This window comes from Rhineura floridana, chromosome 3, assembly GCF_030035675.1.
Source record: "Rhineura floridana isolate rRhiFlo1 chromosome 3, rRhiFlo1.hap2, whole genome shotgun sequence".
In the NCBI taxonomy this organism is placed as follows: domain Eukaryota; kingdom Metazoa; phylum Chordata; class Lepidosauria; order Squamata; family Rhineuridae; genus Rhineura; species Rhineura floridana.
The window spans coordinates 115,362,789-115,492,106 of record NC_084482.1 but is presented as its reverse complement, the minus strand read 5'-3'; the positions used below and the strand labels follow the sequence as shown (position 1 = coordinate 115,492,106).

Sequence of the window (129,318 nt, the reverse complement as noted above, 5' to 3'; positions counted from 1 at the left end):
CTGGCCACTGTGACAAGATGCTGGACTAGATGGGCCTTTAGCCCAATCTAGCTAAGCTCTTCTGTTCTTCTGGACAGCCTGAAATATATCTGATCACATGCTTCTCAATATGGCCAGAATGAACTTGAGCTTTAGTGGTAGTTATGATCGGAATTCTTCAAGTTCTCAGTGCTCCACCTGAGATGCCTCTGTAGTTTTCAATCATGGGAGATTAACATGTAATGCTATTCATAAACCAAAACAGGCTACTTTCTGGAAAAGCGAATATACCCAAACCAGCCTGTCTGCCCTTTGTTTTCTCCTGACTCCCTGAAGTCAAGGCTGAAGGTTGACTTCCCTTCTTCCATATTCCTTCTCACTTCTGTTCTGAGGCCATCAGAGATAGCCATCTATTCAATTGCAGACCCTCTACTAAAAAACCAGAGTGTCTCGTAAGATGCATAGCCGATTCCTTGCTTGCTTTTCCTGCTGGTAAACTAACTATTGAGGGTAGCCAACATGGTTCCCTCCAATGTTGTGAACTCCAGTTCCCATCAGCCCCATTCAGAATGACTAATGGTCGGGGATGATGAAAGGTATACTTCACAATGTCTGGGTGGCACTATGTTGGCCACCCTTGAACTATCCGCTAGAGCAGGGATGTAAACTTGTGGCCCTTCAGAAACATTTGGACTTCAGCTTCCGTCATCTCTAATCATTGGCCACACTGGCTGACGCTGATCGGAGCTGGAGTCCAATGACATCTGTTGAGCTACAGGTTCCCCATCCTTGCAACAGAGCATGGGTGACCAGTTTGTGCCACCCACAACAGGAATTTCCTAGACTGAACGGCCAAGGTGCCTATAGCCCCAGGCCTGCCTTACTGCATACCTCTTCTGTGCTATGCTTCTGCTTGCTCCTTGGCTCAGTAAAATTACATCAAGATCAAGGCATGACGGTTGGGGCTACATAGGGCTAGAGGGGCACTGTCTTTGGACTTGGCATGTGGCATACTCAGCAAAAGCAAGGTTGGCTGCCATTGTAATGGAGCTTGAAAGTTTTCTGAGCTGGGGAAAACTGGGGAAGGCGATGGATCTTCAACTGTGCTTTGTAACTGTCACAGCATACCTGCTTCCTGTTTCTCTGTCTTCTGTCACCATTCTTAGTGTTTGGGAGAGACGAGAAGGAAAAGGAGAAGGAGAAGGAAAAGGAAAAAGACAAGAAAAAGGGTGCAAAAAAAGACAAGAAAAAGGAAAAAGAGAAGAAGGTAAGACAGGAAAAGGCTTCCTTAGACAGCAGATTTTGGATAAGATACCCTAAACATTTGTTAAGATCTCCTGCCTAAGATCTGTAACAGGGTGCTGTAGCTCCATAGGCAAAGGACAAAGTAACAGTAGAAATCCAAAGTACACATTGAAAGGTGAACACAAACGTTGCAAAATAACCACATTTCTCAGTAGACTCATTCTCTTTCATTTGGTGAGACAGAGGATTCCTCAGTATCATGCAATTAAATGCCTCTGTGCAATGCCCTGAATAAAATCTTTAAAATCATTTCAGATCCCCAACAGGGGGATGATCAGTAGCCTGTTCTGCATATCCTGATGCATGAGCATCCAGAAATCAATACAAATAAACACAAGACATTATTTTCTATGGAGTGGTAAAGAAATCTTTAATTGCTCACTCACTTCCCTTGCCATATGACATCAAACCTGCTGTAATCTCATTTCTTGTGTTCAGATGCCAGAAATCTTTTTCACTCTGAAGCAGCAGCTGCTCCTGTAAAACTGCACTGAGACAATTAATTGTGTGATACTGCTGTTTGTGAGTACTTGGCACATTGCCCTATTAACATTCATCATCTCCAAATGATGTTGGACAATGGGGCAATGGGAGAAAATTTATTCAGGTGGTACACATGTTCTCCATGTGGAATCTATGCATATTGCCTGGACAATGTACACAATGTCTTCAGGAGGGGTACAGCATATTAACTGAGCAATATATGGAATGCTTTTGAATGACCTACATTGTCTAACATGTCATGATCTATTTTCATCAAAGTGCAAACCCTTACTGACTCTGTCAATTTGTTCACATCCTCTAATGCTGTGAGTACACTGGTCATCTACAGCCAAGTATTTCCATTGGTCCCACCTGGAGGGAGAATGGGTTGATCTTCCAATCAGGTGTGAAATCTCTTTGAAGCAAATTTTAGAAAATGCTCAAGCTGATCCCACCAGGTTTTACAGTAAAAAGGGGCAGGGTTTGACTAGCACTGTGTGCCCTGTTTTCACCAAAGAGAGGTGAAGTCGCATTGGAACTGGCAGAATAGTACATGTGTCTCTATCCTAAGTCTTCATGCTAATATTTAAGCATGTTCACCACTCACATTGAAAAGAAGATGTAAGATAAGCTAATAAATTTATTACAGAAATATTTATAGCATAATATCTTTTATATGCAAATCTGAGGGTACATGCAAAGTGCCTGAAATACTGCAGAAGGTTAAAAGAAAACATAGGAGAGAGATCACATAAAAGAATGTACAAAAGTACCAAGGTACAGAAGTAGCACATAGAGACTGAAAGCATGTGGGCAGAGACCCTTTTGCTCACAGGAGAGAGACATATTTTTCTAACATGGAAGCAACATGAGCCGACACAGAAGCTTGATGAATTAAAAATAAAAGAGGGGCTGGTAGTACTTGCTTGCACCAAGGTTTGGGCTGAGAAAAGGGGCATGAGTCCAGTTTACATATTGTGGTTCACACCCAGTGGGGCTACAAGACATGACATGCCACAATCACTATTTGGTTATGACTCAACACTAGTATTTTTAAGAACTATAAAAGCAATCCAATTCAATAGGCTGTTTCCTCCCTGCTCTTTGTGTGAGTCAACCTGGGCCCAGCTTGGTTAATTACAAGGAAATGTTTAATCAGGAAAATGCCTGGAGAACTGGGCATTTAAGAGGGAGGCAGAAAGGCTCCTTTGAAAAATGGGGGGGGGGACAGTGGGATGAGTGTGTAATATCTTTCAAAGGGCACATGATGAATGAGTTTCTAAGCTAGAAAAAGAGTGTGGTGATATTGTTTTACTTCAATGTTCCCACATCACAGCATAGAAGCCCCATGATTGGCACATAGTGCATCAGCATGCACTGAAGGTGTGGAGAAAATATTCTAATTCAGCCCCAGGTGGCTTCTTTAGTTACTTTCTGGTCCTGCAAGGTGTGGCGGGCTTTGTTCATTTATGTAAGCTCTGGCAAATGTTCGGGATTTAAAATCTCAAGAGATTCTTATTCTTCACGTATCCACAGCATTAGAAAACATTCACCACATGTCTTTTGACTCATGGGGATCCTTTTCATTTTGTTCCTGCTTATACAGAAGTGCTGGAAGGAAGGAGGCTGTGCTGGAGAACTAGCAATAAAAGAATTAAGGAGTTGTTCCCTTATCCTTTGTATGCGATGGTGGTGATTGACTGGCTGTGCTAAAATTTAAGTACCGCACACATACAGTTAAATAGATCATTCTCAGCTAGAGTGGCTTACAATAAAATATAGACGATAGACAGGGAAGAGTAAACAGGAGAGGGGATAGGAAAACTTGAATATGCCCAAAGTCCAGGTATACTTATTTGGCACCATGAAAGGTGCAAGGTGAATTGGACTCTGGTCTGGGAGAGGAGACTGGTAATTCTGCAAGTGAAAATTGTTCCCAGCCCGGCTAATGGTTAGGGCTTTGCTGTCTCTCTCGTCTTCCAATAGTTCTCAGGTAGAAGGGATGCTGGTAAGAGGCAATTGTAGAAAGGGAAGTTTTAGTGAGATCAAGATGCCTCTGTGGCAAAATCCAGGATCATAGGAAGCTGCCGTATACCAAATCAGACCATTGGATCATGTAGCTCAGAATTCTGTACACTACTGTTGGGGAACTGTGGATATTAGCAGGCTTGAAGTCACCACTCATCAGCTTTGGGAGGTGTTTTCAAGCCTGCAGAGATCAGCTGCACGACTGAGTTTCCCCCAGGGAACTTGGTCGCACAGCCGATCCAGCTGCATCTCTTCCTGTTCCAGCTGCACAACTGATGTCACCTATGACAAGCGTGGGGCAGGTGGGCATGGTTTGCAGAAAACAGCCTTTCAAGCCAAATTGGGACGCTTGCTGGGCAAAATTTGGCCCACGGGATGGAGGTTCTCTACATGACTTAGGCACGGCGCCCAAATATCTGAAAGACCATCTCCTTCCCTACAGATCATCTTGGATATTAAGTTCGGCAGAGGAGGCCCTCTTAGTAGTTTCACCGTGCTGAAAGGTTTGAGGGCTAAAAGCCCAGGAGAGGCTGTTCTCTGTGGTAATCCCAAAACTCTGGAGGTTCATCTAGTGTGTCCTCTCTCTTTAGCTTGCAACATATACTGAAGGCATACCTCTTAATCCTGGCATCTGACAGCTGAAGAATATTGTTTTTATGACCTACCTGGAAATTATTAATTAATGTATGACTGTTTGGGGGTTGGTAGGTTTATTTGGATTTTTAAATGGCTATTGTTTAAATTTGTGTTGTTATTGTTATCTTATGGTGAAGGGCAGGTAAGGAATCCAATAAATAACAATACTGACAGGCAGCAGCTCTCTAAGGTTTTCCAGACCTTTCTAAAAATACAATGATTGAGTCAGGTACCTTCTGCAGACAAAACTGCATGAGTACAGTCCTTATCCAACACACACGTTTTCTGGAAGAGGACGGCTTGTGGCTCAGTGTCAAATTGCATGCTTTGCATGCAAGAGGCCTGAGGTTCAATTCCCGGCATGTCCAAGAAGGGCTGGGGGAGACCTGAAACCCTGGAGAGCCACTGCCAGTGTCTTTCTTTCTTTCTTTCTTTCTTTCTTTCTTTCTTTCTTTCTTTCTTTCTTTCTTTTTCTTTCTTTCTTTCTTTGATTTCTTACCTGCCCTTCGCCAGTCAGTGTGGGCAATACAGAGCTACAGGGAGCAGGGCTATGTTCCTGTGACCGGTAAGTTCTGAATCGATACCACCCTATCTGAATCGCCCGGCCCTGGGGTTTGAACCTGGGATCTCTTGCATGCAAAGCCTGTGATCTAACACTGAGCTACAGCCCTTCGCCTCGCTTACAAAAAACGAGCGTTGGGTAAGAGCTGTAGGTCAAGCAGCTTTGTATGCAGAAGGTGTAATCAGGCTCAATCCTGGTATCTCTAGGCAGGTCTGGGAAAGACTCTTGTCTGAATCTCTACCACCACCGGAATCATCTCTTGGTTTTTGTTCCCTAGCATGATGGGCAAGATGACAGCAGCAGCAGCAGCAGCTCAGACAGTGATTCTGAAAAGGTAATTAGTTTAATTAATGGGAAGGGGTTCTGCTGCTGGCATGTGGGGCTGCTGACTTTTTTCCAGGTAGGCCCCATGTTACTTTAACAGACAACACTTCCCCTTCATTTTTTCTCCAAGCTAAAGGACCACCTGCTAAATATTTGCTTTTTCTGTAGGCCTGGTGGAAAGCTAGTTGGCAACACTGCCCATACTCGTCGCCAATGAACCAGCACATGTGCCCTAGGCCTTACTGAGCTCTGTCTGGGCTGTATCGCTTGAGACTTCAAATGGGGTCTTACATGTCTGAGCGCACTCCTCTGTATCAACAAACAATCCTGGAGACATTGAAAACAAAAGAAAGCAGTTTATGATACGGAGGGAACTTCTTTGTATGGCGAATCATTCCATTCTTCAATGTTGGGTCCCCAGATATTGCTGGACTACAACTACTATCATCCTTGACTGTTGGCTAACATGGTTGGGCGTGATTGGAGTTGCAGTCCAGCAACATCTGGGTACCTAAGGTTGAAGAACACTGATCTACAGTAAGGGATTTCATAGAATTAGAGGATATGGTAATTTTGAAATTTGGTTTAGGAAGTTTGTCTAGATCAGGGGTGGGGAACCTTAGGCCATCCAGAAGTTGATGAACTTCAGCTCCCATCAGCCCCAGCAAGTATGGCCAATGGCTAGAAATGATCGGAGTTGTAGTTCAGCAACATCTGGCGGGCCATAGGTTACCCATGCCTGGCCTAGATTTGCTGCTGTTTTGATCAGGGTAGTCCTTAGCTCATTTCATGCAAAAAATATCTAATGTACAACTTTTTCCCTCCTGTTATTTGTACATTAACAGTTATATTCAATGCAAGATGTTCATTGCTCATTTAATGATATGAAATTTAATTATTTTAATGAAACTGTTTAAACAGATACTAATGATCAAGTAGCTGAGCAAAAACTGAGTCGGATAAATAATCAAGCATATAGATGTACATTAGATATGGGGTTAAAACAAAATGTCTATAAAATATTTTATAGGTGGTACTATATACTTGGAGGGCATGTATGGTAACTTACCCCTTTTGTGTAGAGATGTAAACAATTTAATGGGACTTTTCATGTCTAGTGGGAATATGCAGCTGTTCAAAAATACTGGATAAATTTTGATATAATTGGGACATAATTTGGTCTGAGATGCCACCAATGCCCTTTACTTGGATATGTGAAATGGTACATTAGAGCAGAACACAGACAGGTCTAATTTGTTAACCTGAAGTAAGATCTTAACAGGCTGCAATCCTAGCCCAGTATTCTGAGAGTTAGCCTGAACGGGCTTTACTTTTCAGTAGACATGGAATTATGCTGTAAATATTGGAAAGAAGATCACTTGCCAAACATACACATTTGGAAACTCAAAAACTAGAAGGCAACATTGACTTATTCTAAACATCTATGAGAAGGCAAGAATAATGTAAACCAAACTTTTTTTTTAATGGATCCCCTTTAAAGGATTGTGCCATATTCATATTCAATGGCAGTGATGGTGAAAACTGTTCTTGATAAATGATATCCCTGCTTGAAAGGACAGAAGCCATTGCGTTTTGAAATGTGATTATCATAATGAGAGGAGAAAGAGAGTTGGGGGATTGCGAAATGTTCCTTGGCTCCAAGTTACATTCTCTCTCTTCTTTTTGTTTTTTTCAATTAATTTTTATTCAAATTTTCAAAACCAAAACAATACAAAAAAAACAAAACACAAATCAATAACTAATACAATAAAAAAAAGAAAAGAAGAGAAAAAAATATAAAAATATTGACTTCCGATTTGTCATAGTTCAGCTATAAATCTATAATATATAACAAACCTATCTCTTAATAGATTATAAAATCACCTTCCTCCAGCGGTTATCTTAATTGGTTTCAAATCTCATTAACATCATATCATTTTAATCTTCCACAAAAAGTCAAAGAGAAGTTTCCAATCCTTGAGATATATATCAATCAATTTTTTTTCCTAAATAAACATATCAATTAATCCAACTCATCAAGTCTACTAAGTCCAGTAATTTCAAATCGCTCTTCTGTCTTTATCCGTATTAGGTCCATCTTCCATCTTCCATCTCCACGCATCCAAAAACCTTGCTGTCATAGTCATATAATAAAAGTCTGATAGGAATTTCCTCCATCACAGATATTTTCTTGCCATGAATTCCGAACATATCACTGAAGTATTGCTGCAAAGCCGCATCTCTGTTCCTCTTTTCCACATGATACACTAGTACATCTCTTGACGATTTTTCCATTGACACAAAACAGGGATTAATTCTGTTAACTTTCTCCATTTCAAATTCCATCAAATCCTTCCAGTCCAGGAATTTTTTTGAACCGATAATATCTTTATCTCCAATCTCTTCAATTCCTTCAAGGACAGCGCTGAATTCCAAACTATAATATTTGTCTCCAGGATCCGTCAGAGCCAGGAAATCCAAATCTTTTTTCATGTCCATATTTAATCCAATCTCCAAAGTTTGAACCTTGCCTTTAATTTCTCTTTCATCTTTTTTTGGTTTTCCAGATCTATCTTTATTCTCCTTTCTCATAGAATCCTGAATTTCTTTCAGCTCCTGTCTCATTTCGTGAAATTCAATTTTCCACGCTTGTCTATTATTTCTCAGTTCTGGTTTTATTGACTTAATCTCATTCATTATTTTCTGAAACATGTCTAAAGATAAAGTCCCTTCTTGTACATCCATAATCTTCTTAATTGTCATTCTTAAAGCCAAAGGAACAAAACTCCTTCAATTTTCAATGTCCCAAGCAAAGAGCAGTTTGTTTCTTTATCCAGTTACAAAGGAGTTAATCTTTCCAACCAACTGACGTCACATGCTAGACAGTCCTTATCTCTTATATGCCCAGAAGTGCAAAAACAGCTTTAGTTCACAGCGTCCAAATAACTAGTAGCAGAGAGAATGAGCAGATTCATCAAAAAGAAAAGTAGATCAGAAAAAATAGTCCCATGTATATATTACACAAAAGTCTTATAAATCAAAAAGATTTTTCTTATCTCTTCCAATCAGAAATCCCTCATCCGTTGTAATCTTTAAAATGCTATTTTCCATATCAGCTTTTTGCAATAAAAGAAAGATAGGCTATTTTTGTTTTCTTCCCCCTTAGTTCCGTGAGTAAAGAAGGAAAGTCATAACTCACCTAGGTTATCTTAATTGCTGTTACTTTGACAAATCTGTTTAGCTGTATAGATAAGAAAATGATAAGCATAGACAGGAGGATGTTTGCCTGCTAGTCCGTTATTCTTTAAAGAAAAAAAAACGGGTCACTTATTCAGCTGAGCTAGCATAGAAATCCTCGCTCCGTCTGAGCAGCTGGAAGCCTTTCTTTCGCAGACAATTCTGATGAATTCCAGACTCCCACAGTCACGACAAAGCTATGTGGGAAATCTCACGTTTCTTCCTTATCCAGAAGAAATTATCCCCAGTCAGAAAAGACCCTTCTGACTGAATTTATAGCTGAAAAAGTTTCATCTAAGACGGGAGCCCGTCTCAGAGCTACACAGGCGGAGGGATCCTCCTGGGAAAGTCACATTCTCTCTCTTCTCATGCAGGGTCATGGCGGTGACAAGAAGAAGAAGAAGGAAAAGGACTAAATATGGGGCAGCTGATAACTAGCACAGATCATTAGTTAAAAACATCTGCAGGGTATTTGGAGAGGAAATAAGTGTCTTGGTTTAGTTCATGCAAAATAAAGTGTATTTGTTTTTCTTTTACATTAAAACATAATACTCTGTTTAGTGCTTCCTTCATAAGCAATCTGCTACCAGCCTTTCAATGATGTTTTGTGTTCAGCATAATCAACATACAATTGGGAGCTGCAACAAAATGCTGCAGTGTATTGTCACCCCCAGTAGTGTAATGGCAAATTCAGAAATGCATGAACCATTCATGAGAGCCCCTCCTTTTTTTTGCTGCTGAGTTTTGAATGAGATCCTCGTTAATACCTTCTCCCACAACAGTTCGTAGGAGCTAATCAGCATGAAAGGTGAGTTTGTTAGCTACTGAGAAGACAGTAACTTCTTAGAAGAAGCCTTAGACAGTGTAGCTACCTGAATGTGCCATATTTCACTTTGTCCCCAATGCCATCCAATGTACGCGTCTCCCTTTGTGCTATACTCTTACTTATTTACCTATAATTTTGAGGATCATATTTCTGTGTCTTCATGTACAATGCAGATCTTCAGCAGCTGCAGGATATCTTGCAGCCCTCTTGGCATCAGTCTGACTCTCCTTGTCACGCACTCTCACTTTGTTCCTCTTACCAGTGTCAAAGGTTGGTAGAGAAGGCCTCATTTATATTGACAGAGGATGAGGCACATGGAGACTGGAACACTCCATGTGCAGTGTATACATCGTGGCTGAGCATCATGATGTCCAACAGCCATCCTCTTAATTAATTCCCTCCCAGCTATGACAAACTGGAAGAGAGAGAGGGAAAAGCCAAGGCATGCTAAGAAGCAACCATCCATGTGCTTATTTCTCCCTTCCTAACCCATAATATTGGAGGTAGTCTGGAGTCTGGGGCACCCATAGCACTTGGGGCCAAAGAGCAGCAGACACTTGAGTCATATAAGCAAGGATTCTTCAACTGGGTCTGTTAACTCTACATGCTTTCCCAAAGTCCCTGTCATAGTATGGAGAAAGTGGACCAAGAGCCATTGGTCTTCCTCTCTCATAATACTAGAACCTGAGGTCATCCAATGAAGTTAAACTATTCACTGCAACAGGATGTGGTGAACTGATGGCCACTAACTTGGACAATTCACAAAGGAGAAGGATATCACTGGCTACTAGCCACAGTGGCTATATATTATCTCCAGTATTGGGATGCCTCTGAATCCCAGTTTCTTGGGAACCTGAGTGGGAGAGGGCTATTGTAGGCTTCCCACAGACATCTGCTTGACCACTATGGGAATTGGATAATAGAGTAGATGGGCCTGTGGCCTGAACCAGCAGAGCTCTTCTTACATTGTCATGCCGCCCTGTCACATTCTCTTTTGCCTATAGAGAAAGAGAACTGCACTGGGCACCCAGGAGAGCAATCATGAGAGGGAACTGGAGTGCAGACTATAGCCTCAGCACTTCCCAGTCTGCCACCACTGCTCCATTCCCGCATTCCCGCTCCACTTGGGGCACCTCATATGTTGTAGTACCCAGAGCACAGGACACTTCTTTCAGTTACCTGGCGCTCTCTTGTGTTCAGCAGACACACTGGCGTCCTGCAGCTTCTATGCTCCCACTCTCAAGAGTTATGTGAGTTAAGAGTATGTGAATTCTGCAATGGCTGGAGCCGGTAACCAAGACCTTCTGGTAGTTCTTCACCTTCTTCTTCTTTGTGTGCAATTCTGTGGGCGGTAGTCAACTAATGTGTCCCATCAGCACAAGAAAAATGGGATTTCTCCCTGCATGGGCCCAGTGCCCTCTCTGTATCTGCTCTGGAGGGTTGGGGAAACAGATTTAGGAGGCATATGGGAACAGGAGGAGGGCATCCTATTGCTCTGGTGGTAATCCTTGCAGCGACAGAACCCTGGTTTAGCACTGCGTTTGATACAACCCTGTAATTTTACAGTTGGCAGTGGCTATTGTTCCTCAATATGTGCATCAGCAACATTTGAATAATATAGCTGTACTGCTCATTTTGTGTTCCTCTGAAGAATAGAAGGTGTCATGCTTCTCCAACATGTCTTTTCTCTTCCTGGATTTCTGACAACATTCTTCAAAGAATAAGGTATTCAGAGATTATATTCTTCAAACCTGTAACAGTACGAAATCCTGACAGATTCCAAATTGCAGCCCTGTGAAATGGTAGCCAGGTCCAAAAGCTGATCTATTTTATTTGTAGTTTAGGGTATTTCTAGCCCATCAGTAGTAATAGTAGACCACCTCACGTCAAACCGCTATGCCATGCCCCTTTTGAGTTTGATGGGTGATGTCAGCAGAAGCCCCCCGGAAGGCCCACCCCGGAAGGCCCACCCCGTGATTTCCATTTCCCCTGGTGACCTCACCGGATATCCTGTCCCCCAGAAGCCCCAGCCCTCATGCCCCACCCCAGAAACGGTAGCCCTGTGACCCCCCAGGAGCACGTGGTCCTCGCTGGACCATTGGGCGTATTTTTACTCAAAACGGGGTCCCGGATTGGTCCCTATAGGGGCATGTGACCCCTCTATGAGCACGTGGTCTCCAGGGGACCAATCTGAAGAGGTTTAAAACCCCAAAGGTGAAAACAGGGTACCAGAATTGCACCCCAAAGGGGTGCATTTCTGCCCCCTCTCCAGACTGCTCCCTATAGGGGCATGTGACCCCTCTACGAGCACGTGGTCTCCAGGGGACCAATCTGAAGAGGTTTAAAACCCCAAAGGTGAAAACAGGGTACCGGAATTGCACCCCGAAGGGGTGCATTTCCGCCCCCTCTCCAGACTTCCCTATAGGGGCATGTGACCCCTCTACGAGCACGTGGTCTCCAGGGGACCAATCTGAAGAGGTTTAAAACCCCTAGGTGAAATTAGGGTGCTGGAAATGGACCCCAAAGGGGTCCATTTCCACCCCCTCCTCTCCATAGCAGCCCAATAGGGATAAGTAACCCCTCTACAGCTACGTCACCGAAGGGGGAGGTTTTGAATCCCCAACCAATCAGGAGAGGGGACGGAGAGACCTGGTACAGAGGTGTATTATGCATGCCCAGACACGCTCTGAGGATCGAACATGGAACCAGTGTGCGAATCAGTATATGGGCTAGTAGGTTTTTCCTATCCTCCAGCCCCTTTGAAAATGCGCTCAAAAAGGCGGGTAAAGCCTCGGAGATTATCGTTTCCACCAGCGAGTATAAAAATTAGCAGTGGAAAGGAAGAATCAAAGCATTTTAGAAAAAAACGGTCTGTTTCAACCCCAAACTTACCTGTAGCGGTGTTCACGGCCGGAGAGTATCCAGACCCTGAAACCTCATTCCAGGCAAATTCCAGTGAATCCATGTCTGACACAGAGTGTGATTGTGGGTGTGATCTGAAGGCTCATTTCCTGAAGGAAGAACAACTTATGAAATCTGCTGAGGTTGTGGATGGAAGTGTACTTTTTAAACCCATGGTGGAAATGGAGGCTGAAGAAAACGAGTGGCTGGAAGATTTAAATGAAGGCATGGAGCAAGGGTGTCTACAGGTAGGTGTTTCTGAGCTGTATTTTTATTAGTGTGTTGTTTTTCCCAGTTTGGGGCATCCCCATTGCTAAAGTGCCTCTCTTTTTTTTTTCTATAGGAAGATGTGACGCATGATGGTGATATGGAAAATCTACACATTGAGAGTTCGCAGGCTGTTAATATTTCCTGCATTTCATGTGTCTGTCCCAAGCCTGAACCCTGAAAGCTTGAAGCAGGAGTTTTTTTGGTACCAATAAAAATAGTTTACTTTAACCACCGGTGTCCATACCTGTATCAACCAGCAGTATGGGAGAGCATGATGAAATTCTAAAAACCACATATTACACACCTGAGGAGGCTGGGAGCTTTGGGGGAGTGAACCATCTATTTCAGGAGGCAAAAAAGCACAGTAAAACACTAAGAAGGAAACATGTTATGACATGGCTTTCAGACCAAGATGCTTACACGTTGAATAAGCCAGCCAGAATCCATTTTAAAAGAAACAAGACTATTGTGTCTGATATCGATGCCCAATGGCAGGCTGACTTAGTAGATATGCAACAATTTTCTAAGCACAACAAGAACTATAGGTACATTTTAACAGTCATAGATATTCTGTCTAAGTATGCATGGGCATTGCCTTTAAAAGACAAGACAGGCAAAGAGGTCTCTAAAGCTTTTAACGTTATATTCAGTCAGAGTGGAAGAAAGCTCCAAACGGACCGAGGCAAAGAGTTTCTAAACAGAGTCGTAAACGCCTTGTTAAAGCAGCATGGAGTTCACCACTTCATCAGCAATAATGAAGTAAAAGCTGCTATTGTTGAAAGATTTAACCGTACTCTGAAATCAAAAATGTGGAGGTATTTTACAGCTAACAATACCTATAGTTATATCGATATCCTACCACAACTCTTAAAAAGTTATAATCATAGTTTTCATAGAACTATCAGAGCAAGGCCTATTGATATTAACCATTCTAACGCCCTGGAGGTATGGAAAACCATTTATGGAGACTGTATTTACAGAAAAGAGGTATCAACGCTGTTCAGGAAAGGAGACCACGTAAGGATTTCTAAAAGCAAGGGAGCATTTGTCAAGGGGTATGAACAAAATTTCACCACAGAGCTGTTTATAGTGGATCAGGTCATCAGAAGAGGAAGGAAACCTGTCTTCCTGTTAAAAGATTATGCTGGGGAGCCTGTAATTGGTTCTTTCTATTCTGAAGAGTTGCAGAAGGTTAATAACAAACAGGACAAATTGTACAGGATTGAATCAATTCTATCAACAAAAGGCAGGGGTAGAAAAAAGTATCATTTAGTGAAATGGTTAGGCTGGCCCAGTAAGTTCAACAGTTGGGTACTTGCTTCTGATCTTTGTGAACCTGCACAGAAGAATGGCGGATAGTGGTTTTTACATTACTCTGCCTAGCAATGCCTGTGTAACTGTTTTTCCGCAGAACACTAGCTCAGCTTTTACTATTCGCCTAGCAAGGCCCCTGGATCTACCAGGGGCGTAGGAAGTAGGTCTGGTTGAGATACAGTACCCACACAGTTGGAACAATCTAACATCTGATTCCCGATTTGAAATTGGTAATGGAGAAAAAACATGGTCCTATCGTCTGCAACGTGGTTATTACTCAAGCATCCCTGAACTGCTGGAAAACATGAACAGCCTTATACTAGACCAGAGCAGCGAGCACCCCGATATGGTCCTACACTATGACCAAGTGACTAGAATGGTTAAACTTAAATCAGATGATGGTTGCACGTTTAAAAGTAGCAAAGAACTAGCCCACATATTAGGGTTGTTTCCCAACATCCATGTACATCAGCTGCCTTTTACAGCAGACATTACAGGAGGCTTTAACACTTTATACATTTACACTGACATCGTAGAGCATCAGATAGTTGGGGACTTCTATGTACCCTTATTACGCTCTGTACCAGTGCGTGGACAGAATAACGATTGTGTCAACATTGTTTATGACAAACCACACTATATTCCTGTGAGTAAGCATCATATTGACACCATCAATGTTGAAATAAAGACGGATCAGAACAAAAACGTACCATTTCGTTTTGGAAAGGTGATTGGAAAGGTCAGTTAGTTGGGGAAGTCCATGTTGGTTGGTGTTTGTGATGAACAGCCAGAAGAAGACAGCAGAGGATTGAGGAAGAAGAAAGAAGACCTGAGAGAAAGGCAGATCTTAGTAAATCCTCAAACGGATCTAACAAACACATTAAAATATCATCTACTTTGTCTAAAAAACAGCTAGATTAATTGAGAACTAAGAGTACTGAAGCAGAAAATAAGGCTGGACTTGAGTAATGAATGATGCCTGGTTAATGATACTGAAGACCATTAGAGCACGAGGGAGACTGTTTCCTCCAGACAAGATGATTGGCAAGGGCATGGGACTTCACAGGTGGTGAGAGCAACTACTGATAGGGACTGTTGTGTTAGTCAGTAGATGAACACAAAATGAAAATTTGTGAAGAAAGAAAACATTTTTAAAAGCTAGGATGGAGGACGACGTTTTTGGGAGTCACGAAGATCAGGTCCTGAAAAAGCTGAAGAAGAGCCAATTTGTGTCCTTTCAAATTGAGACTGTCTTACCTCCGGAGCAGAGCATATCTAGTATAAAAAACCTGGCTGTATGAAGTTCTCTGATCATGACTCATTTAAATGTTTTTTCCTTTTCTTTTAATAATGTTATTTATTTAATTTTGAGAATTGCATTATTTTATTGATGTATGTATTGCTATATTGTATTATTGTATTTATATATTTTGATTGCTTTATTGTATGTACACCGCCCAGAAAGCCCTTGGGCTTAGGGCGGTATATAAATTAAATTAAATAAATAATAAATAAATAAATTGTGAAGGTACACTTTCACCCACGCAGAGGTTTGCCGTTTTAAAAATGGTGATACTGAAAACCTACGGTGACCCAACCCTTTACCGGAATTATTACAGGGCCCAGGCTGGAAATGCTCTTCCGGGGTACCATGGTACGCCTGTTATGTATGGGGCAGGAATCGGGGGGATATTCAGGAGCCTTTTTCGAAAAGCCGTACCACTTTTGAGAAGAGGCCTAGAGATTATTAAGCCACATGCTAAAACAGGTGCTAGGAATATCGCTAAAGATGTGGTAGGACAGGTTACTCAGGCAGTTTTGAATAGAGTTAATCCACAACCCCAACAAGAGGGCTCAGGGCTGATGTATATTAAAAGGAGAAAGGCCTTGAAAAGAAAAGCATCACGGGTATAATTAACAGGCCCTCCTCGACCTTTTAAAAGAGCACCGCCATTGAGGAAAAAGCCTCAGAAGCAGAAAACTTCAAGAAAGAAGAGGCAAACAGTACCAGCCCAAAAAAGAGATATTTTAAATCAGCATGGCTTTCATCCATTGCAGTTCTGAGGAATGCACTAAATCTGAATTAGATCTATTCCAGATTGGGCCTACCCAGACCAGTATTGAGAGAAGCCTATTTATCGAGGTCCCTCCATTGGCAGCGCTAACAGAAACTGCACCACTAGAATTCTACATTGCAGGAAATGGCGAAGATTATATGGATTTAAACAATACAATGCTATATGTGTGCTGCAAAATTGTGAACCATGATGGAACAAACCTGGCCAGAGATGCTAATGTGGGTTTAGTGAATTATCCGCTGGCCTCCATCTTTAGTCAACTGGATGTGACCCTGGGAGACCATCTCATCAGTCAGAGCAATAACTGCTACCCTTATAGAGCCTTCATAGAATCTGTGCTGAACTACAGTGATGATACACTAGCCACACAATTCTCTGCAGGGCTATTTTACAAAGACACACCTGGAGAACACGAAACAGCAACCCTGGATGGGGATAATTTAGGATTTGTTAGAAGGGCTGCACTGACAGGTGAAAGCCAGAAAATAGACCTCCTAGGACATCTCCATGCTGATCTGTTTTTTCAAGAAAAATTGCTTTTAAACAGTGTGGATGTGAAAATTAAACTGACACGCAACAAAGACGCTTTCTGCCTGATGACAAATGATGCAAACAGCCGCCACAAATTGCAAATTTTATCAGCTTCACTTTTTGTAAAGAAGGTGAGAGTGGCACCAGGTGTCCGGTTAGGACATGCAGAGGCATTGTTGACATCCAATGCCAAATACCCAGTGGATCGTGTCAGCATGAAAGTTTTTAGCATCCCAGGAGGAAGCCGTGTCAGCAATCAGGAGAATCTGTTTTTGGGCCAGCTACCCAAGCAAGTAGTTATAGGGTTGGTGGATAATGATTCCTTCAGTGGAATATACAATAAAAACCCTTTTAACTTTAAGCATTATGACATCAGTTTTGTATCTCTGTACGTCGATGGTTTCCAAATTCCCACAAAGCCTCATCAGCCAGAATTTGAAACCGGAAACTGTGTTCGAGAATACATGAGCCTGGTGCAGACAGCAGGCAAACATATGAAAGATAGGGCTCTTTTAATTAACCGTGAGGAGTTTGCGAGAGGCTACACTCTTTTTGCTTTCGACCTGTCTCCAGACCAAGAATGCGGGGATCACTATTCTTTGATCAAAATAGGGAATCTGAGAGCAGAAGTTCGATTTGCTAGGGCTCTCCCAGCTACAGTCAACATGATAGTGTATGGAGTTTTTGACAGCGTGATAGAGATAAATCACAGAAGAAATGTATTGTATGACTATATGTAAACATGGACAGCGTGCAGTTAACATGCATCCTCTCTTCAAACCCCTACACGCGAAAACCTTTCTACGGTGTGTTTCCCTGTGACAGACTCCCCAAAGAGAGATTACTACAAAGACCTGTGGGGCTAGTAGTCAATACCCACCCAAACAACATGCCTGGAGAACATTGGCTGGCCATCTACCTGACAGAAGATAACAGTGGTGAATTTTTTGATTCCTATGGACATCCTCCAGACCACCCGCTGATTCCCAAGACCATTATAAAATTTCTAAGGAAAAATACCTCTAGGATTGCTTTTCAACCCCGACAATTACAAGCCCCAGATTCTGTCGCCTGTGGCTACCACTGTGTATTTTTTCTACAACAGCGTTGTAAGGGTTTAACATTTAAACAGGTTCAAGAACTGTATTCTTATCATTTAGAGAGAAATGATCAGATGGTGGAACAGATTGTAAACAAGAGAAATATGCCCAGACCTTCCTCATCTGTGTTTCAACCATTCCAGAGCTGTATATCCTGCAATGATTTTCATAGCCGTGTTGCCCAATAAAGCACCTCTGAGGGTTTAAATAATTTATACTGTTGTGGTGGTTTTTATACCTGTAAAACAATCAGACACAGTCAGCATATAAGGTTAAGCACACATTTGAAAGTTTTATTTCTTTATAAAACATTCAGCAGAGATACTATAGGTCAAGCCATGCAGCAACATGTTTTTTAGAAGAGATAGAGGGGTTCTTTAACATGTCTAAAGATTCCCTGTTGGCAACATTGCCCACAACAAATGTAGGAATGTTTAGTTCAGCTAGGGCTGTCATAAAAACATCCCATCCTATGGGTCGGTGCTTTACAGAGAGGGCGCGGGACTGCGTGATTCCTTTAATCAGGTCCAATATATTGGATCCATCTATAGCGTTGCCCTTATACACAAAGACGCCGTTGTCGTTCCACGTGGAAACACTCTTGTTCTGTAGCATTTTGTTTAACAACAACCTAGCATGATTCTTACATCTAGCAGGCAGACTGTCCAGTATTTCTTGAATGATTGCATCAGAATTTATAGGGGGTTCTGCAGAGGCCTGTTGGGGCTGTGGTAGAAACAGGTTTAGTTTTTCTTTCTCTGCCTCCCTATGTCTTACATGAATTAGATATCTCTGAAGCAGGGCAGCATAACGTTTGGCTTTTTCATCCTGAGATAAATCCACCCTGTGAAGAATTTCCTTCATTTCAGTATCGAGTGAATAGATAGTGGCTTTTCTGATGTCTTCCTCCTTAGGAGGGGTTCCTTTCAATTGTTCTAATTGATGGCTGGGAACCAGGTACATCTTTTCGGCATACTCCATCACTGTTTAGTTAACAGTCCTGTTATTAGAGGGATGGCAAAACTTAGTAGCGGTGCGAGAAAACCCCCAGACTGTTTGACTATTTGTTTCTTCCTTTTTATGGAGACCCTTTTGTTGCTAAGGCTTTTGATAAGGCTGCGTTTTTTTCTTAATATACGCACCTGGCGGGGAGACAGAAGAATATTGCCTTTTAAAGTATTGAGGGCTATCTCTGAGATTGCAGCAATGAGATCATCTGATGCTGCACATAAAATGGCTTTCCTCTGATGTGGAGGAGCCTTAATAAGAAGATTTAAGAGAGGGAGGTTTCTTTTTACGCGGCTGGACATGTTGACCAACTGGCTAACGAGACTCAAAGAACACAGAGCAGTTAAGCTACCGCCTTTTGTAACTACGAGTGGCCTTTTTCATAGTGTATACAACAGGCCAGTCTGGAGGGAAAAGCCCTGATCTTAATCTGTAAGATTCTGGTGTGGAGGCATTTAAATCAACAACCAGATAACCATAAGGTTTTTGTGTTGCATCTGCAAAAGCTTCCATGAAGAACTGTGCATTTCTAGGGTACATCTGCCATGCTAAAGTTGCAATCTGTAATTTATCTCTGGGATTCTTAAACAACACCATATATTTAGCGTTTAGGCTGATGGTGCGGTTGCTTTTTCCCTTGCAGACAATATTCTGCGTAATGAAAAAAAATACTCAGATTTCTATGATGTACGTACTGTGTAAAAGCTTTTTCCACTTCTTGATCCTGTGACGCACAATTCATCAGATCATCAATAATAACATAATTTGTTTTATTAGGAGGCAGCAAATTGTCATCATCAAATTTCTCAGGCAAGCCCTTCACAAAATTAATAAAAGGGTATTTACATAGTAATTCCTGATACAACGGTTGCCAGACATTGTAAAACCATACAACATTATCAGGCATAGCTGCAAGTACGCTGTGAGCATTGTCCATCATGTTTTTTATAAAAAAACTTTTACCGCAGTTACTAGGACCTGCTAGAATGGCTGAGAAGGGGTGGTGCCACCATGTATCCATTTTAAAACCCATAAGGAATGGTTTTAAACCCTTTGGTAATCACTCTCTTGTCATAGACAACCTTCTGGGTTTTCTTGAGAGTTTTAGTTTCAAGAGTCCAGGACCTTTTGTTTCGAACAATACCCTGTTGCTGTACCACTATCTCACACTGCGGCAGCTCTTTACTGTCTGAGATGTGGGCAAAAACTAAGTCCTTCAGACTATCGAAATTAATTTTTGTACAGTTATCAGCTGTCAAGGTTATTCCTTTGACCTTCAGACATGCAGTCCCTCCTGACAATTTGTAACCATATGTTTTAGGACCTGCTGAGACATACTCTGTGATATATTGACCTGCAGGGATTTCACTTGTGAGTTCCCCTAAAAAATCACCTAGAGGTGGAACCCATTGTCCCTTCTGACTCACAAATATAACAGAGTCTGTGTCATGATACAAACAATGCTCCTGCAACTTGTCAAGCAAGCTGTAGAGCTCCAGGCGAGCATAGGCAGTTGTAAAACATGCTATGAACACATTCTTCCCACCTGAGACTGTCATACGATCTTTTGAATGTTTCCAAGTCACACAGGCAGCAGCATCATCAATAAATTCACACATCGAAACCTCAAAAGCATCAGAAAACAGAATGTTAAACAAGTCATCAGGATCTCTCAACACCTGGGTGTTAGCCAGATTGGGTTTCTGAGCAAATTTCCCCCACAAAGAATTTAAAAACAGTTTGGCAATATTACGCTTTGTTTTGTTTTCAGAGATCAGTTCATGGCGCAAGAACACCCCCTCTTTTTTGAGAAAGCCCTCTACATATTTCTGTTTATCATCTCCACTGACACACCATTCAGGTTTCTGATGCAGGTGCGTGTCTATATATTCTGAAAACAGCTGCGTGGATGTCCTTTCAAAATGCCACACTTCATAGATTTCTGCCACCCTGTATCCCTTCTCTATAGCAACGTCCAGCTCCACTGTACACCACGTTCCTATCAGAGCCCGTTCCTCATCAGAATGGTTGCAGGATTCCATGTGTGCTTTTGCACATGTTGCACAGAGGGGAAACATGAGTTTTCCATTCATCTTAACAGGTAGTACAGGGAAGAAAAGACCCCTGGGTGGGTACACCTTTACCTTCGCAATCCCAAAATAATTAGAGATGGGTTCAAAATTCTCATATATTACCTCTGGATGTGCTAAGGGATATTCTCTATTTTTAAGAACGAATGGATACAAGCTGCAGACATCAAAATATTCTAAATGTTCTTCAGCATTTGGTTTATAATAAAGACTGATAGCATTAGTCCACCATAGAGAGCATCTCTAGGTTCTAGAGGCTCAGGAAACCCTGCTGAAGTCAGAAAGTTTTTAAGCTCGTCATCTGATTTCAACATTTGTTTCCATTCATGCACCCATATGCTCCTGACCTCATACCCCAATCCTCTAAGTTCAGCAGTTTTTTTCTCTGTAGAGTTGTAAAGAGACTCGTAAGATTTACCCATCAAAGGATTCCTATTTTCAGGAGGATAACATAGGACACAGCCGTGCCAAAAACACCCATTAAACTCAAAAGCCGTTTTCTTATTGTCTATGACTGCATAGCCATCAAGAAAATAATCACCAGCTTTGAATTCACCACCCTTTAGGGCATGCTGAATCTGAATATTTTCTTTATGTTCTAAGTATGATAACCATTGTACTGAAGAGGTAGAGAATCTCTTACACTGTCTGTGATAGTTGTCTGGTTGGGGTAGGGCTATGGTGGCCTCCTTCAGAAATTTAAACCGGAACATTGCTAAACTCACACTAGCCAGTGTGAGGTATTGGAATGGATCTATAGCGCGCCATTCAGTGCCAGACTTTGCTGCTTTCTGAGCCTTGGTCATTTCTATGATTTCATGTCTGTACTTGGTACAGCCTTGTACCAAAATTGCTACATCTTGCTTGCAATAAAATGCCAACTCTTTCTGCATGTCAAAAATGTTTGATTTGTTCTTCTCATACCAAATTAAAAATTTCTCCCTTTCCTCGGGCATCATCTGATGTACACCATAGTCCTCGACTCTGGGCATCGGTCCCACATAATTCCAGTTCTCTGGAGTATTAAAATAATGGGGAAAATAGCCCTTACAACCCTCAAAACCCAAAGCAGATGGAAATTTAGAGAGGGCCATGGGTAAATGACTAAGGGAATCAATGAATTTGATACCTAGCCTGTTTACTGTCACACAGAGCAGTTTCCCCCCTTGAGCAACAATATCTACATCCATTTTTTCCTTGATCAGTTGACTAATTATAAAATAACAGTCATAACCTTTAGAGTTGTGAGCTATAAATGTGCTGTTGCTGAATTGGCTATCCTTAGTGAAGGTGTTTATAAACTCAGCAAGGCATGACTCACCCTTAAACTCCCAAGATTTGCCTGCAGGGGGCCACTCATTCTTTTTCTGGCTTGGCTTCTTCCTCTGTTTGTTCCCCCTTTTCTTTTTGCAATCCTTGCGCCTACCCTTAAAACATTCCACAGTTTCCCCTGCAAACGCTTGTGCAAAACAATAATTTGGAATGTGAACGCCTGTTGACTGATGACATTCAAAATCATAAAACACGTATTTTACAGACACTTTAGGTTGCTTAATAGGTGCCATGTAACACTGATGATTCTTGTCCAATGTGATAAACCCCCAGCAAACACTACATTGTCTTCCTTTACATTTTTGGTCATCATGCCCTGGATTCTGGAGAGAGGAACACTTTACAAAGTAGATTCTGTGCTCACATTTTACACTTTTCTTAGAGGCCAATTGTCTGTGTCTAAATAAGCAGGATGCAGATCTGCATACCATCTTACAATTATTGCATCTCTGCAGTGTACCCACATTACTAGCACATTCTGTACTAAGACACAGCCTGCAGCGATACATACAGTTATGCATGTGTGTGTATAACGTATTGCAATACTCACAGTAGTTTTTAGATCCAAAAACAGCTTTTACATTGTGTACTCCATAGTACTCCATTGTGTACTCCATCATGGAGAAGCATAGTATAGGTTTTGGGGTATTTCGGTCCTATTGTGTGATACAGATTCCATCCCTTTTTTTTACTGAAGTGGCCTACTTGGATGTTGACCTTTAAAAGGTCTTCAGAAAAGGAAACATCATTAAGGGCAACTTTCTTTTGATCACTCCAGCCTAGTTCCTTATGCAACTCCCCTGCTGCTGTCAACAATTTGAAATCTGTACGGGACTTCTCAGCCATAACAGCTAAGAGCCCTCCAGCAAAACAGAGATTGTTACCCATGGAGTTTAAATCTACCAGATATTGTCTTTTTTTACTGATGATTGCACTGTTGGGTATAGAACCTATTGCCCTATGGCCTCCACCATTTGGAGGCCTCACAATTGTAACAACCAAACGCAGAGAGACATCTGCAAGTATTTGTGCATTGCTCTGCAAGAGGTTGCTCATGTGCGTTAGAAAGTCCTCAGCATTCAAGTCATCCCTATTCCTTCTGACTGAAAATAGTGGATCTGATAGACCCCCCACCCTCTAACCTTATTTGAACAAAATCCTCAGGAGCAATTCTACTATTAATATCCTGTAGAACCATCTGGATGGCATTGTATAATTCTGATACAGCATGGGCATATGATCTGATACGGTCTAGATTAATAAAATGGAATACCTCAGTAACGCGCAATGCTTGGAAGCCTTCAAAATGTCTTTGGTATGTTGCAACACGTTCTACATATACCAGCCCCTCATGATCACTGGGTGCACATTCACCTTCACTATCTGGGGGTGGTGTAGATGAATGCGAGACATCCTGAGCTTGTGTAGACATGTGTGAACCTGAAGCCCCTGCATCCTGTGGTGTTTGGAAATGTTTTAGAACTGCTGTGCCTAGAGAAGGAGTATTTTTACAGCCTTTTTTACCTGACCGCTTATGGCTTTTAGAGGCGGAGAGTGTTTTTTTAGCCATGCACAGTATTTTTTTAATCCTCCTTCTCCAGTACAGCTGGGACTGGGTTGGTTTGCTTTTCCCGGACCTTTTTTTGGGTTTACCGCCACCCCTTTGTACATGCTTAGCTATACTATTAGCACTGCAGTGATACTGTTGTTGTTTTTTAATCTCTTTAAGAAGTGATGTCATGGCTGGTGAATCAATACAGCCCCCTCTACAAAACTGATTTGCAGATGTTTGATACTGTTTGGCATTCATCATCATCATGCTAGCTTTTTTAAACATATTCCTAGCTTTTTTAACCACGTTCTCAATAGCTTCATATGTATTTGATACCAATCTATACTGCTCAACGCAATTATGTAGATCTTGCTCCTCAGGCCCCTGTGTGGGAATCCATAACTTTAAGGATCCTTGTGATGCTTGTAGAGGGCTGTCACACCTTCTCTGTATAGGTTCTGGATCAGGAACAGCCTGGATCTCTATGTCTGTAACTTCAGCTGTTGGTGATGGTTTGTTGTACACTGTGAGGAATAACAAACATATTAGCTCTTTTGATGGTTTCCTTATTGACCTTAAATGACCACTACAACTTGAAATAACTTATTTACCTATACCATCTGAGGTCTGCGGTCCTTCTATGTGGTGCGTTTTCTTTGTTTTTTTAAGGTACGGTCCTGCCACCTCAATTTCCTGAACCCTGTTACCTACAGCCAGAAAACATATCAGCGTTACACGCTTGAGAATTTTACAGAAATTAGAAATTGGTTCTTTTCATAGTCCTTTATCATACCATTATTTGAGATCCTGGCAGGGGTGGTGCTTATCTTTCTCTTCAGTTTAGAACCATAGCGAAAGCTTGGCCCTGGAGTTTCTGAAGATAAGGAATACATGTTGAGACCTGCCCCCTTGGAACCAATACATAGCATGACTGGGGTTTAGCAGCACATTCAGAAAAGATGGAGAATCATACATTCATCATGGTTCAAAGCTCCTTAAATTTTGTTTGTGGGAGAACAGTACCTAAGATACCTCATTTCAAACTGGTCCTAGTTTTTGAAAATATTGCCCGCCCAATTCAAGATGAGATTGAAGAAAAATAGCCCCATTTTTGAACTCTCTTGAAATTAAATCTACAGAGGCAGCATGCGATACTTTTGGCACAGTGGTTGATTCTGTATTTGCTGATGGAAAAGCAAATTGGGGTCGTCTTTTTACAACCATTCTATTTGGAGGTATTATCGCTAAAAAATTACAGATGTGTGGAGTTCCTCTGACACAAAGCAATGAGGATCAGCTTATACATTACATCACAGCATACATCACAAGTACAAAATCAGAATGGATCTTGGAAAATGGAGGATGGGTGAGTATAACAAAAATATATTGTTCTTAAGTTTGAGAAATTAGCTGCCTTCAGCCATAACAATAAATACTCTCTATCTTTATTGCAGGAATACGGTTTTGTTAAGCATTTTGAGAGACCTTTCCACAATATGAAGATCAGAATCATGGACTTATTCAAGAATTACTATCCGCCGTTTTGGTTAATATTCCCTGTTTAATATATCCTGTATAATTTCTATCTGAGAAATAAATGTACAAACCCAATAACAAGCATAAATTACCTTCAGGCAGATTGGATGAATTTTGCTGCATTGTCTTTGATGCTTTCCCACCCTGAAGAACAGAATCTGTGGGGAAAAAAGGGGAAATTCTTCACGTGGGACCAGAAATAAACTATATGTTGCAAACTTGTCGAGAAAAAAAAGAGCTTACTTGCAGACATTCTCTTATGATGCTGGGGGCTTTTTTCTATACTATATTTAAAAAGAAAAGTAAATTTAAACCCTGTTATTTCAGCAGAGCGCTAACAGCCTCAAACTTTTTAAATTGTGCTAGGAAACTGTATATACCTGCAAATAATTGCTGTGGACTTTTCTATACATCATTTAAACTATAACATATTTATGAAATAAAACTATGTATCACAATAATGAAATAAACATGTGTCTTCTAGAAGCTCAGAGTGTGTTTGCAGAGAGAAATAGCCCAGTGGGGAAAAAGAAATTTAAAAAGGGCTAGAAACAGCTTCAAACTTATTAAATCGTGCTAGAAAAACAATAGATGTTTAAACTATGCATCGCATTAATGATTTTAAAAGGGCTAGAAACAGCCACATGGCCTCAAACTTATTAAATTGTGCTATAAAAACAATATATGGTACTCACCAATGCCAGATAAAAGAAAGATAGATCCTGAGCTGCGTAGGCCCTTTTATATCATCACACCTAATATATGCAGACCTTGGCTTTGTGATTGGTTTACACTACACCCTGGAGAGCTGCTATTTTTTTTACCTATAGAGAGCGTCCTGTATTGGCCGTTCCAATACCAGGTGATCTCTAGAAACATATGACCATACCGTGTGGTTACGGCCATTTTATTTTCTCCTGGCCCATGTGGTCACGGCCATTTTTCTGACCCATGTGGTCACTGCCATTTTTCTGGCCCGTGTGGTCACTGCATGGCTGGCTAGTTTCTAGGATGCCGTGCAAAAACCATGTGTTTTACAAAAATAACCAGGGATAACTGCATCCTGAAAAAAACAGGGTATCTTTGATCTGTGATTGGTTCCACAATATTACAGGTATGTTGCAAAGTGGCTCCTTTTTGTTGTTGTTAGGGGGTGGGGGTGGGGGTGTTATAACTGAAGCTCTCTGGTAAGCCTGAATTTAACACTGTTCATTCAGATTATACAGTATAAAAACCCTGCATCTTACAAGCATGCTGCATGCAGGGGGCAGCTTCTTTAGCTCAAGGGTAACCCTATATTTTAGTTTTCAGAGATTTACCTAGAGGGATTTAAAAAAACAGATCCTGTACATTTATTCTGTTTAAACCGTAATCTCCCCAGTTTGAATTAAGACCTAGGAGAAGCTGACCATTTAGGATTAAATCCTAGGAAGCTGCTCATGGTCAGCATCCATTATATTTATTTACTTTTGGCATTAAAGCAGAAATGGTGAGGATGATTAACTCACCACCGTGAGGGCTGCCTAATTTAATCATTCATGTGTTCCACAGGAGATTATTTACATCTTTATTTTAAAAAAAGAAAGAAAAACACACTATGTTTCCAAAAGAGCGTTTTATTCAGAAGATTCATTGAGAGATGTAAGAAAAGTTTTGTAACTTCTGTTCTTAATAACATTTAAAATGTGGTTTAGATATGACTGGTCAGTGTCTCTCAGTATCTTTTCAACAAATTTGACAGACTTCTGGGAACGGCCTACCCTTGTTACAAGGGTTAATACTGCATCAACAGTTGCTTGTGTTAGAACAAGACAATTCAGACTGTATGCTGCTAAGATAACAACATGGAGCACACTTTTAAAACAGATCTTTCCACATATAATTCTCAACATTCTAGAAAGGACAGGATTTGTCCAGGTCAGACAGTCATGTCTTTTCTGAGATGGGGCCTGAATTAGGCACCCCTCACAAGAATTATACATATTTTGCATTAAACATTGCTTCAAAATGGCATACACAGTTGCTCTGACAATGCATTTCATTGCTGTCTTCCGTTTTCTTGGTAAAATATTGTCTGTTTCATGGGTTTGAATGCCAAGGATGCTTCTAAGGATGAGATGTCTGGGATGATTTCTTGGCAGATCTGCAGAGTTCTAAAAAAGAAAATAAAAAATTAGAAAAATCAAACACATACCTCTGTTTGTTTTTATAATACACATGCATATAATTCCACTACAAACCTGCATGTGAATGTTTTCTATTGATACCGTCTTCCACAGGGGTGTTGGACATGGCAGGGAGCTAGCTTCAGCAGAGTTTTCAGTTACTGAAGATCCTAGAAAAGTAAGGACATGTTTTCACATTTTTTGCCTCTCCTATATTTTGCAGTTCTCCACGCATGTAGTTTACACTTAAATCTTACCGGCATTACAGCGTTATCTGTTGCAATGGCCTCCAACATGCTGTTCCACATTTGGCTGTTCTCTTCCTCTTTTAGCAGTTTAGTTGGTGAAAAACGTTCATCTTCATTAGAACATGTGCTAATAAAGCGCTTTCGAGGGTTAGGCCTCTCTGCGGGTGGCGGCATAGTTAATTCCGTAGGACTCAAAGGGGTGCTGGCAGGTTCCATGTTTGATCCTCAGAGCGTGTCTGGGCATGCATAATACACCTCTGTACCAGGTCTCTCCGTCCCCTCTCCTGATTGGTTGGGGATTCAAAACCTCCCCCCTTGGGTGACGTAACTGTAGAGGGGTTACTTATCCCTATTGGGCTGCTCTGGAGAGGAGGGGGTGGAAATGGACCCCTTTGGGGTCCATTTCCAGCACCCTAATTTCACCTAGGGGTTTTAAACCTCTTCAGATTGGTCCCCTGGAGACCACGTGCTCATAGAGGGGTCACATGCCCCTATAGGGAGCAGTCTGGAGAGGGGGCGGAAATGCACCCCTTTGGGGTGCAATTCTGGTACCCTGTTTTCACCTTTGGGGTTTTAAACCTCTTCAGATTGGTCCCCTGGAGACCACGTGCTCATAGAGGGGTCACATGCCCCTATAGGGAGCAGTCTGGAGAGGGGGCAGAAATGCACCCCTTTGGGGTGCAATTCTGGTACCCTGTTTTCACCTTTGGGGTTTTAAACCTCTTCAGATTGGTCCCCTGGAGACCACGTGCTCGTAGAGGGGTCACATGCCCCTATAGGGAGCAGTCTGGAGAGGGGGCAGAAATGCACCCCTTTGGGGTGCAATTCCGGTACCCTGTTTTCATCTTTGGGGTTTTAAACCTCTTCAGATTGGTCCCCTGGAGACCACGTGCTCATAGAGGGGTCACATGCCCCTATAGGGACCAATACGGGACCCCGTTTTGAGTAAAAATATGCCCAATGGTCCAGCGAGGGCCACGTGCTCCTGGGGGGTCACCAGGCTACCGTTTCTGGGGTGGGGCATGAGGGCTGGGGCTTCTGAGGGACAGGATATCCGGTGAGGTCACCAGGGGAAACGGAAATCGCGGGGTGGGCCTTCCAGGGTGGGCCTTCCGGGGGGCTTCCGCTGACGTCACCCATCAAACTCAAAAGGGGCGTGGCATAGCGGTTTGACATGAGGTGGTCTACTATTACTACTCCCATCCTTCACCACAAGGTCCCAGAGTGAAAGTATAACATTGCTAAAAACAATCGCCTTTACTCTGAACTGTTATTGTTCTTTATTCATAGTTTTACTGTTTATGTATTTTATGTATTTTATTATGATGCATTTATTGCAACTAAATTGTATGTCGCCTAGAGTGGCCATCGGCCAGATAGGCGACATATAAATTAAATTATTTTTTTTTATTTTTTTATTGCTAAAAACAACAATAAATAGCAATAAGGCATACATAATAAGTGTTAAAATGGGCATGAATAATCAACCATAGCAGATGCTAACAGATTTCCCACAGAATGGTACCTTACAATCATCATTTTATAAGTGGCATTATTAACTTTTAAGTGTGTGTGGGGGGGAAGGAATGTTTCTGTGAAGATGCTGCTTGACATCCACACTTGTTTTGTACAAGCATTTAAAAGAATGGGTTGTAGTAATCCTACACAGAGTAGACCCATTGAAGTTAGTGGACACGACTAACTTGGGTTCAACAATTTCAATGAGTCTACTATGAATATTTATTTTTATTTATTTATTACATTTATATACCGCCCCATAGCTGAAGCTCTCTGGGCGGTTTACGCCAATTAAAAACATTAAAAACAAATATACAATTTAAAAATACATTTTTTAAAAAAACAATGAAAATAACCCTATTTACTACATTATTAAAATATTTTAATACAACTACTGATTAACTGGCAGTACATTTTAGTAATTTTTGTTTTTTTCACCTGTTGCAGCCTGGCCCTGATACAAAACAATGTGTTTTAGGTTAGGGGTTTGCAGGGTGTTATTGGAACTGGATTTTGTTTCAGATCCCACTAGGTCCCTTCTCTGTCCTGTATACTGTAGTAATTAACTTTATAGTGGAGAGAGAAAGAATATGGAAAAATTGTCATTGTCACTGAGCCTTACTGAAAGATTGTAATAAATCAATACCGTTATGGTGGGATTCACACTGTGGAATGCCCGATTGCAGGATGGAGAACGGGTTACCAAAGAGCAATCAGATATATAAAAGTGAGGTAGCAGCGCCACCAGCTGGTCCCACTGAATTGCTGCAGCTAATCTAAATCTCACCTAATGGCTTTGACAAACTTTTTTCAGCATGATTGCACAATGCACAGTGCCCGGCAGAAAATAAAAATGCATTAAATATGCAGGCTAAGCTTTTGGCACTGGTTAATTTTAAAAAATAGAATACAGTGATTATGCTATTTAACAATGGTTGCCTATTTTTTATTATCCATCTCTGTACAGTACACAATATTGCACACACATTTTAAAACCATTTCCCAACACCGAACTGTAATGTGACCAAGAAATGGAACTCATGGCAGGTAGGGTGCCCCTGCGTTTTACTTTACCAAAAAAAGTCCTCTATTTGAAGGAAACCCCTATTTGAAGGGCTGTCTAGTCCAGGTCTGCTTTAAAGATAAATGGTTATAGCCAACGAAGTCTGTTTCCAGATGACTTGTTCATTGAATGGTCATCCTGATTTGTTTGCAGGAAGATTAGATGTCATTGGCCATTTACTGAGCATTAATTCTGATTTGTTTGCAGGGAGGTTAGATGAAGTTGCATCAAAGTAATTGCTATACCACACTTTCTTGTGCATTTTCCTGCCACTTTCTTGGTAACAAAAAGTCTGATCTTTTGAGGAAGCAGGTTTCCTGTGCAAGACCTCCCAAACAACTTTACCTGCGTAATCTGAATTTGCTGGTAGGTGATTGAATCCCACCTGGAAATAGCCACAGTCTGGTAGTGCCCTACGTCATTCCATGAGTAGAATGACTTCCACACATGCAACAGACCTTTCCTTCTCTCTCCTCCCTTTGTGCCTCCACCCTACACTCCCGAATTTGCTCTGGATGTTCCCCTAATCCTCTAGAGCAGATATGGGGGTGATGAAGGAAAAGTACCGGGGGGAGGAGAGGGAGGAGAAGTTCCACTGCAGGAGTCATTCTGCTTGTGCTGTTTCCTAGTTGGAAATATATCTCCAAGAACCATAGGAAGTGAGAGCAGGGACCTTGAAGTTGTCCATCAACTGATAGCAACTGGACAGGAGCTTGAGTAGCAGGCACAGAGGTTGCTTGGCCCCAGTCTTCTCCACAGTGGTTAGATGTTTTGCATTCCTATTTGACTTCTAGTAACTATTTCTACATTTGCAGGTATATGTTAGCATATGCAAAATTGGTGTCCTCTCCTGTTCTTGGTGACCTGCTAGTGGCCACCCTAATGGCAGGACTCCATAGAGAGTGGCTCAGAGACACAGTTTTGACTGTGCTTAGCTAGTCAAAGACAGATATTAGCCCTGCTATTGTGTACATGCCTTGATTTACCTTGTGTATAAGCAAATGGCTGTAAGTAATTACTTCCAATGGGGAAAAGTAAAACACTGTATGTGTGGTGGTAGCAGAATCTTGCTTACCATCTCATGTACAGTAGGGACCCGCTTTCCGGCACTTCGCTTCCCGGCGTTCCGCTAATGTGGCGGCTTTCATTCCCCGTTTTAAATCCGATTTTGCAGCATTTTGCGGCATTTTCACGGCATTTTTGCATGATGCGCCCCATTATACTCAACGGGGTTCTGCTTTACGGGAATTTCCACTTTACGGCGGGAGTCCAGAACGGAAACTGCCGTATAAGCGGGGTCCGCATGTACTGGGTTGGCAACCACTACTGACAGAAACTCCATGGGGAAGGCAATGTCCCTCCTCCTTTTATGTCTGCAAATCTTCATTTCTACTCCAAAATTAGGGCCACACCTGCACCTTACATGTAAAGCACTGTGATACTACTTCCCCCAAAGAATCCTGGGAACTGCAGTTTGTTAAGAGTGTTCAGAGTTGTTAGGAGACCCCTGTTTCTGTCACAGAGCTCCAATTTCCAGAGTGGTTTAACAATCAATATCTCTTCCCAGGAAACTCTGGGACACCTCTAAGCATCCTTAACAAATTACAATTCCCAGGGTTCTTTGGGGGAAGCCATAACTGTAAGAGAGGTATAATACTGCTTTAAATGTATAGCGAAGATGAAGCTTAGGAGTCAGATTTATTACAGGGTGAATGGAAATGTGGAAGTCATGTTAGGGGGGTTCAGACAAACCTGCTCACACATTCAGGAGGAGGCCATGTAGCCACACGGATTTAGCAGCCCTGCCCCTCAACATCAGGAGCAATGAAGAGACTGATGCTTTGCAGGCTGGGGCCTTTTAAAGTCCCAGACCTGACTCCACCCCTCATGTGCTCTTGCGGGATTGCCTGGGATTACAGGCAATCCTGCAAGAGCTGGCAAGGGTGGGAGGATGAGATTTCCTCTTTCCCATCACTGTTTGTGGGCGTGCCCCACCCTACAATTGGCGCCAGAGCCAAAGGCTTGAGGCTTGGTTTACCTGAATTCAGCGTTGTGCTGATATATGGACTTACCTTGGAATTCACTGTGTTCTCAAACAACTGTTTCCCACTGGTAAAATAGGCACTATGAAAACACAACCCACACAGAATTTTTTAATTAAATAACTGTGGACAATTTTTACTGCATTTCCTCATATCACCCTTTTCTTTGCACAGATCTTCCATGCAGAATAATAACAAGCACAACAATATCAAAAGCAAATGAACCAAACAAAGAAGCTAAAAATATGAGCATGTGCAATCTTTTGATCCAAGAGAGTATGTATGAAATACAAAGCTTTCAGATAGCTCAGATCCCTTGTGAGAATGAGTAGGGGCATGCCATTGTGTTGTTTGGAAATCACAGGCCCACAGATAGTTGCCATTGTCAGACCATTGGTCCATCTAGCTCAGAATTGTCTACACCAGTGGTTCCTAACCTGTGGTCCATGGACGCATGGGGGTCCATGTATGGGCTTCAGGGGGTTCATGAACCGGGTGCAACTCCCCAATCCAATGCAATAAAATGCATTATATTTCTTTATTTATGAGGGTCCATAGCTTTCCTCAGATTCTCAGAGGGCCCATGACCCCAGAAAGGTTAAGATTTGCTAGTCTACACTGACTGGCAGCAACTCTCTTTAGGGTTTCAGATAGGGGACTTTCTCTGCCCTACCTGGAGATGCCTGGGATTGAACTTGGGACCTTCTGGTGCAAAGCACATGCTCTTCCACTGAGCATGTTCCATTCTTCCTCCGCTCTCTCACAGCCTAGTTCACCTCACATCATGCAGACTGCATAATTTACATTGCATCAATTCTGAAGCTGTCAACATCAGCCATGCAGATGTAAAGTTGAGGAACAATTTGGGCAGAAGCTGTCTGTGCTTTTAGATATCAGATTCATTTATTTCACTTATATCCTGCCTTTCTGCTGCAATGGGATTGGGGTTGAGCTGGATGGCCTTAAGATCCCTTGCATGTCATTCATTCTATATTTAATAGACTGGGGTCAGGACAAGTCAGGGATAGCCAATGTGGTGCCCTCTAGATGTTGTTGGACATCAACTCTAGACCCAGCCAGCATGACCAATAGTCAAGGGTGATGGAAACTGAAGTCTAGCAACATCAGGAGGGCATTACATTGGCTACCTCTGATTTAAGTGGTCAAACCAATCAGACAAGTCTGGTTTTTATTATGTAAAATCACTGGACAAGTACATAGCATTAGTTGCTGTATAACCATGGCTGTATTATAGCACCTTTTTCAGGGTTCCAGTCAGCCAGCCATGCCTTTTTACTGGATCAAATAACACGCAAATGTATTTCATTTCCCTTTGAATATGACATACAACATTTGAAGAAAATATTCAGTATGTAAACCAAAAGTCTACGTTATATAAGGCATTAAAGGGTGGAGCAGGAAGAAAAATAAAGCTAGAGAACCAGTAATAATTACTTAAGATATCTCTTGTTTACATGCACTCTGATATTTATATAACAGTGTTATCACACAGAGGTTTCCTTAAGAGTGATACAACCACCTTAGTTTCGTTCTAAGAAATGCCTGCAGTTTGTTCTAAACACCATGCACAGAGGAATAATTACAGAATCTCTCTCTCTCTCTCTCTCTCTGTGTGTGTGTGTGATGAAAAATCTAAAAACCATTTTCAAACAACATATTAGCAGCAATGTAGTGCTTGTATTCTAATGGGCTTCTGTTCTTAATACTCGGGAATGTTAAGATAGGGCTTTTTTGGAAGGAGAGAAATGTGGGGTTTGGGATTTTTTTTACCATGAGAAGCTATCATGTGCATTGCTAGTAGCAGCATCAGCAGCTAGTCATAAAGTGGGGTTAATAGGAGCAACAACAGCAGCAGAAGTTGTGCATGGGCATATTTAGTTTGTAACAATAGTAATTTGTGTGTATAAAATATGTGAGCTGGCAGGAAGGGTAGGTGCTCATGAGGCAGAATCAAGGAGATGCCAGTGGTTTGCATCCTTGGGCAATTGCTAAAGCCCATGGTCCAGCAGGGGGGTCAGTCACTGACTACCCCCTGTTCCTGCTGCTGCAGCACTTCCTTATCATTTAACACCTCTTCCTCGGACAGTGAGTGTTTCAGTGGGCAGGTTAGTGAGTAAGCAAGTACAAAGCAAGGAAGAGGAGCAGCAGCTGCCACTAGTGCTTTACTGAAACCTGTCCTCCAATTTCTCAAAAGTTTCCCTCCCCTACAAAAGAAGCCTCAACTTTTCTGCCTGTTCCTCAGGATACTTTAGAATTTTGACTAGTGTATGGTTTCGAGCTTGCCTTATCCTGCTAGGTGGCCATGGGAGGTATATGTATGGGGGAGAAATTTGATTTGGTTCACAATTAAAGGTGAACCTATGTAACGTGTGCAAAAATGCATATACTAGTGTAAAATGATTGCATATCAATGCATAGATTAGGGAACATAACATCCAAACATGCATCATATTAGGAAAAATGCTTTGCAAAAATGTGTATATTAGGCAAAATTGCATACAGAAATATGCATATGAGGAGAAATTTGCACTAAAATGTTGATTAATTTTTGTGAGATTTCTTTTAAAAAAATTCAAACTGATGTGGAAATACGGAGAACTGAATTTAAGATTGAGAAAGTAAGAAACTGAAATCGACAGATTCACTCCTCCCTAGTGGTGTGTGTGTGTTCTTTCCATTTAATATTTCTTCTGTGCTCTGCAGCCTCCCCAGACGCCTGTGCTTCTCGCTCTAAAAAAGCCCTATGGGAAAAGTTACCACATGACATCCTCTCCTGCTTTTTAACTGAAGCTGGGAAGCTGGAGAAACACCTTACATCAGTGAGCCCACTGATTTCGTTTTGAAGGGAAGTCCTTTCACCTTTTAAAAAATCTTCTTTTAAAAAGTAAAGATTTCACCTTTTAAAAAATAACAACAAACAGCTGTCAGCTACACAGTAGGCAGCATTGCCACCTTCTTGTGCTGAGAGGAAAGCCCAGCTATATGATTTGCAGGGAATGCCCAGGAAGGCTGCCCATGACAAGCTCCCCCAAAGATCTCTCCAAATGGAGTGAATGGGCAAGAGAACAGCAGGTGAGAGACTGAATACAAGTGAAAAACTGTGCAGTGGTATGTATGTGTATTTTTTTAAGTCTATTTATGTTGCATAAGTTGACCATTAACTACCTTTGATGTCATAGCAGAAACTTCACTGAACATGTTGGTTCAGTGTGGTTTGTTAGTGCAAAAACAAAATGGCAAATGCATCATTAAATCATCATTAGGAAAGATATGGAAAACAAAACAGCATGTATCTGATTTTGATTTAGCCAAATTCAGAATACACCCTTCAGTTCTCGGCATCTCATTTCAAAAAGGGTATGACAGGGAAATAGGGATCACTAAAAATCAAATCTATGATAAGTAGGGTTGCCAGGTTCCTGGCCTGAGACTGATCCTGCATCTTTAGGAGAAGAGAAAGTCAGCCAAGTGCAGGTGTTCTTGCAACACTAACGGGAAAAACCACAAAGTGGAATTCTCCCTCCCCCCTCCCCAACTTTTAAAGATACAGAAGACCTCTTGGAGGCTGGGCCTGGCAGCCAAGAGGTCTTTTCTATCTTTAAAAGTTGTGCAGGGGGGAGGGAGAATTCCACCTTGTAGTTTTTCTCAGTACAGGGTTGCAAGAACACCTGCACTTGACTGACTTTCTCTTCTCCTAAAGATACAGGATCAGCCTCAGGCCAGGAACCTGGCAACCCTACTGCAGAGTGCAGAGCACAGGAGAGATGATTTGAAGGAAAGACACAAACATTTCTTGGCCACCTTGAAAACTATGCACCCCACCCATGATAATTTCATTGAAATGTTATCTCCCCAGTGATGATGTTTGAATGCTATCTATTTCTTTCTCTTTTATTAATTGTTTTGAATGGTCAGGGGGGAAAGTGAGATAATTTTTTGACACAGTACTAGCTGCCACCACTTGCTTACTCTCATTGATTAGGCCCAGATGACCAGTTTAGAACTCATAATACAACAATTGAAACCTAAGAGCTAATTCACATATATTGAGGCAGTAAAACCATATTTCCCACTATGAACATGCACAGCAAGAAGCTGCATCTCTCTGACTCATACGGCTGTACACAGACACACCCCCCCCATCCGCCCCATGGTTCCAATCCAGAGTTGACCTGGGGACCACCCACCCTGGCTCAGAGCCATACCAAAATAAGGTTGGGGATAAGGCTCATGTTTAATTAGGGTAACCCCCTAATTAAACATATGGCAGGGAGGGGGAAGGAGATGTTGCGTTTCCTCCCCCCCTTGAGAGCAGGGTCCATTTATTCTTTGCAATGCTGTTAACCCTTTGCAAAACAGCATCCCCCAGGATTGTTCTCCCAGCTCATGAGCATCCTGCGATGATGCTGTTGTGCAATGAATTTTCCTGCGTGAAAGCCCCTTACCAAACAGCACCCGCACCCCAGAGGATTGCTGCCTCTGCTCATCAGGCAGGCAGGAGAGCCGTAGCTGCCTCTGCTTCCAGCCTGATTCCCTGTGCCCCGACAGCTGCAGGTGACTCTGGGTCATTAAATCTGACCCATAGTGATCTATGACTGTCAGAACCCAACTCAGTCAAGGCTCAAAAACGTCAGAATGGGCCCAGTTTGGCTCAAGCCTCAGGCAAATTTGGTGCACAGCCCTGACACATTCAGTTGTATTATACACACCTTGATCAATGAGCATTTGTTGTGTGCATATTTACCTATATGGGTTTTTTAAACATGTATACATAATGTGAAGTGGCCCTAAGATGATACCCAAGCCAGTAAGTGTACAAACACCGTATTGAATGAAAGTGATTGTCTGAAGGTGTGTTACCTATGGGATTGGGAGTAGCTGAAAGTGCGTGGTATACTTTGCGGAATTTGGGCACGAGAAATGGATTTGCAAAGGGATTGAACAAATCCTAACTCAGACCCGTACTCACTGTATAGGAACACAGAAAGGTACCATATGCTGAGTCAGACCATTGATCCATCTAGTTCAGCATTGTCTATGCTGACTGGCAGCATTTCAGCCCTACCTGAATGCTGGGTATTGAACCTGGGACTTTCTGCATGCAAAGCAGATGCTTTACCACTGAGCTATTGCCCTTCCTGACAGCTGGTATAGCACAGTGGGGAGGAGAGCCTGGCCGGGAGTCCAGAGTCTGTGAGTTCAAATCCCCGCTTGTGTCTCCTGGGTGTCAAGGGCCAGCTAAAGATCACCCCCTGTCAGGATGCAGGATTGGGGTCCTGGCACTTCAGAGGATGAGGAGGGGGAGGAGATCATTTTCCCAGAGTTGTGTGAAGAAGAACCAGAGGAGGGGGGAGGAATCCCAGAGTTAGTGTTGCCCAGCAGTAAAGACCTTGAAACTCTAGCCGACACAGACACAGACTCTTCCCAGGAACTTCCCACGCTCACCCCCCTTCCCAGGTCAGAGCAGTTAGAAACGGAAGGAGGGGGAATTCAACTCCCTCCTCAGCCAGAGAAAAGCCCGCCTGATGGGCATGGCATCCACCCCCCTCTTTCCCCAATACCAGAGGTAGAATCCTCAGAAGGGGAGGGGGCAGCGCTTCCCCCTTCACCATGAACCCAGAGAAAACAAAAAAGAGCAAGGGGGAGAGAGAGGAGGGGTGTGGAAGAGAGCACCTTGAGGCGGAGTGAGAGAATTCGTGCCAGAAAGCCCCCTTTATAAGAGTCGGGGGAGCAGGGATTCCTTGTTCTGTCAACTCTCTTGCATGTCGCTGGACACGTGTTATTGTGTTGCTTCATGAGAAGGCGTAGTTTCTGTTTGGATATTACTTTAATAAAGACTGAATTGCTTTCACCAACTGGTCTGGTTCCTGAGTCCAGTCCTGGACACGACACCCCCACATGGAGTGGCTCAGAGGTTACGTGCCCTGCCACCTGTGCAGCCGTGGGCAAGCGGCATAGTCCCAAGGAGCCCAGCTGCCCCCCAGCTGGCAGTTGCGGACAAGGAAAGGGCTGGCTTGAGCAGGCCCTAGCCAGCTGGGGAGGATTAGCCTCAGAGGGAAGCAATGGTAAATCCCCTCTGAATGCCACTTACCATGAACACCCTATTCATAGGGTAGCCATAAGTCGGGATCAACTTGAAGGCAGTCCATTTTCCATTTTTATGGCCCCTCCCAATGGATGGTGATTAAATGGAACTTAGTTCAATCTCACAATAATTATTGCTGACCCCCCAAAAAGCGGGAATTGCAAATACTGATAAAAAGCATCAGCTGCAAAATGTTAGCTGAAGCTTCTTCTAAACAGAGTTGTTTTTCCATTTCGTTCTTATATTTTATTTTTTTTAAAAAAACTTGATGCTTATTTCAATCAAGGCCTTGAAAAAGTTATGGACAGAAGATAAAACATGGGCCAGCAGAGGCAAGAGTGCCAAGGGACTGTGAAACAGAAAAAGCAGGTATTGGAACTGAAAGCAGTAATGGTAAGGCTAGTCACATACCACACCATACAGCTGACACACTCTCATACCACTTTAAGAGTCATGGCTTCTCCCCAAAAATCTGGGGAACTGTCATTTGTTAGGGTGCTGAGGGCTGAGAGGAGGCCCCTAACAAATTACAGAAGCCATGGTTCTTAAAGAGCTGTTTAAATGTATGGTGTGGATGTGACCAAAGCCAGTTGGGGAAAAAAGATGCTCTGTATCGAGCTGTGCTGCAAGCCAGGTCAATCTGACCTGGCTGCATCTAACTGCTGCTTCATTTGTGCCTGTACCTGCATGATGCACATTGTGATTCGAAACTACTGTGCTGATTTTAATGCCACCTCCAGCAACTCTCACGCTAAAGATAAAAATAATCAGAACTCACTTCTGCTAGTAACATGTTTTTGAGATCTTGACAAGTCATTTTACCCTTTTTAATAGCCTTCTGCAAGAGTTTCTTTTCAAAAAAGATCACATCTGTCTTGTGAAAAAAGGATGTATGGGTTTCCCCCTGTGTTGTTGCATCAACTGTATTGTATCTTTCCCACAAAGGTTTATTTCTCTGCAGCTGGAACTTGTTTTTTTAAAAAAAGCACATTAAAAGTACTCTTTGGGAAAAGTCACACAGAGTGGGTGGCAAGTCTCTCTCAGATCGGGCAAGGTGCTTTGGAAGGAAAGAAGTTTCCATACATGTTCTGTTCTTCCCCTGCTGAGTTGCTTGGCTTTGTCGTGACACAGTTTAAAAGGCCCTGTTATATATAAATTTTTCAACATGGGCAAAAGCTGGTGTTCATGCTCACTCTGACCTCTGAATCATTAAAAGAAGTATGAGTCATCCAATGTCTAAAGAACAGAAGGGGGAGAACCCAACAGACTATAAATTTACCCCAAAATAATACCCAATAAGCATTTCTCTTGGCAGTGAGTTTTTAAACAGCAGCTCATGCACCTGCAGACTTTAGAAACCTGAGAATTTTGCCCAGCCGATGTGCTCTCATCAACAATTCCCTCGTGTTAGTTTTGGCCTGCCATAAGCCTGCTTCCAAAGCCTGCTATTAAGCATGCCCCACTTCCACAAGCGGTCAGAAGTCCAGGGCAGGGCTGCAGGATGTGCAACACAATCTTAAGTGTTTTATTCTAAGCCAGTATTACGCATGCTTACTCAGAATATAAATTTTCTTTCGTTCAATGAGGCTTTCTTTTGTGTAAATGTGCTGCTGAGGACTGCAGCTGTAGTTTCATTTTTTTGCAAGAGAATGAGACTTAAGATGTCATTGTAATATTTTTGTTTACATAGATATAAGCAGAACAGAAGCAAATGGATACGTATAACCGGGCATAAAAAACATTCATCTGGTATCAGATACAGCTCCTACAGCACTCAGGACGCTTTCCTTTCAGCCAAACTCCCTACCCCAATCCCTTTCTGAGGCCACTTAAACATCACCAAATAACAGGACAAAAAAGGATTCATACCTACATCAAGTGTGCATATTCTAATTTATGGATGTAGGTTTAGAAATAGTGACTATAATTTAGATTGGGGGAGGCAACCTCTGGTCCATGGGCCTAATTAAACCCACAAGACCATTTCCCCAAAACCATGCCCACCTGCCCCACATCTGATGTCATATGTGACATCAGATGTGGGGCAGGTAAAGCTGTGGTTACAAAGAACAGTACAATGTTTTAAGTTAGCTCCTAATTGTTCCTTTGCAAACGGGGTTTGCTGACATCAAGCCTCACTGGGACCGTCTGCACTAAGGAGATCCCCATTGGGTATATACCTTAAAAAAATAATGTAAAGAGTTTCTGCTCTGAAAGCTGCTCTTTTCAGCAGCTCCTTAGCCCCCTTTATATGTACTAATAAACAACTTCACTGCCATAGCAAAGATCTCATCATCTGCCCTTCTCACAAAATAACAGTACTCTAGAAATGTTTAAAGTGGTTTAAGTACAGGGCAGGGTAAAAAACTGCAAACATGTTCTTTAGCCTTGTTTGTTTGGTAAATGATATTCATGACTCAGTGTTGCCATTTGCTCACAGATCTCTTGGTTGTTTCCCAAAAACACTCAGTTATCCACGTTATAATCCACAATATAAATGTTGTTCAGAAAAGGGTTATCTGGTTTCAATCTCAGTTATTAAATGTCCAGACAATTATATACATTCAACATGGAGCTGGGAAACATCCTTAAATAAGAAACTGAACCTATACCCACCTTTCTTGGAAGTAAACTCCATTGGACTCCATTGGACCCACAGTAGACATGCAGAGGATTGCACTGAAAGTTCTTCAGCAGAATCCAAAGAGGTGAATCCAGTTGTGCAAAAGGTCAAACATCTCACCAACATGTTGTTTTTCTAATGAATATCTATTTACTAACTGTGATTGGGATGGCTTGCTGTTGTATATTCTGAAATTCGGCCTGCTGAAATGCATCCACCTCCCCCGAAACTGAAACATAGTTATGGGAAACTCTATTTCTGTGTGTTGTGCACCTGTTCAAGACACAGGAGCTCTGTGATGGGGAAAAGTTGGCAATCATATATGGGACAATATCCTACATCTGTGTACCAAATCTGGGCATGGCCTATTTTTTCCTAATAATTTGATGCCACAGGGCAAAATGTGAGGCATAATCCAAAATCTGCTCACCCTTAAAGAAATGATTCCCAAATACTTCTTCTGATTGGTTGAGAGATCACTAGAAGAATACAATAGATAGCAAAACAATTCTGCTTTGGATGGGAGTTGGACTCCTGTGAAGGGACAGGTACAGCCTGAGGTTGCCTTTTAAGAATTTAGGCTGGTTTCTGCCTAGACATGGACAGCCTCATCTCAACGAGCCATGCTCCTGTAAATTATTTATTTATTTATTATTTGATTTATAGCCCACCCTTCCTCCCAGCAGGAGCCCAAATTAGACTACTTTCCAGATTAGACTACTTTAAAGCATCACACACTTGAGGCTGCCTTGAAGACCATTCAGAAACTTCAAATACGGCTGCTAGATTGCTAAATAGGACCTGGAGTTATGGTCATATTACATCAGTGCTTCATCAACTGCTCTGGCTCTTGATCCATTTCTGAGCCCAGTTCAACATGGTCAATTTGACTTTTAAAGTCCTTCATGGCCAGGGTGCGTGAAGAATCGCCTATTTCCATATGTGTCTATCCATCCTCTGATATCATAATCAGAGGTCTTTTTTCTGGTTCCTCTACCACGTGAGATATGCTGGCTAGTTACCACGGAAAATCCATGCACTGGTCACGTACGAGAAGGAGCTTTATGCATGAAAAATGGAATGTGCATCTCCTGGCCCAATCAAGATTCCCCTCTGCCCCCCAAGGATCTCTATGCACAAACATTAGTTGAACTGCAACTGCAAATAGTCACCTTCCAAAGCTGTTTGGTGTGCTTTCTGATAGCATAGAATTCAACCCATAGTGGTGTCTGGGTAATAGAAACTGCTGGGAGGTCTACGAGTAGTAGTTAGAACTTTCCCTAATGACATGCAACTATAATTCAACTTTCATTTAGACCGAGAGAATCAATTTATAGAGCTATTCCCTGTAGGATCATCAGCTGCTACTAAGAAAGATGTGGAATGCACCACTAGAGTCTAATCCCCCCAAATATGATTAGTTTTGTGTCTTGTTCTTATAAGAACTCATCTTATAGGCCCAAACAGGGCACAAAACTGAAATAAAAGTTAGGTAGATTAAGGGCGCAGTCCAACTCATATTTCTGCCGAGCTGAGGGGAATTGGATGCAGCAGACCCCTGGCTGAGCTGGCAGGCTCCCAGCACCACTGGTCTCCGCCAGCAGAAGCCCCCTATCATGTTGAGCCATGGCACCGCCAGGACTCTGCCGGCACCACTGGGCGTCCACCAGGGATGGCCAGCCTGGCAGAGAGCTGGTGGAAGCCCGCAAAATGGGGTATTCTGGGGGCATGGCAGGAGAGGAGCCATGGGGAAGATTTACACAGCATCCAAGCCCCCCACTGAGCACTCCCCTGAGTCCTGATCCCAACAATAATTCCGCTGGCTAATAGGCCTCTCCAGTAAAAAAAATTACAATGGCGGCCTATGGGGACCACTTACTCCCCGGTAGACCTGTTTGTGGGAGCCAGCTCTTCCCATCCAGCTCCTGTGTGCAGCTCCTAATGGAGCTGATGTTCAGCAGGGCTGGGGGCTCCCAAACAGGGAGTGGATACTGCTGAGCTTTCCGCTGGCTCCTCCTCCGCCAGCCCTCCCTCCCACTGTTTTGGATTGCGCTGCCCATCTACACATAAATTTGTTACTCCATGAGCTAATCCTCTTTTTTTCTCCAGGGAGTACCAAAGCAGCAGTCAATCATGGAAGATGATACTGATGAGAATGAATTCTTCACCCTAAATTTTGTTCTGAACAAACTTCTGTCAGCTTTATTTCATAAGAACTCTATAGTAAGTGCGTATGTTTCAATCAAATCACAGGGTTGTGGATGTATCTCTGAACAAGAAAGCCTTGGGCCAAACAGCATCATAGGGATTTAGATGGTTTGCAAACACACACCAGATCACGACATAAATCCTGGGAAGGGTAGTTAGTGAAGGGTGCTAGGAGTTGTTAGGAGACTCCTGTTCTCACAGAGCTATAGTTCCTCAAGTGGTTTAACATTCAGTCCCTCTTCCCAGAAAACTTGAGAATTGCAACTTTATGAGGGGAATAGGGTGTCTCCTAACCACTCTCAGCACCCTTCACAAACTACACTTCCCAGGATTCTTTGAGGGAAGCCATGACTGTTTAAAGTTGAAAAATAGTGAATAAATGTATGGCATGAATGTGGCCCAACAGAGGACATTAGAATCAGGAAAGAAGTGGATAAAAAAAGCTGCCCAACATTAAAACTGGTGAGAAATGGAAATGATTTGAAATCTGTTAGAGAGTATGATAGAATTTGGGAAGAAGTAGATGACAGAAGCTTGGCTAACATCAGAATTGTTGGGAAATGAAAATGGTTTGAAATCTATTGGAGGGCAGGGAACCAACACTGAGTCCTGGCTGATAGTTTGCTTGCTAATTGTTACAAACCAGAAAGCATCCTGCTGCAGCGGAGACTGTATGTGACTAATAGACTTGTTTTTGATGGGAACTCATTAAAGATCCAGTGTTGTCTGAAGGAGGTATCATTAGATATCTGTTTGCATTGCATTAAAAGATGGCATGGTAACTTATGATGTCATATTCTGTATTCTGATTGTTTAGTCAAGCACCATTAATAGATAACATTGAATGGCAAAAAGCACACTATCCAAGACAAGAATATATTCTCTAGTGAGCTCCAGTTCATATTAGCTCCTGCTGTTGCAAGCTTTGTCAGTGTTGCTTACTTCCAAAATAGGTCTGCCAACTTTTGAATCGGCTGTTGTTGTTCCTTTATAACTTCAGTTTGCACTGTAATTTCAGATGCTGGCTTTTTCTCAGACTATAGCCCACTCAGCTTTCCATCCATCCGTGGTCAGTAAAATGAGTGCACCCCATATAAACAGTCTGCCTAGTAAATGTCACAAGACAACACCCTAAGAGTAGGAAACGACTCGCACTATAAGTGCAGGGACACCTTTACCTTTACCTTTATAGTTTAAACAAACCACAGTTCTCAAAGTTTGGACATCATGATTTGTTTAAAACCAGTAGCTGAAGCTTCCAGTTGCCTTCTTGGAGAATGAAACAGGAAGAGAGGGGAGGGGAGAATGTGAGCCGAAGCCTCATGCTAGCTTGTTCACATAGAAGAAACCATGATTTCCATTCACAGAAGAAACCGATTTTTGTGTGTGGCAGAAGAATAATGCAAGTGCTGTTTGAATTTGAACAGTGACAAATTGAGAGCTGGAGTTGGCTGAATGAGGAATGTAACTCTTACTAATGGGGAATCCAAAACAGGACTAGCATTTGTTCGGACCGCTGTAGTAGTCTGCTTGGTCCCAATTATACAGCCACAAGAGTGGCTGTATACTATAGCCAGCGTGGATTTTTCACATTCCACAATGTTAAATTGAAAATACCCCCTTCCCATTCTGATGCTTCTCATAAGCTCATTTCAAAACAAAACCTTACAAAACTTATAGTGCTGAACTCAGAAATGCTTGCTTAACCCTCTAAATTTTCATGGCGATACACAAAACAGTCTGAGAAAATAGAGAGTTCAAAGTCTAAAAAGAGAGGAAAAAACCCGTGAGCCCTTTTGGACTTTTTTCTCAGAGTTCTCATAATCTGTTGAAATTCATTAAAAATCAGCCATGTTCACAGAGTACCTGTAATCCTATTACTGACCTTGCCCCATACTCTGACCTTCATCTACTGCAGTTTAAAAGTTAAAGAAATGCCTGGCTGATTTTTAATTAATTTAAGAAAATTTGGCTTGTATCCAATGATAGTGTTGGGCATGCTCAGTAAGAACCAACTGTCAGTGTTCTAAAAGCTGCTGGGCTTGCCTAAGCATGGGGCCACCACACCCACACCAGACTTCAATTTCACTTGAGACAGTCATGGCTTCCCTCAAAGAATCCTGGGAAATGTAGTTTGTGAAGGGTGCTGAGAGGAATTCCTGTTCCACTGACAGAGCTTCAGTGGCCATTTACCATTTACCATGAAAATCTTCTTCATAGGGTTGCCATAAATCGGGATCGACTTGAAGGCAGCCCATTTCCATTTTCAAACATGATTGCACAGAAATAAATCCCATTGAACTCAAAAAGTATGCAAATGAGGAAACCCACCCTCCCTTCTCCTCCCTCTTGCCCCTTCCCTCCCCCTTCCTTTGTCCCTCTCTACCCATCCCCATCCTCTTTCAATCCCCTCCTTCCCTTTCCCCCTCCTCTTCCTCCTCTAGGGTTGCCTGGTCAGAAGTATCGCAAAACCTGAGATTTGAGGGGTGGGCCCTAGTGATGTCATGGAGGTGGGCCCGAGTGATGTCATGGGGCGGGCCCAAGTGATGTCATTAAGCATGATACATTAAGCATCAATCACAGTTGCTTGGAGCATACAATTAAAAAAATCTGATTGGAAATTAAAATAGAAATATTAGCTAAAAGATGGAGCCTGGGTAGGGAACATTTAATCTAGCCTACTTGCTTTCAGCAGGAAGGGTTTAAGTGCCTTCAGGCCAGGCCACTCACCAGAAGGCCACTGTAGGGACAAAGGAGCCTAGTGTTGTGGAGATGTTAGATGGGAGCATTGGGGAGTAAAGATGGATGTTCCTGAAGGCTACAATTCTAAACACACTAAGGGATTAAGCCCCATAGAACTCAACAAGACTGACTTCTGAGTAGATATAGTTTGGATTGTGCTGTTGGTAAAGCTTGACTAGGGATCCTCTGCAAAGACATTCATCTCCAAGCAGGGTTGGCAACCCCCTGCCTAGAATGCCCTGCCCTTATCTTTTAATGTGGCTGCTCCAAACATCTTTACAGATTTGACCCTTCACTTCAGAAAGAGGTCTGAGAAATGAGTAAGAGTAAGTATCTTTTAAAATTGTTCTTTTCAATTCACTCTTGAATGAACATCATACCCAGGGCAGATCCACACCATTCATTTAAAGCACATTCAACACCCATTTGAAGCACATGAATCCCACCACAGAATCATGGGAACTGCAGTTTGTTAAGAGTGGGGAGAACTATAACTGTGAGGGGGAAATGACACTTCCCAGGATTCATTATTGGAAGTCGTGCACTTGAAATGCGAGTTGGATGTGCTTTGAATGTATTGTATGAATCCACTTAATAAATTTTGCCTCCATGTAAATTGTTTTAATTAATTTTTCAAAATTGAAATGTGCTATAAACTGTAGTGGGTCACCATGGGCTACTCACCATCTCTCAGCCTATGTGCGCCTCAGGATGAAAACAATGGAGAACCATGACCACCCCAAGGCATACTTAAAATGTAGAGGAAGTATTGTACAAGCACAGTGTGAAATTGGATACTTATTGGGACACAGTATGACAAAATATTTATATAAGCGTGACTATCAAATATGTTTATTATTTACACAACCTGTAAAGATATTTATAGTGCAATCCTATGTTTGTTTACTCAGAAGCAAGTCCCAATGTATTCAATGGGGCTTACTCAACCAGGGAAAACCTGAGCCTCAAGTGATAAGGCACTTGTTGTTTTAACAAGCCTTTTAAGCTGAGACTTTATCCCAGTCTGTGTCTGTGTTGGAATTGCTTTTTAATATGTTTTTAAACCTTTTATTTTATTTTTTTAAAAAATGTTTTTAAAGCTTTTAAAAATGTTTTTAAAGATATTTTGTTTTAATATATTTTAAAGTCTGTTTTTCTGATTTTTAAAGTGTTTTTAGTGCTTTTGTTTGCTGCCCTGGGCCCCTACTGGGAGGAAGGGCATGATATAAATCAAATAATAAATAAATAAAAATAAATAAATAAACTTCATTCACCCAACCCAAAATTTGGAATCATGCCACTTTAAGCTGTTTTGCAACTGTTTATACTTGTTTCATGGTTATTGGTTTTTAACGGAATTTATTTCTTATTGTGAGCTGCCTTGGTTTCCAATCACCAACCCTACCTCACAGGGTTGTTGGAAAAGCTCCATATATATACACACACATACTTGCAGGTGTAAAAATACACTCCATATAATAGTTTATTGTCAAACCAGTTGATCATTGAGGAACATTTTTAAAAAAAATCAGTATTAGTTTCCTACATAATAAAAACTGTGATACCTAGGTAAACCCTGCCTAATTGCTTTAAAAATAGGATTGGGAGGGGGAGAGAAAGATTTACAACACAAACACAAGTCTGTGCTATGTTTACTCAAAAGTCCCATTAATTTACAGCACAATCCTAACCATGGCTACTCAAAAGTAAGTCCTAATGGCGTTCAATGGGGTTTACTCCAGGTACATGGAAAGCAAGTATTGGATTAAATACTTTCATATTTCATAGCCCAGGGTCTGACTCTTGCACACAAGAGAAAAAAAACCTTTAAGCCATATTACATACACAAACTGCAAAATCTCAAAAGCCACCATTTTCTGACATTGAAATTAAGCTTAGGCATGCCTGAATCAACAAGTCACAACCCTGGCTTCATTTATTGGCTACAATCCTGAAAGGGCAGGGTTAGAGCCAGAGCTTGGAAAAGTTACTTTTTTAAACCAGCATAGCCGCTGGATTGGGCTGATGGGAGTTGTAGTTAGAGCTAGGAGCTGTTATAAAGATCTGTAAAACAGATTTAACAGTCGTGCGGGGTTTTTTTGACGTTTTGGTGTACATCTTGAGAACCAGACCACCTAGAAACTTACTTTTGTAAAAATTGAAGCTGAGAGTCTGGAGATTATTTATTTATTTATTTATTTATTTATTTAATTCGACTTTTATACCGCCCATAGCAAGGCTCTCTGGGCAGTGTACATCAAATAAAAACACTTCACATATAATTTAAAAACTAACTGGTCATCAAGTTACAAAAGGATGTATCATATCACTGTCTGTTAAAACATCAAATACAAATACTAAAATATTAATATATTGAGTGTTAAAATATTAAACATTAAAACATTAAAATGCCTGGGCAAAGAGGAAGGTTTTCACCTGGCAACGAAAGGATAGTAATGTAGGCGCCAGGCGAACCTCGTCAGGAAGGGTGTTCCATAGTTTGGGGGCCACCACCGAGAAGGCCCTCTTTCTTGTAGTCGCCTTCCGGGCGTCTCTGTGAGTAGGCACCCGGAGGAGGGCCTTCGATGTTGAGCGCAGTGTACGGGTAGGTTCATATCGGGAGAGACATTTCATCAGGTATTGCAGGCCCGTGCCGTGTAAGGCTTTATAGGTTAAAACCAGCACCTTGAATTGGGCCCGGAAACATATAGGCAGCCAGTGCAAGCGGGCCAGAATCGGTGTTATATGCTCCGACCGCTTGGTTCCAGTTATTAATCTGGCCGCTGCATTCTGCACGAGCTGCAGCTTCCGAACCATCTTCAAGGGCAGCCCCACGTATAGTGCATTGCAGTAGTCCAATTTCGAGGTTACCAGAGCATGAACAACTGAAGTAAGATGTTCCCTGTCCAGATATGGGCGTAGCTGGGCCACCAGTCTAAGTTGGTAAAAAGCACTCCGTGCCACCGAGGCCACCTGTGCCTCAAGTGACAAGGACGGGTCCAAAAGGACTCCCAAGCTGCACACTTGATCCTTCAGGGGGAGTGTAACCTCATTCAGAACAGGTCGAACATCCATCTGGTCAGGGGATCCATTTACTAACAGCATCTCAGTCTTGTCTGGATTGAGTTTCAATTTGTTCGCTCTCATCCAGTCCATTATCGCGGCCAGGCATCGGTTTAGCACCTTGACGGCCTCACCTGAGGAAGATGAAAAGGAGAAGTAGAGCTGCATATCATCAGCATACTGATGAGAACGCACTCCAAAACTCCTAATGACCGCACCCAACCGCTTCATATAGATGTTAAAGAGCATGGGGTACAGAACTGATCCCTGCGGAACTCCATATTGAAGCGCCCAGGGCATCGATTAGTGCTCCCCAAGCACCACTTTCTGGAGACGGCCTGCAAGATAGGAGCGGAACCACCGCCAAGCAGTACCTCCAACTCCCAAATCCGCAAGCCTCCCCAGAAGGATACCATGGTTGATGGTATCAAAAGCCGCTGAGAGATCAAGGAGAATCAACAGAGTTACACTCCCTCTGTCTTTCTCCCGACAAAGGTCATCATACAGGGCGACCAAGGCCGTCTCCGTGCCAAAACTGGGCCTGAAACCCGATTGAAATGGATCCAGATAATCGGTCTCATCCAAGAGAGCCTGGAGTTGGGATGCAACCACCCTCTCCAGAATCTTGCCCAGAAATGGCACATTAGCTACCGGCCTGTAGTTATTCAGATTTTCTGCGTCCAGGGAAGATTTCTTCAGAAGTGGTCTCACCACCGCTGCCTTAAGGCAGTTCGGGACCACTCCCTCACATAGTGAGGCATTAATCACCTCCCTGGCCCAGCCGGCAGTGCCATCCCTGCTAGCTTTTATTAACCAAGAGGGGCAAGGATCTAGCACAGAAGTGGTTGCACGCACCTGTCCAAGCACCTTGTCCATGTCCTCAAGCTGTACCAATTGAAAGTTATCCAACAAAACGTGACCAGACTGTTCTCCGGAGACCTCATTTGATTCAACTGCTATAACATTGGAGTCTAAGTCCTGACAGATGCAAGAGATTTTATTCTGGAAGTGCTTGGCAAATTCGTCACAGCGTGCTTTCGAAGATTCAATCACGTCCTTAGGGCCAGAATGTAAAAGCCCCTTGACAGTTTGAAAAAGCTCCGCCGGACGAGAGATAGGTGATTGAACAGAGGCAGTGATGTGTTGTTTCTTTGCTGCCTGCACTGTGATTCCTCTCTCCCAGGCACATAATGTGAAACGTCACCACACACACTTACAACATACACCATACATTACATAGACACATCACCACATACACTGACAAATACACCATACATCACACAAACACCCACCACATTACACCCACAGTCCAACAGACAGAAATATCCAAAAACCAGTCCGCGACCAACAGAGCCCTTAATGATGGAAAGACGCATCAAATAGCGTCGTCTCAGCTATCCCTCGCTCCGTCGAGAGCAGTCCCAACCAGCGTCCATCTACCAGATTAAGGGGTGCTAGCTGGCGAACTGGAGGGGACCCCCAAAAACTGGAGACTCCGGCCAAAAACCAGAGACCTGGTAACCCTATCCTCCTCCCCATGGTCAGTTTCACCTATCTTAAGCATGATTGCACAGAAGTAAATACCATTGAACTCTATAAGCATGCAAATGATCAAACCTGCCCTCCCCCTTCCTTTGCCCCTCCAATCTGCTCCTTCCCCCTCCTCTTCCCCCATGGCTAGTTTTACCTGTCCTAACCATGAATGCATAGAAGTAAATCCCATTGAACTCAAGAATCATGAAAATGATCAGACCTGCCTTTCCCCTCCTTCCCCTCTCCTCTCGCTTCCTCCTCCCCTCCCCTCCCCTCTTCCTCCTCCCCTGCCCACTCCAGCCCTCCCTCCCCCCGGTCAGATTTACTTATCCTAAGCATGATTGCATGGGAGTAAATCCCACTGAACTCAATAAACATGCAAATGATCAAACCTGACCTTCTCCTCCCCCCTCCTGCCTGCTCCCATCACCCTCCTCCCCTCTGCCCTTCCTCCCCTCCCTCCTCCAAATTCTTCTGTTACCAAATTCTTCCAACGGGAAGTGGATTAGAATGTGGAAGACCAACCCAAATTGTGTTTGCATTTTGACAAATTTGTAGGGCAGTCCAATATCTCAGAGAGGAGGTCAGGTCTCCTGCTCCCCTGGTGCATTCACTATAGCAGTCCAATTTCCCTGCTTTTTAAAGTTTGGTAGAAATATCTATGGGCTATAGGTACATTCTTAAACCGCAAGGGGTTTTTTTTGCCTGTTAGTGAATATACTTTGTATTTGTAACTAGAAATTACAAATACACCATAAATCTTCAGTGTTTTCTTGTTGCAAGGAAACAGACCAGTAAGTGGCTCATCCCTGAAATTTCTTACTATTGAGGGAAGTGAGATATGCCACTCCCTTAAAAATATACGGTGTTTTAGGGATGTAGAGTACTGTAAAATATTTAGAATTTAGATCTGCTTATGTATAAACTATGGATGCATATTGTTAAGAATCACAAGACACAAATAACAATATTGTTATTATTTAGTTAAGTAGCACCATCAATATATATAGTATTTTACAGGACAAGCAAAATCAGCCAATCAAACAAGAAAAGATAGGTCCTTAACTTTATAATATAAGGCAGAATTTATTTTATTTATTATTTGATTTATATCCTGCCCTTTCTCCCAGTAGGAGCCCAGGGTGGCAAAAGAGTTGGCTTTTGTTGGACTCCAACTCCCATCAGTCCTAGTCAATGTGGCCAAAGGACAGGGCTGATGGGAGTTGCAGTTCAGCATCATCTGGAAAACACGACGTTTCCCCTCCTTGCAATATCTGCTTAGTTTGTATCCAACTGCTATATTTGTACAATGGTCCCCTTTGTGACATTTCACATTTTAAAATGCCATTATCCTCTGATTTCCATAATGATGCAATGTGTCGAGAGTTTGTTTCCATGGCAACTAACTTTTCCAATTTTATTCTTTGAAATTACCTCTGATAACTTGTGGATTCTCTTCCGATATGTTAATCTGTATGATTAACAACCTTTGCACAAAAACACATTGGTGAACAACCGCAGGGAATAAATACTATGTTCAAAAAATTAGGTTCTTGATTTCTAAATGGAAGACTATTTTGAAAGTTTTGCTTTAGAATGGATACATAGTCCGAGAAAGTATTTCCTGTGGTGGCTTCTACGTGGCTGTGGTAACATGTAAACCAGCCCCAAACTCAGTGATGAATGGGTATGAAGTACTTTTCTGGGACTCCTTGATGTTGCGCTAGTTCTCAATATCAGTCTGTTTCTGCTGCCCACTTTCACCACTGCGGGGTATAAATGGTATTATGAAAGCTAAGACCTGTTAGCCATCCTGCTCACATCCTTTGGTGGGAATGCCTTTGTTTCCATAGGCATCTGGTTAGGTGCATGGGCTGGAGGTTCCTCACCCCTATGGTAGGAGCCAAACAGCAGGTGAATATTGTTACCCTTATGGCCCCCAAGAAAAGACCCAGGCCCTGCAGGAGAAAGAAAGCATCGCCCCAAGGGAAGGAGAGGCTGCTGCTGCTGTGCTGCTGCTGCTGCGGGACCACCACCTCCACCACCCTTCCCAGAGGGACTTCTGCCTGGCAGGACCAGGCCCCAGGTACCCAGCCAGCCAGGACTGATTCTTACCACCTGTCCCTCTTTGGAGGGATACATAAGCCGGCTGGCTGAGGTGGCCTGGGAGACCCAGGCCCTGCAGGAGAAAGAAAGCATCGCCCCAAGGGAAGGAGAGGCTGCTGCTGCTGCTGTGCTGCTGCTGCTGCTGCGGGACCACCACCTCCACCACCCTTCCCAGAGGGACTTCTGCCTGGCAGGACCAGGCCCCAGGTACCCAGCCAGCCAGGACTGATTCTTACCACCTGTCCCTCTTTGGAGGGATACATAAGCCGGCTGGCTGAGGTGGCCTGGGAGACCCAGGCCCTGCAGGAGAAAGAAAGCATCGCCCCAAGGGAAGGAGAGGCTGCTGCTGCTGTGCTGCTCCTTTCTTTTTCTTTTTTTTACTTTTTGTTGGTGTGTTGATGCAATTTGAGATGAATGGGTGCCTGATTATATGAATGTATGTTTGTTTATATGCTGTATATATGGCTGTATATATAGCTGTTTTTATACGTTTAATTGTTGTATATTTTAGTTGTATTATGTGCTTCAGAGAGAGTTTTATCCATCAGGCGGGGAGACTTGAGGGGGCCCCAATTGCCGTAGTGACGGGCAAAGGAAGGTATGGCGCTGTGAGAAGGACGTGCCAGGTAAGGGGAACGCGGTCCAGACATGTTGTGGCTGTGCCTTGTTCCGGTCCTTCCCACACCCGCAAGGTCGTTGGTAGTCCTATCAGCCAACTCTCAGATCTCCAGTTGCTGTTATTAAATGCCAGATCGGTATATAATAAAACCTCCCTCGTCCACGATTTGATTGTGGATGAGGCAGCCGATCTGGCATGTATAACCGAGACCTGGGTGGGTGAGCAGGGAGGAGTTGGTCTCTCTCAGCTCTGCCCACCGGGGTACCTGGTCCAGCATCATGGTAGATCTGAGGGTCGGGGAGGTGGGGTTGCTGTCGTCTATAAGAGTTCCATCTCACTCACCAAGCACCATGTTCATTCAGTTACTGGCCTGGAGTGTTTACACCTTGTGTTGGGCCAGAGGGACAGGCTGGGAATCCTTTTGGTGTACCGCCCACCTTGCTGCCCAATGGCTTCCCTAACTGAGCTGGCGGAAGTGGTCTCGGATATATTGTTGAGGTCCCCCAGACTAATAGTACTGGGGGATTTCAACATTCATGCCGAGACCACTTTGTCTGGCGCGGCTCAGGACTTCATGGCTTCCATGACAGCCATGGGGCTGTCTCAATATGTTAGTGGTCCAACACATGTATCGGGGCACACTCTAGACCTTGTTTTTGCTACTGAGCATGGGGAAAGTGATCTGGATGTGGGGAGTTTTACAACACTCCCTTTGTCATGGACAGACCACTGCTTGCTGAAGTTTAGACTTTCAGTAACCTCTTCCCTCTGCAAGGGTGGGGGACTTATTAAAATGGTCCGCCCCCGGAGACTAATGGATCCTGAAGGTTTTCAAAGGGCTCTGGGGGATTTTCCGGCTGATAGGACTGGCGCTCCTGCTGAAGCCCTGGTCGCTCTGTGGAATACGGAGATGACCCGGGCTGTAAACACGATCGCTCCTGCACGCCCTCTCCTGTGTAGAGCTCATACAGCTCCATGGTATACTCCGGAGCTGAGAGCGATGAAGCAAGATAGGAGGAGGCTTGAGCGGAAATGGAGACGAACTCCCGACGGATACAATTATGCGCTGGTTAGTGCTTCGACTAAGCTCTATGTAGGAGCAGTGAAGGCAGCTAAAAAACATCATTTTGCTGCCACTATTAAATCATCTCTTTGCCGCCCAGCGGAGCTCTTTCGAGTTGTCCGGGGGCTTCTCCATTCAAATCCTCCGGACAGGGTGGAATCATCGGAGGCCCGCTGTAATCAGTTTGCCGATCACTTCCAGAATAAGATCTCATGTATCCGCCGGGACCTAGACTCTCAAGTTATAGCAGTAGATCCTAGTGAGGTGTCCGGAGCACAGTCTTGTCCTGTTTTGTTGGATGAGCTTCAGTTGGTTCAACTCGAGGACGTGGACAAGGTGCTTGGACAGGTACGTGCAACCACTTCGGTACTGGATCCTTGCCCCTCCTGGCTGATAAAAACTAGCAGGAATGGAACAGGTAGCTGGGCCAAGGAAGTGATAAATGCCTCTTTACGAGAGGGAGTGGTCCCGGGCTGTCTGAAAGAGGCAGTGGTGAGACCACTCCTGAAAAAGCCTTCCTTGGACCCAGACAATTTTAACAGCTACAGGCCAGTGGCGAATGTTCCATTCCTGGGCAAGGTCTTGGAACGGGTGGTTGCTGGCCAGCTCCAGGCGCTATTGGATGAAACTGATTATCTAGATCCATTTCAATCGGGTTTTAGGCCCGGTTTTGGCACTGAGACAGCCTTGGTCGCCCTGTACGATGACCTATGTCGGGAAAGAGACAGAGGGAGTGTAACTCTGTTGATTCTCCTTGATCTCTCAGCGGCTTTTGATACCATCGACCATGGTATCCTTCTGGAGAGGCTCGCGGAGTTGGGAGTTGGAGGTACTGCTTGGCAGTGGTTCCGCTCCTACTTGGCGGGTCGTCTCCAGAAGGTAGTGCTTGGGGAACATTGCTCGACACCGCGGGCTCTCCAATATGGGGTCCCGCAGGGGTCAGTTTTGTCCCCCCTGCTTTTTAATATCTACATGAAGCCGTTGGGAGAGGTCATCAGGAGTTTTGGAGTGCGTTGTCATCAGTATGCTGATGACACGCAGCTCTACTTCTCCTTTTCATCTTCTTCAGGTGAGGCTGTCGATTTGCTGAACCGTTGCCTGGCCTCGACAATGGACTGGATGAGAGTTAACAAACTGAAGCTCAATCCAGACAAGACTGAGATGCTGTTGGTGGACGGGTTCTCTGATCGGATGGTGGATATATACCCTGTCCTGGACGGGGTTACACTCCCCCTAAAGGACCGGGTTCGTAGTCTGGGAGTCTTTTTAGACTCTTCCCTCTCACTTGAGGCTCAAGTAGCCTCGGTGGTTAGGAATGCGTTTTACCAACTTCGGTTGGTAGCCCAGCTACGTCCCTATTTGAGTAAAGAGGACCTTACATCAGTGGTACATGCTCTGGTAACCTCACATTTGGATTACTGTAATGCGCTTTACGTAGGGCTACCTTTGAAGACAGTTCGGAAGCTACAACTAGTGCAAAATGCGGCGGCCAGATTGCTGACAAGGACCAAGCGGTCCGAGCATATAACACCTGTTCTGGCCAGCTTGCACTGGTTGCCAATATGTTTCCGGGCTAGATTCAAAGTGTTGGTATTAACCTATAAAGCCTTATACGGTGCGGGACCACGATACCTTGCGGAACGCCTCTTCCGATATGAACCGGCCCGTGCACTACGTTCTGCTACGAAGGCCCTCCTCCGGGTTCCAACTCACAGGGAGGCCCGGAGGGTGATGACAAGATCTAGGGCCTTCTCAGTGGTGGCCCCCGAACTATGGAACAGTCTCCCTGAGGAAGTACGCCTGGCGCCGACTCTGCTTTCCTTCCGGCGCCAGGTCAAAACCTTCCTATTCTCTGAAGCATTTTAAGTTACATTGATCTAATTTTAATAATGTTTATTGTATTGTTGATTGTATTTTAATATTATTTTGTTATTCATTGTATTTTTATACTATTTTATGTTCACCGCCTAGAGAGCTATCGCTAGTCGGGCGGTATATAAATTTAATAAATAAAAATAATAATAAATAAATAAAATAAATAAAAGTCTGTTGTTGTTGTTATGTGCCTTCAAGTCGCTTACGACTTATGGTGACCCTATGTATCAGGGACCTCCAATAGCATCTGTTGTAAACCACCCTGTTCATATCTTGTAAGTTCAGGTCTGTGGCTTCCTTTATGGAATCAATCCATCTCTTGTTTGGCCTTCCTCTTTTTCTATTCCCTTCTGTTTTCCCCAGTGTCATTGTCTTTTCTAGTGAATCATGTCTTCTCATGATGTATTCAAAGTATAACAACGCCAGTTTCATCATTTTAGCTTCTAGTGATAGTTCTGGTTTCATTTGTTCTATCACCCAATTATTTGTCTTTTTTGCAGTCCATGGTATGCGCAAAGTTCTCCTCCAACACCACATTTCAAATGAGTTGATTTTTCTCTTATCCACTTTTTTCACTGTCCAACTTTCACATCCATACATAGAGATTGGGAATACCATGGTCTGAATGATCCTGACTTTAGTGTTCAGTGATACATCTTTGCATTTGAGGACCTTTTCTAGTTCTCTCATACCTGCCCTCCCCAGTCCTAGCCTTCTTCTATTTCTTGACTATTGCCTCCATTTTGGTTAATGACTGTGCCGATGTATTGATAATCCTTGACGAGTTCAATGTCCTCATTGTCAACTTTAATTTTACATAAATCTTCTGTTGTCATTACTTTAGTCTTCTTGATGTTCAGCTGTGATCCTGCTTTTGTGCTTTCCTCTTTAACTTTCATCAGCATTCATTGCAAATCATTCCTGGTTTCTGCTAGTAGTATGGTATCGTCTGCATATCTTAAATTATTGATATTTCTCCCTCCAATTTTCACACCTCCTTCATCTTGGTCCAATCCCGCTTTCCATATGATATGTTCCCCTTTCTGATGGGGAACCAATCTGTTTCTCCATATTCTGTCTTTACAGTAGCCTTTTTTCCAGAGTATAGATTGCGCATCAGGACAATCAGATGCTATGACACCCCCATTGCTTTTAAAGCATTCCATAGTTTTTCCATGATTTACATAATCAAAGACTTTGCTGTAATCTATAAAGCACAGGGTGATTTTCTTCTGAAATTTCTTGGTCCGTTCCATTATCCAACATGTTTGCAATATGATCTCTAGTGCCTCTTCCCTTTCTAAATCCAGCTTGCACATCTGGCATTTCTTGCTCCATATATGGTAAGAGCCTTTGTTGTAGAATCTTGAGCATTACTTTATTTGCATGGGGTATTAAGGCAATAGTTCGATAATTACTGGGATCCCCTTTCTTTGGAATTGGGATATATATCGGACGCTTCCAGTCTGTGACCATTGTTTAGTTTTCCATATTTGTTGACTATTTTTTGTCAAAATATCACAGATTCAGTCTCAGTAACTTGTACCAACTCTGTTGGTATGCCATCCCTCAGACATTTTGTTTAGTATATTTTTATCTTGCCCAGTTGTCAAGGCATTTAGGGTAGTGCTCATAGATTTCCCCTGTGCTCATTATATCCTCCTCCCAACTACCCTGTGATATAGGTTAGGTGGCTAAAAGGCCACCATCACCCAGGAAACTTCATGGTCAACCAATAAGCTTCACAATTATTGCCCTGATTGCTGCATTGCCCTCCCCACCCCAACGGTCACTTCCCCAGACTCCTTGCCTCTTCTCCCCCCTTCATCTGTAGCTGAACAAGCATGGATACATTCTTTTTATTTTGTGTACAGAGCAGACAAGTGAACAAGCTGGAAGGTGCAGCACCAGTGAGATTCTAGCCATCCGCCATCTTAATCTCCCCAGTGGCACTCTGGGAAAACTAAGACAGCAGGTAGCAAAGGACTCACTGGCAAGTCACCCGGTAAGCAAAGCTTTTAACAGATATTTTAAGTTTTTTTAAAAGGGGGGTAATTAGCTGGAGATCTAGGACCGAGGACAAAATACTCTGGGCCACACCAAACAATAGCCTACTCCATGCAAAAATCTATGAAGGCCCCACTGGGTTCATGGAAGTAGTTTCAAGCGTTAGGGACCCTGGCTTTTGAGTTCAGGTAAGTGTGTACGCAGGATTGCAGCTTTTCAACATAACTTCATCCACATTTACTCAGAAGTAAGTTTCCACCAAATCCTTCAATACGTAGGTGAACATATAGCATTGCACCTATAAGATGGAGAATCATATTTTTGTATGTTTGTTGGTGCTCTTCTTACTTTGCTTCTTTCCTGTGTTATTAATGTTTCTATAGAGAATCTAAACTAGAAAAGTTTATTTCCCTCATTATTCAGCCTAGAAATCTGTGTCCAATTTATTTTTATTAATTTCAAAGCCTTTTTATTGGTCTATGTCATATGATGGTAAAGACAGCCTTTTACGTTTCAAATTGGAGGTAATGTTCTATTTCTATTTTGGGTGCATTAACAGTTGAATCCGAAACTGCAGTTTGATGTAAAATCAGACTGATTACAATATGTTGCAACTTCAGCAATGACTAGCTGATGGAAAAGAGGATGCATGTTTTCAGCCTGCTATGTTTAAACCACTTCATTTAAGGCAAGGTGGGCATGGTCAATTAAAAACATAGAGCACGTCTAGAATTTTTCTAGAATATATTTCACCCCCCAGTTTTATCTTGTGCAAACTGAGACTCCTGAGGTCCACTGGAAACAATTCTGCAGAAGTCAGTGCCATTATTCCACAATTATTTTTGGAGTTTTTTTAGTGTAAATTTTGCAAAGTGTTGCTGTACTTCACATATTCACAGAAATAGAAACAAAAGAAAATGATTTCCTATAGGAACCTTCAGTAAAATTGCAAAGTAAATCAGACATATTTAAAGTGACCATCTGAACTATATCAATTGTCTTAATAATGTTGCTTCCTCCCTGCTAAAACAAGATCAGTGCAGCACATGTCTTCTTTCTATTATTTGGGCTGATTGCAGGTGTTGCCACCACTCACCATATGCTCAGAGGCATGTTACCAAATTCTTCCAAACTACACAGCAAGTGGATTGGACTGTGAAAGACCAACCCAAATTGTGTTTGCATTTTGACCAATTTGTAGGGCAGTACAATATCTCAGAGAGGTCAGGTCTCCTGCTCCCCTGGTGCATTCACTATAGCTGCCCAATTTCCCTGCTTTTTAAAGTTTGATAGAAATATCTGTGGGCTATAGGTACGTTCTTAAACTGCAAGGTTTTTTTTGCCTATTAGCGGATTTCCCTGCTTTTCAATCCAGGAGGTAAGAAATGGGATCCTGTGCAAGTTTGCTGAGAATGGATTGATAATTTGCATGCTTACTGAGTTCAGTGGGATTTACTCCCTGCAATCATGTTTAGGATAGGTGAAACTGACCACAGGGGAGGGGAAGAGAGGAGGGAGGGGAGGAAAGGCAGAGGGGACGACTGGAATGGTAGCAGGTGGGAGGGGGAGTGGAGAAGGTCAGGTTTGATCATTTGCATGTTTATTGAGTTCAGTGCGATTTACTCCCCTGCAATCATGTTTAGGATAGATAAACTGACTGGGGTGGGAGGAAGGGAGGGCTGGAGTGGGCAGGGAAGAAGGAAGGGAGAGGAGAGGGGAAGGAGGGGAAAAACAGGTCTGATCATTTGCATGCTTATTGAGTTCAATGGGATTTACTCCTATGCAATCATGGTTAGGCTAGGAAAAACTGACCATGGGGGAGGGGGAGAGGGAAAGGGAAGGAGCATATTGGAGGGAGGCAAAGGAAGGGGGAGGGGAGGGCAGGTTTGATCATTTGCATGCTTATAGAGTTCAATGGTATTTACTTCCGTGCAATCATGCTTGAGATAGGTAAAACTGACCATAGGGAGGAGGAAGGAGGAGGGGATTGGAAGGGGATGGGGAGGGGATAGGAGGGTGGGTTTGATCATTTGTATACTTTTTGAGTTCAATGGGATTTATTTTTGTGCAATCATGTTTGAAAATGGAAATGGACTGCCTTCAAGTCGACCGGACTTATGGCAAACTTTTGAATAGGGTTTTCATGGTAAATGGTATTCAGAGGTGGTTTTGCCATTGCCTTCTCTGAAGCTGAGAGGCAGTAACTGGACCAAGGCCACCCAGTGAGCTTCATGTCTGAGTGGGGATTCGAACCCTGGTCTCCCAGGTCATAGTCTAACAGTGACCCGGGAGAGGGGAGGGGAGGGGTTTGTGGGAACTGGGTAGAAGGGAAGCCCCTTTCCTTTCTAAAAGGAAAACATTGTGAACAGTATCGCTTTTCAGCGTTTTCCCCAACTTTTTATTCTACAGCAGGCACATGTATCCTCTCACACAAATTTAAACCAAATCTGTCCCTGGTGATATCCACACCAGGCCTTTATTTTACTTTGGACAGTCACGGCTTCTGTCAAAGAATCCTGGGGAGTGTAGTTAGTGAAGGGTGCTGAGGGTTGCTAGGAGATGACCTGTTCCCCTCACAGAGCTTCAGTCAGAGTGGTTGACTGTTAAACCACTCTGGCCACTGGAGCTCTCTCAGTGGAACAGGAGTCTTCTCTCAGCACCCTTCACAAACTACACTTAGGATTCTTTGGGGAAGCCATGACTGTCTCAAAGAAATCAAAGTGTGATGTGTGTGTGACCCCCTGATTAGGCAAGCCCAGCAGCTGTGAGTCTGGCATTTAGAACACTGACAGTTGGTTCTTACTGAGCATGCCCGACATTATAATTGGGTTCAAGCCAAAATTTATTAAATTAATTAAAAATCAGCCAGGCATTTTTTTAACTTTTAAACTGCAGAAGATCAAGGTCAGAGTATGGGTTAAGGTCACTATTAAGATTACTGGTACTCTGTGAACATGGCTGATTTTTAATGAATTTCAACAGATTATGAGAACTCTGAGAGAAAAAAGTCCAAAAGGGCTCTGGGGTTTTTCCCACTCTTTTTAGACTTTGAACTCTCGATTCTCTCTGACTGTTTTGTGTATCACCATGAAAACTGAGAGTGTTGTTAAGCAAGCGTTTCTGAGTTCAGGACTATATGTTTTGTAAGGTTTTGTTTTGAAATGAACTTGTGGGATGCATCAGAATGGCATGGGGGTATTTTCAATTTAACACTGAGGAATGTGAAAAATCCACTCTGGCTATAGAATACAGCCACTCCTGTGTGTGACTGTATAATCAGTGCCTCTCAGCCTAATCTACCTGTGGGGATTAAATTAGGAAGGGGAGAACCATATAGCCACTTCGAGCTCCTTGGAGAAAAGGTGGTATATAAACGCAATAAATAAATAAGTAATACACAATTCACTAGAAAAGACAATAATGCTGGGAAAAACATAAGGGAGTAGAAAAAGAGGAGAGATGGATTGATTCCACAAAGGAAGCCACAGACCTGAATTTACAAGATCTGAACAGGATGATTCAGGACAGATGCTATCGGAGGTCGCTGATTCATAGAGTTGCCATAAGTCGAAACCGACTTGAAGGCACATAACATAACAACAACAATAAAGAGGTAACACCAAACTAAGGGTAGTGCGTTGAGTAAGGGCTGCCTGCGAGAAGCGCAGATAAAGTACATGACAGAGTTGACACAGGCGAGTTAGCCGCTTTCATAATCTCCGGTTGACAAGCGACAGCCACTTCCTCCTCGCTTGGGATGAGAGCTCTCGCGGCCAACTGAAGCGCGCGGCCGTCGAGACAGATCTTCGCACAGAAAGCCCGGTCTTTCTCTCCCTACTTTCTGCCTCCCGCCCCTACCTCTAGGATTGCCCCTCGGCGTCTCACTTTGCCCGCCCCCTCCTAAACCAACTCCGAACTGCACTTGCAGAGGTTACGAAACGCGCCCCGCAACGTCTGTTTCACAACAGGGGCGGGCCTGAGCCAGCAGCCAATAGCGCCGCTTTCCGGCTCCATCACATGGGGCTGCTCCAGATTTTATGTAATATTCGAGGTTTCTGATTGTTGTTTGGGGCGCGTGGGGTTGGGAGGTGACAAAAGGGGTCGGTGGGTGGAGAGAAATCCGGCGAGAGGGCTGGCGACGAAACTGCGGCGTCGCAGAAAAGTTATCGAACTTATTGCAGCCCGCCCTCTCCACGCCGTCGCCTTTCTTCCCTCCTCTTTTGCTAAAATGAGGTCAGCCTCTTCTTTCCACACCGTTGACTTCACAGACGGAGAGGCCGACCGATGCGAAGTCCACAGAAGCGAGGAAGGCAATCTGATGCCTTTCAGGATCGCATCTTTCCCAGTCTCCTGGAACGAGAACTGAGCGGGGCTGCGCATCAAAGTGAAATGATCATAGAACCGATCAAGGGTGTACGGAGAAGTGGGGTGGAGGTGGGGTCACAGACTACTTAAGCAAGCAAAACTCACAGCTGCGGCACTGACATCTCAAAAAAGTAAAATTTCCGCACAGAAGCTGCAAACCGAGGGCCGGAGGGCGCACGGCCAGCAACGTTTAGATCGAAGGCGCTGGTTGGGTCATTTCCCTTGTTTGTTTAGTTTCTGTCTGGATCGATCTGAAAGCAGAATCGTTTATGTCTGGGGCGGAGGGGGGGGGGTTGAGCAGGTGGCTTCTGCGAAAAGGGGAAATGAAATAACCTGTTTTTTAAAAAGTGTAACAACGAAGCACCGGCGTGGGCGACCCGCTCACAGGGCGGCGGCGGATGCTGCTGCTGTTGCTTCTCGACCTCTTTGAAAAGTTATTCTGAGTGTGGTATAGTGGTCGTTAAGGTGTTGGACTACGACCTGGGAGACCAGGGGTCGAATCCCCACATAGACATGAAGCTCCCTGGGTGACCTTAGGCCAGTCGCTGCCTCTCAACCTCATGAAACCCCTATTCATAGGGTTGCCATAAGTCGGAATCGACTTGACGGCAGTACATTTACATGTTATGTATAGGAAACCGCAGGGGAAGAGCGCGGCGCCTTTAAGAGCCAGCCACCTAGTCGGCTCCTCGTCTTGCCCAAGGCACAAAAAAGAAAAAAGGCTAACCCCAGCCATTTGGAAAGTGTCCCCAGTCCCTGCAGGCGGTAACATCACAACAACACAGAGCCGGCGCCGAGTTGCTCTTTAAAGGGAGATCCTCCCCCAGGCAGTTTCGTCCTCCATACCTTGTCGATGCCGCTCTTTTTTGGAAGCGCTCGACCTTTGCATGTTGCTCTGGGAGGCATTCTTCCGTAGCCGCCCCCCGCAGCTCTGCCTCCAATCCTCTGTTGCAGAAGCCATGGAGGTTTTCCTTTGCTCCTCTTGTCACTTGGCTCTGTGGGACCCGGTGACCGTGTCGTGCGGCCATTCCTTCTGCAGAAGATGCCTGGGAGAAGCCTTGCCCTCCAAGTGTCGGCTCTGCGGGGAGAAAGTCGCCCTGCTGGGCTCGAGGACGGTGGCCTGCGACGTCCTGCTCTGCAACCTGATGGAAAAATGCTTGGATAAAGACACCAAACTGGCCAGGTTGAAAATCGACTTGCAGCAGCTGCTGAGGAGCGGAGACTACAGGGGAGCGTTGAGGACCCTTCGGAAAGGGGTCGCGCTGGGTAAGCGTCGTCTGCTCCACTGATGCTTTATGGAGCGTTGGGGCACTGAAAGGTCTTCTGGGGGTGCTGTGCTGGGGTCGAAGCAGGATGACGGGGGGGGTAGTCGACTTCTGGACTCTTGCATTTTAAGACACACACCCAACAGTCGCTGGTTAAGCAACTTGTCACCGTATTGCTGGCCGTTTTGTATAAGCAGCAAGGGACAACCCTTGATAACAGTCTCTAGTTAAGTTATTAGCTTCCTGTTCGTTACAGCAAGATATGCGTTTCATATTAGTGCCAAAATGGTGTTTTACGTTTTATTTTCTTCTCTTACAAAGCATGTAACTTTTAAGAAGTTTGCTTCTACTGCAACTTCTATTGCACTGATGTCAAGGAGTAGAATGCATGGCAATGATGGCATCAGAAAATGCCTTATACAACCAGGGCTTCTTCTTTTTTTTGCCTTTGCCTTATATGGCAGTCACTGCCCTTTATAAGACACCTCTTGGGACCTTTGAAAAGTTGAGCTATGCAGATTGTACTGTCCCAATTTGCTGATTACTTGGGGAGGGGCATGTGGTTGCCTTTGGCACTTCACAACTGAGCAGGATAAAGGTTAATTAATGATTGGTGATCATTTCTGTAGCTTTCCTTTCTAAACAAACTTGTTAACAGAAATGTGGGGATTTGAACCTAGCATACCAACTGCTGCACTACATAGAATGCTTTTTTATCCCAGATAAGACTGTATCCCCTTGATCCCCCCCTGCCAAATTCTTTGACTGTTGATGCAGTCAAACTTGTCATTTCCCCCCTTAATAGAGGCTTAGTTGACTGATAGGGAGAAATTCAATAGATGCACCTTTCCTAGTATACAGTTTAGTATACAGAGAAGGTGTACCTAATGGATTTGGGTGACATGCTGCTCTTCCAGACACGTTGAGGGGGGATGGTAACCCTCAAATTGAACATGGAAAAACAAAGAAGTGGAGGCTGGATGAGATAGTTCCATTGTGCAAGTTTCATCTGTTTTACGAAACACCTGTGCTCCTTATATGCAAAGTGTGAGCTGGAGCTGGTGTTTTATAACAGCCTCTTAACCATTGGGAAGGCTTCAGCAGCTTTGCAAAGGAAGGAAGGTCTGAGTCAATGAAGCATGTATGATCAGGTTGCTCTTGAATCCTACAAGATCTCGGTCATCTCGACTTTACCAACCTCAAAGCCTGTCCTCCAAGACTACTCTTTAGGTTATTAAGGAAGGGAACAAGTTGGGGGATGCCTAGATAGATTAAGGCTCCAATCCTGTGTACACTTACCTGTGAGAAGCCCCATTGAACAGTGAGACTTCTGAGTAAACCTACGTAGGATTGCACTGTTAAATCCTTTTGGTTTCAGAGGGTGGTTTCAAAGCACAGCATTAACATTTTGATATTGTAACAGTAAGCAGTGGTCAGCATAAAAGATAACACTTGGATCATGAATTTCTTGTCAGGACTTGCCTGTAGACAGCAGGATCTCTTATTTATGTTTTGTTAAAACTCAGCAAGATACTCATGACTGGCACCAGTCACAAGGATTTTTTAAAAGAATTAGTTGAATGTTTATTACATTTATTATGGAGAGAATTATATTTATAGTGTACAAATGCAAGTATGCTTTCAATAAGAAACTGATGTGAAATTCAAACTTTCCAAAACTTTCAGTTCTGCCATAAGCTATAGCAATGGATTTTGTAACCATCTAAACCAGTCTCCCAAACTACTACTTGTCATAAAATATCTTTATTCTTGTATGGTATTTATGTGGACAGAGAGTGTGTGCATGAGATAGAGAGGTTCTGCTGTACAGGCTGGCAATACCTAGTCCTGACCAAGTGATACTTACTCAGTGGTGAAAATCCTCACCCTGTCTGCCAAACTTCTAGACTGGGATGGTGATTATATAGTTTGTTGCAACCTAGCTTTCTGCTAGGAGGATGTTGAATTTCTGCCTCCTGTGTTACTAGTAAAAGTGTAGAGACTTTGTAAGGAAAAAAGGAGGTAACCCTCTGTATCTAAATATTGCCTGTTTGCTAGAAAGTGCTCTTCTTTCAGCTTACATTTTAAAGCAATAATTTAACATATTACACAAATGACAATAGCTTCCTCCCCATGCAAACTCACCAAACTACTCTATTGTTTAGCAATCATATTTATTGTTCTAGTCATCTTCACTTCATAATTTCTTTCTGTTATTGCTCTGGTTTGTGAAAGCACCAGCGCACTCTGATATCTCTCAGCTAAACATCATTTGCCAAAATGGTAAGCAATAAAACCCAGGGAAATGTAAAACTTTTCTGTTTAACCTGGTTTCATGTTTATTCTATTCAAAATTATTATAATTACAACCTCCTCCCCCACCTAAAGCTAATATTTTCTTGAAGACTATTTTTTTTAATGTTGATAAGCAGAAAACCTTGGGGATCTTTTTTGCCTTAAGCTGCAACACTTTCCACAGTTACATGTATGTAAGGCCCACCAAACTCAATGGGGCTCATTTCTGAGTAGATATGTGTACGATTGCACAGTTCATTTTTGTATGTGTTAATTTTTGTATGAATGGGGTGGTAGGGCTAGATATCAAACCTACCAATCCCACGCCACGTGGCCTTGTAATATTCAACTTGGTTTCCAAAGTGTGACATCGATTGTGAACAACTTTGTTATTAGTTTTATTTATTAATTGAAGTGACAGTCTCAAATTCTGTGAGTCAGTTCTTCATGCGTGGCAGGTCAATACCAGAGCCCAAGGCAGGAGAAAATATGGCCATCCTAGTCAGTATAGATAGTTGACTTCTGCAGCACAATGCTCCGCTTGTAGCCTTCAAAAGTAGGGTGCAAAGTTGTTTGAATAATAGTCCCTGTCATACTCAACACAAAGCAAGAGTGATGCTAAAATCTCATTGTATCTTCTTTATCAGGGTTCTCCTCGCTGTCAACATGCCTTCAGACTGCTCTTTCAAATCTCCTGCCTTCATTGTCAGTCAGATAGGCAGAAAAAAAATGTACATGGTCTCTCCATTACTTCCAATTCTCCCATTTCTCTGATAAATCATTCTGTCACTTATGTTGAAGGAGCCAACTGACATACAGAGGTGCTCCTACTAGCCTGGCTGGCAATATATAAGGGTACCCATGAAATTAGCAGAGTGCATACAACCCCTTACAATGTTGCTTGACTAGGAATGGCGAAGACACATAAATGTTTCATGCAAGGTGAGTGCTTGTGCTCCAAGATCTTAAAGATGCAGCACAGACTGTTTCTTGGCTTAGCTATCTTCATTGAATCATAGAATAATAGAATCATAGAGTTGGAAGGGTCCTATAAGGTCATAAAGTCTAACCCTCTGCTCAATGCAGGAATCCAAATTAAAGCATACCCAACAGGTGGCTGTCCAGATGTGACTTGAATGCCTCCAGTGTTCCTCCCTAGATCATTGGTTCCATTGTTGTACTGCTCTAATAGTTAGGAAGTTTTTCCTGATGTTCAGCCGAAATCTGGCTTCCTGCAACTTGAGCCCATTATTTTGTGTCCTGCACTCTGGAATGATCGAGAACAGATCTTGGCCCTCCTCTGTGTCGCAACCTTTCAAGTACTTGAAGTGTGCTATCATATCTCCCCTCAGTCTTCTCAAGGCTGAACATGCCCAGTTCTTTCAGTCTCTCCTCATAGGGCTTTGTTTCCAGTCCTCTGATCATCCTCACTGCCCTCCTCAGAACCCCTTCCAGTTTGTCTGCATCCTTCTTAAAGTGTGATGTCCAGAACCGGACACAGTATTCAAGATGAGGCCTAACCAGTGCTGAATAAAGGGGAACTAATACTTTATGCTATTTGGAAACTATACTTCTGTTAATGCAGCCTCAAATAGCATTTGCCTTTTTTGCAGCCATATCTCACTGTTGGCTCATATTCAGCTTGTGATCAACACCAAGCCCATGTAGTATTGCTGAACCAAGTATCCCCCATGTTATAGCTGTGCATTTGGTTTCTCTTTCCTAGCTTCTTCTTCTCCAGGGCCCCTCCAGATGTTGCTGGACTACAGTTCTCATCATCTCTGACTACTGGCAATGCTGGCTGTGGCTGATGGGAATTGGTGCTCAACAACATCTGGAGAGTTATAGGTTAGGCACCTGCTGTAGTCCAAAAGGGCTAGAAGGCCAGGGTAAGACTTTTATTGTGCCAAACGCCCAGGGCAAATTTTATCTTGGTCCCACTAAAACATCTTTTTGCAATGACATGCTGTCCAGGAGCCTGGATTTGGCAACAGAAGTCAGGAAAGTGCTGCATGTCTTTGTTATGCTTGTTTGTATCAGTTCTTTAAAAGGACAGCATGAACAGTCATTTGATAATGCAGACATAAGTGCTGAGCATTAACAAGATATCGCTACTGCATATGCTACGAAAAAGTGTTTTTAATGGTCAGAAGTCATCGATTATTAAACTATTCATGAATGATAGTTTTCTGAGGCTGACAGACATCTTGGAACACCAAGAAAATAGTGCTGTGGCAAAGCTTATTGCATTTCTCAAGTGGTCTTCTCCTTCTCCTCTGTTTTCTACCAGTCTTGAAGATTGGACCTACCTCCTACTTGAGCTATTTTCACTTGTTCAGTGAATATGCAGACTGGGTGGAGAGGTTGCAATTGCTTCATTATTACCATTATCATTATTATTTAGATTTATTAGTAGCTTGATACCTGGAGATCCCCAAGCGACTTACACAATGTTAAAGAAGGTCGCTCTGCTCCCTCCCTGATGGTTTTCTGGAGAGTTTTGAAAACCATCTTGTTCCAGAGAGCCTTTGGGAGAGACTGATGGTAGAGCCTGAGATAGTTTTTATGCTTTTTATTTTAACTTTTACCTTTTTAGTCCCTTTAGTACCACTCCCCTATATGTATGTGTGTTTGTGTGTGTGTGTGGATGGATGGATAGATAGATAGATAGATAGATAGATAGATAGATAGATAGATAGATAGATAGATAGATAGATAGATAGATAGATAGATAGATAGATAGATAGATAGATAGATAGATAGATAGATAGATAGATAGATAGATAGATAGATGATAGATAGATGATAGATAGATGATAGATAGATGATAGATAGATAGATGATAGATAGATGATAGATAGATGATAGATAGATGATAGATAGATGATAGATAGATGATAGATAGATATGGATATATACACATACATACGGAAAGCGGGATTGGACCAAGATGAAGGAGTTGTGAAAATTGGAGGGAGAAATATCAATAATTTAAGATATGCAGATGATACCATACTACAAGCAGAAACCAGTAATCATTTAAAATGAATGCTGATGAAAGTTAAAGAGGAAAGCACAAAAGCAGGATTACAGCTGAACCTCAAAAAGGCTAAAGTAATGTCAACAGAAGATTTATGCAACTTTAAAGTTGACAATGAGGACATTGAACTTGTCAAGGATTATCAATACCTCGGCACAGTCATTAACCAAAATGGGGACAGTAGTCAAGAAATCAGAAGAAGGCTAGGACTGGGGAGGGCAGCTATGGGAGAACTAGAAAAGGTCCTCAAATGCAAAGATGTATCACTGAACACTAAAGTCTGGATCATTCAGACCATGGCATTCCCGATCTCTATGTATGGATGTGAAAGTTGGACAGTGAAAAAGGCGGATAAGAGAAAAATCAACTCATTTGAAATGTGGTGTCGGAGGAGAGCTTTGCGCATAACATTGACTCCGAAAAAGACAAATAATTGGGTGTTAGAACAAATTAAACCAGAACTATCATTAGAAGCTAAAAAGATGAAACTGAGGTTATCATACTTTGGGCACATAATGCGAAGACATGATTCACTAGAAAAGACCATAACGCTGGGGAAAACAGAAGGGAGTAGAAAAAGAGGAAGGCCAAACAAGAGATGGATTGATTCCATAAAGGAAGCCACAGACCTGAATTTACAAGATCTGAACAGGGTGGTTCACAGCAGATTCTGTTGGAGATCGCTGATTCATAGGGTCGCCATAAGTTGTAGTCGACTTGAAGGCACATAACAACATATACATGTATTTTAATTGTATTTTATGTATTTTAATTTACTTTAATGTTTTCATGTTCTTTATTGTGTATAATTTTATGATGTATGTGTGCAATTTTAATGTAAACTGCCCTAAGCGCCCTATTATAGGGTAGAAGGGCAGGATAGACATATTTTAAATAAATAATACATAAATAAAACAAAACAAAGCACACTATAAAAACATAATAATAAACAATAGCAAAACAATTACAATACCACCCCCCCACAGTCACAGGAAGGATTGGCATCATATTAAAAACAAAACATCATATGTTCTTGTTGTCCCCACTTCCAGCTTCCACATGTTCACCTGAAGGTCTGAAGAGAACCTAAGAACATTACTGTACTTACTTTTGTCTGTCCTGAATCCTCTGAATTTTTAAAGAAATCCAAGGTGATGGCTATCCCTGTGTCTACACACCTGCAAGTGCATATGAGAGATCCTGCTTCTTCCAGGATTCCTGATTGTGTGGAGAGAGAGAGATTATACATGTACAGCCTTCAGATGCATATAGGGAAAGTCACAAACTAGAGGAGCAGCTGTGATCCTGATTTCCCCTCTCTCTTTGTTTTCACTAAACATGTGAAACGGCTTCTCCTCTGCTGCAACCCTACATATTTTATTTATTAATTAAATTTATATCCCGCCCTTCCTCCCAGACCAGGGCAGCAAGTTCATACTCTACCCTAGGTTTGATTGATTCTTCTACATGGAGTTTGGTGTGAGAATGAGCTTTTGGGTTCTCAGGGCCCATCACCATGCTCTCAGTACTTAGTCTGAACTGAGAACTGTGTCTAGGTTTGTATGAGAGGAGGTCCTTTCCTGGATCTTCCATGCATCACATGTTTATGATGAACATGGCTTATTTGTGTACCTATTATTTCTACATGTGGTGTGTAAGTGTGAGAACTCGAAGCTTCTTATCACACTCTAACATAAAATATACATTAGGGATCCATGCAGATAGCTGATGAGGTCTCTGGATACCAGAGGGGCACTGTTGTAATGACTTACTATAAGGGTCTTTGTCATCTTAGGATTGGTAGATTCTGGCAGCGAAGGTTGATCATTAAGAATTTTAAACTTCCAGCTCTTAAGAGCATTTCAGGGCACTTTGTTCAGCAACTAATTCTGATATGATTTGTTGTAGGTTTCCAAATTTAAAATTAAACACAAGGATTGGATTTTAACTGATTTAACCTAGTGGAGAATGTGACCCATAGAACACTGAATATACTTCATGTTTCTCATTCTTTCAACATCCCTGCAAAGGAAACTGTTGTTGTGTAATCACTTTTCTGCATCACTGATAGATGAATCACTACTGCAGCACTGATAGGTGAATCACTACAGCAAAGGCAGCAGTGTCCTTTTGTTTAACTGTGGAAATTTACAGGACAGGGAGGGGCCCCCTCTGTTTATAGTCCCAGCATAATGTAGGCTACCAGTTTTAATTCCCCCTTCCTCTGCAGTATGATAAGCACAGCTCTATCTTTCTAACTCAAAAGCCAGTAGGACCTGTCATTAACCATATAGTACTGACAGGCAGCGTTGGATTGAACTGCATGCTTGCATAAGAATGACATGCTGCATGCTTTTCAAATTGGGGTTTGATTTTTTTTTTTTTGCGTGAATCTGAACAGAGGGAAAACTACCTGAGATTTGGTTCAAATATTTTATTTTAAAGAAGGTTTAATGAAGTGGCCAAGTAAAGTGCTCCTGTAGATGGATGGATGACTTAACCTGGCTAGAATCTTATAATAATTAATTATCCCAATCAAACTACATATAGCAGCTCTTCAAGACCTGTCTGACTTTCATATTTTTATATATTAATGGTGACTTCTATCCCCATCCTCTGGTGTAGATTTTGTTTTTGTTTATTATCTTACTACATTATATGCTGCTTTTCCTTCAAGGAGCTCAAGCTAGCATCTATGGCTCCTCCTTCTCTATTTTATCCTCACAACAATCTTGGGAGGTAAGCGAAGCCGAGAGAGAGAGGGACTGACCCAAGGTCCCCTGGTGAGCTTCATGTCCAAGTGGGGATTTGAATGTGGGTTTCTCCAATCCTAGTCTGAGACTTGAACCACTACACCTTATTGCAGGTGTGGGGTACTGTTTGCTCTCCAGATGCTGCTGAACTGCCATTATCCCTGGCCATTGGCCGTGCTTGCTGGGGCTCATGCAAGTTGTAGCTCAGCAGTATCTGGAAGGCCAAAGGTTCCCCATATCTGCCCTACTGGATGTCACGTCACCTGTGCTCATATTCACAAATACAGAAAAATAATCCCAAGCCCAGAATTGTTAAATTTAATATATCATCCATTTATATCTCACCATATAACTCTCACAAGGAGGCTTATAACAAAACAAAATAGTACACAACAAAAACTATTTAACAACCAGACAATAAACCTGAAAGCAATTTAGGAGTGAAAATAAAATAATGTGAGTAGAACCCATATTAAATAAATCACATAAAAATGTAAATGTCATGCTGTGCAGTTCACAGCACCACAGACAGGCGGTGCTACGAATTGCAGTGTGAACACTTCAACCCACCTGCATGCCACTCACACCACCCACCACTACCCACCTCAGCAAGCAGACGTGGTGGCGGCAGCCTGGCATGCAAGTAGGTAGCCTACATGTGGCAGTGGTGGCAATTTCTCCAGGGGAGGTGGTGATGTGGGGCAGCTGTGGAAGTAGTGGCAGCCTGGGTGGGTGGGCGACCTAGGTGCACTGTGGAAGAGCCCTCCTGGTAATCCTAGAGATGTCTACTCATAAATAAGCCCAAATGAATTCAATGAGGCTTATTCCTGGGCAAGTGCATATAGGATTGCAGCCTTAATCTGTGGTAATTATTTTAGCCTGCTCCATGTGGAACCTTCAATTTCCAAGCTGCCAACCTCATTTCCTCATTTCCAGTTTCTCCTGCACCAACTTCAGATCTGGAAAAGGTGTGTGTTAGGGATGGTATCTGCATTTCAGTGCCTGTTTTGATTTTTGTTCCATTGAACTTTCTTGCGGAACCGCTTCATAAGGGATCAATGTCTACTATTTGTGATAAATACTGATTTGATTTTTTTTCCACAAAAAATAATTTTTTCATTGATTTTTTTTTAAATTGACATTTTGAGGGAAATACCAATATTAATATCAATATTTTGAAGAAAATATTAATATCAATATTTTGAGGCAATTTTTTTTAAAAAAAATTACTTCAGTCTGGAAAACCACTATAAAAAAATCTGATCCACAAGGACAAAAAAAGTGAATAAATAGGAAATTGGATCTCAAATTCGAATTTTGAGGAATTCAAGCACCTAGTGCAGCCTTTCCCAACTAGTGGGCCACCAGATGTTGTTGGACCACAATTCCCATCTTTCCTGACCATTGGCAATGCTGGCTGAGGCTGATGGGAGTTGTGGTCCAACAACATCTGGTGGCCCACTAGTTGGGAAAGGCTGACCTAGTGTGTATACATACTGGAAAGAAACGTTCTTTGTATATGGGTTGTATATGTGTTGAATGGGTTCCAGAGATGTTAGAGCTTGTTAAGACTAGCTTAGGAGCAACGTTTCTTGCTTTCTTTTCACAGCTCTTTGTGGAGTATATGTTAGCATGGATGCCTTCAGATATCAAATATATAGTTGCTTCAGTTGTGATATAAGAAATGTTTATAAGCATTCATGTGCCACTGCTTCAACTCTGTGGAAAGACCAGATAAAATTTAAATTATAAGCAGGAAGATAACTGGGATCCAGTTCACATGTAACACTTAGCCATGTTAGGGAAATATATATGCAGATATCCTCAGCGGTCTGAGCTGTGTGTGTGCCAGTGTGTATTTACTTAAGTAGCAGGCTTTTACCCTGCATTTATATCACTGAGACTTAAGACTTAGTAAAATAAGAAAAGCTGCTTTATTTATAGAAATACATAGTAGATAGCAAAGGCATATCTAGTTCTAACTAAGATGTAGGCGCAACACCCAGGTTTGGGAGTTGCCCTCATGGCTCAAGCAGAGAGCAAAGATGTCTCCTCCTCAGACAGTCGAAGAAGAAGAAGACCAAGGAAGGAGGGGCAGGCCAGCTTCCCTGAGCATATCAGTTTACAATGGGAGGAAGTTAAGTAGAGAAGAGCACAGGTAAAGGTAGTCAAGCCTAGCCAGCTGAGGACCCTAACTCTTTTTTCCTTCCTGAATACAAACAAAAGAACCCAAACAGGAGTTGCTCTTGCCCCACTTCCAACAAGCAAACAGGCTTAGCATGAACAAGCAAATATGCTGGTTCCCAGAGTAAAAATTTTAACTATGCTCCTCCCCCAGTCTTGCTACTGCCACACTACCCAAGGCTAAGGCATGGTTTGAATTAGCCTTACTGCAAATGTGGATTTGTGGTTTGTCTCACTCAAGAAAAATAATGAGCTGTAACTAAGGTTTGTTCTTGGTTTACCACTTGTGATCTGTCTGGGGGAGACAAACCAGTCTAGGCCAAACCATGGCTTAGCCCTGGGTAGCATAGCACCAGCAAAACTGGGAGAGGTCTTCACTCAAGGAACCTGAACATTGGTCATTCACATTAAGCCATGGTTTGGCTTAATGTTGTGTGAACTGGGCCTGTGAGAAAATGGCATTTATTTCCTTCATGCTAAGTCTTTTTTTTAAGGCTATATATAGCATAACTTCTCTCTCTCTCTCTCTCTCTCCTTCATATACTGAGCATCTTGGACCTTCTAAGAATTTATCTCAGTGGCAGCTTCTCAAGTTTCCTTGTAATATACAACCAGGAGTTTTGAATGTGTCTTGAAGAGAAGCAGCTGGTCCTACAATGTGTAATCTTTTGCTAATACCACCTTACCATATTGATTGGCAGAGGACCCTCACAGGCTAAAGCACCTTTCTCATCATCATCATCATCATATCATCATCATCATCATCATCATCCCATTCTTCCTCCTAGGAGACTCCCAGTGCAGCAAACAAAATGCTAAAAACACTCTAAAACATATTCAAAACAGACTTCTAAAAATATTAAAACAAAGCATCTTCAAAAACACATTAAAACAAAACATCTTTTAAAAAAAGCTTTAAAAACACCTTAAAAAGCAGTTCCAGCACAGATGCAGACTGGGATAAGGCCTCTACTTAAAAGGCTTGTTGAAAGAGGAAAGTCTTCAGTAGGCATTGAAAAGATAACAGAGATGGCGCCTGTCTAATATTCAAGGGGAGGGAATTCCAAAGGGTAGATGCCACTACACTAAAGGTCCGCTTCCCAAGTTGTGCATATATTAGAATTAAGTATGTAAAGATAACAGAGATGGTGCCTGTCTAATATTTAAGGGGAGGGAATTCCAAAGGATAGGTGCCACTACACTAAAGGTCCGCCTCCTATGTTGTGCAGAACAGACCTCCTGATAAGATGGTATCTGCAGGAGTCCCTCACCTGCAGAGCGCAGTGATTGACTGGGTATATAAGGAGTAAGACTATCTTGCAGATATCCTGGTCCCAAGCTGTATAGGGCTTTGTATAGCAAAACCAGAACCTTGAACTTGGCCTGGTGGGCAACCCGCATGTACCACAAGGTGTCAATAACTTATCTGCATGAATCATAACTCGTTGAAAGATAACACAGTTTTGCTACTTGCATCTCTAGTTCAATGTGTAGCTTGCACTCTGGCTGATTCTAGCTCAAAATACTATTATTAGAGGTTTATACCCTCTTATAGTAATTAGGAGTGTTGACTTTATATAGAGCAGGGTGTGTGTGAACTTGTGCTCTCCCAGATGTTTCTGGACTACAGCTCCCATCCCTGACCATTAACTGTGTTGTAAGGATCTGCTGGATGTTGGAAGGCCACATGTTTCCTAGCCCTGGTGTAGAGGTTGCATTGACTTCTGCTACATTATCAGTGGTTCTGAAGTGTTCTACTCCTGCCTGCAGCTCCAGATGATCTTGTGCTGAGGCTGTGCCGATCAGAGGTGTATGTGGCTTTACAGCAATACCCAGAGGCTCTGGAGGATTTGGAGGTGCTGTGCAGGCAAGACCCAGAAGAGTGTGAGGTGAGTTAAGTGTACTGCTCTGTGTTGTGGTCCAGGACAAGCACCTGGTTTTGCCTGCAGACAAGCTGTGACATGAAACAAGGTTCTGTAAACTGCTGAGTGTGAGCAAATATACTGTGACCCTGTGATCAAGCAGAAAGGGAGCAGTTAATTAATGGAGAACTCTTCACCAAATTGCCAGGTTTAACAATGTTGCAGCTACGAATATTAGAATGCTTCAAATTATCCTCCTTCCTCTCTCTCCCTCCTCCCTAATCAACAGAAGCCAAAAGAACACACACACTCTCTCACTCACTCACTTACTCACTCACTGCCTGCCTGCTTCTAGAAGATTCTCAGACTATGGTGAGGTTTCAGATGGAAGGCATTCCATACTTCAGAGGCAGCCACCAGGCACACTTAACAGTGTGGTCTTGCAGTCTGAACTTGGTAGTTAGACAGTAAACTTAAGGAAGTGTACCCAGAAGATCTTGAGCGCTTGAATTATGGGGGGAAATGTGTATGGGCTTTCAGTTAATTCCAGAAGCCCTGGCATCTAATGTTCCCAATTTTAGCCAAATGGTGGCTGTCATGAAAGACAAGGGACCGCAAACACCCTTGCCCCTTCCCTTTGTGATTTAAGCACTGAGATCTTTTAGGTCTTTCACTAGGGCTCTGAGCACACTAGTCACCTACAGCATAGCTGTTTCCATTGGCCGCACCTGGAGGGCCAATGGGTTGATCTGCCAATCAGTTGCAAAAATCTTGTTTGAAGCTGAATTTTTTTAAAAATGCACTCGAGCTGCTCCCACCAGGTTTTACAATAAAAAGGGGTGAGGTTTGACTAGCATTGTGTGCCTCTGTTTTCAGAAAAGAGAGGTGAAGACGCACTGGAACTGGCAGAACAGTGAGTGTGTCTCTACCATAGGCTATCTATCTTTGTGTATGAAGTTGGTTCCAGAGCAGAGTGGAGTTTCAGTCTATGCCTGAGACATTTCTTGAACATATAAGTTCCATGAAATTGCTTCCTAAAAAGATCAATTGCACTTTTGGGTGTTTGTGTATGTCAGATTGCTCTAACGGCATCTCTGTTAATTTCTCTTGCTCCTGAAGTGTACACAGCCATATGTTAGATGGGTGTACAGCACATTGTCAATCAGAGCATTGTTTTTTGAGAGTGGTATCTGAATATAATTTTATAAAATAGGCTTATATCAAAGGAGGTAGCAGACCATTATCGCACAATGGAGGGAAAGCTTCTCCTGTGTCTCTTCTTGTGAGTAAACCATGACTGGATCCATGATTGTGACAGAGCAAGAACACAATCTGTTTGATTGCCATCAGATACCTTTCCTTATTTTTTGTAAGTATTGTTTACAAGCTGCTCTATAAGAATATTGTGATATCTGTGTTCCAGTGGAGTATCTTTATTGTGATCCAGCATTTCCAGGTAATCCCCTTTCCTTTTGCACTTCATCCCTCTTAACTTGTTAATCGCATGAAGAGGGAAAGTGAGTAAGCTCCACCCCCATCATCATGCTGCTCAGGGATTCAGCTGTAACACCACAGTGGGAGTCTTCCTCCTCCTCCTCCTGCCTCCCCATATGTTATTTAGAATCCTGGAAGACCAGGTGTTAGTGCAGTGGCAGAGGTGTGTCAGAAAGCATGCCCTCCAAATCTCTTGGTACTCTCTTTCCCTCTTCACGCAGGTAGCAAGTGAAGAGGGCTTTTCTGATTCCTTTATTATACAGCCACAAGAGTGGCTGTATACTGTCATGCCCGCCCGACCCTCAGGGTCCCGGGATCATGCATCAGGCTCAAACCCCCACCCTTAGGGAAATGAGACTGGAACCAAAAAGCTATTACTTCACCCTTGCCAAGGCTGTGTACGCTCACAACAACCCTGCAAGGTAGAAGGTAGGCTGCCACCACCCCTGTAAACTGGTCCACTCAGAGCCAGGGGATCTCTGAGCCCAGAAGGTATATAAAACCAAGGTCCTAAAAGGCAAGAGTCACAGTTACACTCCTTGCCAGGCACCTCTGGTTTAACACTTAAAATCCAAGCTTTTAACTTCTTAACCCTCTTTGGTAGTGAGTGACTGAGGTTGGGTCAAAACACTGAATTTAGAACCACCCCTTCTCTCAAATGAACACACCAGGTTAAATAGAAGTAGCTTTATTAAAATATATAAGTGCACATATCATATAGCAGCAAGTAATCCTTTAAGACCATTCACCCAACAGGGGCTTAGGTTCTTACAAGAGAATTCATACACACAACAAAAAAATAATAAACTAGCTCACCTAACTACTTACATACGAGGTAGTTGGTTGCGTGGCACCTCTCCTAAGAGAGATGGATGTTCAACATAAAGCAATGGAACCAGACATAGGTTGCCTTCCCATAAGCAACCCCAGGAACCATAAGGCAGAAAAGGTTTGGAACTCTGGTGCCAGTCAGCATAGGCAGAGAACAGAGAACAAAAGCTATGGGTCCCTAGCCCTATACTTAAGGGAAAAGGATCCTAACGGTCCAAGATTAATTGACCAATCAGGAATTGACTGATGTAACTTTCTTCTCGATGTTTCTCACATTTTCGCGCCTTCAGGCCCCCCTCCCAACGGTGTTTTCCAACTGCATAGGCCAAGGATGACCTTGGGTGCCAGGCACTTGCTAATCAGCAAAGATAAACAGGTGCAGCTTGTTAAGGCTTCTTCTAACCGTCTTCAGCTGGAAAAATGAAACTTAACTTTACAAATTGGCAAGGCTTGTCTTTTCTGACTGTAACCATCTCCCAGAGTCCCTTACTGGGGCCAAAGTGTTGTCATCAGATTTTTAATAACTCATGACCATTACAGGTTTATGACATATACTATAGCCAGCATGGATTTTTCACTTTCCGCAATGTTAAATTGAAAATACCCCCATGTCATTCTGATGCTTCCCATAAGCTGATTTCAAAATAAAACCTTACAAAACCTATAGTCCTGAACTCAGAAATGCTTGCTTAACAACCCTCTCAATTTTCATGGTGATACACAAAACAGTCAGAATAGAGAGTTCAAAGACTAAAAAGAGAGGAAAAAACCCCAGAGCCCTTTTGGGCTTTTTTCTGTCGGAGTTCTCATAATCTGTTGAAATTCATTAAAAATCAGCCATGTTCACAGAGTACCTGTAATCTTAATACTGACCTTGCCCCATACTCTGACCTTCATCTACTGCAGTTTAAAAGTTAAAGAAATGCCTGGCTGATTTTTAATTAATTTAAGAAATTTTGGCTTGAAGCCAATGATAACGTGGGGCATGCTCAGTAATAACCACCTGTCAGTGTTCTAAAAGCCAGACTCACAGCTGCTGGGCTTGCCTAATCATGGGGCCACACCCACACCAGACTTCAATTTCACTTGAGACAGTCATGGCTTCCCCCAAAGAATCCTGGAAAGGGTAGTTTGTGAAGGGTGCTGAGAGGAGACTCCTATTCCCCTGAGAGAATGGTTTAACCGTCAGCCACTCTGTTTGAAGGTTTGTGAGGGAAACAGGGCGTCTCCTAGCAACTCTCAGCACCCTTCACTAACTACACTTCCCAGGATTCTTTGAGAGAAGCCATGACTGTCCAAAGTGGAATAAAGGCCTGGTGTGGATGTGGCCAGGAACAGCTTTGGTTTAAATTTGTGTGAGAGGCTACATGTGCCTGCTGTAGAATAAAAAGGTGAGGGAAACGCTGAAAGGCAATGATACTGTTCACAGTGTTTTCCTTTTGGAAAGGAAAGGGGCTTCCTTTCTGCCCAGTGTCCACCCACCCAATCTCCTTCCCTCCCTGCCCCTCCCCCAGGTCAGTGTTGGACTATGACCTGGGAGACCAGGGCTCGAATCCCCACACAGCCATTAAGTTCACTGAGTGACCCTGGACCAGTCACTGCCTGTCAGCCTCAGAGGAAGGCAATGGTAAAACCACCTCTGAATACCATTTACCATGAAAACCCTATTCAAAGGGTCGCCATAAGTCCAGTCGACTTGAAGGCAGTCCATTTCTATCTTCCAACATGATTGCACAGAAATAAATCCCATTGAACTCAAAAAGTATGCAAATGAGCAAACCCACCCTCCCTTTTCCTCCCTCCTATCTCCTCCCTCTTGCCCCTTCCCTTCCCTTTGCCCCCTCCCCTTCCAATCCCCTCCTTTCCCTCTCCTTCCTCCTCCGCATGGTCAGTTTTACCTATCTTAAGCATGACTGCACGGAAGTACATACCATGCAAATGATCAAACCTGCCCTCCCCTCCCCCTTCCTTTGCCCCCCTCCAATATGCTCCTTCCCCCTCCCCCTCCTCCTCCCCCATGGTCAGTTTTTCCTATCCTAACCATGATTGCATAGGAGTAAATCCGATTGAACTCAGTAATCATGCAAATGATCACACCTGACTTTCCCCTCCTTCCCCTTTCCTCTCCCTTCTTCCTCCCCTCCCCTCTTTCTTCTTCCTCCTCCCCTGCCCACTTAAGCCCCCCTTCCCCCCCCCGGTCAGTTTACCTTACCTAAGAATGATTGCAGGGGAGTAAATCCCACTGAACTCAATAAACATGCAAATGATCAAATCTGTCCTTCTCTCCTCCCCCTCCTGCCTGCTCTTATCCCAGTCGCCCACTCTGCCTTTCCTCCCCTCCCTCCTCCTCCTCCCCCTCCCTTCCCCATCCCCTGTGGTCAGTTTCACCTATCCTAAGCATGATTGCATGGGAGTAAATCCCACTTAACTCAATAAGCATGCAAATTATCAATCCATTCTCATCCAACTTGGACAAGATCCCATTTCTTACCTCCCGGATTAAAAAGCAGGGAAATTCACTAATAGGCAAAAAACCTTGCGGTTTAAGAACGTACCTATAGCCCACAGATATTTCTATCCAACTTTTAAAAGCAGGGAAATTGGGCAGCTATAGTAAATGCACCAGGGGAGCAGGAGACCTGACCTTCTCTCTGAGATATTGGACTGCCCTACAAATTGGTCAAAATGCAAACACAATTTGGGTTGGTCTTTCACAGTCCAATCCACTTCCTGTGTAGCTTGGAAGAATTTGGTACCATGTGCCTCTAAGCATATGGTGAGTGGTGGCAACACCTGCAATCAGCCCAAATATTAGAAAGAAAACGTGCTGTGCTGATCTTGTTTTAGCAGGGATGAAGCAACATTATTAAGACAGTTGATATGGTTCAGATGGTCACTTCAAATATGTCTGATTTACTTTGCAATTTTACTAAAGGTTCCTACAGGAAATCATTTTCTTTTGCTTTTATTTCTATGAATATGTGAAGTACAGCAACACATTGCAAAATTTACACTAAAAAAACTCCAAAAATAATTGTGGAATAATGGCACTGACTTCTGCAGAATAGTTTCCAGTGGACCTCAGGAGTCTCAGTTTGCACAAGATAAAAGTGGGGTGTGTGTGAAATATATTCTAGAAAAATTCTAGACGTGCTCTATGTTTTTAATTGACCGTGCCCACCTTGCCTTAAATGAAGTGGTTTAAACATAGCAGGCTGAAAACATGCATCCTCTTTTTTCCAACAGCTGGAGTCATTGCTGAAGTAGCAACATATTGTAATCAGTCTATTGTAATCAGTCTGATTTTACATCAAACTGCAATTTCAGATTCCACTGTTAATACACCCAAAATCGAAATAGAACATAACCTCCAATTTGAAACACAAAAGGCTGTCTTCACCATCCTATGACACTGACCAATAAAAAGACTTTGAAATTAATGAAAATAAATTTGACACAGATTTCTAGGATGAATAATGGGGGAAATAAACTTTTCTAGTTTAGATTCTCTGTAGAAACATCAGTAACACAGGAAAGAAGCAAAGTCAGAAGAACACCAACAAACATACAAAAATATATTTCTTCATCTTTGGAGATGGCAGGTGTTGCCACCACTCACCATATGTTCAGAGGCACGTTACCAAATTCTTCCAAGCTACACAAGAAGTGGATTGGACTGTGAAAAACCAACCCAAATTGTGTTTGCATTTTGACAAATTTGTAGGGCAGCCCAATATCTGAGAGAGGAGGTCAGGTCTCCTGCTCCCCTGGTGCATTCACTATAGATGCCCAATTTCCCTGCTTTTTAAAGTTGGATAGAAATATCTGTGGGCTATAGGTATGTTCTTAAACTGCAAGGTTTTTTGCCTATTAGTGAATATGAAAGAAATTTGGTTATATCCTTGTATAACTCCAGCTACTTCATGATGCTACAGAGCTGAGGTCATATCCACACATACATTTAAAGCACATTTATATCACTTTTAACTGTCATGGTTTCCCCAGAGAATCCTGGGAACTGTTGTTTGTCCCTCAACAGACACTGCAATTCCTAGCACCCTTTAACAAATTATATTTCCCAGGATTCTTGGGGGGGGCATGACTATTAAAGTGGTATAAGAGTGCTTTAAATGCATGTTGTGGATGCTAATCATCTCCTTTGTATTAGTCATCAGTGTCATAGAATGGGGAAGGGTTGTAGCTCAGTGGTAGCCCACAGGTCTAATTCCTCAGTGGGAAACCTCTGGCCTGCATGTCTAATTAGGCCTGCCAGGCCTCCCCATTTGGCCCATGGCATGACTTTGGTCACCACATGCCCACCTGTCCATCTTATGATGTCAGATGCAGGACATGTAAGGCCATGGGGTCAAATTGATTCTTCCTTTCCACCCACTGATAGAATTCAGTGCTTTTAAAATCTGGTGTCAAAAAGTGCCAAATTATTCTAAATGTGCTGCTGGTTCTTCCTTGCAGCCCAGCTTGAACTGAAGCCATGGCTACAATGAAGAATTGCATCAACTTCTTCCTTTGAAGAAAAGTCAACTGACATCATGTGACTTCATGTGATTTGACAGTTGGGTGACCCCTCCCATCTGTCAAAGTAGTCTGCAGGGGATGGGAAAGTTTTGGATTCCTGCCTTAAGCCACAATATCAAGAAGGGATGGACAGATCTTCTGGGGACTCTTCATTTCACAGACAAAAAGAGGTGAAACCCTCAAAGTGCCTAGCCAGGAAACAGCCAAAAATGAAAACAAAATAGTTTTATTAGTTTGCTACACCAAGGAGACAGCAGTGTGAGACTTCCACTAGATTGCCATTGATAAAGGATCTTTGTCGTACGAAACGTGTCGGGCAGCAATAAAACTACTTTCCCCCCCCATTTTTGGCTGTTTGCTGGCTAGGCACTTTGAGGGTTTCCCCTCTTTTCACCTGTGGTACATTTGGGGTGCCTCCCTCCTTGCTTTCTCAACTCCTCATTTCAGCCAACTTGCAAAGTGCCATGAGAAAATAGACAGAGAGCACAGGTCCAGCACTAAAGAGCAGAGAAATGGATGTGTTAGCCCACTATACTGTGAATCTAACTTTCGAATGCTAGCACAAGCTGTTCATTGGTAATCCTAAACTTGGAAATTCTCCTGAGGACTTTGTTGAGTGGATCTTCTTCGGAAACACACTAACCAAATCTGTCAATGAAGTGTTAGGCTTCAAGTACAGAATGTAAATACTGCATTATGCTAATTGGTTCATCTGTCAATTCTTGTTAAGCTCAGTGTGCCTAGACAACTCTGTTGGCTACCACCTCACCCTGAGAACTGTCTGGCTTCCTGTCAGTCACATTGCTTGTATGTCAGCAAATTAATAAGGTAGAAGCTATAAAAATGCTGAAGCTACTTTAGTGAAGCACATATTGTGGAGGTATGCTGGACTGATGAGACAGACCTGGTAAAAGTCTTAGGTTTTTAAAAGAATAATATAAAACAGCAAATGTTTTGGGACTTCTTCCAAATGCTGGTAAGAAAAGCAACGGCGAATCAATGGAATTAGAGTAAAATCATTCATTTGTTTGATGGGGGCAGGTGAAAACTTATTTTAGTTTTGTGTGGATGGTGCATTTCGTCCTTTGTAATATATGTCATTTATTTTAATTTATACCACGGACTTGGAATGGGTGTCAGTGACTGTAAAAGTTGATTAAAATTAAAATTGCTTGGGAGCAGGATTGCCTTCTCCCACAAGAGCCTGTCCAATCAGATTCAGAGGTCCTACCATGGATACTATGGGTTCCCAAGCATCTTTTTCTATCCTCCATAGACAGATTTTTAATTGATTTACACTCCTGCTGTTCTGCTGGGTTTACTGACTGCTGTTCTGCTTCTTTTGCTTGCTGTTCATATCAATTTTATTTGTGGGACCTTTTTTTGTTTACATTTTATATTGTAATTCCAGCTTGTCATATGACTGCCAGTTGCTTTGGACACATTTCTTGAAAAAAAGACTCACAAACAGTTAAAATATACTTATAACATGCAGAATATATTAAGGTCAAGTAACTCCTTACCTCTGTAATCCTAAGCAAGGAATGTAGGTCGAAATAGAAAAGACATGCATTGCTTCAGGAAGTTCACTGGGCTTCTGCTTTGGTGAGGCTTCTAAGTGGTGGTGTGTACCAACCACAAGATTTGGTTCAGACTCCAGTTTGACACTTCATAATAGCCTGATTCAGCTTGCTTCAGTCTGAAGACTGCCCAATACAACATAGAGGCTTGAGTCCACTTTGTTCCCCCTAATCACTATTGGGAAATTAAACAATAGCTATATCCTTTTTCCATTTTGGCAGAAATTGACAAAGTATGCAAGCATAGTAGTCCCTCTGGATTGGATATCTTGCAAAATTTCAGGCAAAGAAGTCCTGGGAATTTGTGCTGGACACCTCTAAAATATGACACCCCCCCGTCCAAGGAACTATCTGTTTTTTTTTAATTTTGGCCAGAATTCGGTTAAGTTTGCGGGCAAGGTCACCCTTTTGGAGGGCATAAATCCTGCCAAATTTCAGAAGGATAGCTACAATGATTTTCTTGTAAAAACAGTTATAATGACTTTAGGGAAGGTGAAAAGGAGATCACTTAATATCTCCTGATGAATTTATTTATTTATTTATTTAATTTGTACCCCACCCTTCCTCCCAGCAGGAGCCCAGGGTGGCAAACAAAGCACTAAAACACTTTAAAACATCATAAAAACAGATCTTAAAATACATAAAACAAAACAGCATTAAAAACATTTTTTAAAAAATTGAGGGAAATTGGTCTGAAAATTGCAGACATGAGAGAGGTGTCCCTGGGTAAGAAACCTGCCAAATTCCAGATAAATAGGCCTAGGAGCTGTTGTGCTAGTTAGCTTTAAAATTGATTTTAGAGTGAAGACAACAAAAAATGATTAACTTTCTTGGGCAAAATCATTATTTCTGATTACAAGGTAGACCTGTCGGTCACAAAGGAACTCTCTATTCTTCTTCACCTTACTGGCGTCTTCCTTAAACTTAAGAGATATAAAGTTTGTTCTTGCAAAACTGCTCCCTCACTTGAAATATTAAAGACTGCTGGTAAAAACAGTTTGTAACCAGAGGGAATGTATGTTAGTCACAATGGAACTCTTCATTCACAACCTCTCCTCATGTTAGTGTTTGATATCTCTTCTCCCATTTATATATATATATTTGAAAAAAATTATAAACTGCTTAATGAAAAAAGCTCTAAGCAGTGATCAATAATACACATCCTTGCTTGGTGTTACAGCAAGCTTTAGAGATATAAATTGTGCTTTCAGCAGACACTTCTCTAGAATTTTTTTGATGTCTGAATTGCCAAGGTGCCATGAAGCACTTCAGGGGTCTCTGCTTTGGCTTATGCCCACTTCATACACATCCTGCTTTCCCTCTGACAAGCCCCATATATCTCTGAGGCATTCTGCTTTGCCTAGGGATTTGTCCAAATCAGATGCACACCCCTGCTTCTAAGAAGGAGCGCTCTACGCCCCTGTGTGGCAGAAATGGAAATTGTATACATATACATGCCACCTGTGATTTGTCAACATGGCTGATGGGTGCCAGCATAAGATGCAAAATGAATTACCTGCCTTTTCAAGGATCACAGTTGATCAGTACTTGAGAACTGGAGCCACTGCTCTTGAATGGATGTTATGTTCCAGGTGGTCAAAAGATCAGCTTGTTCAACCAATGCAGGATGGAAATATAATAAATAAATAATTGCCAGGCTTGAACACCACAATGAACTGACCATGTGACCTAGTACACATCCCAGAATCCTCTGCAACATGCAGGAGATTCTGGTAGATGTGCTTAGGTGCACAGTTATTTTGTATAGGGAGGAGAGAAAGACCTCAGCCCAGCAATATAAGAACTGTGGATTTGGCACTGTGCTGGTAAAGTTGTGCATCAAGTATTGATGTATCTTGGTTTGAAGTAACTTGTAAATTATAAGTAACTTGTAAATTATAAATAGCGTCCACAGTTAAGGTTACGAACACAGGATTCTGCCTTATTTTATATCATGTTCCTATATTAATGTATATATGGTAAGTGTTGGTTGTTTAGAAGATACATGGTAAGTGGAGTGAAAGAGGAGGGGGAGTGAATGGGCAGTAGAATGCTAGATGATTGGCTGAGTGTTTAAAATGGCTGAATGTATAAAAGGAAGAGTGAGAGTGGAATCTGGGGGGAGAAGAGAAAGAGTGGGTTGTTTGGTGGGTTTGAGAGAGTGGTTTACCAGGAGAGAGTGGAGAAGGAGGGGGGTGGAGTTCGGATTAGTATTGAGTAAAACCATATGCTTATGTGCCTTAAGAAGAAATCTTGTTAATCTTGTTAGCTTTGTTATCTTTAATAAATACTTAATTTGGTTTACCAAAGGCCTGATCCTTGGCTGGGGTTTCACAGACCAGAAGGGAGGGTAAGGTAATGACCAAGGCTGAAGGGGAACTGTAACAAATGGTGGCAGCGGTGAAGAGAATAACAATACCAGTATTCAGAGTCTCTGGGAATACTAGTATTGGGACGTGACTGGTGGTTGCCTAGCAGGGGGATCTGTTGAGATCTGTGCTAGAGCGGGGAGAGAAACAATAAAAAAGGACAGTCCGGACTGGTGGAGTCGCTGGTGGTGCCTAGTGACAGGCAGTAGCCACGCGCAGGTAGGAACCTGACAGGGAGAGCCAGGGAAGGGCGTCACATGTGGTGGCAGTAGCGGTGGGATACGAACACAGGAGAAAACATCACAGGTGTTGGCTGTAGCAGTGAGATACGAATACTAGAGAATCCCTAACAGTGGTGTGGCAAACAGAAATAACAAATAAAGATTACTTGTGAGAGTGACTGGCAAAGAGTGTGTGGCAAAGAGTGAGTGAACTCAAACACCATGGCTGAATACATAAAAATGAAAAGAGAGGAGCTGGTGGAGAAGTGCATAACATTCAATTTACCTCACGAGGGTAAAGGGGTAGGTGAATTGAGGGTAGCACTTATAGGATTTGCAACTGCCCAGCAAAAACAACCTGTCAGGGAAGAGACCCCAGAAGGACATTTAAGCAATCCCGCTTATATAGAGTACTTGAGAGAGAAGTTAAGATGGGAGGCTGAGGAAAAAGACAAGCAGAGGGAGTTGGAAGCTGAGAGATTGAGGATGGAAGCTGATGGGAAAGATAAACAGCGAGAGTTGGAAACTGAGAAGTTGAAGATGGAAACTGAGAGAATGAGAATGGGGTTTTAGGAGAGGGAGAAGCAACGAGCAGTGGATGCCGAATTACAAGTAGAAAAGTTAAAATTTGAAAGAGAGAAGTTTCATTCTGATGAAACAAGAAAGGACAAAGATGGAGCAAAAATAAAAATTACTCCAAAGGACTTTGCTGTCTATGAGCCTGGTCAAGATCCTCAAATTTACCTCAGCACCTTTGAAAAAGCAGCTCAGTTGTGGGGGCTACCTGAAGATAAATACATGCAGTATTTATCAAACCTGATTAAAGGGGAATTGGCTGAGGTATACCAATATTTCCCCTCAGACAGGCCCGTCACCTATACTGAATTCAAAGAGCCGCAGCTCTCCACTTTCAGACAGGAGTCTTTCCCGGTTCAACCTGGGGATGCTGGGGATTGAACTGGGACCTTTTGCAGTATTTAAAAAGTTGTGCAGCAGAAGAATATGAAAGCTTCACAGGTCTGAAAACTTCTGTTTAAAATAACATGTTGTTTGCTTCTTTGCAGGGCTTTTTTAGGAAAGGAAAGGCGCTCCTGGCAATGGGAAAACAATCTGAAGCCCTGCTGCAGTTCCAGCATTGCCTCACACTGAATTCCAATTTCCATGCTGCTCAATGTGAAACCGAAAAGGTATTTATTTATTGAAAAGATTTGTATATCCCTTTAAAAGTAAACACTTTTTCAAGGTGGTCTATAAAACAAACAATGATGGAAAAATATCAAATACAGTTAGTAAAGCAATATATAAAATACAATTTAGTAAAGCAACATCATTAAAATGCACAATGACCATTTTATTTGTCTTCAAATTAAATTTTGGGAATAAAAAATTGCTTGCATTTGCAAGTTCTGGGAGTTTTCATTCCAGGATACCAGCAAGATAACAAGAGATTCTTCATCTGTTGAATCATGCAGCATTGCACCCTGTTGGTTGTGCCTGATCAAAAACAAGGATTATTTTGCTCTTTTTCTTGATTAAACAGATGGAGGATTCTTTTTAACTGGCCACAAAACCAAAGCTAAATTGGCACTTTGATGTTTAAACTGTGAACTTCCCCCTTTGATGGATTAAACATGAGACAATGCTAATAGGCACAGCTTTGTCTGATGGAGACAGCTTTGAAACAAAATGTAGGTAAAAACTGAAAGCTCTAGTGAGTCAGACACCAATGTTATTAGATGTAAAGTTTATATAGCAATCTAGACAACAGGTGCTATGAGCTTCTGTTATGCATGTGTGACCATTTAAAGCAGTTAAGCTCCTGGCATTTTTATGGGTTAGGAGTAAAACACACAGGTGAGGTAGTGTGAGCTTTTGGATTTCAGACCAGTACACCAGCTTTGTTGACACAGGACTTTAGTCCTTGGAGCTGAAATCCTCGAAGAATTTGATCTCAGATTATTTCTTTAGCTGCATATTAGTGCAGTCAAGTAAATTAGTATATGCATTGTGACAGATGACTGCTAATAAGCTTTTGCTTTCGTCTTTTGTTCTTTTTGCATGCATATTTTGTTAGAAATATTGTTAGTGAATTTTTAGAGCTTCAGAGAACAGTTTCTCTGTCCAGTGAACGGGAAATAAAAGAATATTGGCTTGAAGTCTTGTTTTGGTTGTGGCATCAAAGACTATTAGAAATCTGCATTTGACTCATGATACCTCTAGCAAGAGAGATAATTCTACACATTCAACTTTGATGTTTCTCTTCCTCTTAAAAATACATTAACCTGTTTTCTTTTTGCCAGATTCTCACAAATGATGCCTCTCCTCTTCCAGGCAGTAATATGGAGCTAAAGAGTGATGCCAGTCAGAACTTGAAAGGGTCTAATTCAGGGAAAGAACTAACTCTACTTGTGTCTTTTGAAGGCGAACCCCTACAAGTAAGCAACATGGAGTGTCGCTGCCAATGACAAGTCTAGAGGAAATATGAAGGGGAGGTCTGCATTTGGATATCAGTGGATGTGTGCGCATATCATATGGACTACCTACCCAGCGTGTTTCAACAGTTTGCTCTTGGAAATTTTATTCAGGCTTTCTTCACCTGTCCTTTTGAACGGCATTCAATCTCTTTGGAGAATAGAGGGTCTTATTAATAGTGGAAAGAAATGGACAAATGTTGTTGCAGGCAAAAGTTTTATATTACAATAAAGCAAAAAAAAAATTAGGCAAGCAATTAGGTGTGTGGGAGGAACTGTATTAGAACATTTTTCCTTTCTCTCTCTCAGTCTACAATCTTGATTGTTGGTCTGCTGTAGAAAAGAGGTGTTTAACAGGATGCTTTTCTTTGTTATATAGGATTTGGACATAAAAAAGGAAGTTTGGCTGGGAGAAGATATGTCTGATCACAGCCAGGCAGCATTTCCCATACCAGAGTGGTTGAGAAAGAAGTCAACTTCAGGGTTTTTTGCAAAGAAGGAAAGGGGTGAGGATATAAAAAATGTTTAGTGGTCCATATTATTAACAATGAGCTTCTAGTCTCTCTCTGGGAAAAATAATGGACAGTGACTTGCTTCTTCAGTTCACTGACAGTTCTATATGGGAGTATGGTGTGTTAAGTTAAGAAATTAGATTACTGCAATGCGCTCTACGTGGGGTTGCCTCTGAAGACGGTTCGGAAACTGCAGCTTGTGCAGAATGCAGCGGCCAGATTGTTAACGGGGACCAGACGGTCCGACCATATAACACCGACTCTGGCCCACTTGCACTGGCTGCCTATTTGTTTCCGGGCCCGGTTCAAAGTGCTGGTTTTGACCTATAAAGCCTTACACGGCATAGGACCACAATACCTGTTGGAACGCCTCCCCCGTTATGAACCTGCCCGTACACTACGTTCATCATCAAAGACCCTCCTCCGAGTTCCTACTCATAGGGAAGCTCAGAGGATGGCAACGCGGAAAATGGCCTTTTCTGTGGTGGCCCCCGAACTGTGGAACGATCTCCCGGAGGAAATACGCCTGGCGCCATCATTAATATCTTTTCGGCGCCAGGTTAAAACTTTTCTTTTCACCCAGGCTTTTTAATTTTAATTAAATATGTTTAGTATACGCTGACATTGTTTATTTTTTTTTAATAATTTTTAACTTTTATATGTTTTATATTGATACATGTTTTGTACTTTGCTATTTCTTGTCTTGTGAACTGCCCAGAGAGCTTCGGCTATGGGGCGGTCTATAGGTTTAATGAAATAAAATAAATAAATAAAATTAAGTGCTATAGTCTAAACTATCAGTCAATTTTTATAGTTTATTTTAGGTGCAAGGTCCTAGTGGAAGAGCAGATGTACTGTCTACACAATACACAGCAGTGTTTGGATCTCACGATAAGCCATGTAAGATACAAGTGGGCCCTTATTGATGCAATTTGCCATACTGCTTAGGTGTAACACAAGACCAAGGTTACCATGAGACCATGGTCTATGAAGGTACAAAAGACATAGGTTCCTTCAGTTTTTCTACTATGACTGCAGTCATCATGTGCAAAGCAAAGTTGATGGAAATGCCTTTTGGCACAGTGGAAATATGGTCAATGTGTGACATTCAAAATTGTTCTTTTGCTTTTTTCTTTCACTAATAAAGATTTTGAAGAAGGAGCATCAGCAACTACATCAGGAGCCAAGTCCGTCCAGGAGTTTAAACCAGACTTTAGGGATCTCCTGAGTACATCAGACTTGGAATGCTCTCTTTGCATACGGTCAGTTACTATCAGGATAATGATAACAGCTGCTGGATAAAGAAACATTTGTTTAGTTTGGTGTGAAAACTTTGTATGAGTTGTCCGCTTCACATTCTAGCCAACATCTAAAAGGTGGGGAATGGAATGCAATATACATAATGGGGGATGTAACAAATGTGTTATAATACTATTCAAGAGTTCATTGCTTTTCATCGTCATAGCTGAAAGTGTTGATAGACGTTTATTTAATAATTTATTAAAATACATAGTTCTGCCTGTATACATGAGCTTGGGTTGGGATGTATAATTCATATAAAACAACAATTCAGTATGGAAAACACACATACACAAAACAATAAATAATTAAAAGTTACCATCCTTATTCATTTATTTTTAGATTTACATCTTGTTCCATCTCAATAAATAATATATTAACAGTCTCCATGGGCCCCAAGATTTGCCTGGTATCTGAATGTTTTTTACAATTCTGTTACTGAGTCAGTATGTGCTCTCCTTGTTAGATCTGTATTTTGGGTTCTGAGCCACTGTGCGTAAAACGGAGCTCTTTCAGTTTTAATGGGGAAACTAAGAATGGCTATAACTTTTTCACTTTTGGGCCAAAATGGATGAAATTTGCCAGCACAGTAGATCCTTTGTAGTGGATCAACCTTGATTACAGGGGAAGTAAAATGGATTCGTTTATCTCCATAATCCATATTGGCTGTATACTATAGCCAGCGTGGATTTTTCATATTCCACAATGTTAAATTGAAAATACCGCCCATGCCATTCTGATGCTTCCCATAAGCTCATTTCAAAACAAAACCTTACAAAACTTAGTCCTGAACTCAGAAACACTTACTTAACAACCCTCTCAATTTTCATGGCAATACACAAAAGAGTCAGAGAGAATAGAGAGTTCAAAGTCTAAAAAGAGAAGAAAAGCCCCCAGAGCCCTTTTGGACTTTTTTGTCAGAGTTCTCATAATCTGTTGAAATTCATTAAAAATCAGCTATGTTCACAGAGTACCTGTAATCTTATTACTGACCTTGCCCCATACTCTGACTTTCATCTTCTACACTTTAAAAGTTAAAAAAATGCCTGGCTGAGTTTTAATAAATTTAAGAAATTTTGCATTAAACTGAATGATAGTGTCGGGCATGCTCAGTAAGAACCAACTGTCAGTGTTCTAAAAGCCAGACTCCCAGCTGCTTGGCTTGCCTAATCATGGGGCCACACCCACACCAGACTTTGATTTTATGTGAGACAGTCATGGCTTCCCTCAAAGAATCCTGGGAAGTGTAGTTTGTGAAGGGTGCTGAGAGGAGATTTTTATTCCACTGACAGAGCTCCAGTGGCCTGAGTGGTTTAACAGTCAGCCACTCTGATTGAAGGTCTGTGAGGGAAACAGGGCATCTCCTAGCAACTCTGAGCACCTTTCACTAACTACATTTCCCAGCATTCTCTGGGAGAAGCCATGATTGTCCAAAGTGAAATAAAGGTCTGGTGTGGAAGTGGCCAGGGATAGCTTTGGTTTAAATGTGAGTGGGAGGCTACATGTGCCTGCTGTAGAATAAAAAGGTGGGGAAAACTCTGAAAAGCAGTGATACTGTTCACAATGTTTTCCTTTTGGAAAGGAAACGGGCTTCCTTTCTGCCCAGTGTCCGCCCACCCAATCTCCTCCCCTCCCCTCCCCTCCTCCTACCATCCCTGCCCCTCTCCTGGGTCAGTGTTGGACTACGACCTGGGAGACGAGGGTTCGAATCCCCACACAGCCATGAAGCTCACTGTGTGACGTTGGGCCAGTCACTGCCTCTCAGCTTCAGAGGAAGGCAATGGTAAAACCACCTCTGAATACCATTTACCATGAAAACCCTGTTCACAGGGTTGCCATAACTCGGGATCGACTTGAAGGCAGTCTGTTTCCATTTTCAAACATGATTGCACAGAAATAAATCCCATTGAACTCAAAAAGTATGCAAATGAGCAAACCCACCCTCCCTTCTCCTCCCTCTTATCCCCTCCCTCTTGCCCCTTCCCTCCCCCTTCCTTTGCCCCTCCCTCCCCATCCCCTTCCAATCCCCTCCTTCCCCTTCCGTCTCCTCCCCATCCTCTTCCTCCTCCCCATGGTCAGTTTTACCTATCTGAAGCATGATTGCATGGGAGGAAATACCATTGAACTCTATAAGCATGCAAATGATCAAACCTGTCTTTCCCTTCCTGCCCACTTCAGCCTTCCCTCCCTCCCCCCGGTCAGTTTTACCTATCCTAAGCATGATTGGACAGGAGTAAATCCCACTGAACTCACTCGGAATATCTCCCACAAACAAATAGCAAATAGCCTGCAAACAGGACTTGAGTACAAAGAGCAGCTCTTTCCAGAAGCCAGGCTCTTCTTATGTTCTTAAATTGTTTTTTTAAAAATGTGTTTTTAAAATTTGTATATTTGTTTTTAATGTTTTTAATTGTTCGGCTATGGGGCGAAGTTAGACACACAAAATGCTGTCTTCACCATCATATGACATTGACCAATAAAAAGGGTTTGAAATTAATAAAAATAAATTTGACACAGATTTCTAGGATGAATAAATGAGGAAAATAAAATTTTTGGATTAGATTCTCTGTAGAAACATTAGTAACACAGGAAAGAAGCAAAGTACAAACACCACCAACAGACATACAAAAATATAATTCTCCATCTTTGGAGATGGCAGATGTTGTCACCACTCCCCATATGCTCAGAGGCACATGTTACCAAATTCTTCCAAGCTACACAGCAAGTGGATTGGACTGTGAAAGACCAACCCAAATTGTGTTTGCATTTTGACAAATTTGTAGGGCAGTCCAATATCTCAGAGAGGAGGTCAGGTATCCTGCTCCCCTGGTGCATTCACTATAGATGCCCAATTTCCCTGCTTTTTAAAGTTTGATAGAAGTATCTGTTGGCTATAGGTACATTCTTAAACCGCAAGGTTTTTTGCCTATTAGTGAATTAGTTTTATATTTTCAAGCAGGGGTGTGTAGGTTTGTCTCTTGCTCTTTTAAGAGGAGGAGGTGTGTGTGTTCTTATTTGTGCATTTTTAAAAGTGTTGAAGCTTCACATCAGTCCTTCTGGTGCTAGGCTTCCAAAAGAGCTTACAATGTGAGGCTTTTTAGAATGCTGCCTGAGGAGTTCTGAAGAGCTCTGGGTTTTTTGTTAAAGCATAGCAATGTAGGACGTTAAAAAAAATTAAATGAAGGTTTTAACTTTTTTTTAAAAAAACTTTCTGTTGCTGTGCTTTAACATTTGACTCAGGGTGTAGGGAATGACCCCAAATCACTCTGATTCACTTCAATATTTGGCTCACCCACCCCATATAATATACTCTTGAAAATATTAGCATATCTCAAGTTTATTTCTCTCACCAGAATGTCTGAAATCCATAGGTTCATATTCTGAACTTTCACATTGAATTTCCCAGGCTTCAGAAAAGGGAAAGCTTGCATGAACTGAAACTGCTATAATGGGTATGAGGGAATCTGTGGCCCTCCAGATGTTGATGATCTCCCAATTCCCATCATCCCTGACGATTATCTATGCTGACAGGGACTGATGGGAGTTGTAGTCCAACAACATTTGGTGGGTTACAGGTTTCCCATCCTTGTTCTAAATTCTTTTCAAATGATTATTTGTGTCTGTATAGTTTCAATTGTTCATTGGTTTAGTTCACTTGATGCTGAAGATGAAGGAATTTTAGGCAAGAGGAGTCAGCAAAAGTGCTTTGTCACCATGTTGCCGTCAGACTACACTCTTGTAACTCTGTATTCAGCAATATTTGAAAGCAGTTTTCCAACATTGTCCTCAAGAGTGTTGCTTGTTTAGTAATCCAGTTAAACATAGTATCAATGCTATAACCCTGTTCTGGCCCGGGACTTACTGGGCAAAGGGACGTGCTTGCGGCCACAGCCGAAGCCAAGCCGCCATCTTGGGTGTGTGTGCGTGCGTGCAGTGCGCCGGCGCGCTGATGCAGCACGCAGGAAGGGGGCGGGGTGGCAGAAGGCCATTTAAGGCCGCGCCGCCAGCCGCCCACCCTCACTGATCTGGCGGCAATTTCAAACGGTGGCGGCTCCAGCCTCGGCGGTGCGACACGGCTCCCTCACCAGCACACGTCGCTTCCAGGGGGATCCCAAGGCTCTTTCTTGGGTCAGGCCTTGGTGCGACGGGGCCGGCAGTGAGGACCGGGCAGCGAGGCATGGGCGCTGGGCGGGGCAGTATCGGCGGCGGCGAGGCCCCTGGCTCAGTGGCAGGGCAGCAGGGAATCCTCGGCCACAGGAGGCCCTCCAGCGGCGGTGGTGTAGCGGCGGTGGCAATGAGACTCCCTTCCAGGGAGGCCTACAGGAGGCATCCGCTGAGCCTGGGGTGCGGCAGGGACGATAGCGGCAGCGACTCTCCATGGCGGCAGCAAGGCCTGGCGGTGGTGGCAAAACTCAGGCAAGGCGGCCCTGTGGCTGCTTTCGTTCTTTGAGAAGTCCCAGGGGGATCCCTATTGGAGGGTAGGAAGGTTATTGCCCCCTTACCCACCCCATAGTAAGGGAATTGGGTTCCACCCCCATCACACACCCCCATTAGGCACTCGGTGGCCCAGGCAGCTAGATAAGGACTGCGGTGTGTGGGGTGAGAAGAGGGCACAGTCCGGCTGGGCTGTGAGGGTGCTGGTCCCCCTTTAGGGACCCCCACGCTGACCACCTCTCATTTCTGGAGGAGGCACTCCCCCCCTCTTGCTTTTACAACGGCACATAGGCCTTGGGGGGGTCTGTAGTAGAGGGGGATTGACCCGGCTAAGCTCTAGCTCAGGATGCCATCCAAGAAAGGGCAAGGTGGGCCAAAAGGGAAGGGAGGGGCCCCCAGGGCGGACGGTAGACACCCACCTCCAGCTGCAGAGGATGGGGGACAGGGGGAAGGCATACCATGGACAGCTATACTGGCTAGGTTAGAAGCCCTAGAGAGGGGCTCAGGCCAGCCTGGGGGGTCGCGGGCCCAGCCTGCACATGGGAGAACAAAGAAACCACCCCCCAAGCGGCCCCGGGAGAAAGCACAGTGTCCAGTTAGCGGGGCTAACACTGCGGCTATTACTTCTATCCTAGCGTGATTGGACGCGCTTGAGGCGGGTCCTAGTAGGGCCGCAGTGAGAACGCCCGCAGCAGAGGCGGGAACAGCGTCGGCTTCACATGCAGCCCCAGGACCACATTCCATGCAAGGGCCTTCAACAGACAGCGTACTGGGTGAGTCTTCAGTGGCAGCACAACAACAAGGGCAGCCCCCATGGGGCTGGCCCCCGTGGGGGTTTCCATACTGGCCCTTTTCGCCACCGGCCGAAACCGAGCGGTGTGGACAAGCTGGGAACCCCATGGAGGTGGGGCAGGGCACACCACAACAACAGCCTCCCCTGGGGTGGCCTGTGAGCAGGTCTGGCAGTCCACTGCCAGGGCAGTGATGGGAATGGGTGCCCAGCCCTCCTGGTCGGCAACCCCTCCTGCAGAGGCCACTGACCCTCTGGCCTCAGTCAGGGATGGGGCTATACCTTTTGGGGAGACATCAGCCCCACTGGGCTTTCACCTGCTTCCCGCTACAAAGGAAAAAATATGGAAAGGGGAGTACGTCGACTTATTCTCACTGCTATACAGGGAACCAGTTAGGAGGGATAAGGATAAGAGCGAAGAGGCGGAACCTGACAAGCCCAAGAGGCGGCGCATAGAGCGCAGTTGGGCTAATTGGTTGCCTGCATTTCTGACATACATGGGGGTGGTGATGCAGAAGCAGCCACAGAGGGGCTCAATACTTATTAAATACCTCGATATCATATATTGAGGCTACTCCGAGTTCCAGGGGGCAGCATGGCTTGCCTATGACGAGGTGTTCCATATGAGGGTGGGACAAGAAGGAGGCGGACCTGTGGCTACAGTTTATGTCACACTCCAAGCCCATAGCCGGGGATAGAACAGACAGCGGCCACCTCTTGGCTCAGCAGTCAGCAGCAGCTCCTTCCCGCGGGCCTGCGGGGCAGGGGGTTCAACCCCGCCTGCTCTGCTGGGAGTTCAGCTCCTGAGGCCACTGTGGTCATAGCCCCTGCAGGTTCCGACATGAGTGCGCAATATGCGGGGGTCCGCACTCCTGCGCTGCCTGCCCCAGGGGCCGCCCCTTCAAAGGTGGGAACAGGGACCCAGCTGGCACAAGGAAGCCGGGAGCTGCTGGCGCAGATCAAGGAAAGGGGCCCCAGTCCAGTTAAACTCTCTGAACTCCAGCGCTTGCTCTGCCTTTACCCCCGAGTCCAAGATGCCCAGTTTTTGCTCCAGGGCTTTACAGAGGGTTTCCGGATTCCCTATTCGGGTCCCAGGCAGCCCTTCATGTCCTGCAACCTCAAGTCAGTGGCAGACATGGAATCGGTCGTGGGGGAGAAAATCGGAAGGGAGGTCAAGGCAGGCAGCATGCTGGGCCCCTTTGCGGCACCACCCATCCCTTCACTCAGAATTTCCCCGTTGGGCCTTGTTCCCAAGAAGGCACCAGGCGAATTTCGCCTTTTATACCACCTGTCCTTTCCCCAGGGTGGGTCAGTAAATGACTTCATCCCATCAGACCTCTGCTCTGTCCGCTACACGTCATTCGACTGTGCGGTTCGTATGGTTAGGGACTGCAGGATTGGTGCCCTTATGGGAAAATGTGACATCAAATCAGCCTTCCGTCTCCTCCCTGTGCACCCAGGGGACTTTGAGCTGTTAGGCTTTGCTTTTAAGGGTGAATATTATGTGGATAGGGCATTGCCTATGGGCTGCTCCATCTCATGCTCGGTTTCTGAGCACTTCAGCTCTTTCTTGGAGTGGGCAGTCAGGAGACGGGCAGGCTGGCAATCAGTGGTGCACTATTTGGATGACTCCCTGTTTGCGGGCCCTGCAGACTCAGGCGCCTGTCAGGCATTTATGGAGCAGTTCGCGGGGATGGCAAGGGAACTGGGTGTTCCCCTCGCGGCTGAGAAAACTGAGGGCCCGTCCACCGCCCTCACTTTTCTGGGCATAGAGATCGATACAGTGGCCCAATGCTGCAGGCTCCCGCTGGATAAGCTGGTGGCCGTTAAGGGGAAAATCTCAGAGGTGGTTGGGGCAAAGAAGGTGACATTGGCCACACTTCAACAGCTGGCGGGCCATATGAACTTTGCATGCAGGGTTGTAGCACCCGGGCGCGCATTCCTGCGGCACGTGTATGATGCCTTGGCCGGCCTATCACGCTCCCATCACCACACGCGTGTTACAGCCGCTCTCAGGGCTGACCTGGCGGTTTGGTCCACCTTCCTGCAGGAATTTAATGGGGTCTCCTTATGGAGAAGGATCGCCTGTTGGAAGCGGAGCTACAGGTGAGCTCTGACGCCTCAGGTTCCTGCGGTTTTGGGGTCATTTTCCATGACACATGGTGTCGTGGCAGCTGGCCACAGAACTGGGTGCAGGCTGGCCTAACCAGAGACCTTACCATTTTGGAGTTCTTCCCCATTGTCGTGGCTGTACACCTTTGGCCCGACAAGCTGGGCAATTCCTCAGTCCATTTTTGGTGTGACAACCTCCCTACGGTGCATGTCATCAACACCCTGTCTTCTAGAAACCCCAACGTTATGCATCTGGTGCGAGTGTTCGTGCTCCAATGTCTTCGCTATAATATCCAGTTCCTGGCACGCCATGTTCCGGGTATTGACAATAGTATTGCCGATGCTCTATCACGGAACCAGATGGAGAGATTTCACCAGCTAGCGCCGTGGGCGAGGGCTCAGCCGGACGTGGTGCCCCCAGCGCTATGGGAGATTGGAGGACCGAATCAGAACGGGCCATAAGCCTGTCTGTGGCACCCAGCACTTTGGCCAGCTACCAGGGGGCAGGTAGGGACCTGGCAAGCTTCAGGGAGTCCAGAGGAGTGGCCCATCCCTGTGGAGCATCTTATGGAGTTCTGCGTGGAAGGGAAGCGGAGGGGCCTTTCAGTCAGGACCATCAGAGTTAAGCTCTCAGGTCTATCCTTCCTAGCGAAAGCACGGGGCTTTCAGGACTACTCAGGTGACTTTAGGGTCCGCCGGATGCTGGAGGGGTGGTCCCGCTAGTGCCTGCACACGCCTGATGCCCGCTCCCCCTTTTCCCCTGAGCTACAGTTTGGTCTGCAGGGACAGTGGAGGGAGTTATGTTCTTCCCATTTTGAGTCACTGTTATACCATGCTGCGGCCCTCACCCTGTTCTTCGGGGCCTTCCGAATAGCGGAGGTGGTGGCAGGTTCTAAGACGGATAGCTCCCTCTGGGCCCTTCTGGTTTCTGATCTCAGCTGGGAGGCAGAGGGGGTCCTCCTGTGACTCAGACAGTCAAAGACGGACCAACACCAGCAGGGGCATCTGATTGTGTTATCCCCATGCCAACAGGCAGAGCTCTGCCCGGTTAGGGCCCTACACACCTTTCTGGCAGCCCGGGGGCTGCAGCCAGGGTACCTATTCAGGCACAGGGACCTCCAGCCCCTTACCAAGTATCAGTTTTGGTTGGTGACAAAGGCAGCACTCCAGAAGCTAGGTGTGGATGCCCGTAAGTTCGGGACACACTCCTTCCGAATAGGCGCTGCCTCCACCGCTGCCCACCTGGGTTTTTCCAAGGGGAGGCTACAGGCAGTGGGCAGGTGGTCCTCGGACGCATACAAGACTTATGTTAGACCACTTATGGAGATGCAGAAGGCCAGCGGCTAATGGTTTCCCCTTTACCCTGATGGCAATTGTTGTCGTTTTGGCCGGCTGCTGGGAAAGATCGGAGCAAGTGCGCATCCTCCTCTGCGGTCACAGCATGATTTTCTGGGCAGGCTGCAGGGCGGTGAAGTCTCGCATTGGAACGCAGCTGGGGCTCAGTCAATGGGCCTCAGTGCGGTGGCTGGGACGCCGGGGGATGCATTGGGACGGTCTCCTGCCTACCTTGTTCCAGCCGGCTGTGGACCAGGTGGTGCCTCAGGTGCTGGTCATCCACCTGGGAGGTAACGGCTTGGGTCTGTTGAAGGGCAAGGCCCTAATTGAACAGGCGTGTAGTGACCTCCAGGCCATTGCGGGGCGCTGGCCAGGGGTGCACTTGGTATGGTCAGACATCCTGCCGCGCAGGAAGTGGAATTGTGCTGGTGACCCACGGGGAATGGACAGGGCTCGGAAAAAGGTAAATACACAAATTCAGAGGGCCATCAAGGGCTTGGGGGGTTCTGTCATCCAACACTCAAAGATCAAGCACGATAGGCTGGAGTTGTTTAGGCCAGATGGCGTGCATTTGACTGATGGACCTGCAGAGGGGTTTGCACCAGATTCTTATCCGGTGTAGGGTAAAGGGAGACTAAGCAGAGGCTTGTGCCCCTTTTGTGGCAAGGAAGTGCAGGGGAAAGGTTAAAAGGGAAAGGGCAGCTAGGTGACACCTTTAGGCACCTTTGGGGGTGATTGGCGGTCCGGGGGCCTGCAGCTCAGGGCTATGCGGCCTGGGGGCAGAACATGGGCCGCTTTTGGGGCCAACGTGCTTCATCCGCTTGGAGTTTAAGGGCTCCGGGGGGCGGTGATGCGGGTTGGACCCCCTACACATCTTCAGGGTGTGGCCTGAGCTGGGGCCTGGCACAGGGCAGCCCCAGGCTCAGGCAGGGTTTGGTTGCCCTATAGCTGCAAGCAGGTTTTGCCTGGATCAGCAGAATTCTCCCGCACTTGATTTTCCCTCTGCAGGTTCATTTATTATAATTGACTCTGTTTAATAAAGTGGCCCATGATTTAACCCAAATGACGGTGTCTGTGTTTATTTCGGCAGTAGGCCGCAATCACTAACATTGCTACCTTTTGATCTTGGCTCTAAGAGATTTGTAACCATGTGAGTTGTCTGCATAATATTATTTTCAAACACAGCTTTCAATAAAGATGATGATGATGGTGATTATTTATTTATTTATTTATTATTTGATTTATATCCCACCCTTCCACCCAGCAGGAGCCCAGGACTGCAAACAGAAACGCTAAAACACTTTAAAACATCATAAAAAGACCTTAAAATACATTAAAACAAAACAACGTTAAAAACATTCTTAAAAAAGCTTTAAAAACATCTTTAAAAAAAAGGATTAAAACATATCATTAAAGAAAACATATTAAAAGCAATTCTAACACATACACAGACTGGGATAGGTCTCAACTTAAAAGGCTTGTTGAAAGAGGAAAGTGTCAGCTTTTCACTGAGACAGCAGCATCGGTGGGGGTGCAGGCAGGGCTGGAAATTCCTTGGTAATTGCCAGGCCATAAGTCCTCAGCTGGCAGCTTGGCGATAAATCTGCCAGGCTAGCAAGGAGGAAGCAAGATAAGGGCAGGGGCCGTTCCAAGCTTACGTGCCAAGCCAGAAATCCAGAAGAGACGTCAGTGAAGGTCGGGATCCAGTTTGCCGAGAGATCAGTCCAAGTCAAGGTTCAGGGGATAGGAAGACATACAGTGGTCACGCCTGACGTTGTAGTCAGCAACACGCTGAAGCCAGGGTCTGTCTTTTAAAGAACACCTCTGCAGACAGGTGGGAACAATCATCCCTCTGGCTTCTGCAAGCTTGCTGGCCTTAAACAGACAGGCCGCCCCGCTGCTGCCTGACTTTCTGTCATCTTCACTCTGCAGGTGGGAGGGGAGCCTCCTGGTCACTGTCTGATTTTGGCTGAAGAGCTTCAGCTGTGTCTTGAATGCTCTGCAGCTGAGGGGGAGTAGGAGCTGCATTCTCAGGAGTTTCCTCTGTTTCCCTTTCTGGGTCTGTGGCTGTTACTCCCAAGTCGTCCTCGTCTGACAAGTCCTCCGAAGGGGCCATGACAGAAAGTCTTCAAAAAGTGCCAAAAAGATAGCAGAGATGGCGCCTGCCTAATGTTTAAGGGGAGGGAATTCCACAGGGTAGGTGCCGCCACACTAAAGGTCCGTTTCCTGTGTTGTGCAGAATAAACCTCCTGATAAGATGGTATCTGCAGAAGGCCCTCACCTGCAGAGTGCAGTGATCGACTGGGTATATAAGGGGTAAGATGGTCTTTCAGGTATCCTGGTCCTGAGCTGTATAGGGCTTTGTACACCAAAACTAGAAGCTTGAACTTGGCCCGGTAGCAAATGGGCAGCCAGTGCAATTCTTTCAGCAGTAGGGTGACATGTTGCCCCAGTGAGCAGCCTCGCCACTGCATTTTGCAGCAGCTGCAGCTTCCAAAAGAACCTCAAGGGCAGCCCCACATAGAGCGCATTACAGTAATCCAGCCTGGAGGTTACCAGTGTGTGGACAACAGTGGTCAGGCTATCCCGGTCCAGAAATGGCCACAGCTGTCTAATCAGCCAAAGCTGGTAAAAGGCAGTCCTAGCCACGGAGGTCACCTGGGCCTCCGACAACAAAGATGGATCTAGGAGCATCCCCAGACTACAGACCTGCTCTTTCAGAGGGAGTACGACCCCATCCAAAGCAGGCAACTGACCTATTATCCGAACTCGGGAACCACCAACCCACAGTGCTTCCGTCTTGCTAGGATTCAGACTCAGTTTATTGGCCCTCATCCAGCCTACCACCGAATCCAGGCAGTGGTCCAGGGCTTGCACGGCCTCTCTTGATTCAGATGTTATGGAGAAATAGAGCTGGGTATCATCAGCATACTGCTGACAAGAATGAATGTTTTAGTCATTCTTACAGAAAATATTTCAAAAGAGATTCCTGCCTTCCAATTTCCATTTTAGGTCCAGGAAAAAATCATTCCATAATTTGGGGGCCACCACTGAGAAGGCCCTCTCCCTTGTTGCCAGATTCCCACCTTCCCTTGGAGTAGGCAGCCGGAGGAGGACCTTTGATGTTGAGCGTAGTGTACGGGTGGGTTTGTGTCGGGAGAGGCGTTCCATCAGGTATTGTGGTCCCAAGCTGTGTAAGGCTTTATAGGTTAAAACCAGCACCTTGAATTGGGCTCAGAAACATACAGGCGGCCAATGCAAGCGGGCCAGAATTGGTTTAATATGTTTGAACTGTCTGGTCCCTGTTACCAATCTGGCTGCTGCATTTTGCATAAGCTGCAGTTTCCGAACCGTCTTCAAAGGCAACCCCACGTAGAGTGCATTGCAGTAATTAACTTGGAGGTTACCAGAGCATGGACAACTGAAGCCAGGTTATCCCTGTCCAGATAGGGGCGCAGCTGGGCCACCAACCGGAGTTGGTAGAAGGCACTCCGTGCCACCGAGGCTACCTGAGCCTTAAGTGACAGAGATGGTTCTAGGAGAACCCCCAAGCTACAAACCTGCTCTTTCAGGGGGAGTGCGACTCCATCCAGGACAGGTTGGACATCCACCATCTGGTCAGATGAACCACCCACAAATAGCATCTCAGTTTTGTCTGGATTGAGCCTCAGTTCATTATATTATATTATTATTTCGATATCAGCCCATATGTCCATTTCTACTTCTTGTTGTATGAAAATAAAACTCATGCTGTTATCATACCAATAGTCCAAGTATGATTGAGTTGGTGGTAATGAAGTTTTGAATCTTGTGTATAGAGAATTCATAGTATGATAAACTCTTGTTATACAATCAAGTTTGTTTGCATCCAAAAGTTTAGGGATTTTTTTTTGTTTATCTTACCTAAGTGCTAGAGAGGAATCCATCTTCCATTAGTTTTCCTAGTTGTCCTTTTCAATATAGCTAGTTTCATAGTTATTCAAAAGAATAGTTTGTAAAGGTTAATGACATCTTTCATAAGGGCTATATTTGCATTTCCATGCTAGCATCTGGATAACCATTTTTCCTTAAAGAAGAGGGACTTAACATTTCTAGGGCAACAGTGATTCCTGAAGTTATCATCAAGGCTGCTGCCCACCCCCAAAGTAGAATAGTGTTCGTAGTGCAAATATATTACAATTAGAGCATGCAATTCAAATTTTGCTGGCTTGTAATGTGTGTATTACAAATGTTCTTTCTGCCATTCTATTAGTACATGGAGCAAAATGCATGAATTGCACAAGTAACTTTGTTGCCTTTCCCCCTCCCTGCATGCTAATTATTTTAATATTTCTTACAACCTTTTCTCTTGCACTGAAAAGCTGAGCAAAGCTTTCTGTGCATGATTATCTTCCTCTCTTGTTCCTTTTGTTGCATTGTATGGAAGTACTGTTGGCTCTGTGAGAGCTGTAGGGGACTGGAGCACATGGGATCCCTTAGGCTTCCAATTAAACAAATACCTAGCCTGTTTGGGGTTTTTTAGATGAACCTTTCCTAGCCTTTCCTTTCCCCATTAATTAAGGAAATGATGGGGAGAAATGCAAGTGAATGATCCCTCATTGCTGATCTCTCTCACTCTCTTGGGATTTGAAAGCTTAATTCCCTCAACTCTTGCCCAAAAGCTGATGACAGGGAGATTTATGCCTGTGATTAGGCAATGTCTTTATTGAATTAGCAACTTTGTAACCAAAGCTTATCCACATAAACTTTAGTTCAGGAAAATGACACATGGTCATATGGCAATGAGGTCAAAGCAAGACTTGGGTGATATTGCCTTTAGAATGGAAGAACGAATGAAAAATGTCACATAATGCAGTTGAAAAATCAGCAGCTCATTGTGGTGGTTTACAGTGTCCATGAGTGACTGATTCTCCTTGTTTTGTAACAAAGTGATTTCTGTTCATGAATAAGAGCAACGTTGGGCCTTTGGAACTTCTGAAAAGTAGAAGTTGAAAATTCACTTATGAAAACACGGTTGTGTCGGTATCGGGCCACAGACATGTAGACAATACACCTTTCCCTGTTAGCTCCTCCAGGCCATCTTGAAACATTTTTGGATTCCCCTCTAACTATCTAATGAGGAGGTGCCTTATCTGTCGATGCACCACTGACTGGAACAGTCTAAATCATGCTGTAAGTCAGCTAAACATTGATACATGGTTAAAAGTGTATGATATGAGCAATCCAGAAATTTATCATTGCCACTATAACCCTAGTCCAGCAATTGTTCTGATTCTTCTTCTTTAATCAGATGCATTATTTTAGAGGACAATTCATTCCATGTTGGTACTGATGTAAGTTACCACCATAGATAAGATCTTGCTACCTTAATTCAGTCTAGCTCTGTCTTTTACATTTCCTAACCTTCCTCAATCCTTGTCCTGTAAGAACATTCTGAAGGTCCTCCATCCTTGTCTAAGGGTGAAGGGTGCAAAATGTGAAGATCTATTATGTGGCCCAATTAAAGGGCACTGAACGCTTTGCTTAAGTGAATATATACAATTTCCATGGTACATCTATGCAAACTGCTTAGTCCTTGTTTGTTTGACTGACAGACTGTAGGACCGTCATGGGCCAGTCTGTCTGCATCTAGCATCCTTTATTTAGTGGGATAAGTGTCCTAGAAGAAAATGGTTCTTATACTCCTTGCCATGTGCCAACTAAGAACAAAAAAAAAAACAACCCACCACTAACATGTGTGTATGGTGATGCCAGTAGTTAGCCTGACCTGCTATTGTGAATCATTCCAGGATAGGATAGCCACTTATGCATCACCAAAGAAAAGGACACTGCTTTGTATAAAATTTGCATGTGCTAATTTCTTATGTATAGATGTAAATTTAGAACAGAAATATAACACATCTTGTCATGGTGGGGAAGACTGTGACCTCTGTGCTTGCTCAGTCTGTTGTCTAGGTGCTAGCTGTTGATGGGCAGTTTCAAGGCCTCTCTTGCTCTCCCTTCATATGGTTCTTGATCTTTGAACCAGACTTGAACTGGACAGCCCTTCAAATGGAGAAAACCTTCAATGAGAAGACTGTTCCCAGATACATCTTCAGATAAAGTGTTGTTCTTTGTAAATTAGAACCCATGGCCATTCTATTCCAGGGCAAAAGTCTTCAACACCAACAATATAATTTCAGGCCTCATTTGTGAAAACCATGTGTTGAATCCCCATGTGTTTTGGTCAATTCTCAGAAAACATACTATATTTTAAATATATTTCATATGATGAACCTGCAATCAGAAGTATCAATCAAACAAGAAGAAACTGTTTTTGTGAGCTAAGATATTGAGTCAAGCTGAAATCACCTGCTGAATGCTTTTTAAGAGCTGGTGTGTTTTATGAATTGCCTGATGGGCTAATGCTGTCAAATGAAAAGAAAATTGCTGCCCTGGGCTCCTGCTGGGAGGAAGGGCTGGATATAAATCAAATAATAAATAAATAAATAAATATACTTTCAAGATGAATACCATTCACGTTTAAGAAACAAATCCCTATATGCCATCAGCCATAGACCATTGACTACGTGGTTTCAGCACAGTTTTTCCTGCAGATGGGGCTTTTTTGTAATCATTGTTGTTTATTATATTTTACCAGCAGCCTCATACCCAACATTACTTAGGATTTCTAAGAAATCAAAAACAGCAGTGCAGTTTTGAAAGGTTCCATCCATCATCTTGATTCAAAATGGCATGCAATGGTAGCCAGACATAGACAAAAACCTGCTCCTTGTACTTGGAAACCATCATGCAAACTTTGGTTATGATATCTTAAGAGATGTCCAAATGCATAGCAAACAGACAAAGAACTTCCCAAAATATAGATTAGATTTCTTACATTTGTACACCATTCTGCAATCCATTAGGATGAATTATTTATTTTTTAAATAAATAATTGTGTGTGCTGTTAGTGCAAAGACTTCCACTTGCACAATGGAACTTCCCCTCCCTTTCCTGTTCTCTCCTCTCTCCATCCATCCCACCCCCAAATCTGCTACGGAGGGTTAGGGGAATCCCCAGAAGATATTTGTCGGGCACGTGGGGGGAGGGAGAAGAGAGAGAGGAAGTTCCATTGCACAAGCAGATGTCCTTGCACTAATGGGATGACCTTGTTGGATACCACCCAGAGTTCTTCACCCTTCCTCTGTCAACCCTTTTGCTAACGTGCATGCTGTTTCTTCTTGCTTACGGCTACCAAGTGTTATGGAGATATGTATATGCAGAGTGATTCAGCAGTCTGAGCTGCATGTGTGCCAGTGCACGTATATACCTTAGAAGCAGGCTTTTACCCTCATTTAGATCACTGAGACTTAGCAAAATAAGAGATGCTACTTTATTCCTTCTGCAGTACAGACAAAAGAACCCAAACAGGAATTTCTCTTGCCCACTTCCAACACCTGTAATAATAAGGTTGTCTTCCATTCCAATCCCTAACTGCATATCAGAATGCAAATAACTCCAAGCCCCAAGAAACTGAAGGATGTATTCCCATAGTACTTTTGATATTGATTAAGGTTAGTTTGTCTCTAATGAGAAAGCCACCTTCGTCCCCCTAATTTTTGATCTTCCCTTTGTTCCTCTGTTTTTTTCTGCAGAATGTTCTTTGAGCCTGTGACCACACCTTGTGGCCACACTTTCTGCAAAGAATGCCTGGAGCGTTGCTTAGATCATAGACCCAACTGTCCCCTTTGTAAGCAGAGTCTCAGAGAGGTAAGAATAACCTTGTAGGATGATCACAGGATGGAGAAGGAAGGTCTGCATTTGCATTTAATTTGTCTTCAATTGCCTTGAGTTTTTTTGTGTTTGAGGGGAAAAGGTTGCCCTAGATTCTACTCTTGGGAGTTGGCAATGCCATTCTTTGTCCTCTAGACTGGATAATTGTTTAGAAAAAGCAGTATGCACTTCACAAAGTATCCTTTGTTAAGGCTGTCTTAAAGGGGATATTATGGCAGGTGCAGTGCTATGGTAACAATAGCTGCACCTGCCAAACATCTGTATTAAGTTCAGCAGCCCTTCTTCTTAAGATCATCTGACCAAAAAGTCCTTGGCTCTTTTCCAAGTGCTAAATCAGTGTGGATTGGTTAAATACTACCAGCTATCACTTTGCATAAACAATTGGGGAAGCAATGTTAAATGGAAACATTACATTTTCATTAGATGGGGAAATGATTAAATAATGCTTTCTGTCTCCAGTTAACTGAGCTGCAGTTTTATTGCTGAAATGTTAACAATATTGAAATGGGAAATCACATAGCACACCCCGTAATGGAGAAGGTCAATAGTAGACACAAGCAAACTGGCTTCCTGTCAACAGGTAGTGTTTCTTCTCCGAAGCAAATTAATGGAAAAGGAAGCTTGATCTAGACATGCAAGCCAGCTGCTTGTTTTTCCATGATTTCTCACTTGGAACATCTGCATGGATTGAATTATGCATGGACATCATGGATATAGGAACATAGGAATCTACTTTATATTGAGTCAGACCTTTGGGCCATCTAGCTTCGTCTTGTCAGCACTTCCTGGCAGGAAACCTCTCTGGGGTTTTAGGCGGGGTTTTCTCCCAGCCCTACCTGGAGATTGAACTTGGAACCTTCTGCATGCAAGAAAGATGCTCTACCAATGAGCTATGGCTCTTCCCCATGGTTTCTGTGGGCTGTATCCTGTTTAGAGAGAGGTCCCCCACGTGATCTTGCATGTAATAGGGTCCACGTGAGAAAAAAAGAAGCAGCTGGGCTGCATTTGGGAACATTTCTTAGCATTTTCTACCAAAAAATCCCAATTAAGGAAGGCCTCCTCCTGTTTCTTCAGAAGGGTTTTTCTTCCCTCGCTGCTGGGTAAAATGCTTCTGCACTTGGGTTGTCCCCCTTTCACCCTGGTTTTGTGCCTTCTAGACATATAGCTAAATAGTAGATAGGTACAGCTCACCTGGTGGGAGTGGGAAGCCACAGCAATAAGTCCCTGGCAGCAGCATCACTGCTGATTATTGGGAGTGGCAAAGCAACAGTGAGGTAGGGCTGTGTGGGTGTACCAGTGGGAGCACCGGATTGGGTCCATAGGACGATACACCCAGGCAGCCTTGACCTTGCCGTTGCTTTGCCCCTCCTGGTAAACGGCAGCGGTAGCGGTGATGTTATTGCTGCAGCTCCACTCCACCAGCCGAGCCTCTCCTGATAGTTTGTTGTCGTTATGTGCCTTCAAGTCTATTACGACTTATGGCAACCCTATTAATCAGCGACCTCCAGTAGCATCTGTCATGAACCACCCTGTTCAGATCTTGTAAGTTCAAGTCTGTGGCTTCCTTTATGGAATCAATCCATCTCTTGTTTGGCCTTCCTCTTTTTCTACTCCCTTCTGTTTTTCCCAGCATTATATTCTTTTCTAGTGAATCATGTCTTCTCATGATGTGTCCAAAGTATGATATCCTCAGTTTCATCATTTTAGCTTCTAGTGATAGTTCTGGTTTAATTTGTTCTAACACCCAACAACAACAACAACAACAACAATTTATTTCAGTCATAGACCAGATACAGAGAAATAAAAAACAGCTAAAATATAAACAGGAACATTTAAGAACTGATAATGACACTAAAATTGACAAACATATAGCCTACATTTTCCTGGAAGAGCTAAAAGGGATAAGATATTTAAAACTTAAGAGATAACATGAAGGGAGTAATTTGCCTAGAAGGGGATTAACATAAAAACATTTAAAACTAATAGTCACAATTAAAACTTCACAGAGATTTAACCTGCATTTTCCTGCAAGAGATAGAGGCCGTAAGGTATTTAGCGACTTGAAGCGTAACCTGAGGGGAGTTATCTCCCAATAGATATTCAATATAAAAAAATTCTGGTCTGCCTGGAAAAGGAAGTAGCATAGGATAAATTAGCTGTTGCCTTAAATTTCTATAAAAGGGGCATCTCAATAAGACATGTACGTTAGTTTCGATTTCACCCTCGCCACAGGGGCAGTTTCTCTCGCTGTAAGAAATTTTATTGAACTTGCCCTCCAGAAGGGCAGAAGGGAGAATATTCATTCTCCCCAAAGTAAAAGTCCTTCGGTACTTAGGAAGTGTTAAAGTAACTAAATATGGCATGGGAGAAAAATATCTGGTGTTATACCTATGTTTTCTTACAAGCATCAAATGATGCTGAAAGTCAATGTCTTTAATACGTTGACGTATAGCCGCACGGGCTGTGTGAAGGCCCATTTCTAAAATTGTTGGGACAGAGAAGCCTAATTTGGCTATTTTATCTAAAATCTGCTTTTCCCATATTGATTTAAAATCATCTACTAAAATAAGAGAGGAAAGACCCTTAGGTTCAAAAATCAGTTTTAACCACGCATTTATTTTAAAAACCCAGATATGTGATTCTATAGACTGAAGTCCTGTTTCTAACCTCAAAATAAAACTGGGTATACAAGTGGGAACTGCCAACACTGCTCTCATAAAGGTGTTTTGAATGGTTTCTAAAACCGTGAAATTCTCCGAGATGGTGATCTGGGATCCGTATAGCAACTGAGGGATAATTTTTGCCAGATATATTTTGATAATTGATGGAAAAGATTGACCACCTCGCTGGTAAAAAAAAAGTCAATAGCGCCTTCAGTGATCTCTTTGCATTTAAAGCAGCTACATTAGTCTGCAATTGAAAGGAGCCCGACATTTGAAAAGTTAGACCCAGATATTTAAAAAAATTTACCTGCTCGACTAACTGCCCATTAATGTGCCAGAGATGTTTTGGTCTCTTTTTAGAGAAAACGATAACTTTAGTTTTTAAATGGTTTATAGCTAACACCCAATTATTTGTCTCTTTCGCGGTCCATGGTATCTGCAAACTCTTTGGTTAATGACTGTGCCGTGGTATTGATAATCCTTGAAAAGCTCAATGTCAGCTTTAAAGCTACATAAATCTTCTGTTGTCATTACTTTAGTCTTTTTGATGTTCAGCTGTAGTCCTGCTTTTGTGCTTTCCTCTTTAACTTTCATCAGCATTCGTTTCAAATCATTACTGTTTCTGCTAGTAGTATGGTATCATCTGCATATCTTAAATTATTGATATTTCTCCCACCAACTTTCACATCTCTTTCATCGTGGTCCAATCCCACTTTCCATATGATATGTTCTGCGTATAGACTAAATAAATAGGGTGATAAAATACACCCCTGTCTCACACCCTTTCCAATGGGGAACCAATTGGTTTCTCCGTATTCTGTCCTTACAGTATACTCTTGTGCAGAGTACAGGTTGCTCATCAGGACAATCAGATGCTGTGGCACCCCCATTTCCTTTAAAGCATTCCATAGTGTTCCATGATCTACACAGTCAAAGGCTTTGCTGTAATCTATAAAGCACAGGGTGATTTTCTTCTGAAATTCCTCGGTCCGTTCCATTATCGAACGTATGTTTGCGATATGATCTCTGGTACCTCTTCCTTTTCTAAATCCAGCTTGGACAACTGGCATTTCTCGCTCCATATATGGCGAGCCTTTGTTGTAGAATCTTGAGCATTACTTTCCTTCCATGGGATATTAAGGCAATAGTTTGATAATTACTGCATTCCCTGGGTAGAATCTAGTTTATTTACATCACGTTAGCAGGAAAGAAAGCAAATGGGCTCTATTCTCCCTCGCACAACATAGACTGTCCTAAGAACTGACCTTAACAGCTAACAGCACAAAGCATGAAAAGGCAGATATCTTTCTCCCCTAAATAGTATCTTGAAGATTAACTTTATCCTTGTCTGGAAAATGCTAGCCTAGAATTGGGTTTCTGGTTTAGGGGTGTCTGGCTTCGGGTGTAGATCTAACCTGTGATCTTGGTTGTCAAAACTAGATAATAACATTCTGTAAAAGTTTTGATTATATTTTCTAATATGAAAAACAAAACAAGGACCCTTCCCCAAACCTGAGCTGAGATGCAGTATATTGTTGTACTGCAATCCCCACCATCCCTAGCCAGCATGGCCAATGCTCAGGGAAGCTGGGAGTTGTTGTCCAGCAACATGGGGGGGGGCACAGGTTGAGGAAAGCTGCTGTAAAAGAAGAATACTTAAGATGTACCATAATTCCTTTCCTTTCTCTTAAAAAAAAGTGACATCTTTCAAGGGAATCACAAGTGGGGAGAATGCTGTTGCACTTGGTTCCTGTTTGTGGACTTCTTGAGGGTATCTGGTTGGCCACTGTGAGAACAGGATGCAGGACTAGATGGACCTTTGACCTGATCCAGCAGGGCTCTTCTTATGATGCTATGATTTCTTCCAGTACCTGAGAGCTGGAAAATACAACACCACAGTTCTGCTGGAGGAGCTCATGATGGCTGCCTTCCCTTCACAACTTGCAGATAGGAAGCGGGTCCACCAGGCTGAAATGGCAGAACTTTCAAAGTGAGCAGAGACATATGTGACTGCAGTATGGGAGAAGCCTTGTAACTGTATGTTGAAGAATGCCTTTCTGTGACTTCAGTCCTTTACATGTCCACTGGGAAATAAACTCACTGAGTTAAATGGGACTTACTCCCATTTGTGTGTAGGATTGCAGCCTTAAGTGATTCCTTCATAGTGGGTTGTTGATGCTCCTCCAAAGAAAAAGAAATTGGTAATAGAAATATCCTTTATAATCTAAGAAAACTGCTTAGACTAAGAAATACACAGCAATGCACCAGACTTACCAAGTCCAGAAATGCAGATTGCATCCACTCATAGCTTCATTCATTTGTCTTATTCTTATTGTTGTGTTTTTCTAAAGCAGCATTGTGGCGGGAAGGCTGTGGTGTCATCCCAGTGGCAGGAGTGTGTTTGTCGGGATGATGATGGGGTGAGATGGTGGGGAGGGTTGGAGAAGCCCTGCAGTGCCAACCTGGATGGCCCCTGATCTCACTGCTGCCCGCCAGTCCCGGCAAATGCAACACCATCGCTGGAATGGCAACGTAGCCATTCTCTCCCCCATGCAATACTGCTGTAAATAAGTGAGGTTGTACCTCAGCATTGCTTTTTACATGCTCCTTGCTTGTTAGAAGAACAATCTTTTTGAAATGTCCAAAGAAATGTAGTATGTTCATTTGACATGATGATGCACAATATCCCCTGAGGTGGATAATGGAGAAATGTGTGTGCAATCGAACTCATTGCAGTTTGGGAAGTAGAAATAGCATTGCTAATAGAAGTCTTGGTCAACTGCTTGCAGAGGAATGTCACACAGTGGGCATATTTACTTTTCCCTTCCCTTATGTTGTTGTTTTTATATGCCTTCAAGCAGATTCCGACTTATGGCAACCCTATGAATCCTTTTTTTGGTTGTATTCATAGGGTTTTCATGGTAAGAGATATTCAGAGGAGGTTTACCACTGTCCACAACTGCCAGCTGGGGGGCAACTGGGCTCCTTGGGACTATGCAGCTTGCCCACGGCTGCACAGGTGGCAGGGCACATAACCCCTGAGCCACTCACTGTGGGGGTGATCTTTAGCTGGCCCTTGACACCCAGGAGACACGAGTGGGGATTTGAACGGACAGACTCTGGACTCTCAGCCAGGCTGTCCTTCCCACTGTGCTAAACCAGCTTAGTGAGGGGCTAGTCGCTTGCTCCATCAAGTGCCTTCCAACACCTTCCTTTCCAGCCCTTTTAGTGACCTCTTTTTCCTCAGACTCACCAGCACAACCACCAGGTTTTTTGGGGGGCCCTATGGTGGCATTGCAGTTGCCAGTCGTCCACCCACTTCCCCTGGTTGGTCTTATCCAATGGCTCCCATCCCCAAAGGGATAGTGCTGTTAGGTAAGCCTGTCCAGGGAAAGGTGAGGATGAGTGACTGGTGGTTCTATGACTGCAGCACTCTTGGGGGACTCAAGTGGTAGAGAACACTGGCAGTTATGCTAGGTGGAGTCCCAATGTCACAGGGGTCAGGCAAGTTAGCTGACCGTCCTAGTGGGTCCTGCCAGGGCACCTGGACACATCCCCAGGCATGCTGGGTGCTGATGCTGTTTGCTTTCAGCAAATGCAAATATGGAAAGTGTGAACAAGACTTAGGAGTGAAAGGGAAGGGAGAGAATTAATACTCTCCATTAAATTGTTGTCCTTTAGCAAGTACAGCACTTCACAGCCACCTAGATTCATCTTGTGTGAGAGAGTTTGTGCTGCAGTGATGTCAGCTGTGTAACTCTACAAGTAGTGTATATGCCTGCCTTTGCCAACTTATAGTCCTCCAGATGTTTTGGACTACAAGTACCATCTTCCCTGATCATAGGCTGTGCTGACTGGGGTTGATGGGAGTTGTAGTCCAAAACATCTGGAGGGCACCAGGTTGGTGAAGGCAGGCCCTGTCTGCACCATACATTTAAGCACTGTTATACAACTTTAAACAGTCATGGCTTCTCCCAAAAAATCTTGAGAACTGTAGTTTGTTAAGGGCGCTAAGAGTTGCTAGGAGACTCCTATTACCCTCACAGGGCTACAATTCCCATAGTTTCCTGGGATTGTTAAACCACTTTGGGAATTGTAGCTCTGTAAGGAGAATAGGGATCTCCCAACAGCTCTCAGCACCTTGAACAAGCGACGGTTCCAAGGATTTTTTGGGGGAAGCCACAACCATTAAATCCTGCTTTAAATGCATAGTGCAGACGGGGCCATATGAAGAATATGTTTTAGCCACATTTGAGAACATGTAATTATGCTTCTTTCTCCTCCCTTTTGCAGCTTGACAAAGAGTATCCCCATCTTTGTGTGCACAATGTCATTTCCAGGCATTGTGTGTCCCCTTCATGTGTTTGAACCTCGCTACCGGCTCATGATGCGAAGATGTCAGGAGACTGGCACAAAGATGTTTGGCATGTGTATGTATGAGAATGGGAAGAGGTAAGTGGTTCTGATCTATCTTGTTCTTGCCTGCCGTAGGCTTGCCCTTTGTGGACTCTGGAATTTCAGGATGTCAGTAGTTGGAATGACTTCTGTTCTCCTCCTTGCTTTGTCATATCTATTCTGTAGTTGCAGGATGCAGTGTTTCACCCTCTGATTGTCCTTTCATACTCAGCACCTCTCCTTCTTCTGCCCTTTTCCTAACAAAATTCATACGTCAAAGAATATGCAGTTCAGGAAGTGAAAACAATCCACTGAGCTTTATGGAGGGCATGATGCAAGGCAATACAAATCAGCCTTCCTAAGTACACTTCTAGAAATGAAGTGTAAGTGTAAGACCAGAAATGAAATGCAAATCAGCAAGGGTTTTTTTAAAGAGGTTTTTAAAGCTTTTTTAAAAAAATGTTTTTAACGTTGTTTTGTTTTAATGTATTTTAAGGTCTGTTTTTATGATGTTTTAAAGTGTTTTTAGCACTTCTGTTTGCCACCCTGGGTTCCTGCTGGGAGGAGGCGCAGGATATAAATCAAATAGTAAAATAAAATAAAGTTGGATTATTGGTTTGAAGCCCTAGTCACACATTCCCTGGGTGCATAGGGCCAGTGCATGGGGGGGGCACCTCTGATATTGCACACTGCACCAATCCCACCCCTCATATCCACACAAGTGCTGCTCATGCTGGCTGGGCTGTAGTCTCATATACTCTACTACTGCTCTGAAGAGCAGATAACAGCCCAGTTTTTGAGCCACCAAAAACTGTAAAGGTGGCTCCTAAGTGTGTCCCCTCTCAATATTGCTTTCCTTCTCTTCAGTTTTGCTGATTATGGCTGCATGCTGGAGATTCAGAAAATAGCATTTCTACCTGATGGACGATCTTTAGTGGATACTATAGGCAAACGGAGGTTCCAGGTTTTGAGACGGGGGCATAGGGATGGCTACAACACTGCTGATATTGAGTACCTGGATGATGAGAAGGTGAGTGTTCTTTGCAAGCTGTCCTAAATAGGTTATGGCTACAGGAACCCTAACACAGAATTGCACAGAGGCAATGGAATGTCATCTGCTCCATTGGCCATATAACTTTGGTGATAGGGTGTATGTGACGGGAATTCATGTTACTGACTTACTAAATCATTACAATGACAGGTACATCTTGTTGGTTGAAAATTCTGTGTAGGAGACATGCAAAATAAGTAGGGCTGTCAGCCAACTAAGGAATTTTAGCTGATTCTGCCTTTTAACTGATTAATCAAATTTAAATTCATTTCGCAGACTTGCAGAAGTGCCTGTTTGAGATATTGATGGACGTGGGAGAGGCAAAATGCTCCCTTATTGTTGGAAGGAAAGGCCAGCTTTAAGTGAGAATAAAAGAGAATATATTAGAAAAACCAAATAGCCTCAAGAAGAGAGATAAAAGTATGGTATTAGCTTCATCGGTTAAAATTTGTCCCTTGCCAATTAACTAAAGCCTTCATTGACGTAATTAATGCTTGCAGCCTATAAAAATATGTAAGGTGATAGCTTTTACCTATATTGCTTGTGTTGGTAAGTGAACAACAATGGGCGACTCATTTTTGAGCAGGGTAGGTAAAAATTACTAAAATGATTACATAACTGGTTTTAAGATAAATATTTCAGATGATATAGACTCAGTAATGCAGACTAGCTGTTGCCCAGGCTGTCTTGGTTGGGAGTGCCCACAAACTTCTGAAAGTACTCAAATACAAGCTTGATCCAATAAAAGCCAGCAATCCAGCTACTTTGTGCATCTTGTTCCTTGGTACTTGTGTAGTAACACCACTTCATGTCAAGGCACTTGTGATCATTCTGAGCTTTTATCTCTCCATTGTCCCATTCACTCTGTTCTGCTCCCAACCCCTGCTTGAACTCTTATCCTTTCCCTTCTTCGTCATGTCCACCCTGTTTGTTTTTTCTTCTACTGATCTCTCTGTGTAGGTGGAAGGAGTAGAACTGGCTGAGCTTCAAACTTTGCATGACTGCGCATACCAACTAACCCAGAGATTTTATGAACATGGAGACACCACTTTCAGACAGCTCTTGATGCATCATGTACCCCTTCCTGAGAAAGAAGAAGATATACAGGTATTGACGCTTGCTCTCTCCAGGCACCTAGCAATGGGATCTGTCCATGTCCAAAAGCATAATGTACTAGGAAAATGGAGCTAAAGGTCAGCAGCACCTAATGATACAGACACTCAACTCCCATTCTGTTTCTCGCTGTACTGAAAAAAATTAAGAATCCCATCCCTGTAGATATGCATAGCTACAATGATGTGCAAAGTGGATTGCACTGATGTGGCTTTGGTCGCATCCTGTCACCTGCACTCCCATTATAGAAGCCTGTCACAGCATATCAGTGCAGAACTAGCCCTGTTACAGGTGCCACCAGATACTCATTCTGCACTTGTAAGAAGTCATTATAGTATGGCAGCATACTTTGGAGCTTCCCGCCTATTGACCTCAGGCAGCTGCCTCTGCTGTATTTGTTTTGTCACCTGCACAAAATATTTTGTTTGGGTGAGCCTATCCAGATACGTAGATGTTGATGTGCTTTGATATCTTTTTTTCTACTGTTATTTTAACAGTTTTACAAATGTTTTTCGTTACCTGTTTTTAACTGTTTTTATTGATAATTTTAATGTTTCTTGTAAACTGCTTAGAGTTTTTCTACAACCCAGCAGCGTATAAATTTTGTTAAATGAGTAAATAATAAAATATCTGGTGTAGGTTTTTACTGACATAGTTGCCTCTCCAGTGGACAAAATACTCACAAGATTATATCACTAACAGGCAAAAAAAAAATCCTTTCAGTTTAAGAACGTACCTGATAGCCAACAGATATTTCTATCCAACTTTAAAAAGCAGGGAAATTGGGTAGATAGAGTGAATGCACCAGGGGAGCAGGAGACCTGACCTCTCTGAGATATTGCACTGCCCTACAAATTTGTCAAAATCCAAACACCATTTGGGTTGGTCTTTCACAATCCAATCCACTTCCTGTGTAGCTTGGAAGGCTTTGGTAACATGTGCCTCTGAGCATATGGTGAGTGGTGCTAATACTTGCAATCAGGACTACATCTCCAAAGATGGAGAATTACATTTTTGTATGTTTGTTGGTGTTCTTGCTTTGCTTCTTTCCTGTGTTACTATTGTTTCTACAGAGCATCTAACCTAGAAAATTATAATTCTCTCATTATTCATCCTAGAAATCTGTGTCAAATTTATTTTTTTATTAATTTCAAAGTCTTTTTTACTGGTCAGTGTCATATGATGGTGAAGACAGCCTTTTGTGTTTCAAACTGGAGGTTATGTTCTATTTCTATTTTGGATGTATTAACAGTTCAATCTGAAACTGTAGTTTGAGGTAAAATTAGACTTATTACAATATGTTGCTACTGAAGCAATGAATCTGGCCTGCCCAAAATGCATGTGTTTTGCCTGCTATGCTTAAACCACCCCAATTAAGGAAGGGTGGGCTTGGTCAATTAATTATAATTAATTAGACCCAGGCCCTGCAGGAGAAAGAAAGCATCGCCCCAAGGGAAGGAGAGGCTGCTGCTGCTGTGCTGCTGCTGCTGCGGGACCACCACCTCCACCACCCTTCCCAGAGGGACTTCTGCCTGGCAGGACCAGGCCCCAGGTACCCAGCCAGCCAGGACTGATTCTTACCACCTGTCCCTCTTTGGAGGGATACATAAGCCAGCTGGCTGAGGTGGCCTGGGAGACCCAGGCCCTGCAGGAGAAAGAAAGCATCGCCCCAAGGGAAGGAGAGGCTGCTGCTGCTGTGCTGCTGCTGCTGCGGGACCACCACCTCCACCACCCTTCCCAGAGGGACTTCTGCCTGGCAGGACCAGGCCCCAGGTACCCAGCCAGCCAGGACTGATTCTTACCACCTGTCCCTCTTTGGAGGGATACATAAGCCGGCTGGCTGAGGTGGCCTGGGAGACCCAGGCCCTGCAGGAGAAAGAAAGCATCGCCCCAAGGGAAGGAGAGGCTGCTGCTGCTGTGCTGCTCCTTTCTTTTTCTTTTTTTTTTACTTTTTGTTGGTGTGTTGATGCAATTTGAGATGAATGGGTGCCTGATTATATGAATGTATGTTTGTTTATATGCTGTATATATGGCTGTATATATAGCTGTTTTTATACGTTTAATTGTTGTATATTTTAGTTGTATTATGTGCTTCAGAGAGAGTTTTATCCATCAGGCGGGGAGACTTGAGGGGGCCCCAATTGCCGTAGTGACGGGCAAAGGAAGGTATGGCGCTGTGAGAAGGACGTGCCAGGTAAGGGGAACGCGGTCCAGACATGTTGTGGCTGTGCCTTGTTCCGGTCCTTCCCACACCCGCAAGGTCGTTGGTAGTCCTATCAGCCAACTCTCAGATCTCCAGTTGCTGTTATTAAATGCCAGATCGGTATATAATAAAACCTCCCTCGTCCACGATTTGATTGTGGATGAGGCAGCCGATCTGGCATGTATAACCGAGACCTGGGTGGGTGAGCAGGGAGGAGTTGGTCTCTCTCAGCTCTGCCCACCGGGGTACCTGGTCCAGCATCATGGTAGATCTGAGGGTCGGGGAGGTGGGGTTGCTGTCGTCTATAAGAGTTCCATCTTACTCACCAAGCACCATGTTCATTCAGTTACTGGCCTGGAGTGTTTACACCTTGTGTTGGGCCAGAGGGACAGGCTGGGAATCCTTTTGGTGTACCGCCCACCTTGCTGCCCAATGGCTTCCCTAACTGAGCTGGCGGAAGTGGTCTCGGATATATTGTTGAGGTCCCCCAGACTAATAGTACTGGGGGATTTCAACATTCATGCCGAGACCACTTTGTCTGGCGCGGCTCAGGACTTCATGGCTTCCATGACAGCCATGGGGCTGTCTCAATATGTTAGTGGTCCAACACATGTATCGGGGCACACTCTAGACCTTGTTTTTGCTACTGAGCATGGGGAAAGTGATCTGGATGTGGGGAGTTTTACAACACTCCCTTTGTCATGGACAGACCACTGCTTGCTGAAGTTTAGACTTTCAGTAACCTCTTCCCTCTGCAAGGGTGGGGGACTTATTAAAATGGTCCGCCCCCGGAGACTAATGGATCCTGAAGGTTTTCAAAGGGCTCTGGGGGATTTTCCGGCTGATAGGACTGGCGCTCCTGCTGAAGCCCTGGTCGCTCTGTGGAATACGGAGATGACCCGGGCTGTAAACACGATCGCTCCTGCACGCCCTCTCCTGTGTAGAGCTCATACAGCTCCATGGTATACTCCGGAGCTGAGAGCGATGAAGCAAGATAGGAGGAGGCTTGAGCGGAAATGGAGACGAACTCCCGACGGATACAATTATGCGCTGGTTAGTGCTTCGACTAAGCTCTATGTAGGAGCAGTGAAGGCAGCTAAAAAACATCATTTTGCTGCCACTATTAAATCATCTCTTTGCCGCCCAGCGGAGCTCTTTCGAGTTGTCCGGGGGCTTCTCCATTCAAATCCTCCGGACAGGGTGGAATCATCGGAGGCCCGCTGTAATCAGTTTGCCGATCACTTCCAGAATAAGATCTCATGTATCCGCCGGGACCTAGACTCTCAAGTTATAGCAGTAGATCCTAGTGAGGTGTCCGGAGCACAGTCTTGTCCTGTTTTGTTGGATGAGCTTCAGTTGGTTCAACTCGAGGACGTGGACAAGGTGCTTGGACAGGTACGTGCAACCACTTCGGTACTGGATCCTTGCCCCTCCTGGCTGATAAAAACTAGCAGGAATGGAACAGGTAGCTGGGCCAAGGAAGTGATAAATGCCTCTTTACGAGAGGGAGTGGTCCCGGGCTGTCTGAAAGAGGCAGTGGTGAGACCACTCCTGAAAAAGCCTTCCTTGGACCCAGACAATTTTAACAGCTACAGGCCAGTGGCGAATGTTCCATTCCTGGGCAAGGTCTTGGAACGGGTGGTTGCTGGCCAGCTCCAGGCGCTATTGGATGAAACTGATTATCTAGATCCATTTCAATCGGGTTTTAGGCCCGGTTTTGGCACTGAGACAGCCTTGGTCGCCCTGTACGATGACCTATGTCGGGAAAGAGACAGAGGGAGTGTAACTCTGTTGATTCTCCTTGATCTCTCAGCGGCTTTTGATACCATCGACCATGGTATCCTTCTGGAGAGGCTCGCGGAGTTGGGAGTTGGAGGTACTGCTTGGCAGTGGTTCCGCTCCTACTTGGCGGGTCGTCTCCAGAAGGTAGTGCTTGGGGAACATTGCTCGACACTGCGGGCTCTCCAATATGGGGTCCCGCAGGGGTCAGTTTTGTCCCCCCTGCTTTTTAATATCTACATGAAGCCGTTGGGAGAGGTCATCAGGAGTTTTGGAGTGCGTTGTCATCAGTATGCTGATGACACGCAGCTCTACTTCTCCTTTTCATCTTCTTCAGGTGAGGCTGTCGATTTGCTGCACCGTTGCCTGGCCTCGACAATGGACTGGATGAGAGTTAGCAAACTGAAGCTCAATCCAGACAAGACTGAGATGCTGTTGGTGGACGGGTTCTCTGATCGGATGGTGGATATATACCCTGTCCTGGACGGGGTTACACTCCCCCTAAAGGACCGGGTTCGTAGTCTGGGAGTCTTTTTAGACTCTTCCCTCTCACTTGAGGCTCAAGTAGCCTCGGTGGTTAGGAATGCGTTTTACCAACTTCGGTTGGTAGCCCAGCTACGTCCCTATTTGAGTAAAGAGGACCTTACATCAGTGGTACATGCTCTGGTAACCTCACATTTGGATTACTGTAATGCGCTTTACGTAGGGCTACCTTTGAAGACAGTTCGGAAGCTACAACTAGTGCAAAATGCGGCGGCCAGATTGCTGACAAGGACCAAGCGGTCCGAGCATATAACACCTGTTCTGGCCAGCTTGCACTGGTTGCCAATATGTTTCCGGGCTAGATTCAAAGTGTTGGTATTAACCTATAAAGCCTTATACGGTGCGGGACCACGATACCTTGCGGAACGCCTCTTCCGATATGAACCGGCCCGTGCACTACGTTCTTCTACGAAGGCCCTCCTCCGGGTTCCAACTCACAGGGAGGCCCGGAGGGTGATGACAAGATCTAGGGCCTTCTCAGTGGTGGCCCCCGAACTATGGAACAGTCTCCCTGAGGAAGTACGCCTGGCGCCGACTCTGCTTTCCTTCCGGCGCCAGGTCAAAACCTTCCTATTCTCTGAAGCATTTTAAGTTACATTGATCTAATTTTAATAATGTTTATTGTATTGTTGATTGTATTTTAATATTATTTTGTTATTCATTGTATTTTTATACTATTTTATGTTCACCGCCCAGAGAGCTATCGCTAGTCGGGCGGTATATAAATTTAATAAATAATAATAAAATAATAATAATAATAATGAAAACATACAGCACACCTAGAAATTTGCTAGAATATATTTCACCTCCCATTGTTTTATCTTGTGCAAACTGAGACACTCCTCATGTCCATTGGATACTATTGTGCAGAATAGTCAGTGCCATGATTCCGCAATAGTTTTTGGAGTTTCTTTAGTGTAAATCATGCAAAGTGTTGCTGTACTTCATATATTCACAGAAAACAGAAGCAAAAGAAAATGCTTCACTAAAATTGCAAAATAAATCAAATATATTTAAAGGTACTATCAGAACTATATCATCTGTCTTAATAGTGTTGCTTCCTCCCTGCTAAAACAAGGTCAGCACAGCACATGTCTTGTTTCTGTTATTTGGGCTGATTGCAGGTGTTGCCACCACTCACCATATGCTCAGAGGCACATGTTACCAAATTCTTCCAAGTTACACAGGAAGTGGATTGGATTGTGAAAGACCAACCCAAATTGTGTCTGCATTTTGACAAATTTGTAGGGTAGTCCAATATCTCAGAGAGGAGATCAGGTCTCCTGCTCCCCTGGTGCATTCACTATAGCTGCCCAATTTCCATGCTTTTTAAAGTTTAATAGAGATATCTGTGGGCTATAGGTACGATCTTTAACTACAAGGGGTTTTTTTGCCTATTAGTGAATTTGTTTGCTTTTTAATCTGGGAGGTAAGAAATGGGATCCTGTGCAAGTTTGCTGAGAATAGATTGATCATTTGCATGCTTACTGAGCTCAATGTGATTTACTCCTTTGCAATCATGCTTACCATAGGTGAAACTGACCATGGAGAAGGAGGAGAAGAGGGAGGGAGGGAGTAGGCAGGGTAGCAGGAAGAAGGAAGAGGGGAGTGGAGGAAGAAGGGAGGAGAGGGGAAAGGAAGGATTGGAGAGGGTGACGGGAAAAGCAGTTCTGATCATTTGCATGCTTATTGAGTTCAATGGGATTTGCTCCAATGCAATCATGCTTAGTATAGGTGAAACTGACCAAGGGGGAAGAGGAGAAGGGGGAAGGAGGGAGGGAAGGAGGGGGAGGGAGGAAGGGATTGGAAGGGGAGAGGGGAGGGACAGGAGTTGGGAAGGAAGGGGAAGGAAGGGGCAGGAGGGAGAGGATAAGAAGGAGGAGGGAAGGTTAGTGAATTTCTCTGCTTTTTAATCCAGAATATAAAAAATGGGATCCTGTGCAAGTTTGCTGAGAATGGATTGATCATTTGCATGCCTATTGAGTTCAATGGGATTTACTCTGGTGCAATCATGCTTAAGATAGGTAAAACTGACAATGGAGGAGGAGGAGAAGGGGAGGGGAGGGGCAAGGGGGAGGGGATAGTAGGGAGGAGGAGGGGAGGACAGGTTTGATCATTTGCATGCTTACTGAGTTCAGTGAGATTTACCCCTGTACAATCATGCTGAGGTTTGGTGAGATTGACCCGGGGTAAGGACAGGGAGGGGGGAGGAGTGAGGAGAGGGAGAGGAAGGGGAGGGTTAGGGAGGAGGAGGGAGGGGAGGGGAAGGGGAGGAGATTGGGTGGGTGGGCACTGGGCAGAAGAAAAGCCCATTTCCTTTCCAAAAGGGAAACATTGTGGACAATATCATTGTTTTTCAGGGTTTCCTCCACCTTTTTATTCTACAGCAGGCGCATGTAGTCTCCCACTCAAATTTAAACCAAAGCTGTCCCTGGCTACATCTATCTCCTAGAGTTAGTAGGAGACACCCTATTCCCTTCACAGAGCTACAATTCCCAGAAGAGGGGCTGACTGTTAAACCACTCTGACCACTGGAGCTCTGTCAGGGTAATAGGAGTCACCTAACAACTTTCAGCATCCTTCACAAACTACACTTCCCAGGATTATTTGGGGGAGGCCATGACTGTCTAAAGTGAATAAATGTCTGGCGTGGGTGTGGCAACCTGATTAGCCAAGCCAAGCAGCTGTGAGTCTGGCTTTTAGAACATTGAAAGTTGGTTCTTACTGAGCATGCCCACATTTATCATTGTTAATTTAAACATTGACATTAAGAAATGTTAATGTTTAATTTCTTAAGTATTAATTTCTTAAATTAATTAAAAATCAGTCAGGCATTTTTTTAATTTTTAAACTGCAGAAGATGAAGGTCGAAATATGGGGCAAGGTCAGTAATAGGATTACAGGCACTCTGTGAACATGGCTGATATTTAATTAATTTCAACAAATTATGAGACCGCTGACAGAAAAAATTCCAACAGGGGTCTGGTGTTTTTTTATGTTTTACACTTTGAACTCTCGATTCTCTCTGACTCTTTTGTGTATCACCATGAAAACTTAGAGGGTTGTTAAGCAAGTGCTTCTGAGTTCAGGACTATAAGTTTTGTAAGGTTTTGTTTTGAAATGAGTTTATGGGAAGCAACAGAATGGCATGGGGGTATTTTCAATTTAACTTTGCAGAATGCAAAAAATCCATGCTGGCTATATTATACAGCCACTCTTGTGGCTGTATGATTATATATACAAGCCACATGGGCTATTCATTAGATACATAAATACAGTGTGAGGCACAAGTGTATACATGGTACTTGTGTAGAATGGTGAGTGATAGTGCAGTAGCATTGACTTGCATTATTGCAGTAATGCAATGTACAGGGCTGGTGTTAAAAGCCTTGAAAAAAGTCCCATGGATCATGGAAGTGTATTGGTTATTGCCCCTTAACTCGGACTTTGCTTTATTGATGCGATGGCTCATTGCCTCAGTGTAGCTATTATACTAACACCCCACTCCATTGTTAATGTTATGATTTCCACAGTGTTGAACTGGCTGTGCATATGGTGATGCAAATAGCCTACAGCCAAGTCATCCTTTTGGTTTAGAAATGGTCTCAATTTAAAAGGGCCCAGGTACAATACAATCATTTGCATCCTGTGATTAATCAGTTCCATCTTATTGCTCCCTCGTGAGGCACAAGAAGTTAAGAATAGCTTTACTAAGTGCAATCAGTGGTCTTTCCAGAAGACCAGCATCCAGTCTCTACAGGTGTCTGCCAGTCTTTGCTAAATGCTGTGGGAAATAGTGCAATGACACTGGAACAAAGAGAGACTTGATCCAGCATGATCAGGAGTTCAGTTTCCATTTGAATACAAATAAGACCTGGGTATTAAAGCATCCAAGGCTCCAAACAGCTTCCCCAAGTTCCTTTACATCAGCCTTCCCCAACCTGTGGGTCTCTAGGTCTTGTTGGACTTCAAATCCCAATAGCCCCAGCAATATGGTCAATTCGCAAGGATGTTAGGAATTGTAGTCCAAAACACCAGGAGGGCACCAAGTTGGGGAAGTCTTTTTTCCATCATAAGATTCTGAGAGGAGCTCACCATTATAGGTAAATAGATTATTTGAACTTTCAGAAAACCTATCTTACTATGGAAAACTGAAAAATCAGCATACTTGTTCTTACTACCCAAGGCATAGTACCCATAGTAACTTTTGGCTACAGATTTGAACTCTAGAACATCACCTGTAGACATCAGGTATATTTCATCAGCTAAGAACAATTTTACAGAAAACTGAGCTCTTGTTTTGGTCTCAAGGGGCAAGGCATGAATCAGACAGTTCTTAAGTCTTCTTTCCCAAATTTATTTTTAGAACACGTTTTTAAAAATGGGCACACTGCTAAATAGATAAACAGATCTGTTTAAAAGCTTTTTTCTAGAAGATAAATACTGCTACATGATCTACATTTATTGCTTGGGAACTTGCTAAAAAAAGGAAAGAAACTATTTTGGCCTTTTATTTTTTGTGTATGTCAAGTGGATTGAGTGTGGCCTACACAATGTAAGATTCTGCGCTGCTTAAATGTATGTGAAATTTTAAAAAGTAAAGTTTACTTTTTAATGCAATATGCTCATTAAAAATAAACTTTTAATGGGTATATCCCATTAAAGTAAACTTTAATTCTTTTAATGGGAAATGGAAGTTTCAGTATCAGTTGGGTGATTTTCTAAATAAAGGGTACTTAATATTTGGTCAATGGATTGTGGTTGGGGAGCTTCTGTACTTATATCCAAGACAAAGCAATTTGAATATTGCTTACTAAAGTAGATAATCATCCATATTGGAGCCATTGCATTGCCATGCCTATTCATGCATTTTCCATAAGATGCTCCATCTTCTGCTATGTAGCAGAGGCAACAAGAGAAGTCTGCAAAGGATTTTCTACCTTTTTTTTAATTTCTGGAGGAGGAGGACTTCTCAAATCAGCTCCACAGCTATTATCCAGGAGCATAATAGTAAATGCTGGCTAATCATTGTTATTAAATGAGTGTACAGTCTATGTACCTGTGTACACAAATAGTTGAACTGTGCAAATCAATGTGTACACTCTTTCACATGAACACGTGTACATGTGTAGAGACAGTTCGTACCTGTGTTTAGTATAATGTGTGAACAACCCTGTTAATTTGGGCAGACTAGTTTTTCCTATTACTCTTGCTTTTCTGCCTGGTTGGTTAATTAATTAAAATATATGAATTATTATCTTGTTGCAGCACAGTGCCTGCAAATCTTTCTTCTCAAACAATATGAAAGCATGGATTATAGCTCTGAAAGAAAGGATTATTTTTCATCCTGGGCAGTTTTCAGCCCTTAGGCCTATTTTAATGGAGGAGGGGTTTAGCACTGATTTATTTTATTTTACTATTCTGATTTAGATAATTTCTAGGTTATCCTTCAGTATAAAACTCCCAGGGCAGCAGTCAGTCAGTCAGATAGCTACAATAAAATGGCATAAAAACAAAACAAAGACAAAAAAGCAACCATAAAATCTGTGAAATTCTGCCGAGTAAAAACATAAAACTAAAATATATTTTATTTATTTAAGAAATTTATATACAGCCCATTGTCACAAGTTCACAGAACAATTTCCTGCTTAGTAATAAACATAACATACATACATTACATATCCATAAAATGCACAAATTAAAGCAATTACATTAATACAATTAATAATGAGCATAATAAATCATTTCAGTCACCAATACCTGCTGCCAAAATCAGTACGTCTTCACCTATCTCCAAACTGAAAACGGTGATCAAAACACAGGGAGATCATTCCACAGTTTGATAAAATAACTATTTGTTGTTGTCATGTGCCTTCAAGTCAACTACAACTTATGGCGGCCCTATGAATCAGCAACCTCCAAGAGCATCTGCCATGAACCACCCTGTTCAGATCTTGTAAGTTCAGGTCTGTGGCTTCCTTTATGGAATCAATCCATCTCTTGTTTGTCCTTCCTCTTTTTCTACTCCCTTTTCCCCAGCATTATTATATTTTCTAATGAATCATGTCTTCTCATGATGTGTTCAAAGTACGATAACCTCAGTTTCATCATTTTAGCTTCTAGTGATAGTTCTGGTTTAATTTGTTGTAACACACAATTATTTTGTCTTTTTCGCAGTCCATGGTATCTGCAAAGCTCTCCTCCAACACCACATTTCAAATGAGTTGATTTTTCTCTTATCCACTTTTTTCACTGTCCAACTTTCACATCCATACATAGAGATCGGGAATACCATGGTCTGAATGATCCTGACTTTGGTGTTCAGTGATACATCTTTGCATTTGAGGACCTTTTCTAGTTCTCTCACAGCTGCCTTCCTCAGTCCTAGCCTTCTTATTATTTCTTGACTATTGTTTCCATTTTGATTAATGAATGTGCCAAGGTATTGATAGTGCTTGACAAGTTCAATGTCCTCATTGTCAACTGTAAAGTTACATAAATCTTCTGTTGTCATTACTTTAGTCTTTCTGACTAAAATAACTATAAAACATGAAAAAGTGCCTGGGCATTTATGAAAAAAATCATCTTCACCTGGCACAGAAAGGATCACAGGTTTGGTGACAGGCAACCTTACCTGGGGAGGGCATTCCATACATGGAGTGCCACAACTGAAGAGGCCACCTCTCTCCAGTCACTGCCCATCAGACCTTGGATGGTGGATCAGGAGAAGGAGGGCCTCTTATGGACAATAGAAGGTTTGGGCAGGCTCATGTACAAGACAGTTTGATCTACTCCACATCTGGCAATCCAGCTTCCTAGCATATGTGCTTCCTAAGCCAGCTACAAAAACAACAACAACAAAAGTATCAGAAGAGTGCAGCTACAGAACCTGGTTTACACTGCGCTGTAAACGATGCTGTTCTCTGGCAAAATCCTGTGTAACTTTCTGGGCACTACTGTCTAATCCTCAGTCATTCCTTTTTGCTAGTTATTAGAGGGTCAACCCACTCAAAATAAAATGCTTGTAAATTTCAGTGGTGTCGGAGTTGTCCCATCATGTGCACAATATTAAAAAATCTGTAGAATGACAGGTGTTAAGTGAACTGAGGTACCATTGTTCCCTAGATCCACTGATTGTCTGAAATAGTTCTGTAGATACACTAGGGATGGAGAAAGGGTTTCAGACTATACCTAACTGCCAAATGTTACTCAACCCATGACCATGGGCAGTGATCAGCCTCTCCCATCATTTGCAACAGCAGAGACAGAAGTGGAAGATCCACTCCTTACTTTGGTAATTGGGGAGTGGGGATGCAGACTAATCAGCTGAAGAAGGAACGATCACCTCACACTACTTAACATATCTTGGTGTTGTCAGGTTTGTGGTCCTCAGTTGTTCTGATAGAACATGCCCTAATCAATTTCTGCATGAAAAGATATAGAACCCCTGTCACAATGAGTTAATGTATTTTCCCCACACTTTTCTCCCTAGGCATCTCCAGATGGACCAGTTTGGTGTTGGTGGCTTATCTCCATTTTGCCCCTTGACTTGACTCACAAGTTGACAATCTTTTCAGATACCTCCCTGAAGTCTCGCCTTACCCAACTGAAGCATATTCTGAGTGTCATTCTGGGAAGTCATGACTACAACAGCTAATTCTCAAACCTCAACCCAAGAAGAAATTGTTTATGTATATATATATATACTGCCACCAATGTTTTTCTCTGGAGTTTGGGGTAAAGCCTTCACCTGTCCTTGTATTGCTTTATGTGTTCTCTGTGTTTTGATTATTTGTTTTTATTGTAGAATTGATCTCAGCAATAGGCCATGAACCAGTCAACTGAAGCTGGTGTGCAATAGTCGTAAGATTCAATAGCAGAGGTGCACCATCCAGAGGAGATTTTTTTGAGAGTCGTTTAGCTGGCCTTGTAGGGTCTAAAAGAATGCAGTGATCTAGGTGTGAAATCTGTCCA

General features: G+C 43.3%; 1 protein-coding gene across 3 annotated transcripts; it reads left to right on the top strand.

Moving 5' to 3' along the window:
- Nucleotides 1-62,086: 62,086 nt before the first annotated feature.
- On the top strand, nt 62,087-129,105 carry LOC133380342 (LON peptidase N-terminal domain and RING finger protein 1-like). 3 transcript variants are annotated; one of them, XM_061617442.1, is made up of 13 exons: nt 62,087-62,112; nt 63,393-63,704; nt 75,746-75,864; nt 87,933-88,055; nt 89,169-89,303; nt 89,719-89,845; nt 90,999-91,113; nt 107,459-107,573; nt 112,129-112,250; nt 114,554-114,712; nt 115,523-115,685; nt 116,667-116,813; nt 128,837-129,105. In XM_061617442.1, exons 2-13 carry the CDS (start codon nt 63,398-63,400, stop codon nt 128,999-129,001), a joined length of 1,797 nt encoding a protein of 598 aa, XP_061473426.1. In that variant the 5' UTR covers nt 62,087-62,112; nt 63,393-63,397; the 3' UTR covers nt 129,002-129,105. The 3 variants fall into 3 exon arrangements, with proteins under 3 accessions (XP_061473426.1, XP_061473425.1, XP_061473424.1); XM_061617441.1 differs by lacking the exon at nt 62,087-62,112 and adding an exon at nt 62,332-62,645; XM_061617440.1 differs by lacking the exon at nt 62,087-62,112 and having other exon boundaries at nt 62,746-63,704.
- Nucleotides 129,106-129,318: the final 213 nt, after the last annotated feature.

What these genes read in the sequence shown, in the direction of transcription:
- LOC133380342 (XM_061617440.1), top strand. Translation starts at nt 63,326, where the DNA reads ATGTTGCTCTGGGAGGCATTCTTCCGTAGCCGCCCCCCGCAGCTCTGC. An exon ending in TTTTGCAAAGAAGGAAAGGG is followed by an intron (nt 89,846 to 90,998) that starts GTGAGGATATAA and finishes TCACTAATAAAG; the next exon opens with ATTTTGAAGAAGGAGCATCA. An exon ending in AGAAAGAAGAAGATATACAG is followed by an intron (nt 116,814 to 128,836) that starts GTATTGACGCTT and finishes TTTTCTCCCTAG; the next exon opens with GCATCTCCAGATGGACCAGT.